This window comes from Budorcas taxicolor, chromosome 13 (assembly GCF_023091745.1).
Source record: "Budorcas taxicolor isolate Tak-1 chromosome 13, Takin1.1, whole genome shotgun sequence".
NCBI lineage: Eukaryota > Metazoa > Chordata > Mammalia > Artiodactyla > Bovidae > Budorcas > Budorcas taxicolor.
This window is the reverse complement of record NC_068922.1, coordinates 40,446,516-40,590,694: the sequence shown is the minus strand read 5'-3', so window position 1 is coordinate 40,590,694 and position 144,179 is coordinate 40,446,516. Positions and strand designations below refer to the sequence as shown.

The following is a 144,179-nucleotide window of genomic DNA, read 5'->3' as shown; positions in this document are numbered from 1 at the left end:
ATCGGCGGCGAGCTCGGCAGGTGCCGTTCGTCGATGGGGCACCTACGTTCGCGGACCACTGGTTTACTCGACTGTAATTTTCCCTCCATCCTTCTCCCTCCAAGGACGTGCCCCAGTCTGCATTACATTTGTGCATAAACAGCAAAGCCGTCCTGCGGTCCAGGCGCGCGCTGGCCACGGGGAGGGCTCCGCGACGGGCCTCAGGGAGTGGGGTCCACCACCCCGAGCCGACCCCTCGCACGTGTCGGTCCCTGTAAGGGCGGGCGAATGGTGGCTCCAAGTGTTTCAGGGAATAAAAGAGCGATGCTGAAAGGGAATTCCGATTTGGATGGAGGGCTGGAGGGCTGGAGGGCTGGAGGGCTGGAGGGCTGGAGGGCTGGAGGGCTGGAGGGCTGGGCTTGGAGTGGGGGGCGGGGGGAGGGCAGTGTCCTACGAAGGAGAGACTCTCACCTGTCGCTCACCACCGAGTCAGGGGCTGCAGCCACTACCGCTGGTCCTCGATCCCAATCCGGTGTAGGTGCGGCGGGCCGCTCCGGGGGGTGCACGGTGGGCGTGAGCCCTCCGAGCCGCTGGCCGCTCCGGGGAACGCAAGGTGGGCGATGCAGCCTCGCTGTCCGGCCACCAGAGGGAGACTGCACGCCGACGCCGGACGCTGGGGTCCAAGCGAAGGAGGCAGGGCAGCGCCCCCCCACACCGGTTCAGAGCCGCCCCCCGGCGCTGAGGCCCCGGTGGGAGCTCCGGATTCGCCGAGGGTAGGAAGGATGCCGGCCCGTGGGTGCCTCCTGAGAAGCTGGGTGCGCGGGGCAGCGGGCTGAGGGCTGGACGGGTTCAATGCGGCCACGTCCGCCCGCCGAGCCCAGGGACCGCAGCTGCAGCGCGTTTGGTTGATTGTCCCGGGAATACCCGTCGTGAAACTGCCTCCCGTCCAAGGAGCGCGAGTCTCCCACACGTGCGTAGGCCTTTACTTTCTGAAACCCCCCGCCTTTCACACCCGCGGCGAGGGGTGGGGGTGGCAAGTAGGGGAGGCGGCAGTGCCCAGGGTGTCCGCGGGGTGGCGCAATTGGATAAGAAAAGGCCGGCGGCGGGCGCCTTCCAGACTGTCAGAGCAGTGGAGCTTGGACACCCGCGCGGACAGGAGCTGGGTGGGTGAGGCGTCCTTTACGCTAGGGTTGGGGCGTGCGGGTGGGTGTGTCCACTTATTTGGGAGAAGGCAGGAAAGATTGCTCAGGCTTAATTCCAGAAACTTTAAAACTTTCTGCCCTTGATTCCAGTGAAGTTAAACTCTCTGCCCTTGAACTCGGCGCCTGGAGCTGTGATAGAAGAGTCTAAAGGTATATCCACCCAGCCCAGGCACTTTTTCCCTCCTCCGGGCTGCTGACGCCATCCCGGTGTCACCGCCACCCCACAATCAGGACGCAGAACATTTCCATCACCCCCGAAGTGTTCCCTCCTGCGGGGATGTTTCTGAAAGACTTAGGTGAGAGAAAGCACCACCCCTTCCTTTGCTGCTGTTTCACCTTGTAGGGTGAATGGTGGGAAACCCGGTTCTCTGACCTCAGCCCCATACCAGGAGGTGGTGGCAACCACCGTTTACTGAGTATCCACTGCTGCCTACTTCATCGCATACATCTTATGCTGTTCTTCCTACATCATCTTATCTGATTATCACCCCTAACCTGTGCTCTTGCAGATGAGGAAACTAGGTCTCCATGAAGTACCTACCCCTAGGAACCAGGCAGTGTCCTGGCAAAGAAGTGGTCCAGAGGGTGGAAGGAGGTGTAGCAGGTGCTTTGTGCTACTTCAGGAGAGGAGGGGCGGGGTGGGGGTGCCCGGAGGCTCCCTCCTGTTCTGCAGAAAATGGCTGGGTGGCAAGCTCCTCCACAAGGCAGAGTTTGGGGTTTCCAGCCCGCAGCCAGCCCTCAGGTCCCAGCCCCTTGACTCCCTCAGAGAAGCCAGCACTGCAGCTCCCTCCCTGGGGCCATCCTGGGCCAGCAAGTGTGCCCCAAGAACTGAGGGAGAACAGGCTGGGGGTCCTCTGAGTCTGTTCTCAGCTCCAGGCCTGTGGCCTGCTATCTCCCCAGTTCTGGTGACACAGCTCCCCTCTGCACACTGCGCACCCCCAGACTGATGAAGGGTACAAACGGCAATTGATTTTCAATTGCTGAAGGATCTTCTCTTTGGGTTTCCCTGATAGCTCAGTTGGTAAAGAATCCACCTGCAATGCAGAAGACCCTGGTTTGATTCCTGGGTCAGGAAAATCCCCTGGAGAAGGGATAGGCTACCCAGTCCAGTATTCTTGGGCTTCCCTTGTGGCTCAGCTGGTAAAGAATCCACCTGCAATGTGGGAGACCTGGGTCCCATGCCTGGGTTGGGAAGATCCACTGGAGAAGGGAACAGCTACCCACTCCAGTATTCTAGCCTGGAAAATTTCATGGACTGTATAGTCCATGGGGTTGCAAAGAGTCAGGCAGGACTGAGCAACTTTCACTTTCATATTTGTATCTTTAAATGATTATCCATCTTTTACCTGATGTGTGGGAAACAGAAAATAAGTTATGTTCTGTGGTTCTGGTGCTGGTCTTAACCTGAGAAATTTACAAGAAGTATTAAAGGCATTTTACTTAAGTGTTTGCTTCCAGACCTCTCCATGTTTCTTTAGCTCTGCAAGCTGCAACATAAAGGAATGGCCTTGGCATATACCATAAAAAGTTGGGAGGATGGGGGTAGATATACAAGGCAAAGCCCAAGGAATCCGATTTTTGTTTCAGACACCAGATAGTCCAGCTGTGAAAGCACCTTTCAGAAATGGCTGGCCCTTCTCCAGCAGTCATATAGCCAGCTCCTTCCAACCTGAAATGCTGCAGTTGAAGGTCCCGCTCTGGTGGGTCTGGATGGAGGGAGTGGCCCAGGGACTGCTGCAGGTGCCAGCACCGCAGGTCACATGGGTGAGGCGTCTAGGTCATGTGGCAGGAAGAGCAGGAGGACGCTAGAGCCCAGGATGCCAGCCAGGCCTGGGGTCACCAGCTCCCCTCGGTGGTGGTCTACACAAGAAATCAGCCCCCTTCCATCTCTCCCACCACTACCTGATGGTCCTCCCAGGACCCTCTCCCTTATTAACTATTTGCACATGAATCTTTGTCTCAGGGTCTAATTTAGGGGACCCCACACTGTGCTACCCTGGTGGCTCAGAGGGTAAAGCATCTGCCTGCAATTCGGGAGACCTGGGTTCGATCCCTGGAAATGGAAACCCACTCTGGTACTCTTGCCTGGAAAATCCCATGAATGGAGAAGCCTGGTAGGCTATAGTCCATGGGGTCACAAAGAGTCAGACAGGACTGAGTGACTTCACTTTCACTTTCACACTGCACTACACTTACTTGAGCTCTCAGGGTACCTTCGTTCTGGAACAGGCATTGGCCTCTCGGGACTACCCTTGACCTCTGACTCACCCCAGTGGACTCTTCCTTGGGGTGACCACTGCTTGTGCATCTTTCCATCCTAACTAGACATTAGGATGCCACCTCTAGAGTTTGGGATGGCAAGAAAACCGTGAGCCAGGCAACTGTGTAACGAGGGACCTAGAGACTAGATACCAGCTGCCCAGTCACTCTGGCTCATCAAGGCCAAGCCCAGGGCAGCTGAGGAGAATGACAGCGCTTGTCCCCCTCAGGACCTATCTTCAAGACCAGTGACTCCGTCTCACCCATCAGAAAGCCTGACTCCCAGCGTCTCTGAGCTCAGGCCACATTTCTGCCCCCACCCCACCCCCCCGAGACGGGTCAGGGAGGTGCCCTGTGGTGTGCAGGGTACCCACTGGGCAGGTTCTGGGGCTAAAACACCCGAGAGGCAGTTGGCTTCCAGCCTTCATGGTGACTCTTGATCCAGGAGCGCAGGACACCGGATGGCCACGTGTGGCAGAAGCCGCTAAGACTCCCAAGACGGCTGTGCAGATGGACCAAATAGCGTCCCCAGATTCACACGTTGTCGTGGTCCCAACCCCCAGGCCTCAGGGCATGACTGTTTAGAGACTGGGTCTTAAAGAGATCGTTTTAAACATGAGATTGTTAGGGTGGGCGCTCGTTCAATATGACTGCTGTCCTTATAGGAAGAGGAAGCCAGGACGCAGACACGTGCAGGGGGACAACCACGAGAAGGACGCGAGAGGGCGGCAGCAGACACAGAGGCCTCGGAAGAAACCAGTGCTGCGGACCCCTTGATCTCAGAGCTGTAGCCTCCAGAGCTGAGAAGACAAGCTTCTGTTGTTCAACACACACGTCTGTGGGACGTTTTCACGGGGGCCCGAGTGGCTGATCACAGAGTCTCAGCCTTGTCATCTTTCACTTTGAACTTCACTCTGCCTTCGTTAGACATTTTTATCCTGACTCCCACCTGGTCCTGTCTTCTAGGCTAAAATAGCCACTTCTGGAGGTTCTAATCTGATGGATTAGAACTGTCCAGCTCTTTTTTCCCACACATGGAAGACAGTGGGTCTCTCTAGGTCTCTGGAGGGCCCCAGGGGTGGTGTCTCCTGAGGCCGTTCAGTGCCTGGCAGCCACATTGCCCAGCATCCACCTGATTCCTGTGTATCCCACAGACCCAATTTCTGTCCCCAACTTCGCGGGCATCACAGAGCCTCAGGGTGCACATGGGAAGGTTGCCCCCACCAGAGAGCTTCCGTGGCAGCGTTAATTAGATGGAAGAACGGGGCTGGGAGTGGATCCCAGAGCCCAAAGTGCTCTCTGTACAAAGTGCTCATGTTTTGGGGACGGATGTAGGAGGGCGTTGACTCCTGCACAGGGATGGGCTCAGACCCTGAGGGAACCCCCACTCCTGACTCCCTCCTCCCCAGAGCCGAACTTGGAGGATTTGACAAGCTCCCTGTGTCCGCTTGGTCCCCTGGAGGCAGGTTTCTGTTGAGTTGCATTTGTCCTTATCCTGGGGCGTGGATGAGAGTTCTGCAGACTTTGAGAAAACCAATCCCCTGAGACTTTGGAGAAATGCAGCTTCTGACTTGGCAGGTGGGCAGGCTCCAGGGGGAGGGAGACTGGAGCTGCTGCTGTAGGAAGTCCTGGGTGGGAGGCCTGGATGACAAGCCCAAGTGTGTCACCAGGTGAAAAGTGAAAAAGTCACTCAGTCATGTCCGACTCTTTGTGACCCCATGGACTATACAGTCCATAGAATTCTCCAGGCCAGAATACTGGAGTGGGTAGCCTTTCCCTTTTCCAGGGATCTTTCCAACCCAGGGATCAAACCCAGGTCTCCTGCATTGCAGGTGGATTCTTTAACAGCTGAGCTATCAGGAAAGCCCAAAGCCCCTATCAATTATCCATTATCCATTTATTATCCATTATCCAATTATTCCGTTATCAACATGATGGCCACTGGATGGGGGGGGCCACCCCAAATACGAGGGCAGGAAATCTTAAAATAGTCTTTGAATCATTTGAGAGAAGAATAAAAAGTAATCCATATATGTAAAAGTTAATCCAAAGTTTCTGTGGACTGAGTGGAAGAAATCTTAGCCTCATTTTGTAGAAATTCCCTCCCTGGAATTTCCAGATGAGAAGCCGAGGCCCAAGGAGGGAAGCAGTCTGCCCCATTGCGCAGCCCGGGGGCAGTGCCCACACGCTTCCCACCTCGATCCACACGGCCCACGGGGGGCTCCCCATCTTTCAAACCAGGACTGTGTGACTGTGACGCATACACAGACTGAGGAGCCTGGACCCAAAAGCAGGAGATGGCTGTGTCTGTGTGCAACTTCGGACAGGCTGGTTACTCTCTCGGGCCTGTTTCCCCCCTGATTACGGCTGACCTGCCCTTCTGAATCCAAAGGGCATCACAAGGAGGCTGTAAGGGTCACACATCATTTGAAAACGGTGGAGCTGGACACCCAGTGGGAGCCATCGCATACAGCTCTTCATGCAAAGGACTTCAGCGAGGTGCAGGAGGGGAGGGTCAAACAAACACAGGAGGACCCAGGAGTTTGGAGAGAAGAGGACAAAATGGATGGACAGGCCTGGGCTGGGCTTCAGATAAGCAGTGAACAGGGAAGATTCAGACTCTGTCTGGGCGGCTATGTGGGCAGTGAGGGCAGTGCCCCCCGTCTGGCTCTCCAGTGTGGTTGTCACCAGCCCCATGTTGGCTGTCAAGCCCTGGGAGTGAAGCTAGTGAGTCTGCGGAACTGAGTTTTCCATTTTATTTAATTTTTACCAATTTAAGTTTAATCACATGTGGCCAGAGACTCCGTACAGGACCAGGAAGATCTGAACCACACTGATCTTATGTTAGGAGGGAGCCGTACAGAGAAAAAATATTTACCCCTTGATAAAATACTAATTAACACCTCTGCTCTCCTGAAACCTTCCGCTTGCTCTGAAATGAATGGCCATGGCAGTAAGGGATGCGGAAGGGGTGAGGAAGGGGTGGGCATGGAGTGGGAGTGAGGATGTGTGTTTATCCTTTCATACACTTTCTGCCTTCAGTCACAAATGCTACAGGCTAGGTAAAATTCCATTAAAGAAAATAGAGGTTTTTAATATATATATACTAGGACAGTCTTGGTTGATTCCTAACTACATATTGGCTGGGGTGGGCTGGGCTGGGGTGAGGCCGGGTGAGACAGGATGGGGCACTCAGAATCCCCCATTCTTGCTTGGCTGGAGGGTGGGCTGGAGCCCCCACCAACAGGTTCCTGACCTTGTGTGGACCAAAGGCCCTTTGAACAGGCTTCAGAATCCTGTAGAACCTTTCTCAGAAGAATGAATTATATTGTAAAGGAAATTAGATTGGAATACAGTTCTACGTCTCAGGGATGAGGAACTGCAAACAAAGAGCTCCTTAATTTAAGCCCTTTTCTTAGCCGCCCCTTCTCTCCTACCAGCTGTCCTCTTCATCACCTCAGGAGGAATTTGGACGAGACTAGTCAGGATTTGCCTTCTTCCCTGGAAGGTGCCTCTGGTGACAGTGAGGGACAGCCCTGTCCCTGGCAGGATGGACGTGTGGGAGGGTGAGGGGTTCAGGGATGGGCTACAGACAGGGCTTCCTTGTCAGCCCCTCCCAACTCCAGGTTACTCCCTCTGGGGACATGATGTCGTGTGCTGAAATGAGGTATGAGATCAGCCACAGGAGGGAATAACAAGGCAAACTGAAAGAGCACTCTTGATGCAAACATCCTTGCAAAGTTTACCACCCTGACCCCACGCAATTAGATAAAGCAATTATGAACACTGTTGTCAAGTGCCCCCAGCCTGGCCAGGAGAAGTGAAAGCTCTAATGGAGACTTGGGCAGTCGGGGTGGGGGCTCAAACCAAGTTGGAAGCTCTGTTAATTAATCCAGTGAGGAAATGGGATAAACAATCATCTTGCAACAGTAACCTAAAGCGAGGAAAGCAGAGGGTGCAAGTACACAAGGCAACACTTTCTCCTCTGGATCGTTACTCCTAATGACTGAGTTGGAGGAAGAGCATGACAGAGTTCAGCCGTGCAACTGAGAAGTGGGAGGCGGCAGTGCTAATGGTGCTTTTGTGATGATCCCAGAATAATAAACCAGAGAAGGCAATGGCACCCCACTCCAGTACTCTGGCCTGGAAAATCCCTTGGACGGAGGAGCCTGGTGGGCTACAGTTCATGGGGTCACTAAGAGTCGGACACGAGTGAGCAACTTCACTTTCACTTTTCACTTTCATGCATTGGAGAAGGAAATGGCAACCCACCCCAGTGTTCTTGCCTGGAGAATCCCAGGGACGGGGGAGCCTGGTGGGCTGCCGTCTATGGGGTCGCACAGAGTCGGACACGACTGAAGCGACTTAGGAGCAGCAGCAGCAGCAACAGAATAATAAACAGGGAACGTGACATCCAACAGGAATTTTTCCATTCTTTGGGTTTTTTTTTTTTTCTTTTTGTTCCCCCAGCATTTATACTATGCACATTGATGCCACAGTATAACCTTCATGGATTCTGATAAAGCTGGTCTTAAAAGCAAATTTATTTCTTTAAACATTCTAACGCCATATCAATTTCAAAGGTTCTTCAGATTTTACAAGGCATGAAAGTTATTCAAATAGAATTTACATGAATACTTTAATGTCTGTTTAGCAATGGTGGTGATGAAGCTGTTCACGGTTGTGTCAGGTGCTAAAAATCTACTTTTACATTAAATATCCACGTTGTAGAGCATTCTGCTGAAATTTTGATAAAGCCTGATCCTAAAAGCTATGATGGGTCACTTATGCTTAGTAAAACAACATATGCCATGCCATTTGTACACAATTCAATTTTTTTTTTTAAGCTTCACAGTATGTACCCTTTCTAAGGAAACAGTTTTGATGTGGAACCAAAATCAGAGAGGGTCAAACATGGCAGGTTTGAGGAGTAGGACCAGGATATTTCAGCTTTTCTTTGCTCTCATCCCACCTTCAGCCAGGGTGGTGGTGATCCCGGACAGGAGCTAAAGCCCCAAAGGCCCTCCACAGTCTGTGGCTGCTGCTGAAATAAAATGAGAAAGTGCTGTGAAACCCACACAGCAGTGTGGGAATTGAAGGTGTTCGTTTAATGTCACTCTTACACAGATCTTTAGCCACTGTCGTGACAATGAATCCAGGATTTTTGCGGGTGACTCGGACTTCTTCCTGCATTGGTTTTGTCACCTAACGAGTATCTGTGAAAGCTCTGGTTTACCATGAACCTGAGGGAGAGACTGTGGCCAGCTCTCCTGCAGGAATCGCTAGGGGTGAAAAGTGCAATCTTACAAAAGTCTCTGGACCAGCTTTGTAAAAAACAAAATAGATTCATGGAAGCAACCTCAATGTCCCTGGACAGATAAATGAATAGAGAAGAGGCGGTACATGTATACAATGGAATATTACCCAACCATTAAAAGGAACAAAATTGAGTCATCTGTAGAGATATGGATGGACCTAGAGTCTGTCATACAGAATGCAGTGAGTCAGAAAGAGAAAAACAGATATCATATATTAATACATATATGTGCCATCTATTCATAGAAAAGTGGCACAGACGAGCCTGTTTACAGGGTAGGAACAGGGATGCAGAGGTAGAGAAAGGACTGTGGACATGGAGGGGAAGGAGAGGGTGGGACAAACTGAGGGAGTAGCATTGACATACAGAGCAGGCGATGGCGACCCCACTCCAGCATTCTCGCCTGGAGAATCCCACTGACGCAGGAGCCTGGTGGGCTGCAGTCCATGGGGTCGCGAAGAGTCGGACACGACTGAGCAACTTCACTTTCCCTTTTCACTTTCATGCATTGGAGAAGGCAATGGCAACCCACTCCAGTGTTCTTGCCTGGAGAATCCCAGGGACGGGGGAGCCTGGTTGCTGTCTATGGGGTCGCACAGAGTCGGACACGACTGAAGCGACTTAGCAGCAGCAGCATTGACATAAATACACTACCATGCATAAAGGAGATAGCTCATGGGACGCTGCCGTGTGGCACAGGGAGCTCAGCTCAGTGCTCTGTGATGACCTAAGAGGGGTGAGATGGGGGGATGGTGGGAGGGATGCTCGAGAGCGAGGGGATATATGTATACTGACAGCTGATTCACGGAGTTATACAGCAGAAACTAACACAGCACTGTAAAGCAACTCTACTCCAATAAGTAAAACGCACACATTTGCCTGTGTCCCTCAAGGTCAGTACCCCAGTGGGTGTTCAAGCTGGTAACCAGGTTGGATGAGCCTTTGCTCATCTTGTTTTCCGGAATGAAGACAGCTTTAATGGAAGAAAACACCACTGGGTTCCCCACAGCACTTTCCAAAGTCGCGATTTGGGATATTCTATGACAAGACATCTGTCAAATACAAAGTTCTTTTCCACACTGCTGTGATGTACTTGACAATATGCTAGTCTGTGATACGTCCACCAATCAAACAGTGACACATTTTGTCAACAGGAAATGCCTTACTTTGAGGGAGAGTTTGGGAGCATTTCCATTTCCACCCAACCCAGATTCCTCCGAAGCGAACCTATCCCATCATCACAGAGTGATCAGCACCACCACGAGATGAACATCAGAACCAGACATCCAGCTACAGACTTTGCTTGGATTTCGCCACTTTTCCCACTAACATCCTTTTTCTGCCCCAGACCTACTCCAGGATCCCACTTTCCATGTAGGTGCAAGGTCTCCAATCTGAGCAGCTGCTCAGCCTTTGTCTTTCACGACTTTGAGATTTTAATTAAGAGTTCTGGCCAGGGACTTCCCTGGTGGTCCAGGTTAAGAACCTGCTTTGTTATGCAGGGGCTGTGGGTTTGACCCCTTTGTGTTGGTGTTACTCAGTCGGGTCATTCTTTGCCCCGTGGACTGTAGCCTGTCAGGCTCCTCCGGCCATGAGATTTCCCAGGCAAGAATACTGGAGTGGGTTGCCATTTCCTTCTCCAGAGGACCTTCCCAACCCAGGTATCAAATCCGGGTCTCCTGCATTGCAGACAGATTATTTACCATCTGAGCCACTGGGGAAGCCTCAGGGAACTAAGATCCCACATGTCACAGAGCAACTGAGCCTTCATGCCACAGCTAGAGAATTTAATTAAAAAAAAGAGAGTACTTATCATTTGCCTATGAGTGTCTTCCGGTTTGGGTTTATCTGATGCCTTCTCCTGAGACTGAAATTGTGCCCTTCGGGAAGCACATGGCAGAAGCGGAGCTGGGTTTCCTTTGATTCAGCATGTCAGGTCAGGGGGACAAGGAGTCGGGGTGTCTCATCACTAATGATGACCATCTGGGTGAAGTGGGGTCCTCCTGGTGTCTCCATGGCCAGGTTACCACCTTTCCATTTGTAATGAACAAGCATCTTATTGGGAGGTGGGTATGTAAACATTGCAGTTATCCTCCTCAAGCTTTTGCCAGCAGATTTTGTCATCCAGTGAAGGATCTTGCCTATGAAGATTTTTACTGCGATGCTGGCCTAGTGGTGATTTCGTATTTCTCTCATTCACCCTGGACACTTTTGCATGGATATGCAGATATCTCAGAACAGAGTTCATGCACTTGGAGACCGAGTTCGGGGTGATCTCCAAAAGTACCTCCAGGATCAGCTCTGGGAATCCCTTCCCCCTCCTCACCTGTGATCTCTCACGGTGGCAGTTTGGTCTTGATAAACCTAACGTTAAAGGCTACACCAAAGATGAAAGTCTATGAGAGTGACATGATGGCGGTGAGAGGGGCTGGAAGGAAGTGGAAAGCTGGGTGCTGGGTCACCCCCAGAATGCTCTTCCCTCCTCCAGCTTTTAAACGTTTTGGGGACACGTATGAGACGAGATAAATGAGATAAATGTAAAATATGCTGTTTGTATCTTCATTTGTGGGTATTTATCTTTGTGTTTATTGACTGGAAATTTATTTCAAAGCATATAGCAGCTGGTCCTCAAAACAACTAAGAACGTGCCAAAGGTGGCCGCAGACTTCCGCTCTGCCCAGCTCCAGGATGGCTCCTGATACTCACGCTCAAGGAGAAGACCTTAGTCTCTGGTTTCCCGGGAGAAATGTGGCCAAGGGGTGAGGGTCATTTCTTGGGACACAGGGGATAAGTAAGCTTCCACCTGGAAATAACAAAACTTTATAAGAAAGAATCCAAGTTACTCAAAACCCACAGGGAGAGTAAGGGTGGTTTTGATCTTCATGAGCTGATATTTGGAAAAGAAGCAGATTGAGAAAAGATTCACAACATGATCTGCCCAAGTCAGCTGAAATCCAAAGTCCTGATTTTGAAGCATCCTGTTGTTTCAGAGGGATCCTCACCTTGGCAAGGTGAGTTCTGGACATTGAAGAAGAGAAGTGATATGGGTGCTGATTTAAGCTTCTACATTGTGCAGGAGTCTGTGTCTTTTACTGTGTTTGTGAAGAAGGGTGGTGAGGTCACAAGTCAATTTTAGATGACAACAGTTCATCATTCTTTGAAAAAAAATAATAATTGTACTGCACATTTGTTAAGTATTTCCTATGTTCAGACCCAGGTCTCCCATATTGCAGGCAGATGCTTTAACCTCTGAGCCACCAGGGAAGCCCTCCAAGTGGTTAATAGGTATTAATTCATTTACTCCTCACTACATCCCTATGTGGGCTTCCCAGGTGGTGCTAGTGGTAAAGAACCCACCTGCTAACGCAGAAGACATAAGAGATGCAGGTTCAATCCCTGGGTCAGAAAGACCCCTGGGAGGAGGGCACGGCAACCCACTCCAGTATTCTTGCCTAGAGAATCCCATGGACATAGGAGCCTGGCAGGCTACAGGCCATAGGGTCTCAAAGAGTCGGACACGACTGAAGCAACGTAGCATACACACACACACATCCCTGTGTGGTTGGTACCACTTAGTACACCCACTTTACAGATGGGAAAACCGTATCGTGGGAATGTTTAAACTACTCACCCGAAATTGCATAGTAAAGGGCAGGTGTCAGTTTCAAACCTAAGAGCTGGTATCTTAGTCTTCCTGCTCTACTGGCCACAAAAGAAGTGGCTCATCAGGTCGTATCAAATAAAAGGCAAATATTATCTTTTACAATGTGAAGTATCAGAGAGGGATGCTCAGAAAAACCACCACCAGCACCGACTATCAATCAAAAGTCCAACCTAAGTTATTACAACTGCATCGCATAAGCATCACGCATGCCTCTTGGTGGGCTTCGCTGGTGGCTCAGATGGTAAAGAATCTGCCTGCCACAGGGGAGACCTGGGTTGAATCCCTGGGTCAGGAAGATCCCTCCTGGAGAAGGACATGGCAACCCACTCCAGTATTCTTACCTGAAGAATTCCACGGACAGAGGAGACTGGTCATGCGGTCACAAAGAGTCGGACACGACTGAGCACTTTCACTTTTCACGCCCCTTGGTGGACGGCTCCTCTGGGCCACACTGAAGGCACGAAGCAAACGTACATTTCATACCTTCGTGCCGGCTCACCTGAAACACAACTCCAGTCCCCTCCCCCCCACCCCCGAAAACCCCGCCACCTTCCATGGAGGAGGGTGCGTGGGGACTAGAAAGGATCCATTTGTCATCAGCAGCTCAGTGTCCTGATTGGCTCCAGACAAAACCAATCTAACCGAACACAAGGGCCATTCTAATGAAAGCAAACCTCAAAGCAGGCAAAAGTTCTTTTTTTTTTTTAATTTAAATTTTATTTTTTTACTTTACAATACTGTATTGGTTTTGCCATACATTAACATGAATCCACCACAGGTGTACATGAGTTCCCAACCCTGAACCCCTCTCCCACCACCCTCCCCATATCATCTCTCTGGGTCATCCCAGTGCACCAGCCCCAAGCACCCTGTATCCTGTATCGAATCTAGACTAGCGATTCATTTCTTACATGATAGTATACATGTTTCAGTGCCATTCTCCCAAATCATCCCACCCTCTCCTTCTCCCACAGAGTCCAAAAGTCTGTTCTTTACATCTGTGTCTCTTTTGCTGTCTCGCATACAGGGTTATCATTACCATCTTTCTAAATTCCATATATATGTGTTAGTATACTGTATTGGTGTTTTTCTTTCTGGCTTACTTCACTGTGTATAATCGGCTCCAGTTCCAATGAGGTGGATGAAACTGGAGCTGATTATACAAAAGTTCTTTTAATGCAATTATTCTGGAGGATAGTTGTGGATAAGGGTGGGTTAAAGTGATGCTACCAGAAGTAACATGCATTCTTTACATGAGTCTGGAGTCTCTGGGAGGAATTTAATCAGCCCTGGTTGTGGCTAAGTGGGGTTTCCTGCAGGTGAATTCTGGATAGCAGCTGCAGCATTGCTGTCAGGGAGTCAGAACGGGAGGGCCCGTGTCCAAGGCAGGCTCCCAGCCCCAGGACCACCACCTGAGGGGCCCTCACCCTCTGGATGAGGAAAGCCCAGGCAGGGAAAACCCCACAAACCCCTGCTGAAGAAGGAACCACTGGAGTTTGCAAGGCATTGAAGTCCAGGACTCAGTGTCCTAGAGGACGAAGCAGGAGGGGAATGACAAAGGAGAGGCAGATAGAGGAGGAAAGCAGGTGGGGGGAGAGGCTGCCTGCCACCTCATTCACAGGGCCCAACAAACATCAACTAGATTTCCACTCGTCCTCTAAAATGTTTTATTTTCCCCAGAGTAGCAGCTCTGAGTGTCAGGAGGAAAGCAGTATCATTGAAATAATTCATATCATGGACAGAACACCCACCACTGAGAGGACTCCAGTTCTCTCAAGACCCTGCCCTGGGCTGGCACTCCAGCCCCTGAGTTCCTACCTCTCTTCACAGGCTTCTTTCCACCTTATCAGCCCAGATTTCACTCTATGTGGACTATAAAAAACAAACAGGGACTTCCCTGGTGGTCCAGTGGCTAAGACTCCATGCTCTGAATGCAAGGGACCTAGGTTCAATCCCTGGTAAGGGAACTAAATCCCACATACCACAACTAAGACTTGGCATAGCCAAATAAACAAATGTTTTAAAACAAATGAATGCAAAGGAACAAAACAAACCAAGCCAAACAGAAACAAATGTGTAGGTACAGAGTATAGAGCAGTGGCTCCCAGGGTTGGGGGGGGGGGGGTTGGGTAGATGTGGAGGAGGGTGGAATGAATAAAGGGGCCAATTGCATGGTGATGGACAGAAACTAAAATTTTGATGGAGAGTACCTTAGAATGTATTGTTGTTGCTGTTTAGTCACTAAGTCATGTTGGACTCTTTTGTGACCCCATGGACTGTAGCCCACCAGGCTCCTCTGTCAATGGGATTTCCCAGGCAAGAATACTGGAGTGGGTTGCCATTCCCTTCTCCAGGGGATCTTCCTGACCCAGGGATTGAAACCGCATCTATAGAAGCACAAATATAATGCTATACCTGTAAAACATATAAGCCAGGGTTTCCTCAACAATAAAAAAGACACATTGTAAGTGTATGACTTGATGAATTTCTATGAGGTGAACACATCAATGAAACCAGTATCCAATCAACAAAGGGAACATTTCCAGCATCCCTGCAAGCTCCCTGGGCCCTCTCAGTCACTACCCACCCAAGGGTGCCCACTATCTTGTCCTCTAACAGCAAAGATTAGTCTTGCCCAGTTTTGTACTTTATATAAATAGAATTCTATGGTATGTATTTTCCTGTGTCTGGCTTCTTCCACTAAAGATTATAACTGTGGGGGATTCCCTGATGGTTCAGTGGTTAGGACTCCATGCTTTCACTGTGGGGGGCACAGGTTTGATTTAAAAAAAAAAAATTGTAATTGTGAACTTCATCTGCATAGTTACACATGGTTGTGGTCCATCAGTTCCACTCAGCTCCAGACATTCACCCAGCAGATGATACTACCACCTCCCTTCTAAATGCAACACCTGTGTAAGGCTGCTCTCAGCAGCAGTGCTGGTAAGGACAATCTCAGTGCTCACCAGCAGGACCCTGGACAGCTCCTTAAAATGGACTATTACATGGCTTTAAAAAAATAAGAATGAAGAGGCTCCCTGTGAATTAACATGGAAAATCTGTAGGACACACAATGAAGTGTAAAAATGCAAGTTGAAGGACACCACAGAAGGAAGATATAATATTTGGTTGAATTTATATATCAGGTCATCCCTAATGCCATAGACATGAGTTTGAGCAAACGCCAGCAGATGGTGGGGGACAGGGAAGCCTGGCATGCTGCAGTCCATGGGGTCACAAAGAGTTGGGCACCACTGAGAGACTGAGCAACAAATATATCAGGTCCACACAAGACACAGATAACCGTCCTGGACAGTGGGGAGGAAAATGTGGGGACTGGGAAAGGGGAGATGAGTGGAGAATGTTCACTAAATATTCCTTTTGGTAAATGACCCCCGTTGATTTATGAGGGGCAATGTTTATGAGCTAGGTGATATTTTCTGTTAAGAAAATAAAGTCCCCAATTTTTCCAAAAAGATTACATTTCACACAAATAAACACTTCTGCTCCAGAAAGGAAAGAAGGAATGGAGAAAGCAAGAGAGATGGAGAAAGCAGGGCAGGGACAGTGTAGGGGCAAAGGAGTCAGAAGGAGAGACAGAGGGAGAAAGGATCAAAGGAAAAATGAAAGAGCAAGACCCAGAAATGAGTCCTTGCTCAGCCTCTGGAGCGGCCGTCCACATCCTGAGTACAGAGTGAGTTCTTGAAACAGGGACTACTTTGAAGACTGATAAAGCTACTATGAAAGCCTGTGCTTTTTTTTTTTTTTTTGCACGCTTAGTCATTCAGTCACGTCCAAGTCTTTGCAACCCTTTGGACTGTAACTCGCCAGGCTTCTGTGCCCTTGGGATTCTCCAGGCAAGAATACTGGAGTCTGTTGCCATTTTCCTCCTCTAGGGACTCTCCCAAACCCAGGGATCGAACCTGAGTCTACTGTGCCTCTTGCTTTGCTTGCAGATTCTTTACCCACTGAGCCATCGGGGAAGCCTCACTAGGAAAGCACTGGCCTCACAAACCCCTCCACTGGTAATGGCCAGGGCAAACACAGCGATGCCATTTACCAAGTGGCCAAAAAGGAAAAAGAAAAGGAATTTTCATTCATACTCCTATCCCACCGTCTGAAATTCATCCTCGCAGTCTCTGAGTGTAAGTCGTGTTGGCTCTGAGATGACGGTGCTCTCCAGTGCTGCCTGAGCCCAAAAGAGGTGCCTTGAGAGTATTTGTTGCTGCTGCTTCAGAGGCTCAGAGCAATATGGAAACATAACAACCAAGAGTAGGTTTGTCTGGGAAGGACAGAAAATTCCAAATGACCGTAGCTTATATCGGATACAGATTTCTTTTTCTCCCTCATGAAATAAATCTGGAGGCAGACAGTATATGATGGCAGGGCTGCTCTGCACAGTCGTTGGGAGCCCAGGCTCTCTGCAGTTATCTGTCCTTCTGTCCCTATAATGACCCTAGACCTCATGATCCAAGATGGCTGCTGGAAGGCCATCCATGACATCCATGTTCTAGGCCCACTGACAAAGTAAGGAACAGAGAAAGACATGCCTCTGCTCTTGAAGAGACCTCACACAACACTTTTACTTTGAACTCATTGGCCCAAACCAAGTCATATGGCCATGCCCATCTGGAAAGTTGAAAAACATCACCTTTCAGTGGATCACAAATTTGTCCTAAGTAAAACTGAACTTCTATTATAAAGGAAGAAGGAAAGAAGAGGTCAGTGGTAGGTAAACAGCAGCCATCTGCAGAAGTCAACAGATATGAAAAGTTTACAACAATTTTATCCTCAACACATATTTATTAATACTAATTAGTTATATATATATATATATTTTTTTTTTTTAAAACTCCTTATGACCACTCTGTTTGGAAAAGATGCTTATAATTGTTTTGCTCTTAAACTGAGTCTGTAGAGTTGAAGCTAGGGAATTGTCTTCATAACAGTACTGATAACAGTGAAGCTCAGTATCAGCAAAACCCTTATATCCCTCTACTGTCAAAGGCTCATGCAGGGAAATGTAGCTTTGAGATTAAGGTAATATTGCTTTGGTCATGACTATGGCTTTAGCTGGTGGCACTCGTGGTAAAGTGGCACTCTTGGTAAAGAACCCGCCTGCCAATTCAGGAGATGTAAGAGACAGAGGTTCAATCCCTGGGTTGGGAAGACCCCCTGGAGGAGGGCATGACAACCCACTGCAGTATTCTTGCCTGGAGAATCCCATGGACAGAAGAACCTGTCGGACTGCAGTCCATAGAGTTACACAGAGTCAGACAAGACTGAAGTGGCTTAGCACCCACCCACACATGACTTTAACTAGAACCCATTTTCTCCTTGTGACTCATATGGTAGTTGAACAAAAGCCTAAATCAAGAGTTTCTGATGCTTTTCTCTGGGAGGCAGCCCTTGGTTAGAGTTAGCTGTAGTTTACTTTCCAGTAGCAGTTATTTATGATTCTTCCTATTTATGTTATTCCTCTTCTAAACTCTACTATTTAAGCAAATTTACTTTCAACTCTCAACTGAGTTCACCAAAGACAAGTAATCCTTCTGCAACTGGCAGGGCTGAAGATTAAGCCACCCTGGGCAATTAAGCGTATCCCAAGGTTCAGCTGGTGTGCTGCAGTTTACATTAATGACAGGCATTTAGCAAGGTTCTGCAGCTTACACCCCTCTCTGAAGGGGGATTTGTAGCCTTCATTAGCATCCTGTACCGGCTAGGAAGCTGTGGTATATGCCGCCGCCAGGCTGTGTCACAGTATTATGAGATTAGGGCTGCAAACTTCACCCTTCTGCCACCAGTGGAACCCTCTAGTACTTGGCCTCTGAGAGCAGCTGTGCCAGTTTTTGAAGGCAAAGCCAAAGAGGGTGCCAAGAAGGAAGCGCAAACAACCAGGGTTGATTAACACGGTTATGAAATTTGAAAGTGGGTTTTGAATTGGGACCCCAAATGGGTACAAATGAACATGACTTTCAGGATGTCCAATCTGGTGTTTCTAAAAGGAGACTGCAAGTATGGTAGCAGTATCAGTTAATTCTTACTGTGTAATAAATGTTCTCAGGGAAGTCTCAGTGGCATAAATAAGCACTCATTTAGCTCACAAATCTGCATCAACCAATCTAGCCTAGGTATGGCTAGATGACTCAGCTGCCCACAGGACTCTCATTCTCCCCCCAGGGACTGGCAAGTTAGGCTAGGCAGTTCCTTCTCCTGATGATAGCGGATGCAAAAGAGCAAGAGCTCACGAGTGCTATCCATGAGTTTGCTTGTATCACGTCTCCTGACATCCCATTGGGCAAATCAAGTCATCTGCCCAGAGCCAAGATACACGGAAGTACGTCCTGCCCTGCAGAGTTACATGGTGAAGGGCACGGAAACAAAAGGGGATAAAGAAAGGAATATAATGTACCAGAGAGGACAAAGAGACTGGAAAAGACACACCTGATTAATGACAAAGAAAGGAAATGAAAATTGAAGTCCTGCATTTTTTAAAAAATTACTGATAGAAGACTGGCAGCTATATTTAGGACCTAGAAGGTCATATAATGTACAGCTGGAACTTCATTAATTTAGAGTCATCTAAACCAGTGGTTCTTAGCTTTCCTTGGGTCTGGATTCTTCTTACACATGTGTAACAACATGTAACATTTTGTAAGCCTTCTGGGGACTATCTGAAAACCATCTGTAAGCTCCTGGACATCCATAAGCCTCGGTTAAAATTGCATTTTTAACCAGATCAAACCAGTCAATCCTAAAGGAAATCAGTCCTGAATATTCATTGGAAGGACTGATGCTGAAGTTGAAACTCCAATACTTTGGCCACCTGATACAAAGAACCGACTCATTGGAAAAGACCCTGATGCTGGGAAAGATTGAAAGCAGGAGGAGAAAGGGACAACAGAGGATGAAATAGTTGGACGGCATCACCGACTCGATGGACATGAGTTTGAGTAAACCCCGGGAGTTGGTGATAGACAGGGAGGCCTGGTGTGCTGCAGTCCATGGGGTCACAAAGAGTCAGACAGGACTGAGGGACTGAACTGAACTGATTCAAAATTGTATTTTAAGTCGTTTGTTAAGGAAACTGTCTCTTGTGACAGGTTGGCAAACTGAGTTACATTATTTATGCTTCAGAGAGATCACTCAGCTGGTGTAAAATAGGTGCACTTGTTTGGATTTGCTTTAAAGCCTCCAGAGGCATTCCTTCACAGGATGTGAAATCCCACCCATTCCTGTGGGCCTCAGGGCCTCCGAGAGCTGATACTTGCCCACCTCACAGCCTCACCTTCATCTCCTGTCCTCCCTACATCCAGCCACACAACCTTCCATCCTGTCTCCTGCACCTGCCAAGTCTGAGGCCTGTGCAGTTGATGTTCCCTTTGCCTGGATCATGTGTTTCCTGCAGATCCACACTAAATGAAGCGCTCCCCTGCTTCATTTAAGATGCTGAACAGAGTCTGTCTCTAAATGCTTCATTTAAAGTGCCATCTCTCAATCACTCTTGCCTTATTTATAAGTCTAGTCATTCGTTGTTTCTCTCTCCATCTGGGGGTCAGATCTATTACCCTGTAAGTTATACATCCACAGAGAAACCAAGAGAAAACATGCCAGAATACATTCCACAACCAAATTGTAAGAGAGAGTTAATAGAACCCGTTCTTATGAAGACAGTGGAACCCTCCCTACTAGTCTTCTGGATGGTTTTCCTTTAAGAATTTCAAAGTTTAATATCAAAGAAAATAAGGACAATTCCTTAAATCAAACTATTAGCTGTAGCTGACTAGCCCTCTCAAGGATTCTACAGGGTTTTTATTGAATGATTTTTGCTGGTACCAGTGGGAATATTGTCTGAATAAAGGTTTAGGGTATCAACTTGTAACTGACAGACCAAGGGACATATTGATCCCCTTATGGGAGGGTCCCATACGGCTCCATTTCTTGTATGGTTTTCTTCTGGATTATCAATTTGAAATTTGAAGCAAATTATAAAACACCAAATAGACATGATGAGTTGGCTGTGAGGAGGTTAGAAGCTGTCCTCAGCAGTGATTTATGGGAGCTCCGGCTTCAGAGGTTAACAAAGATTTGCTTTGGGTTTATGTGCCGTTTTCCAAAGTCATTCTGAGCTGAAAGATGAATATGTAGCCCTCTTTGCTGGCGCCTTTTATAGGTCGGTGCAGCTGGGTGAAAATCAGCTACAAAGGAGATCCTGGTGTTATCATTAACGGTGACTTTGTGTAACAGATGTTGTCTACATATTACAGGAGGCTGCTTAATTTGTCTCTTGCAAACATGAAGCCTCTTAAAACTATTATGTACTAAACATTGTCGGGAAAATTCCATTCTTTTGTAACACAGTCCTCCTTCAGGAAGAGCAGCAGTTGAGAATTATAAGAATAAAAGCGAGACTCAAATGAAGGAATACTGCGCCCATTACATTTGTGTTCATCGTGATTAGGGCAGAGAGAGACCAACGGGGGAAGAAAGGCATTATAGCATTGCCAAAGGAGAATACGTGTATTAAAAACAAAAGTCTAAATGAATAGGTCCTGGGAAAATGATGACAAATTAGGGCAGAAATGGGGTTTTGCCTCCTGCCATTTGCAGGGAGGCATCGCCACTGACTTCACTAGCTAAGGACAGAGTCATGACAAATACCTAGAAATCTTGTGCACAAATGGCAGGAAAGTGACTTCACCTCACTCACCATCTGGTCAGCTGAGCCTGTTTTTCAGGCAGAAGAGTACCCTCTTGTTAGGTACATTAAGCCCCAACTCTCCACACTGCCCACCATGCATGCACGTGGACACTGTTGTGATGGTCCTGTACCAAACTTCTCCACCTTTTCTTCTCTCTACAGATATGTACAAATTCCACTTTGATTCGGGGGCTTCTCTGGGGGACGTATCATGCATATCATCAAACAAGTTGCTTTCACTCTTTTCTCAGTAAATAAAAGGAGACTTTCATGAGACCAACAAAGGAAGGTTGTAGATGGTAGACTTATATACTGACTCAACCACTTTGGGAAGAAATTTGGCAATTTTATCAAGGACCAAAAAGACTTCAGTTTATAAAGCTATTAAACCACTGTCATATACCTGAAACTAATATAATATTGTAAATCACTATACTTCAGTAAAAAACAAAAAAGCATAAAGACTTCAAACATTGTGCCTCAAAACTTAACTTCTGGGAATCTTAAGTAATTTAAAATAATACAAAGACATGTCACAAAAAATACATTTTTATCACAGCAAAAGTGGTGTTTTTATAATATTAAACTTGGAAGCAAGTCTAAATCCTTACATTGCTGCTGCTGCTGCTAAGTCGCATCAGTCGTGTCTGACTCTGTGCGACCCCAGAGACGGCAGCCCACCAGGCTCCCTTGTCCCTGGGATTCTCCAGGCAAGAACACTGGAGTGGGTTGTCATTTCCTTCTCCAATGCATGAAAGTAAAAAGTGAAAGTGACATCGCTCAATCGTGTCTGACTCTTAGCAACCCCATGGACTGCAGCCTACTAGGCTCCTTCATCCATGGGATTTTCCAGGCAAGAGTACTGGAGTGGGGTGCCATTGCCTTCTCCAAAATCCTTACATTAGGTTATATTTAATAAATTACACTAAATTACCCGACAAAATATTTTTCAGCAACACAATTATGGCCATCAAAATTAATAACATGGAAATATTTATGCTAGATATTAATTAAAAATTGACAGCCTTGTAAAATGTGAATACAAAAAAGACTCTAGGGAAATATACCATTAGGATAAACATTTTTGTAAAACCAAGAAAGATATAGAAAGGAAGCAGGGTGCAATCTTAAGAGTAATTATTTTCCTCAGTAAGCACCAGCTAGTATCTATCTTAGAAACAGTTTCCTGCATATTAAACTACTTTATTGTCATTCCTGGCAACACTTCTCCCAGTGGCCATATCATAAGTGTAAACAAAGGAATAAATGTTTGTATTAACACTAGTTTCAGCACTAAAAACAGCACATTTGTTTCTTCTCTTGACTTGGGGGGGAGCATGTAGAAGTCCCTCCATCCTATTCCCAAGGACAACATCCAAGAGTCTCAGAATAAAGGCTTTCCTGATGGTTCATCGGTAAAAAATCCGCCTGCAATGCAGCAGACACGTGTTTGATTCCTGGGTTGGGAAGATGCCCTGAAGAAGGGCATGGCAACTCACTGCAGTATTCTTGCCAGGAAGAGTCCCACGGACTGAGGAGCCTGGAGGGCTACACTTCATGGGGTTGCAAAGAGTCGGACGCCACTGAGTAACTGAGCACACGGGAGAATTCAGGCAGTACACTGTCTTTCACGGTTTCACCTAATTTACTCCTCAGCATAATGATCTCAAGGTGTGCAATTGCACTATCTACTCAATAATAAGGACCTTTCCACCTTGCAATCCCTTTCAGCATTCTAAATAGAGAGGTTGGTTGTTTGAAGAGATTAATAAGACTTCCAGAGGATTCCCCTGGCAACACAGTGGATAAGAATCTACCTATCAATGCAGGAGACACGGGTTCAATCCCTGGTCTGAGAAGATCCCACATGCCTCAGAGCCACTAAGCCCGTTAGCCATAGCTGCTGGGCCTGCACTCTAAAACCCATGCAACAAGGGAAGCCACCGCAAGGAGAGGCCCATGCACCAAAAGGGAGAGTGCAGTGGCCCCCGCTCACTGCAACTAGAAGAAGCCTGAGCATGAAGACCAGCACAGCCAAAACTAAATAAATACATAATTTAAAAGAAGGGAAAAAGGGGCCTCCAGGACTGCTCACTCTTAGAGGGTCAATACAGAAACACCTGACACCCATGGGCCCTAACCGTTATCATGGCTGCAAGGAGCGCCAGTGACAGAATATCTGTGGTCTCAGAGATGACAAGACTCCGAGTCAAACATAACCTTCCAAAATTATAAAGTAGCTTACTTCTTGTTGTTGCCACTGTCAGGTACTGTAAACAGCTTAGCTGAGAGATGTATTTGTTTTATAATAACCTCTCCCACCTCAGAAATCAGACCCTAGTTTAAAACGAACAAACAAAACCTGCATCAGCAACAGACTAAGTAGAAATTAAATACAGCCCAGAAAGTACGTGGGCAGAAGCCAGCTGGAGAATATCTCCTCCAGAAAGCACATGTCTGAAGGTCCTCTTCTATGTCCAGCACAGAGCTGGCCTCTGGCTGCTTCAAAAGCATTAGGATCACTCCCTGCCCTCAAGCACCTTAAAATCTGCTGGAGGGGTGTGATACATGAGTCACTGATGATGAAATCGTCCCTACTTGTAGGTCATGGAGAGAAATTGTTTTTTCTCCAGCCTCTGCTTCCAACCAGGCTGCATCAGATGCCCCTATTCTGGTCCTTAATGTCTTCAGTCCATCACAAAACTTCCCTAGTCCAGCCACCATGGAAAACAGTACAAAGGTTCTTCAAAAAATTAAAAATAGAACTACCATATGATCCAAAGTCTCACTCTGGGTATATATCCAAGGGAAATGATAACAGGATATAGAAAAGATATCGGCACTCCCATGTTTATTGCCACTTTATTCACAACAGCCAAGATATGGAAACGACTGAAGTGTCTGTCAACAGACGAATAAAGAAGATGAATAAAACAGATGAATAAAGAAGACGGGATACACGTATGTGTGCGTGCGTGCTAGGTCGCTTCAGTGGTGTCCGACCCTTTGTGACCCTGTAGACTGTAGCCCACAAGGTTTCCTTGTCCATGGAATTCTCCAGGCAAGAACACTGGAGTGGGTTGCCATGCCCTCCTCAAGGGGATCTTCCCAACCCAGGCACCAAGCCTGCACCTCTTATGTCTCCTGCATTGGCAGGCAGGTTCTTTACCACCAGTGCCACCTGGGAAGTTCCGATACATATGTACACAATGGAATATTATTCATTCATGAAAAAGAAGAACAGGCTGCCATTTGCAAAAACATGGATGCATGTTGAGGGCATTATGTTAAGTGAGTTAAGTCAGGCTGAGAAAGACAAATATTGTATGATCTCCCTTATATGTGGAGATCTTATAAAGATCTAAATTTTTGGAATCTAAAAAAGCCAAACTTATAGAAACAGAGTAGAATGGTGATACCAGGAACTGAAGGTGGTGTGGGGGAATTGAGAAGATGTGGTTCAAAGATACAAAGTTCCAAATATAAGAGGAATAACTTCTGGGACACAGTATTATAATTATCAGTTCAGTTCAGTTAATTTCAGTTGCTCATTCATGTCCAACTCTTTGCGACCCACGGACTGCAGCACACCAGGCCTCCCCGTCCATCACCAACTCCCAGAGTTTACTCAAACTCATGTCCATCAAGTCGGTGATGCCATCCAACCATCTCATCCTCTGTCATCCCCTTTTCCTCCTGGCTTCAGTCTTTCCTAGCATCAGGGTCCTTTCCAATGACTCAGCATTCTTCAGAGCTACTAAGAAGCTAGATCTTAAATGTTCTCTCCCCACAAAAAATGATAATTATGTAATGTGATGGAGATGTTTAGTTGAAGCTACAATGGCAATCATGTTACAATATATAAATGGATGAAATCAATGCATCCTCCACCTTAAATTTAAACAACATTCTATGTCAATTATATCTCAATTGAAAAAAAAACCTTTCCCAGTTGCTTCTATTAAACTCATACATATAATTCTATTGAAATTTCATTGTCCATGACAATTTCAGTTTTTTCATATTTGGCATTTGGTAAAATGTAAACATAATGTGCTGTATTTCTAATAAACCAAATCACGACACTTGCTGCTATGACAACAATAATGATAATACTGCAGTGAACAACCCTGTATTTCTGACTGAATTTTGGATAATTTGTCAGTAATCCTACTCTGGGTTCACATTGCCAAATCCTTTTCCAGATTATTTGTACCAGTTCACACTCCCACCAGCCATTATAAAAGCCCCAATCTTAAGTGAAACTGCTCAGTCTTCTGAGACTCTTACAATCCCATGGACTGTAGCTTATCAGGTTCTTCCATCCATGGAATTTTCCAGATAAGAGTACTGGAGTGGGTTGCCATTTCCTTCTCCAGGGGAACCTCCTGACCCAGGGATCGAACCTGGGTCTTCCACATGGCAGGCAGACGCTTTACCCTCTGAGCCACCAGGGAAGCCCCAATCTTAACACAGCCTCAATAACATCATTGATTTTCAATCTTTTATAATTCCATCAGCAAAATGGTTATCTCATAGCTGTTTTGATTGACATTTCATTACAGATGAGTCTGAATTTTCTCAAAAATTTATTTTTTACTTTTATTTTTTAATATTATCTATTCTTGTTCTTTAGCCATGGGTTTATCAAGATTCTACTGTATGAACTTTTTATAATTTAAAGTCATATTAGAAAGTCATATTTTTTCATACATTTTGCTTACTTTTAGTATTTTATCATTTCTTAAGCATAGAGATTAAAATTTATAAACTCAAAAATACTGATATTTTCCCTTGTGATTTTTCATTATGTTTAGCAAATGGTCTTTTCTTCTAGAGATCAGTTACATATTTATCGGTTTTTTTCAAATACTATTACTTAATTTTCTTAAATATTTAATTCTAAATTTATCTGAAATTTATACATAAAGTTTTGGTAGAGAAGGAGAATCTATATTTTCCTTTGCTATTTCTGAAAATAGCTTGTCAACCTTTTCAAAGCACATATTGAATTATTCTTCTTATACCTATTGATCCATGATGCTTCTCTTATCAAATGTTGTTTTCAAGTACAATTACAATCATGTAGCTAGCTGTTCTGCTACACTCATCTATTTGAATGCCTTAACCACTCTGTTTCAAATAGCATAGCTTTAACACACGCTTTTGTGGTCCACTGGAGAAGGGAATGGCAAACCATTCAGTATTCTTGCCTTGAGAACTCCATGAACAGTATGAAAAGGCAAAATGATAGGATACTGAAAGAGGAACTCCCCAGGTCAGTAGGTGCCCAATATGCTACTGGAGATCAGTGGAGAAATAACTCCAGAAAGAATGAAGGGATGGACCCAAAGCAAAAACAATACCCAGCTGTGGATGTGGCTGGTCATAGAAGCAAGGTCCAATGCTGTGAAGAGCAATATTGCATAGGAACCTGGAATGTCACGTCCATGAATCAAGGCAAATTGGAAGTGGTCAAACAAGAGATGGCAAGAGTGAACGTCAACATTCTAGGAATCAGTGAACTAAAATCGACTGGAATGGGTGAATTTAACTCAGATGACCGTTGTATCTACTACTGTGGGCAGGAATCCCTCAGAAGAAATGGAGTAGCCATCATCGTCAACAAAAGAGTCTGAAATGCAGTACTTGGATGCAATCTCAAAAACGACAGAATGATCTCTGTTCGTCTCCAAGGCAAACCATTCAATATCACAGTAATCCAAGTCTATGCCCCAACCAGTAATGCTGAAGAAGCTGAAGTTGAACGGTTCTATGAAGACCTACAAGACCTTTTAGAACTAACACCCAAAAAAGATGTCCTTTTCATTAGAGGGGACTGGAATGCAAAAGTAGGAAGTCAAGAAACACCTGGAGTAACAGGCAAATTTGGCCTTGGAATGCGGAATGAAGCAGGGCAAAGACTAATAGCGTTTTGCCAAGAAAATGCACTGGTCATAGCAAACACCCTCTTCCAACATCACAAGAGAAGACTCTACACATGGACATCATCAGATAGTCAACACCAAAATCAGATTGATTATATTCTTTGCAGCCAAAGATGGAGAAGCTCTATACAGCCAACAAAAGCAAGACCAGGAGCTGACTGTGGCTCAGATCATGAACTCCTTATTACCAAATTCAGACTTAAATTGAAGAAAGTGGGGAAAACCACTAGACCATTTGGGTGTGACCTAAATCAAATCCCTTATGATTATACAGTGGAAGTGAGAAATAGATTCAAGGGCCTAGATCTGATAGAGTGCCTCATGAACTATGGAATGAGGTTCGTGACATTGTACAGGAAACAGGGATCAAGACCATCCCCATGGAAAAGAAATGCAAAAAAGCAAAATGGCTGTCTGGGGAGGCCTTACAAAGAGCTGTGAAAAGAAGAGAAGCGAAAAGCAAAGGAGAAAAGGAAAGATATAAGCATCTGAATGCAGAGTTCCAAAGAATAGCAAGAAGAGGTAAGAAAGCCTTCTTCAGCAATCAATGCAAAGAAATAGAGGAAAACAACAGAATGGGAAAGACTAGAGATCTCTTCAAGAAAATTAGAGATCCCAAGGGAACATTTCATGCAAAGATGGGCTCAATAAAGGACAGAAATGGTATGGACCTAACAGAAGCAGAAGATATTAAGAAGAGGTGGCAAGAATGCACAGAAGAACTGTACAAAAAAGATCTTCACGACCCAGATAATCACGATGGTGTGATCACTAATCTAGAGCCAGACATCTGGGAATGTGAAGTCAAGTGGGCCTTAGAAAGCATCACTATGAACAAAGGTAGTGGAGGTGATGGAATTCCAGTTGAGCTATTTCAAATCCTAAAAGATGATGCTGTGAAAATACTGCACTCAATATGCTAGCAAATTTGGAAAACTCAGCAGTGGCCACAGGACTGGAAAAGGTCAGTTTTCATTCCAATCCCAAAGAAAGGCAATGCCAAAGAAAGCTCAAATGACCACACAATTGCATGCATCTCACATGCTAGTAAAGTAATGCTCAAAATTCTCCAAGCCAGGCTTCAGCAATACGTCAACCGTGAACTTCCTGATGTTCAAGCTGGTTTTAGAAAAGGCACAGGAACCAGAGATCAAATTGCCAACATCTGCTGGGTCATCGAAAAAGCAAAGGGGTTCCAGAAAAACATCTATTTCTGCTTTATTGACTATGCCAAAGCCTTTGACTGTGTGGATCACAAGAAACTGTGGAAAATTCTCAAAGAGATGGGAATACCAGACCACCTGACCTGCCTCTTGAGAAATCTGTATGCAGGTCAGGAAGTAACAGTTAGAACTGGACATGGAACAACAGACTGGTTCCCAATAGGAAAAGGAGTACATCAAGGCTGTATATTGTCACCCTGCTTATTTAACTTCTATGCAGAGTACATCTTGAGAAACGTTGGACTGGAAGAAACACAAGCTGGAATCAAGATTGCCGGGAGAAATATCAATAACCTCAGATATGCAGATGACGCCACCCTTATGGCAGAAAGTGAAGAGGAACTCAAAAGCCTCTTGATGAAAGTGAAAGAGGAGAGTGAAAAAGTTGGCTTAAAGCTCAACATTCAGAAAACGAAGATCATGGCATCTGGTCCCATCACTTCATGGGAAGTAGATGGGGAAACAATGGAAACAGTGTCAGACTTTTTTTTTTTGGGGGGGCTCCAAAATCACTGCAGATGGTGACTGTAGCCATGAAATTAAAAGATGCTTACTCCTTGGAAGAAAAGTTATGACCAACCTAGATAGCATATTCAAAAGCAGAGACATTACTTTGCCGACTAAGGTCCGTCTAGTCAAGGCTATGGTTTTTCCCGTGGTCATGTATGGATGTGAGAGTTGGACTGTGAAGAAGGCAGAGCGCCGAAGAATTGATGCTTTTGAACTGTGGTGTTGGAGAAGACTCTTGAGAGTCCCTTGGACTGCAAGGAGAGCCAACCAGTCCATTCTGAAGGAGATCAGCCCTGGGATTTCTTTGGAAGGAATGATGCTAAAGCTGAAACTCCAGTACTTTGGCCACCTCATGCGAAGAGTTGACTCATTAGAAACGACTCTGATGCTGGGAGGGATTGGGGGCAGGAGGAGAAGGGGACGACCCAGGATGAGATGGCTGGATGGCATCACGGACTCGATGGACATGAGTCTGAGTGAACTCTGGGAGTTGGTAATGGACAGGGAGGCCTGGCGTGCTGCGATTCATGGAGTCACAAAGAATCGGACATGACTGAGCGAGTGAACTGAACTGAACTGAACTGAACACAAGCTTTTATATGGGATTGCCAATCACTGGCTTGACAATATCTGCCTTTTTATCTGTTTCAGATAAACTTTAGCGTTACTTCCTCAAGATCCTGAAAAACAGACCTTAAATCGCCTTAAATAAATGATCTAATTTGAGAAGAATTATGTTTCATTACTCATAGCCACTCACCATCTTTCTCAGAAACAGTGTCTTCATTTATTTGAAGCTTTTCTTATATTTCCTTTTCATTACTGAGATTTCTTGTTAAGATTAGAGATTTATTTTTTAAATTAAGTATATTAATCCCATTATCTGCAATATTTTCAAATTAGATGTTATGTAAATAGGCTTGAAGCTTTAAAGGGTAAAATGATTTTCCTGGTTGGCTTGCATGTATGTGGTTCCATATTAATTTTAATAATGTAAACCTCTCATCATCTCTTTTGGATTCTATCTATACAGGCAAAATATAGTCAAGAAGCAAATTGAAAACCAAAAGAAAATTTGCATGGATACTTCAGATAAAAGGGAAAGAAAGGAGAGTGCAGCTATTTCAACTGGATCCTTGGTACAGGTCTTGACTTAACTTTCCATACATAGACAAAGCTTATTCAAACATACACTACCGGAATTCCCCTGGGGTTCAGTGGTTAGGACTCCAGGCTTTCGTTGCCATGGCCTGCATTCAATCCCTGTTCAGGAAACTAAGATCCTGCAAGGCAAGCCGTGTGGCAAAAAATAGAGAAAAAGATAGACTATTTAACTTTGCAGTGATTTTTCTAGCTTAATATTCATGCGTCTGTGTAGAATGTTATTTAACACAAAGTTAAATGTTCCAAGTGCTTGTTGAACATAACTTTTCTTCTGATGGCTTTAGGTTCCTGAAAATAATTCCTATACCACAAAGTTTCAAAAAACATTTGGGTTTTGCCTTATTTGAGCTGACTGAGACAAGTCTGAGTTAATTGGACTCTCTAATATTAAAGCCGCTGAAGAACACATTTCCTCCAAAATGCAGGGGTCCATGAGGAAATATAACACTGTATTATATGCTTGCCATTACTACTCTGTATTCATAGTCCCCCCAAATAACTTTGCTTCAGGGAAGCAAATGCCCCCAGGGAAGCCCCTCAAACATTTTTTAACTCGAGATAATATAATAATGTTTTTTTATATATATCAGAAAACTTCCATTCTTCACATAGAAGAAACTGCTTTCCAAATGCAGGACACTTTCCATTTTGCTAAAGATGATGGCACATAAGAGAGAGTGTTTTATAGATAACACTGGTTTTTCATTCCACATGTTCATAAGTTTGTGTAACTTAATATACATGGAGTTTAACTGCTGCAGGACCATGCTCCCACATGTCTCTTAATCTGCACTTGAATTTTCTACCTAGAGTTGCAGCAGTTGCAACTCTTTCTTCAGTACTTGATCATGGGGAGTGAGACTTTTGAGGTTTTTTAACAGTTTGCTTAAGTTTCCACTTCAGACACACCTCGAAAGTCATCTGTATCAACTCTCCCCACTTCCCTGTGATGTTTTCTGAAGGACATTCACAAGTCTCAACCACATCTCTGCTCCAGAGATGGCTGAACATCAAGGTCATTGACCTAAACTCAGGAGATTTGGATGCTGCCCCATAGAGGTGAGTCCAATGATGGTATTTTTTTTATCCAGAAGGCTAAGCAATTCTCTCAAAGAATTTTAAAGAGTCCAAGACACAAAGGTCTTCTTGTGAAGGCAGCTCTCAACCACATTGAAATTCCAAGTCATCTTTCTATTTGGCCATACCGCTAATACCGTTTTGAGTATCTATGACTAGTTCTTTGAATTTCCCCTTGATGAGGGTCTATTAGTTCATTTTCTTCTGAACCATCACCTTAGAGTCTACAGCAACCACCCCCTCTAGAAAAATTTCTTCCCAATAAATAGTAGTGTTTGGTAGATGGCCAGGGCAAGTTCCATGCATGAAGCAGGGCTCCCAAAGCCGGTGCTCTGGGACAACCCAAAGGGATAGGGTGGGGAGGGAAGTGAGACGGGGGTTCATGGTCCGGGGGCACACATGTATACCTGTGGCCAATTCATGTTGATGTATGGCAAAAACCATCACAATATTATAAAGTAATTATCCTCCAATTAAAATAATTTTTTAAAAGTACACATAATAGACAAGGGTATAGAGTATGCATGCTATCTTAAGGCCAGGAAACAGTTCTCTAATAATAGCATCTTCCTGATAGGATAATAGCCTGGCTTAAATGAATCGATTCATATAGCAATACTAACCACAGGGTCTGATATGTCTTGAAGAATATTAATAGGTTTTTGTTTTATTCTACATAAATGTTTTTGAAGCAGCTGGGAATATTAAATAGTCAAAAGTCATTTCCTCAAATGACCTTATAACTACAAGTCTATCTATATACAATTCCAGAATGAAAACATCTTTTGAGATCTCTTTCTCACCCAATGTCATCATCATCAAAACCATCAACAAGACTCACAGACATCTGTGGTATGTTTCCTATGTGTCAGACCCTATGGTTAGTATTTATATAGATTAATTCATTTAAGCCACACTATTATCCTTTCAGGAAGATGCTATTATTTCCATTTTGCAGACGGGAGAAAGGTTGAGCTCTTGGCTGCACTTCTGGCAGGTAGGAAGCTGGAGGTGGGACATAAGTCCAGGCAGGTGAATACCTGAGTCCTCAGTCTTCATCACACATATACTGGCCAGCTTTCTGTCCTTGAGGTTCAGCCAGCAGCCAAACTTTGAATCTCCCTTTCCTCTGCCCCTCCTCTTCAATTACTCAAGTCCAATGCAGTCTAACCTGGCTCTCAAATCTCCATCCTCCCCTTGCTGGACTCACCCTAGCTTTCAACAAATCTCTTGCATGGCTGCTATTGCCTCCTGCCTCAGTGTCCCCTGACTTGAGTTAATCCTCTGCATGGGCACAAAGCAAGGATGCAGTCAGCCCAGGTTCCACTTAACAAAGGCAGAGATGTGACATGTTACTCCCCGCTGACGACAGAATCAGGTTTCAGACCCTGAGGATGCCCTTCGGAGCTGTGTGTTCAGGTTCCAACCCGCCTTTCCTGTTGGATTTTCCACCACTTCTCCTGCCAGCCTCAGGTCTAGTGACCCGAAATTACCAATAATCACCCAGACGGGCCAGGGACTTCCCTGACTCCGTGCTTTTGCTTAAATCCGTCCCTCTGTTTGGAATGTCCTTTTCCTCTCTCCTACCTCTAATCCTCAGTTTCTGCTAATCAAAGCCTATACCTTCCTCAAGGCCCTGCTCAGGTGCAGAGCCAGCCTTGACTCCTTGAGTTGGGAGGATTTGCTCTCACAGAACTGTTTACATAGGCGCCCCCCACCATTCTTTTACTCACAGTTCAGAAATGTAAAATACTTTGAAAGCCCCAAACTTCTTTTGATAACTTCCATGCAGACTTTTTTTGGTGGCCTCACCTAATCTGAGCTGACATGAGACTGTCATTTATAGTCAGTGAGAAATGTTACCTTTCTCTTTAGAAATGTTGGCTTCACTTTAGAAATAGAAACTGGGCTGATTACCACGTGCTGCCCCAGATTCTGCTGGGAGTGGTATATAACACATGGTCTATGCACCATGCTTCCCTGTGTTCTGAACTCCATAGCACCTCTGGCCTCAGTGATTTCAGATGATGGATTGCAGACCTGTACTTAGTGCTTGCCACAGCATTTGGGATTAACAGTAGTTGTTACCACTCATCCTGCCAGCCACCTGCAGTTCCTCTTAACAGAACCAGGGACATGTGTGGCTGACGTCACCACATCCCTCATGTCCCCAGAGAGGGGCATCAGGAATGAGTCCCTGAACCTCCTGATGCAGCAACCCCCCCACCTTTTCTTCCCTTCTGGTTTCACACTGCTGAGTTCCCACACCTGTCTAGGACCAGCTTCTTCAATCTGCATCTTTATCCCACTCCTTCTTTAGACTTGATGGCTTAAATTACCCCCTATTATTCCCTACGTTACCTATCGAGTCTTTTCATTCCATCTCTAAGAAAATTCATGTCTGCCCACCTTCTTTCTAAAAACCTTCTTATCCACACTCATATAAATAAGTTAATAGGAGCTCTCCTTTATAGCAATAAACCAACCAATAAATGCAGAAGGAATACATTTTTTTAGGAAAAAAAATCACATTTTATGACCATCATACTAATAACTGATTCAGGCAAAAGTCATCAATGAGGGGCTTCTCCGGTAGTCCAGTGGCCAAGAATCCCCCTGTCAATGCTGGGGACATGGATTCCATCCTTGGTCCACCATGTTTCCACATGGTGAGGGGCAGCTACTGAGCCCATGCCCTAGAGCCTGTGCTCACAACAGGAGAACAGCAACGAGCAGCCCACATGCGGCAACAAAGATTAACCCCCGCTCGCTGCAACTAGAGAAAGCACCGGCGCAGCAAGGAAGACCCAGCACAGCCAAAAATAAATAAATAAATAAATCTTTAAAATATCATCAGTTCTGTTCAGTCACTCAGTCATGTCTAACTCTTTGCGACCCCATGAACTGCAGCACACCAGGCCTCCCCGTCCATCACCAACTCCCGGAGTTTACCCAAACTCATGTCCATTGAGTCGGTGATGCCATCTAACCATCTCATCCTTTCTCATCCCCTTCTCCTCCTGCCTTCAATCTTTCCCAGCCTCAGGGTCTTTAAAATGAGTCAGCTCTTCACATCAAGTGGCCAAAATATTGGAGTTTCAGCTTCAACATCAATCCTTCCAGTGAACATCCAGGACTGATTTCCTTTAGGATGGATAGCTTGGATCTCCTTGCATTCCAAGGGACTCTCAAGAGTCTTCTCCAACACCACAGTTCAAAAGCATCAATTCTTTGGCGCTCTGCCTTCTTTATAGTCCAACTCTCACATCCATACATGACTACTGGAAAAACCATGGCCTTGACTAGACGGACCTTAGTCGGCAAAGTAATGTCTCTGCTATGCTATCTAGGTGGGTCATAACTTTCCTTCCAAGGAGTGTCTTTTAATTTCATGGCTGCAGTCACCATCTGCAGTGATTTGGGGGCTCAAAAAACTAAAGTCAGCCACCGTTTCCACTGTTTCCCCATCTATTTGCCATGAAGTGCTGGGACCGGATGCCATGATCTTCGTTTTCTGAATGTTGAGCTTTAAGCCAACTTTTTCATTCTCCTGTTTCACTATCATCAAGAGGCTCTTTAGTTCTTCTTCACTTTCTGCCATAAAGATGGTGTCATCTGCATATCTGAAGTTATTGATATTTCTCCCAGCAATCTTGATTCCAGCTTATGCTTCCTCCAACCCAGTGTTTCTCATGATGTATTCTGAATATAAGTTAAATAAGCAGGGTGACAATATACAGCCTTGATGTACTCCTTTTCCTATTGGGAACCAGTCTGTTGTTCCATGTCCAGTTCTTAACTGTTGCTTCCTGACCTGCATACAGATTTCTCAAGAGGCAGGTCAGGTGGTCTGGTATTCCCATCTCTTTGAGAATTTTCCACAGTTTCTTGTGATCCACACAGTCAAAGGCTTTGGCATAGTCAATAAAGCAGAAATAGATGTTTTTCTGGAACTCTCTTGCTTTTTCGATGACCCAGCAGATGTTGGCAATTTGATCTCTGGTTCCTGTGCCTTTTCTAAAACCAGCTTGAACATCAGGAAGTTCACGGTTCACATATGCTGAAGCCTGGCTTGAAGATATAAGCATCTGAATGCAGAGTTCCAGAGAATAGCAAGAAGAGGTAAGAAAGCCTTCTTCAGCAATCAATGCAAAGAAATAGAGGAAAACAACAGAATGGGAAAGACTAGAGATCTCTTCAAGAAAATTAGAGATCCCAAGGGAACATTTCATGCAAAGATGGGCTTGATAAAGGACAGAAATGGTATGGACCTAACAGAAGCAGAAGATATTAAGAAGAGGTGGCAAGAATACACAGAAGAACTGTACAAAAAAGATCTTCATGATCCAGATAATCATGATGGTATGATCACTAATCTAGAGCCAGACATCCTGGAATGTTAAGTCAAGTAGGCCTTAGAAAGCATCACTATGAACAAAGGTAGTGGAGGTGATGGAATTCCAGTTGAGCTATTTCAAATCCTAAAAGATGATGCTGTGAAAGTACTGCACTCAATATGCTAGCAAATTTGGAAAACTCAGCAGTGGCCACAGGACTGGATAAGGTCAGTTTTCATTCCAATCCCAAAGAAAGGCAATGCCAAAGAAAGCTCAAACGACTGCACAATTGCACTCATCTCAAATGCTAGTAAAGTAATGCTCAAAACTCCAAGCCAGGCTTCAGCAATATGTGAACCGTGAACTTCCTGATGTTCAAGCTGGTTTTAGAAAAGGCACAGGAACCAGAGATCAAATTGCCAACATCTGCTGGATCATGGAAAAAGCAAGGGGGTTCTAGAAAAACATCTATTTCTGCTTTATTGACTATGCCAAAGCCTTTGACTGTGTGGATCACAAGAAACTGTGGAAAATTCTCAAAGAGATAGGAATACCAGACCACCTGACCTGCCTCTTGAGAAATCTGTATGCAGGTCAGGAAGCAACAGTTAGAACTGGACATGGAACAACAGACTGGTTCCCAATAGGAAAAGGAGTACATCAAGGCTGTATATTGTCACCCTGCTTATTTAACTTCTATGCAGAGTACATCTTGAGAAACGTTGGACTGGAAGAAACACAAGCTGGAATCAAGATTGCCGGGAGAAATATCAATAACCTCAGATATGCAGATGACACCACCCTTATGGCAGAAAGTGAAGAGGAACTAAAAACCCTCTTGATGAAAGTGAAAGAAGAAAGTGAAAAAGTTGGCTTAAAGCTCAACATTCAGAAAACGAAGATCATGGCATCTGGTCCCATCACTTCATGGGAAGTAGATGGGGAAACAATGGAAACAGTGTCAGACTTTTTTTGGGGGGGCTCCAAAATCACTGCAGATGGTGACTGTAGCCATGAAATTAAAAGATGCTTGCTCCTTGGAAGAAAAGTTATTACCAACCTAGATAGTATATTCAAAAGCAGAGACTTTACTTTGCCAACAGAGGTCCGTCTAGTCAAGGCTATGGTTTTCCCTGTGGTCATGTATGGATGTGAGAGTTGGACTGTGAAGAAGGCAGAGCGCCGAAGAATTGATGCTTTTGAACTGTGGTGTTGGAGAAGACTCTTGAGAGTCCCTTGGACTGCAAGGAGAGCCAACCAGTCCATTCTGAAGGAGATCAGCCCTGGGATTTCTTTGGAAGGAATGATGCTAAAGCTGAAACTCCAGTACTTTGGCCACCTCATGCGAAGAGTTGATTCATTAGAAACGACTCTGATGCTGGGAGGGATTGGGGGCAGGAGGAGAAGGGGACGACCCAGGATGAGATGGCTGGATGGCATCACTGACTCGATGGACATGAGTCTGAGTGAACTCTGGGAGTTGGTGATGGACAGGGAGGCCTGGTGTGCTGCGATTCATGGAGTCGCAAAGAATCGGACACGACTGAGCGACTGAACTAAACTGAACTTACTAGCGTGTGAGATGAGTGCAATTGTGTGGTACTTTGAGCATTCTTTGGCATTGTCTTTCTTTGGGATTGGAATGAAAACTGACCTTTTCCAGTCCTGTGGCCACTGCTGAGTTTTCCAAATTTGCTAGCATATTGAGTGCAGTACTTTCACAGCATCATCTTTTAGGATTTGAAATAGCTCAACTGGAATTCCATCATCTCCACTAGCTTTGTCCGTAGTGATGCTTTCTAAGGCCCACTTGACTTCACATTCCAGGATATCTGGCTCTAGGTGAGTGATCACATCACCGTGATTATCTGGGTTGTGAAGATCTTTTTTTGCATAATTCTTCTGTGTATTCTTGCCACTGCTTCTTAATATCCCCTGCTTCTGTTAGGTCCATATCATTTCTGTCCTTTATTGAGCCCATCTCAGTGAATGCTAAACACTAATGGTAGGTGATTGTCTAATGAGGAGTAGGATATTTACATAGTCTCAAAGTATCTTTTCATAAATTTACTCATTTTAAAGGGAAAATAGCTACTTCACAGTGGAGAAACATGGCAGACCCCGCATTATCAAGTGATCAAAGATTCTGTCCCTAATAATGGAATAAGACGTCATGTGCCTCCTTATAGGATGTCGTGAGAAAGACACATCGCTTCCGGGGCCATTCTAAAAAATTTAGAAAGCTTAATCAAGTCTTGAGGAAGCATAATCAAATCCACACTGAATGACATTCTATACAATAACCAGTCTGTACTCTTCAGAAAGTGTTAATGTCATGCAAGATAAGGAAAGGCTTAAGAACTGTTTCATTTCAAGGAAACCAAAAAGACATGACAACTCAATGAAATACACAATCCCAGCTTGGATCCAAATGAAAAAATAACTACAACAGGACTTCTTAGATACAGTTACTGAAATTTGAATATGGAATGTATGAAATTATTATTCTGGCCACTATTTAATGGAAAGTAAGGTCCTTATTCATAAGAAGTCTACATTGAAATGTCATCTACTCCCACTGCTTCCTCCTAAGCAGATAATCCAGCCCTGGCTCTCTCCCAAATTTCAGAACCACGTTATCAATGGACTATGAGCTTCTCATGGATGTTCCAGACTTTACCAAATTGAATTTCTCTCTCTCTTCAAACCTTCTTCTGCAGCCCATGTCTCAGTCACTAACATTCCTAAGCACTTCATCTCACTTGGAATGGCAAGGTGGCTGTAACTTTTCTTTCCCTTCCTCTATTGGGTCCCTCATTCTTTTCTCCTATGGCCACTTACGGTAGCTAGGCTTGGCCACCTAGACATCTGATGGAGCAGCTGGTTGTGGCCCAGATCCCTTAGCATGAGAGTCAAAGCCCTTCCTAGTTCAGGTCAGCCTCTCTTCCAGCTTCACTTGCTCCCACCTCTATAGCCCTCCTTCTCCAGCTACACTCTGCCTCTCACTGGAACCAGGCACATCACATCATCTCGTTCCTTCACCCCTCTTCTCATCCTGTTTTTTCTTCTGTTCCCTAATCTTCTACCTGAGGATCCTACTCACCTGCCAAGGAGAGGCCAGTTTCAATACCAGCTCCATTACAAAGCCTACCTCTATCCCTCTATCCCTCCCAGTTTGGTTGAACCAAGTGCTCTGAGCTCCCACAGCACTTGATTAGATGCTTGTTTTAGTGCCATCTGCAAACTAAAGTGTTGCTGATTGGTGGTATACATATCTGTCCATCCACATTCTAAACTCCCAGGAGAAGGCTACGTGTAAGTCACTTTTGGTTTCCAGTAACTCCCAAGCACACGGTAGGCTTCCCACAAGTGTTGGCATGGACTCTCACGCCTGTTTGCAGCAATGATGGTAGCTGCCCTGAGAACATTTCTAACAAACGTCCATGGATCTTACTTTGAAGCGCCTTTGTTGGGAGCCTGTTAGTCAATTAATTACAGCTCCTCAGTCCTTTCTCTGCTGCTCATTTTGGCTCCAGGCATAATCCTTGGCTTCCACTCTAGCTCCTACCCCTGCCCTGAATATCAGTCAGGCTGATGGCCCACATGTCCTGATGTCCCATCTCCCTCTTTCCTGCCCTCTTCTCTGGAACCTGAGCTTCAGGAAGAGGTGGGGTTATAATTTGACTGGGAGGATACATAGAAGTAACCATGCAATTCTCTTCAGAGACTTTCACTGTGTTCTTTTGTCCCCATAACCCAGTCCCTGCCAGGTGAGCTGTGTTCTGCTTTGGGTCACTCTGGGAACAGACATTGACTTTAAGCTCCCAGGAAGACCTCATGTAGCATCTGGTAGAAACCCTTCAACATGCAGATAAGAAAATTGAAACTCAGAGAGAGAAACAGACTCGGCTAAGGTCATCTAGGCAGTTGGCAGCAGTCTTTTGAGGGCATAGCTTTCCCCAATTTGCACCTGGGAAGAGGTTTACCTACCATTACTCGTGATTATGAAACAGTCTTCCCATAAACGGCCATTTCACAGCACTGGCTCATCTTATTTAATACCAGGCAGTCATGTTCCAGTGTTTGATTGCTGAATATATTATATTTCTCTCTGTTTGCTAAGTAGGTTTTCATGTATTGTAAATAACGTGGATGGACAAAGTCTCACGGATGGGAACTGACTAAATATTCGTCCTTATTTTGCCAGATAATTGTAAAATAATAACCACCTGGGAAAAAAAAATCAGATATAGTTTTCTATGTCATATTGTCTTCAATAACACTGGATTTGATTAACATGGGGAAAAAACCCAAAGCTGAAATGAGAAAAATAAAGAGGGTTATTTACATCCTGCTTTGTTTGTGTGTCCTCAAAGAAGCTTTAATGCAGCACAATTTCAATGATTGTCAGAAAATTGGTAGTTCTCAGCAGCACCTAAGATTCTCCATTGACCTGATTGTTCCTAGGATTCATTATAAAAGAAAGATAAGGATAATTTTCCTGGAATTGTTGTCAAGCGTCTGATTGTATAAGCAACTACAATTTTCAGGTCTTTTGAGCCTAAAAGTACAACAAACAGAAGGCAGTGATTAAGAAGAAATCCACAAAACCGTGTTATATTCAGACTGCCTTGTGTATGTCTGTATTTGTCTTTAGAATTCAAAGAAGGCAGAAACTATTTATTTTCAGTTTCACTGATATTTAATACTACCTTTCCTGTAGCTTATGTAAATGTTTTTTGTACTTGGCATGTACTAATTGCTTTTATGAAAATCTTCTAAACAATGCCTAAGCCATTTCCAAACTAAAATGTCTTCACCAGCACTTGAGTACATTCATTACAAATGGGAGTTTAATGATGCCCAGTTACCCAACGGTTGGTGTGATGACTTGTCTTCCTCACTCTCCAGTAAGTGCCATTAAGTATCAATATTAACAAACATTTTGGTTTGGGTTCCTCCAGAAAGCGAAGTCCTGAGCTGAGGATTTTAGTGCAAGTGGTTTATTGGGAGGCGACCCCCGGAAGCACCTCTGGAAGTGGGAAAGTGATAGAGAAAAGAAGTAAAAAGAGGGTGTACTACTGAGTAGGTCACCACTACGGGCCTCTGGGTTCAGTGCCACTGGGGACATCTGGAATGCAATGTGGAATGTGCCTCACCCTTGTTCCCCTTGGAGATTTTCATACTAACCACCCCTATCTGGGTAGCTTGAGGGCAGCTGGGGTGGGGAGGCATTAACTAACTTTGCAGTATTTTTGTCCTGTGCTAAGTCGATTCAGTCATGTTTGACTCTTTGTGACCACATATTCTGTAGCCCTGCAGGTTCCTCTGTCCATGGGATTCTCCAAGCAATACTGGAGAATACTGGAGTGGGTTGCCATGCCCTCCTCCAGGGGATCTTCCTGACCCAGGGATGGAATCTGCATCTCTTATGTCTCCAGGATTGGCAAGCAGGTTCTTTACCACTAGCACCATCTGGGAAGCCCCATTTATTTTGTCCTGAGGACAAATAAATCCTTCAGCAAAGAAGTCAAGATGCTGGTGTTTGGAAGCCACAGTGTCAACAAACACAGGGATGGTACAAGTGCAAAGGACATCTGGGCAGGACACCCACAGCTGAGCTGTGATAGTTTATGCCTATTAAAAAAAGCAATGGATGTGTATTGAATAGGTAATACACACATGGTTAAACCTTTTTTTTTTTAAACTTAACCTTTTTCTTGAAGTATAGCTGATTTATAATACTGGGTTAGTTTCAGGTGTATGGCATAGTGATTTGCCTTTTGTTTTGTTTTGGAGGTTATATTCCATCATAGGTTATTACAAGATATTGGGTATAATTCCCTGTGCTATACAGTAAATCTTTATTGTTTATCTACCCTATGCCTGTTTTTCATCATCACTGCATCACCTACCAGACAGTGTGCCATGTGGTAGGTGCTCAATGTGAAAGAAAGGAAGGATGGAAGGAAGGAAGGAAAAAGAGGGAGGGAGGGAGAAATAAATTGCCCTCCTAAATGCATATCCGATCTAAGTGTCACAATGAAACTGAATAATTGATGGATAGGCTGGAGAATCCCATGGATAGAGGAGCCTGGTGGGCTACAGTTCATGGGGTCACAAACAGGATGCGACTGAATGACTAACACTTTTTTTTTTCCCTCAACTGGAATGCTCATGGATGAGGCCACATCCTTCTCAGGGTATCACATTGGAGGCAAACAGTGTCGATCTGTCCCTTATTGGTGGACAGATGGCCAAGGCACTACCTGATTTCTCCGTTTTCCTTCACTGAAATAAACTTGGGTTTGTTTTTCACCTTCTAAGTGATAAGCAATCTGTGAGGTGATACATTAAGATCCTACAAACATACTACTCCTCATCAAAATTTCCCCTAGAGTTGGTACCCTTTGGTGATTCTTGTCTGACCCTATGTTTACTGTAACAGTTGAAAAACAATGAGGCTGGCAGTGGTGAGTGGCAACCGAAGAGAAGCTCCTGGAAGAGTCAGGCAGAGTCTCAGTAACAGGACTTCTAGGAGTCAGGGGCTTCTGTTTCTGTACATCCATCCATTCAGAGTCATAGAGGACCAAGGGCTGTGGCACAAAACCATGCTACTTCCCTGGAGCACAGGGCACTGGAGAAAGCTGCCACAGCTCAGTCACAGTCTGAGAGCTGCACATGCCCATCAGCCACTTCCCCTGGGCTGGGTCTCAGGAGGAAGACAGAGGCCAAGCTATGGCAAGCATCCCCTACTCTGCTTCAGGACATTGAACTGGAACACAGTTGACCTTGTCCAAACATAAGTAAAGGATACACAAATCCATGTGGAGCTTATGCAGAAATACCAGGAAGAGAGGGAAAGAAAACTGCTTCTAAATGACCCAGAGGAAGATTCTTTCTCTGGGAATGACATAATTCAGTATACAGGGGAAAAAAAGGCTTTTAGTAATATTTTGTTACTGTGCAAGAATATATTACCCGTAGAGATGGTAGCAGAAATGTGTAAGGAAATAATAGGCTGAAATTAAAAGGCAACAGAAAGAGATGAAAAGACAGTGAAATAAAGTTTTAATAATGGCTGTCACTTATGGAGTATTTATGGAGTACACATTATCTGACTACTCCTAAAAAATAATCTCTACTCTAAAAGACAGAGAGTTTTATAAGTGAAGTAACTTGCTCAAGATCAAGCAGCTGTAAATATCAGAGTAGTGATCTGAACCCAGGTTTGTCTGTCTGACTCTAATGCCATGATATACAGGCTAACCAAAGGATAACTGCAAATAAATTATTAGAATTAATATATTCAGCAAATTTGTTGGATTTCTATATAGCTGTATTTCCATAATGATCACTAGAAAATAAAAAATTTTGAATACTCCTTAAATAATACATTAAAAAATAATTTTCCTAGAATAAACCTAACAAAATACGTGCAAAAATCTTTACAAAATAAACTACCAAACATTGAGAAACCTAAACAAATGGAGAGATGTACTATATTTATAAATGGAAAACTTATCATAAATAAGTCAAGCTTTCTCTCCATTTAGTAGGCTGTCTTTTCTTTTTATGATATCCTTTGCTATGCAAAAGTATTTTATTCTGATGTAGTTCCACTTGTTTATTTTTTATTTTGTTGCATTTGCTTTTGGAACTAGGCCTAAAATAGTATCACCAAGACCAATGTCAAGGAGTTTACTGCCTTTGTGTTTTCTTCTTGAGGTCTTTTATATTTTAGATTATTTATTTTAAATTTACCAGTTGTAACAGAGTTCTCCAGAGGAAGAGAACCACTGGGATATATAGAGAGAGGATACATATATATATATATATATATATATATATATGGGGAGAGAGAGAGAGAGAGAGAGAGAGAGAGAGAGAGAGAGAGAGAGAGAGAGAAGTTTATTTAAGGAATTGTCTCACAAGATTGTGGGGTTAGGGAAGAGCTGATGTTGCAGCCCTGAGCCGGAGTGCAGTCTGGAGGCAATATTTTTCTTCTGAGGACTTCAGTCTTTTCTCCTAAGGCTTTCAATTGACTGAAAGAGGCTCACCCACATTAAAAAGAGTAAAATGCTTAATAAAAGTCTACTGATTTAAATGCTAATCATATCTATTAAATAAAAAAATACCCTCTCCACAGGTATTTGACTGGAGTTTGACCAAATGATTGGGCACAATGGATTCGCCAAGTTGACACATGAAATTGACCATCACACCAGTGGAGTTTTAGAATTTTAGAATAAAAGAGAATAGAATTAGTATGGATTCTATATACTAGAAACATACAAACATCGTGGTACTCCTAATTCCAGCCTCTCCAAGTGCTTTACTATGTCATGCAATCGCAAACTGAAATCTGATTCACTGATCAAGAGAAATCTGTGATTATTTACTAATATAGCAGTCCTTGAACAAGGCTTCATGATTTATTAAGAACTCATAAAAGGCAATAGAAACATTCTAATGGTGAGTGAGATAATATTAAATATTGCCATAGTATCTTATGGATTTAGGCATAAACTAGAACATCAAATAGTAATACTTGAAGATTATTATACTGTATTAAAGTTTAACATTTTAGACACCTTTTCTTGGAAGGTATTTCTGATTACACCTTTACAGCATTATTTCATTACCACATTAGTAGTATGCCTATTTTCATAGGGAACAAGACATAGTTATCCTTCAATAATTGATGTGTAGTTATGCTGAATGTAATTTTCAGGGAAGATTATAATGGTTACGTTGGTCATGTTATAGTGTAACTGCTGTAAGGATTGTATTGTACTTGCTCAAATTTTTCTGAGTTCAGAGCTTAGTGATTTAATTCCATTTGACTAAAGTAACAAATCTAATCCATGTTAATGTTGACAGCACAATCTCTTTGTATTTTACTACCAAGTTTCTGGTTTACAGGGAGCAAACATCACTCTTTTGAATGGAAGATTTTTGTTCCATTTTAAGGAAAAATATACTCAACATTTTCCATGAAAACTCGACCAAGGACCCTTCCTATTTTTATTTTTTGAGATTTCTATACTAACACTTTCTATATTTGTTAAATATGCCTAGTAAAAAATCCCTCACCTCGATGAACTTGATCTAACTGTGAAATTCCTGTTGATCTCTCATAAATCTCCAGAATTCCCACAAGCAGAAATGTGGAATTTAAAGGATTTATGCAGTGAAAGCCACTTGAGTAATACCTCAAAAAAAGTAAACTATTTGTACATACAATAAAAACCTAAGTTGGAAGCATGGATCAAAGGATTAAAGAAGATACAATAGTATAAAAACAAAAGGAGAAGATACAAACTCTAAAAACAACTACAAATGGAATTCATGACAAGCTTTCACAGAAGGCAAAAATTAATTACATAGCATAGCATTAAATAGTGGGGGAAAAAGAGTAATATTTGGTTTTTCAGTTTTCCCAACCAATCATGTGGGCCTTGAAAATTAGTATTGGACATAAAGCCCAATTTACCTCAGAACTAAATGTTCACACATACATAACTAATCAAAATCAAAGAACCACTGAAATAAAATGGCCATTTATATTATCAACAGAAGCAAGAGTATCTAAGAAATAATCCACGATGTCAGTTGTGTATTGTTGAAAGTGCTTACCAAGAAAGCAGAAAATCTAAAAAGCAAGTCGTCAAGGGCAGTAACGGCTGTCTAAAGAGACAGAATGAAATTACTGACAATGATGAAGTGATTTCAGGAGGAAATGAGAAAATCACATATCAACAAATAGAATTTTTACAAAAGAAAATAGTTTATCCAAGCTTTGATACTCATCATACTAGAAATAAATGCATTGCTGACATCTGATTCATAGGATATTAGTAACTAAATCACCAAGTAATGGAAAAACTCAGGGCTGAGGCATTATCATCAGAGGAGTATAAGGTCATGTACATCAGTGTGGCTGAGGAAGTCATTTATTAATAAAGTCTGTTTCAACATGAATATCTGGGCCATCAAGGAACCTGAGGTTAGATGTGATGAACACCCGCAACATGATTATCTGGAGTTCCAGACACACATTTTTAGCTTTCTAAAGGTGTTTGGCTTGTTGACTATCTCCAGCTATCAGTAACTACAGAAAACACCTGAGTATGAACTAGAATTTTGTAGGGGTGAACTCTTGAATACACAAAGGTACTCCCATCCTTCAGCACTTCCAGGAACCTAAGGATATGTAAATATAACTGTTCAAAGATTGGTGCTTACAATAACGATTGTGCCTTCTATCAGTTTTTAGGAGAAGGCAATGGCACCCCACTCCGGTACTCTTGCCTGGAGGATCCCGTGGATGGAGGAGCCTGGTAGGCTTCAGTCCATGGGGTTGCTTTTAAGCCACTCCCCTCCCTCTGCTGAGGCTTAAATCACTCCAGACAGTGATTGCAGCCATGAAATTAAAAGATGCTTGATCCTTGGAAGAAAAGCAATGACAAACCTAAACAGCATATTAAAAAGTAGAGACATTACTATGCTTACAAAGGTCCGTATAGTCAAAGTTACGGTTTTTTCAGTAGTCATATATAGATGTGAGAGCTGGACAATAAAAAAAGCTGAGCGCCAAAGAATCGATGACTTCGAATTGCGGTACTGGAAAAAACTCTTGAGAGTCCCTTGGACTGCAAGGAGATCCAACCAGTCCATCCTAAAGGAAATAGAGCTGAATATTCATTGGAAGGACTGATGCTGAAGCTCCAATACTTTGGCCACCTGATGAGAAGAGTTGACTCACCAGAAAAGACCCTGATGCTGGGAAAGATTGAAGGCAGGAGGAGAAGGGGATGACAGTGGATGAGATGGTTGGATGGCATCACTGACTCAAAGGACACGAGTTTGAGCAAACTCCAGGAGATAGTGAAAGATAGGGAAGCCTGGCATGCTGCAGTGTATGGGGGCACAAAGAGTAGGGAATAAACAACCACCACCTCCCTCTGTTGACACCAGAGAAAGACTTGAATCAGGCAAGGCCCTGCCCACATGTGGGAACCCTCTTCCCAGCCCCACCCCAGTCATGATAAACATGTATCTCCTTTCTTTACACTCTGGAGCCATTCTGGACCTCCTTGACTACCTGGCCTTGCTCTCCCTAGAGACCTCCTAATTAAGGACATAATTAAACTTTTCATACCCTCTTCATGTGTGTGTGCCACCAATAGTCTTAACAACTGAGACAAATTTTGAGAGAGTGTCCATTCTGTTTCTCAGAGTGGCTGTAATGGTGTTGTTCAGTTGCTGAGTCATATCCGACTCTTTGCAAACCCATGGACTACAGCATGCCAGGCTTCCCTGTCCTTCACCATCTCCTGGAGTTTGCTCAAACTCATGTCCATTGAGTTGGTGATACCATCCAACCATCTCATCTGACAGGGTGAGAAGGGGACAATAGAGGATGAAATGGTTGGTTGCAATAACACATTGCTTAGCCAGGTTTCTTTCCCCTTATACAGAAAATTCTAGGCCAACTGGTTAGTGGTCTAAAATTATAAAGTTAGTACATATTTGGTCAAGGCTGGAAACAAAACATTAGTTCAACTTATTAACAAAAGAATCATAGGTTCTACCTTTCATTTACTTATGAAGCATTCGGAACGCCTGTATTAACTTTGTAGACACAATCAATGGCATCAAACTGGGCTCTTGGTTCTACTCAACTTCTCTGGAGCTCATGAGAGTCTGTTTTACCAGACCTGTAAAGAAGTGACTTTACACTCCCCTCCTCCATTCAGCCTTGGAAATCATGCTACAATATTCTTTCCTTTAATAAAACAGCTTCTCCATGCTTAAAAGATTTTTTAAAATCATTAGTGGCAATGCATGCATGAATGCTAAGTCACTTCAGTCATGTCTGACTCTTTTCAACCCTATGGACGAGAGCCCGCCAGGCTCCTCTGTCCATGGGATTCTCCTGGCAAAAATACTGAAGTGGGTTGTTGTGCCCTTCTCCAGGAGATCTTCTGACCCAGGGATCAAATCTGAATCCCCTAAGTCTCCTGCATTGACAGGGAAGTTTTTTTTACCACTAGCGCCACCTGGGAAGCACCATTAATGGCAATAAATACAATTACATATTTTATAATCTATGCATAGGAAATGAGTGAAAAACGAGAAGCCACAAAAGAAAATACTGACACAGTTGGCTGTATACAAATTTAAAGTCCATTTAGCAAAAGACACTAAAATCAAAATTAAAAGACAAAACAAACTGGGGGAAATACCTGCAATATACGCAATATACACACAAGACAAAGAGTTAATGCCTTTACCATATAAAGAACTCTTACAAATCAAAACAAAAAAGATGAACACTATAGTAAAAAAAAAACCTGTTGTTGTTTAGTTGCTTAGTCGTGACCGACTCTTTGTGACCCTGGCTCCCCATCCATGGGATTTCCCAGGCAAGAATACTGGAGTGGATTGCCATTTCCTTCTCCGGGATGAAAAAAAGATATGAACAGGCAACTGATTATTACATATAAGAAATGATAACCAACCCCATTAATAAGCAAAGACATGCAAACTGAAATAATACTCTGTTTGCCCTAGTATAGGAACGGTCTGAGACAGATGAAAAAGAATGATGAAGCTCAATACTGGGAACAGTGACCCTTATGTACTGCTGGGGAGAGCGCCAATGGTGCTGTTTCTAAAGGGTGGTGTGTATCAACATATAAATGTTATTTGGTCCACCTCTAAGGATATACCCTAAGTCAGTCATCATCCAGGAGCACTGATGTGTACATAGAAGGATATTCAAGGGAGTGCTGTTCACAATATCTGAAAACTGGGGCAATGTGAGCATCGGTCACTGAGGCTCTGGAGTAGCAAACCATGCTGTAATTATAGACTGGCATTCCATGCAGCCTACAACATGAAAAATGCCATACACACAGGGGTGAATAAAGAAGACTGTAGTCGGTATCTATTACCCCATGTATGTTTGCTTTTCTTTTAAATGCATAACATAATCTAGAAGACTACACACAACATTTTAAAATGGCTGACTCTGGGGGTCATGTCCCGGAAAGGACAAGAGATGGAGTGACTGAGGCCCTGGGATCATTTTCACACAGGGGCCTTCCTGGAAGACTGAAGTTTGAAAAGCGAAATGGAGTGATGAAGGCTGCAGATAAAAATCAGTTGCTTCACCTCCAGCCCTGGAAGACTGCTGCTCCAAGTCTTGAGCCATTAGGGCAGAGGAAGGTGCCACCCAGCAACAGCGGCCCAGCAAACAAAGAACCAGGAGCATGGGAAGGGTGGGCGGCTGAGTCAGGAGGCTTAGCTGCATTTTCACTGACCACCACCCAGCTAGTTATTCCTGGCTATGCTGCCCTCAAGAAAAGGGAGATGAATGGGTCTGTTGTAGCTCTGGGGGGTATGGGGCTGCAAAGTGCTAAGGAGCTGGGGGTGCTGCAAAGTGCTAAGGAGTGCCGTGAACTGCCTGAGGCTGGCTTAATCAGTGGGCTCTGATCTCGGCAGAGGGGGTGGTGAGGAAGACTACCTACTTTATCAGGGAAGGGGGAAATGATGTTGAGAAAAGGGCAATGGCTTGCTTCTGGGGACATGTTGGGGCAGAGTCCCTTCGGAGGCTCGCTCTGTGAGCTGCCGACTGGAAGAAATGAGACAGGCTTTGGCAAGCAGGAAACAGCACAGTTTAGTGGAGGCAACCGAGTACCACTCACTGAAGGGGCAGTGAATGTCATTATCTGCCAGCCTGGCTGCACCATTCTGGAACCTGGTGCTCAGCCATGGGCATGGAGCCATGTGGAAGGCCCCTACAGTCTGTGAGTGACCTTGCTCGTCCAGTGTCAAAGCAGAGGGGCATGTTTGCAAAGCTATAGAAAGACCACTCAATGGCAGTTATAGAACAAGAGCCATTGAGGAAAGCCCTTCCCCTCTCATTCCTCTCTTCAATACACATGGGGTCCCAGGAGTGAGGACGAACTTAGCCCCAAGACCCAGGAGGTATATGGAGCATGGCTTTGAGTGGCTGGTGCTCTATCCTTTGCTTCTATACCCCCAACAACAGAGATAAAATCTACCTAAAGCTAAATATGGACTTGGAGAGAGAGTACTTCAGAAACAAAATACCTGATGAAATACAGCTCTTGTCAAGAAACCAAAGAAGTCTTGCTTTGAACGTAGGCAGGGGAGAAGCTGGGGCCCTCACATCTTGATGCAAGTGCTGTAGTTCAAACTCAGGCCAGAAAGACGGAGTGAGACAAAAACAGAGACTGGAGTTCAAAGACAGAAATAGTTCTACCCTCTTTGCAATGTTTTACTCTTGAATACTTTTAATATTGAAACAGATTTTCTATAAACTAGAAAGTAATTATGGAACCAAAGACATATCTTAACCACATTAATGAATTTAAAAACTGAGAATTATCAATAAAACAGAAGTGAGAGCTCAGAAATTTTAGATATACACATATGTGGTGAATTAATTTTCAACAAAAACAGAAAGGCCATTCAACAGATGGTCTTCAAATAACTGAATATCCACTTGTGAAAGAAAGGAACAGAGAAAGGAGGGAGGGAGGGAGGAAGGAGAGAGAGGGGAAGAAAGGGGAAGGAAGAAGGAAATAAATAATTAGATCCATACTTCCTCATATTCTCACAAAAGTATCATACATAGACCTAAAAGTAAAATCTAAATCTTTATAAGGCCACAGCTGATCTTTTTTTGGTTAATGGAAATATTCAATATTTTTATTGTAGTGGTGATTACGTGACTACGTGCTGCTGCTGCTAAGTCACTTCAGTCGTGTCTGACTCTGTGCGATCCCATAGATAGCAGCCCACTAGGCTCCCCCGTCCCTGGGATTCTCTAGGCAAGAACACTGGAGTGGGTTGCCATTTCCTTCTCCAATGCATGAAAGTATAAAGTGAAAGTAAATTTGCTCAGTCGTGTCTGACTCTTAGCCACCCCATGGACTACAGCCTTACCAGGCTCCTCCACCCATGGGATTTTCCAGGCAAGAGTACTGGAGTGGGGTGACATTGCCTGCTCCAACGTGACTACATGACTACATGCATTTGTCAAACCTCACAGAATTGAACACTAAAAAGGGTGAATTTTAAGGTATCTTAATTATGCCTTAATTAAAAATTTTTTATAATTATGACTGCTAAGAGAGGATCAATTTACGTAAAATCTATCAACTCTGCCACTAACTATCAAAAGTGACTTGCACAAAGCCCTAAATTTTCTGGGCTCAACTCTTCAGGAAATATACTGAAGTCAGCTTAAGTGGTTCCTGAAACATATAAATATGTTTACGAACATATCTGGGGTTGATTAAAGAAAAAAAAATAACTGTATATAAACTATACAAAATTCAGAAACATCATTATTTCAAAATGATTTTTCTCAGCCCTTGAAAACAACATTTAAAAGATTTGCTTTATTTTTCAATATTTGGGAACATGATTGTTTCTTTAAAATAAAACAGTAAGTAGTAAAACAACCAACCAAGGTCTTTCTTTCCTTTTCATTAACGATACAGCTTTTAGTACAAAGGCAATACAAAATAGCTATATTGCACATAAGCTTTGTATTTTCAGCAAGCTTGCTACACACAGCAGTTTACAATGGAGTTTAGCAGTTTAGCAATGGAGATCACCTTTAAGACATCCTGAGCTTATCTCTTCCATGCACATGCTGCTGCTGCTGCTAAGTCACTTCAGTCGTGTTCCCCTCTGTGCGACCCCATAGATAGCAGCCCACCAGGCTCCCCTGTCCCTGGGATTCTCCAGGCAAGAACACTGGAGTGGGTTGCCATTTCCTTCTCCAATGCATGAAAGTGAAAAGTGAAAGTGAAATTGCTCAGTCATGTCCGACTCTTCCCCACTCCATGGACTGCAGCCCACCAGGCTCCTCCATCCATGGGATGTTCCAGGCAAGAATACTGGAGTGGGGTGCCATTGACCTCCTGCAAAAGGGGAAAGTCACTTCGTAAGAGCTTGTGCACAGTGCACTTTCTGTCCTCTGCTTCACAGGCAACATGAGCAATGTCACCACAGCCCAGCACTGCTGGGTTCCATGCCTAACCCTTAGCAGCAAAGCTGGAATGGGGTTTAGGGCACTGAACATCAGCATCCTCTGTGCCATCACCATTAAAGGTGTGTAAATGGATTGAAACTCTAGTTAGACAAAACTTTGGAAGAGAAGTGGACTTCTCCCCTTTTAAAGGACACAGTGTCTGAGAAACAAAGAATCTCCCCATTGGAAGTTACATAGCACCCCTTCTCATCCAAGATAGTTTATCTTTTATCATCAGCACCTGAAGAGTTGTCATTTAACTTCCGCTTTTACCTACTCACCTGGGAGAACAGAAAAAATTTAGTGGCATCCCCAAATCAATTCACAAGTAGGAATGGATTTTAAAATTAGTAAACTGCCACCTATATGCCCAAAATTATTCTGTTGAATAATTTTCCCAAATTTTTCTTATGTTGAATAAGATCTGCATACACACATAAAATTTCCACCAATAGATCTTAAAATTTTTAAAATTGAAGTATAGTTGATTAGCAATATCATATTAACCAAATAGATCTTTTGATGCTACTGATAACAAATCCAATCTCCCTTTTATAACTCTCTAAGTATTTTAAGACAGCTTTAATTTTATATTAAGCTTTTTTAATGTAAGCCGGTAATTTTCAGAACAAAGTGCTCAGCATATTTCACCTCTAAAAGTAAAGAGCTTACAAGTCATCATTCTCTTCTTTATAACAAGCAAAATCTGAACAAACTGAAATATCAGTGGCGTTTCTTAGACCCATTAGAGAACTGAGGATGCAAGGCTATCTGCTACCTTGAAATCTGGCAAGATGAGAGAGCCCTGGGAGTCACAGCTGAGATCTGTCTAACTGGACTAGAAGTGCAAGAGCCATAAGCTGGTAGGGGCATACAAATGGCAAATGTGATGAATCGCTGGAGGCTGAGGGTAGAATAACATACGAGTAAGAATCTCGTTGGGTGCTCAGCCTTAGATGGGTCCACACTTCTGTGGGTTTTACCTCCAAGAACCCCAGGTTCTGATGATAAAAAGCCAAGAAAGATCCCCCAGGCTGATAGGGGGAGGGGAAAAGCAGCCATTGTGAAATGCACCAAGAGTGTTGCCCTACAAATGCCCATTCTCCAAGGGCAAGACCTTAACTGGAGACCTCTGACCTGGGGGAAGGGCCCTTCTCCAGTCCCAGCCCTCTCTAGCTTTTTTGCCTCTCTACAGGCAGGGGAGAACTAAAACACACTTGTGAAAGTCACATCCAGGGACACAGCCCCACTGAAAGACTGAGATTTAATCATAAGATTATAGAACACTCCCCACCGCCATGACTGACCACCACATCATAACTATTATGGTATAATAACAGTGGGATTGCAGTTGAAAGAGCTTTGAGACACAGGCTCTATTTAAGAAAGTCCTTAATAAGGCCCTAAAACAACATGAGGGACAAAAAGTAAGGACACTGGAGAAATATGTCCTACAACTGCAGAAAACATTAAACACAGCACAACTCCTAACCAGATTATCATTAAAATAGAAATAGTAAAAAAAAAAAAAAAGGCCAGGGTAGCAACACTTGTATCACACAAAACAAACTAAGAAGAAGATATAACAATTGTAAATATATATGCACCCAACATAGGAGCACATAAACACATAAAGCAAATATTAACAGATATAAAGGGAAAAATTGACAGTAGCAGAATATTAGTATAGGACTTTAACACTTCATTTACATCAATGGACAGATCATTCAAATGGAAATCAATAAGGAAATACTAGCCTTAATGACATATTAGACTGTATGGTCTTAGAAGATATATATAGAAAATTCCATCTAAATGCAGCAGAATACAAATTGTTTTCAAGTGTACATGGAACATTCTCTAGGATAGATCACATGTTCGACCACAACACTATGAGACAAGAAATCAGGTACAAGAAAAAAATGTAAAAAACACAAATATGTGGAGGTTAAACAATAGGCTACTAAACAACCAATGTATCACTGAATAAATCAAAGAGGAACTTTTTAAAAATCTGAAATAAATGAAAACACAATGATCCCAAAATCTATGGTACACACCAAAAGAAGTTCTAAGAGATTAACTTTTAGTGACACAAGTCTACTTCAGGAAATAAGAAAAATCTCAAACAAACAATCTAACTGTACACCTAAAGAAACTAGAAAAACAACCAACAAAACCCAGAGTTAACAGGAGGAAAGAACTCATGAAAATTAAAGCAGAAAAAAAATGAAGCAGAGACTAAAAAATAATAGAAAAGATCAGCAAAATTAAGCTGGGTCTTTGAAAAGATAAAACAAACTTGATAAATCTTTAGCCAGATATATCAAGAAGAAAAAAGAGAGGGCTCAAATCAATAAGCTGAGAAATGAAAAAGAAGTTACAACTGACAGCACATAAATACAACAAATCATCAGATATTGCTAAAGGACAGGCACATGCCAACAGAATGGACAACCTAAAAGAAGTGGACAAATTCCTACAAATGTACAATTCTCCAGGACTGAACCAGGAAGAAGTAGAAAGTAAGCACCTATCCTTCTCACACTAATCCCAAAAATTTCAGGGGAAAGAATGCTTCTTAACTAACCCCATGAGACCAGCGTCACCTTGACACCAAAACCAGACAAAGATACTGCACACATAAAAAAACGACAGGCCAATATCACTGATACGTACAAGTGCAAAAATCCTCAACAAAATGTTAACAAACTGAATCCAACAATACATTAAAAAGATTATGAACACAAAGATCAATGGAACAAAATTAGTTCAGTTCATTCGCTCAGTTGTGTCCGACTCTGAGACCCCGTGGACTGCAGCACGCCAGGCCTCCCTGTCCATCACCAACTGCTGGAGTTTACCCAAACTCATGTCCATCGAGTCGGTGATGCCATCCCACCATCTCATCCTCAGTCGTCCCATTCTCCTCCCGCCTTCAATCCTTCCCAGCTTCAGGGCCTTTTCAGATGAGTCAGTTCTTTGCATCAGGTGGCCAAAGCATTGGAGTTTCAGCTTCAGTATCAGTTTTTCCAATGAATATTCAGGACTGATCTCCTTCAGAATGGACTGGTTGGATCTCCTTGCAGTCCAAGGGACTCTCAAGAGTCTTCTCCAACACCACAGTTCAAAAGCATCAATTCTTTGGCGCTCAGCTTTCTTTATAGTCCAACTCTCACATCCATACATGACTCCTGGAAAAACCGTAGCTTGACTAGATGGACCTTTGTTGGCAAAGTAATGTCTCTGCTCTTTAATATGCTGTCTAGGTTGTTCATAACTTTTCTTCCAAGGAACAAGTGTCTTTTAATTTCATGATTGCAGTCATCATTTACAATGATTCTGAAGCCCCCCAAAATAAAGTCTCTCACTGTTTCCCCATCTATTTGCCATGAAGTGATGCGACCAGAATAGAGAACCCATACATAAACCCACACACTTATGTTCAATTCCTCTATAACAGAGGAGACAAGAATATATAATGGAGAAAAGATAGTTTCTTCAAAAAGTGGTGCTTGGCAAACTGATTAGCTACATGTAAAAGAATGAAATTAGAACACTTCTGCACACCACACACAAAAATAAACCCAAAATGGATTGAAGACCTATACATAAGACCAGATACTATACAACTTCTAGAGGAAAATATAGGCAGAACACTCTTTGATATAAAGAGTAGCAATATCTTTGTGAAACCATCTGTTAAAGTAATGGAATAAAAACAAAAATAAACAAATGGGACCTAATTAAAAGGTTTTGCACACAAAATAAAAAGGGAACATACAGAATGGGAGAAAACACTTGCAAATGATGTAACTGACAAAGGGTTAATCTCCAAAATATACCAACAGCTCATATAGCTCAAAATCAAAAAAACAAAAATCCCAATCAAAAATGAGTAGACGACCTAAATCTTTTTCCAGGTAAGACATACAGATAGTCAAAAGGCACATGGAAACATGCTCAACATCAGTAATTATTCACACAGTTGTGTCCGACTCTTGCAACCCCATGGACTGTATAGTCCATGGAATCTCCAGGCCAGAATACTGGAGTGGGTAGCTGTTCCCTTCTTCAGGGGATCTTTCCAAACCAGGGATGGAACCCAGGTCTCCTGCATTGCAGGCAGATTCTTTACCAGCTGAGTCACCAGAGAAGGCCAAGAATACAGGAGTGGTTAACCTATCCCTTCTCCAGCAGAGCTTCCCAACCTAGGAATTGAACTGAGGTTTCCTGCATTGCAGGTGGATTCTTTACCAACTGAGCTACCACGGAAGCCCCAACTATTAATATTGGAGAAATGCAAATCAAAACTACAATGAGGTATCACCTCACACCAGTCAGAATGGACATTACCAGAATCTCTACAAAATAATAAACCATTGGAGAGGGTGTGGAGAGAAAGGAACCTTCCTACACTGTTGGGGGGAATGTAAATTGGTACAGCTACTATGGGGAACAGTATGGACATTCCTTAAAAAACTAAAAATAGAGCTACCATATGATCCTACAATCCCACTCCAAGGCATATATCCAGAAAAACCAGATTTTGAAAAGGTATGTGAACCCATGTTCACTGCAGCACTATATACAACAGCCAAGACCCGAAGGCAACTTAAATGTCCATCGACAGATGAATGGATAAAGATCTGGTATATTTATACCATGGAACATTATTCATCCATAAAAAAGAATGAAATAATGCTATTGTAGCAACATGGATGGACCTAGAGGGTATCATGCTAACTGAAGTAAGCCAGAGAACAAGAAATACCACATTATATCATCTATATGCAGAATCTTTAAAAAAAAAAAAAAGACACAAATGAATTTATATACAGAACAGACACAGACACACAGACCTAGAAAACAAACTTGTTACCAAAGGGGAAAGGTGGGGAGGGATAAATTAGGAGTTTGGGATTAACATGTATACATCACTATACGTTACTATACATAACACAGATAACCCTATAGCACAGGAAACTATATAAATATTTTATAATAGCCTATAAGGGAAAAGAACCTGAAAAAACGTATCTATGTATGTATAACCGAATTACTTTAACTTCTGAAACATAACATTGTTAATGAAAAATACTTCAATAAAAAAAATTTAAGCACTTCCTTTATGCCTTAAGAGTCATGCTTTCTCTAAAGAGGGGATAATGTTATTCAACATTTTGGCTATAGAATGTCATGGGACAAGAGAAGAACCGAAGGAGATATGTCAGGAGATGGTGAGAATACTCAGCCCTTACGGGCATAAATATCTCCACAAGCCCATATCCGTTATTATACTAATGTTACTTCTCTTCTATCTCCTTTGACATACTGTGGGTTGCCAACCTCTGCAATACTACATGTTATTTTAGGAAATATGTCTTTCTGTTGTTCTCAGAAAGAAAGCAGTGAGTAAGAGTAAAATAAAGGAAGCAAGAAATAAAGCAAATATTCTAGGGAACAGCTATAATCAGTGATTTCATCTACTATTTAAACCTATTTAAGCTAACCTTCACATTTTTTACAGCTGGGAAAACTAAGTTCAGAAAGTTTTAGTAAAATTTGCCATCAAATTTTACAGTTCAATAGAGTAGGAATCAACTGAAGTCTAATTCTAAAGCATGATTGCTTTTTACTATGCCATATTCCTCTCACAGAAAACTAACAAGAATGAAAATATGAATAAATCAGAGCCCTAAGCTAAAATTTCTAGCTTGAATATTTATTTAAGAGTGGTTATTTCTGAATGTTATTTCAAAGGACTTTCCCTTTATATATGTCTTGGTTAATTTTCTTTCCTTCTTTTGGCTTTTTAAATGAGCAATAGTAACTTAGTAAATAGAAGACTATTAAGGAAATACTAAGTTATGTATGTAAAACTGAACTAGACTGCTTAAAAAACACACTTTTAAATAATCATCCAGTGTTGGTGACAGACAAAAGGGTAAAAGGTTACATCGCACATGGCTGACATGTAAACTGATACAGGTTTTTGGGAGGGTAATTTGGCAACTTCTTCCAAAATGTATAATAAACTTATCCTTCCATCCAATTTTACATCTAGAAATCCATTCTGAGGAATTATTTGTATCAGTACACACAGATCTGCATGCACTCACTGCAGCACTGTTTGTAACAGTAAGAAACAAGTGAAAAGGGAAAGGTAGGGACAGAGAGAAGAGGAACTGAAGAAAGGACACTCATTAACATGAGACCCATGAAATAAAATACAGTAAAACTATCACGAACTATTAATAACTAGAAAGAGAACATCTACATGCACTGCCATTAAAGCACATATTTGTACTGACAAGGAACATACGTAAAAGTACTGATTTGTAAGCTGATATAAAATACAGTTAAGTGAAGAAATCAGAATATATATGTAGTGATGCCATTAAAGTGTGAATGCATAAGTTATAGATGCATAAAGAAATAGAACTGCAGAATATATGTGTATTCATACACACCTAGAAAAACATACCCAGAAAACCCTCCATAGTGATTACTTCCAGAGATAGCTGTGGGACTGCATATTTGGAAAAATGACTTTCACTTTCACCTTGGCTGAGGTTGACCACCATTTTCTGTAAAAGTACCAGCAAGTAAATATTTTAGACTCATGGGCCATATGGTCTCTGTTACAACTACTGTACTCAACTCTGCCACTGATAAAGGTATGCTGCTCTGTTCAATAAAATTTTATTTATGAACACTGAAATTTAAACTTTATATAATTTTAATGTTGAGTTTCAAGACAGCTTTTTCACTCTCCTCTTTCATCCTCATCAAGAAGCTCTTTAGTTCCGCTTCACTTTCCACAATTACAATCATATCATCTGCATATCTGAGGTTGTCGATATTTCTCCCAGCAATCTTGACTCCAGCTTGTGTTCCATCCACCCCAGCATTTCACATGATCTTCTCTACATATATTAATAATATTAAATAAGCAGAATAACAATAGATAGCCTTGTTATACTCCTTTCCCAATTTGGAACCAGTCCATTGTTCCACATCTAGTTCTGACTGTTGCTTCTTGACCTGCATACAGGTTTCTCAGGAGACAGATAAGGTGGTCTGGTATTCCCATCTCTTTTAAGAATTTTCCACAGTTTGTTGTGATCCACACAGTCAAAGGCTTCAGCATAGTCAATGAAGCAGAAGTTTCTCTGTAACTCCCTCACTTTCTCTATGATCCAAAGAATGCTGGCAATTTGGTTTCTGGTTCCTCTGCCTCTTCAAAACCCAGCTTGTGTATCTGGAAGTTCTCAGTTCATGTACTACTGAAGCCAAGCTTGAAGGATTTTGAGCATAACCTTGCTAGCATGTGAAATGAGCACAAGTATACGGTAGTTTGAACATTCTTTGGCATTCCCCTCTTTGGATACGGGAATGAAAACTGACTTTTTCCAGTCCTGTGACCACTGCTGAGCTTTTCAAATTTGCTGACATACTGAGTGCAGCACTTTAATAGCATCATCATTTAGGATTTTGAATAGTTCAGCTAGAATTCTGTCACCTCCACTAGATTTGTTCATACTAGAGGGTAATATGCTAAGTGAAATAAGTTAGAAAAAGACAAGTACTGTGTGAGCATTTACATTTATTTATTTACATGTGGAATCTAAAAAAAAAGAATCAACACAACAAAATATATAAACAGAGAACAAACATGTTTTCCAGAGTTAAGGGGAGTAATGGCAGGAAAAGAAATAGGTGAGGGAGATTAAGAGGTATAAACTTCCAATGGCAAAATAAGTGAGTCATGAATATGAAATGTACAATGTGGAGAATACAGTCAATAACTACGTAATGTCTTTGTGCATATTAAATAATATATCAAAGTTAGACTTATTAATCAGAGAAGGCAATGGCAACCCACTCCAGTACTCTTGCCTGAACATCCCATGGACGGAGGAGCCTGGTGGGCTGCAGTCCATGGGGTGGCTAAGAGTTGGACATGACTGAGCGACTTCACTTTCACTTTTCACTCTCATGCATTGGAGAAGGAAATGGCAACCCACTCTAGTGTTCTTGCCTGGAGAATCCCAGGGACGGGGGAGCCTGGTGGGCTGCCATCTATGGGGTCTCAGAGAGTCAGACACGACGACTGAAGTGACTTGGCGGCAGCACCAGACTTATTAATCAGCTTGAAATGTATAAAAGTATGAAATCACTATGTCATGTAACAGGAACTAACATAGTGAGGTAGGTAAATTATACTTCAAAAACAAACTCAGGAAAAGAGATTGGATTTGTGCTTTAGCCTGGTGGCTCAGAGGTTAAAGCATCCACCTGCAATGTGGGAGACCTGGGTTTGATCCCTGGGTTGGGAAGATTCCCTGGAGAAGGAAATGGCAACCCACTCCAGTATTCTTGCCTGGAGAATCCCATGGAGGGAGGAGCCTGGTAGGCTACAGTCCACAGGATAGAAAAGAGCTGGACATGACTGAGCTACTTCACTTTCTTGTATACCTTAAACTTATACAGTGCTGTATGCCAATTATATCTCAATACAACTGGAAGAAAAAAAGTATTTTTTTCACTTGAATCACTGTCAATGTTGATCACATTTTAAACTCCCTTCCACTGTAACAATCAAATGAGACAAGCACCTAGAGTTCACGCATGTATAAAGCACATTAGTAAAAGATGATTGTTAGTGGGTTATAGGATTTTAGCCTTATCTCCACCTTACAAGGCTTTCCTGTTAGCTCAGTTGGTAAAGAATCCACCAGCACCAAGTAGGATATGTTCTAAAAAGTTCATTAGTAAGTCAATTGTTTAGAACCTGGAATGTATACATGTATGTATACACATATATGTATACATAAGCATATGTTCATACATACATAAAACTTAAAATGATAAAGTAATACACACATATATACATATAATTTAAAAGTGCTCAGGACTGGAAAAGATCAGTTTTCATTCCAATCCCAAAGAAAGGCAATGCCAAAGAATGCTCAAACTACCACACAATTGCATTTATCTCACACGCTAGTAAAGTAACGCTCAAAATTCTCCAAGCCAGGCTTCAGCAATACAAGAATCATGAATTTCCAGATGTTCAAGCTGATTTAGAAAAGGCAGAGGAACCAGAGATCAAATTGCCAACATCTGCTGGATCATTGAAAAAGCAAGAGAGTTCCAGAAAAACATCTATTTCTGCTTTCTTGACTATGCCAAAGCCTTTGACTGTGTGGATCACAAGAAACTGTGGAAAATTCTCAAAGAGATGGGAATACCAGACCACCTGACCTGCCTCTTGAGAAATCTGTATGCAGGTCAGGAAGTAACAGTTAGAACTGGACATGGAACAACAGACTGGTTCCCGATAGGAAAAGGAGTACGTCAAGGCTGTATATTGTTACCCTGCTTATTTAACTTATATGCAGAGTACATCATGAGAAATGCCGAGCTGGATGAAGCAGAAGCTGGAATCAAGACTGCCAGGAGAATTATCAATAATCTCAGATATACAGATGATACCACCCTTATGGCAGAAAGTAAAGAACTAAAGAGCCTCTTGATGAAAGTGAAAGAAGAAAGTGAAAAAGTTGGCTTAAAGCTCAACATTCAGAAAACGAAGATCATGGCATCTGTCCCATCACTTCATGGCAAATAGATGGGGAAACAGTGGAAACAGTGGCTGACTTTATTTTGGGGGGCTCCAAAATCACTGCAGATGGTGACTGCAGCCATGAAATTAAAAGACGCTTACCCCTTGGAAGGAAAGTTATGACCAACCTAGATAGCATATTAAAAAGAAGAGACATTACTTTGCCAACAAAGGTCCATCTAATCAAAGCTATGGTTTTTCCAGTAGTCATACATGAATGTGAGCTGGACTATAAAGAAAGCTGAGCGCCGAAGAACTGATGCTTTTGAACTGTTGTGTTGGAGAAGACTGTTGAGAGTCCCTTGGACTGCAAGGAGATCCAACCAGTCCATCCTAAAGGAAATCAGTCCTGAGTGTTCATTGGAAGGACTGATGTTGAAGCTGAAACCTCAATACTTTTGGCCACCTGATGCAAAAAGCTGACTCATTTGAAAAGACCTTGATGCTGGGAAAGATTGAAGGCAGGAGGAGAAGGGGACGACAGAGGACGAGATGGTTGGATGGCATCACTGACTCAATGGACATGAGTTTGAGTAAACTCCGGGAACTGGTGTTGAACAGGGAGGCCTGGCATGCTGCAGTTCATGGGGTCACAAATAGTCAGACACGACTGAGTGACAGAACTGAACTGAACCATTTCAAGATCAGGATAAGGATGACAAAAGAAGTTTCCCCTTTCTGGTACCAGACAGGTTCCCTTTCCAATTTCCAGTTAAAGCACTCAGGGCACTTTTGATAATCACTTGATAAACAGTAATCACTTGATAAATTCTTGGGTAATAACTGTGTATGTTCATTACAGATGTTTTTGTTCTGGGGAATTTTTTTGTGAAGAGGAGAGACATGGTATGATAATATGATTAATATAATACCTTCTTATATTTAAAGAGCTTTATGGGAGGGAACCAAACTTACAATTTGGCATCGAAGTATTGAACTGGACTGATACCTGCAAGTTAGAGGGTCATAGCCTCAGTATAAGAACTTTGTAATAGGGAAAGCATAACAATGCTGTGGTTTTTACGAAACCTTCTTTGAAAGGTGTGGAGTTTATTCCTTGACCATCAGAAGGTTACACATCTGGACCAGGCTGCTTACTTTGCACCCACACCTTGGAGTTACCTTAGTTGAGCTGGTGTTGAGGTCTCAAATTGTTGACTAATAGCCACTATAACAAGCTAACTTTAGGAAATAACTCCATCTGCTAGAGAACTATTAATAATTTTATATTCAGTGTTTCCTATGTGAAGCCCCCATGAGGAATTTTTTTCAGAGCACAGTATTAGGAAGTCCTTCTTTTCCTGAGGAATCAGAGGAGGGGGGTTGCTCCACCACCACCCCCCCGCAAAAAAAAGTTTAATTGGCTTTTCAGCTGACCACTAGGAAGCTTACAACCAAGACTGAGGCTCAACTATAGGAACTCAGTAGGTTTTATGGCCCATAGAGTTGATGCTTCTGTCAGCCACATCTTAGCTTCTTACTTTCATGAGTATTTATCTATATTCATTTATTGCCTATGTACTTAAATGCAAGTACATATGGAATACTAAATAGGTAAAAGAGTCTCCATTTCTCCTTTTGAAACAGGTATAGAACAGATACTCTGATTTGATCATTTAAGATCCATGACCAAATCATCTCTTTATGCCACATAAATTTTTTTTTTCAAGAGCTGAGCACTTAAACAACGCTTATACCTACTAAACCTGGGTTTTATGTGAAAATGATTTCAGAGGGCACTGGAAACCCCAGGTTTCTTTTCGATCCTCTGGTGTCTTTAGAAAGCAATTCCTAAAGCACCATTTCCATCACCCTTTTAATCTCTGCAAATTGTTCATAAGAGCTGCATCAGGCAGACTGTCATCAATTATGTTCATAGTGACAGCTCAATCATATATGCACTACCACAGATTATTCTCGGAGAAGGCAATGGCACCCCACTCCAGTACTCTTGCCTGGAAAATCCCATGGATGGAGGAGCCTGGAAGGCTGCAGTCCATGGGGTCGCTGAGGGTCAGACACGACTGAGCGACTTCACTTTCACTTTTCACTTTCATGCACTGGAGAAGGGAATGGCAACCCACTTCAGTGTTCTTGCCTGGAGAATCCCAGGGACGGTGGAGCCTGGTGGGCTGCCGTCTATGGGGTCGCACAGAGTCAGACGTGACTGGAGCGACTTAGCAGCAGCAGCACAGATTATTCTAAAGAAACAGTGCATTTAAGAGAATTAACTCCAGAAGAAATCTTCATACATATCGGACTATTTACAGAAAACTAAAACTTCATATGTGAAATAGTTCTCTTTCAGATCTTTGAGAGTATTTTATATGTTTATAATGGTAAGTACATAAAACAATTACCATGTTTTCCATCATCTAACTCCTAGAATGACTTATGCACTACATTCAAGCATAAACTACCCTTCACAGATCAACATTTATTTATCCCATTAAAAAGTGAGCTTTAAACAATTAAAAATTCTATTTTAAATTTCTTTTACTTTGTAATTAAAAACAATCTTTTACTCACTAAAATTTGCCATTTTCCTATAGTTAAGATAGTTTTGTTAGCTTTTTAAACTACTTTGCATGTACACATACGCTTTTTATTTTGGAAGAGATGATTTACTCCAAATTTTACTTATTTCTCATGTGGGAGAATTATTTATTTTTAAAGACTTGTTGTATACCAGTGTTGCTTTCATTCAAGCTGTACTGATTTTCTCAAGTAATTCTTATGTGGCGTTTTTGGCCAAATTCCAATAGCTCGTCTCCTGATACTTGTTTCCAGTATTACCTCTGTAATTCCCTACACAGTTACAAGATCAAATTTAGGACTTAATTTTCAAATACTTAATAAACACTAGTTTAACTGAAGAGTCACCTCATTGTTAGTTTACTTTACAAACTGGGTATTTTGAGTCAATATTTAGTAATTATCAAGTTCATCTGACAGGTTTGTTATAATTTAAGACTCATTTTACTAGATTAAAAAAATTTTTTTTAAAGAAAACCTTACAAGGCAACTTTTATCAATTAGTTCTCTTCATGCTTCTTAGTGTCTATATGAAGCACATTAATAAAAAGTATTTCATATCAAGCTTCATAAATAATTGAACCAGAAACTGAATTGCTTAAAATGTACCAAAAACTAATTTTGATTTATGACATGAACACCAGCCTATTGCATCAAGCACAATTCTCAACCTAGAATGCAGAGACCTCCACAACATTTGTAGTACACAGAACAAACACAACAAAATTGGGCAACATTTTCTAATTATATTATTGTCATAGTTTTTTTTTCTTTTAAAATATACATCTTGTTGTTCAGTTGCTCAGTCCTGTCCAACTCTTTACAACCCCATGGACTGCAGAATGCCAGGCTTCCCTGTCCTTCACTATCTACCAGAGTTTGCTCAAATTCAATTCATGTCCAAAAAATATACATAGTAAAACTTTGTTAATAAATGCAACAAATAGTTTATCAAAATACCCCAAACTGAAGTTTCTTTTTCAAGTAAGTGACAATAACAAATTATCTTAGTACCTGACTCAGGTGGAAAGACAGATATGTTCCTTGATAACCACAAATTAATTTGTAAACATAAGAAGATACATCTTTAATGGGACTTGTAGGACAGAAAGAGACTTTACAGTAAATTCAATGAACCTCTTAGATTTAGAAAAATTAAGTGCACATGAGAATAAAAGTTATAAAATTGTATTTTTTAAAAAGTTGTATGTAATCACTTAGGTTATGTGTAGAGATATAGTGCAAACTTAGACTAGCTCCTCACATAAAATAATAAATAAAAATATAATTTTGCTTAAAATTCAAAGAATTCTTTCTTCCTATAAAAGAACAATTCAATTACATTCTAAGACATGTAAAAATGTCAGATAATGTTCAATAGAAATGCTATTTTAAAGTTTAAACATTCTGTGTAAGCAAAATATACAAGTAAACTTGTTGCTGCAATAAAGAATATAATTCCATATTGCCTGCCCTTGTTTCCCATATCATGTATTTAATATTTACACTAAAAATAATTTTTAAAACACAGAAAAATTTAAATTTCTAGCCAAAGCTTGTAATCCTAGGGTAGGAGAGTTGTGCCCTAGTGGTCAATTTTCATATTTTTGAAAACTGACCAATATTTTTACACCTCTGATGTAGCATAACCTTATTCTCTACCTAGACTGTAAAAGTGAATATTACAATTTGACACTAAAAGGGAAGACTTCGTTTTTGTTTTTTAGGAATCATTTAATTGATCTCATTAGGATTCCAACAACAATCACATCTTTAACACCTACTACGCTTTCTCACATTGTACTAATAACCACTTTAATTTAAAATATATTCATTGATCAGAAAAATATTTTCAATCTAAAAATCTGATGATCAGGAAACACTGACTCAAAATTTTTTTAATAGAGGAGTTAAACTGCAAGAAATTTGCATTTGTGAAGAAATTATGGAAGAATGAGGTGGGGGGGAGGTGATTCAAGTTCTCTAACTTCTTTTTGTCCTCCCTGGGCCTTAGCTGCATTTCAGGGCATCAGAGGGAGCAGAATTGAGGGTTAAGATGAGGAACCCTGGTGGGGAAGCACGAGGATTGAGGGTGGGGTAGAAACAACAGAGTCATTCTATTAATAACAAAGGGTAAAATTAACACAAGAGATTCATAATAATTGAAATGAACATTTAAAACAAAGAGTTTTTTAGGAGGAATAAAAAGAAATCAAATTTCAGAAATTGGTGAAATTCATAAACATTTACAATTTTTTAAAACTTTGTGTTTTATATCTATAGCAATTTTTTTCCTCTTTATAATCTCAATTTTGCTACAAAATATTAGTATCCTGACATATTCTTACTAGCATCCTGATATATTTTTTGTTCCTTCCCTACTGCAAAGGAGATATTTTAAAGGCACTTCCAAAGAGTAAGAATTTTATTAACAACTATTTTAAATTAATCACAAATGTGGCAAGTGTCTCATTTCTAAAAGGCATGGATCTTGAATATTAAGCAGAAAGTTGTATTTTCAAACATTATTTTCCTTTATAAGTAAATTCAGGACACACTAGATATCTACTTGCTACCTTAGAAAAACAACATTGCCCTTTAAGTAACTGACTGGTTTTGCAAGGTCTCTCAGGCCTTTTTCTCTGACCTTCTCTTTGACAACAGCAAATCCCCTATTGGCGTAAGGCTCCTACCTCAGGACTGTTTTCCTAAATAACTGTGGCCCTAAAGTTAATACATGAGAAATTTTCAACGAATACCACATTTTTGTCAGAAAGCCAAGAGATTCTATTGAATCTTTTTGTTTAGGTAATTTTTCTATGTCTGCCACAGTCCAATTATTAAGTTTTCAGTGATGTGGTATACAAACGTACAAAAACCTAAGCTGTGAAAAAACCAAGGTTTCAAACCACATGCCACCTCCGGTGTGTAAAATGGCAGCATGTTTCAAGATGTATAGACTCACCCAGAAGAATCAGGTAGCCGTGCCTCTGAGGGGGAAAGAGGAAGGCGGAGGATGGGGAGGCAGGGCCATCTCTTTTCACCGTGTTCTCTTCAGTAGTATTTGTTGTTGTTGTTGTTGTTTGCTGAATGCCAGCATTGTTTTTAAGAAAAGAAAAAAACCACCAGGAAAACATTTCTCAGTAATGTATTTCCTGTGAAATCCAGTTTGGTCAACAGTATTTAACAATCTACTGAGTATTAATTTCCATACATAATTTAGGCAGACAATAATATGATGAAATGAATTTGATAAAAACCTTTAATGGAGTATCAATTGGATTAGTCTAATTTGCATCTGTATATACACATCCTCCAGAATACATGTTTTCAGAATCATCTGCACACATCCAGTGTTTTCAGCATGAAGATAGGCAATTTCTGGAACAAGACCCAAACAATTGAGAGGAAGAACTGTTGAAGATTGTGGATATTTTTCATAACTGTTTACCTCTAGTAAAGGAGTACTAATTAGGGTATCAAGTTTCCAAGCAGTCAGAAAGTGACAGTCTGCAGAAAGCCTCCAGACAGATAAGGTGCTTTCTTTATTCAAAGGTGTGAGCTTTCCAGATGTCATAGAACTTGTAGCAGGACCCACTACAGTTGAAAAACAAAATAAGCAACAACTTGTAGTTCAACCACTCAAGCGAACTGCTATCCTAGAGTTTATAAAAATATTACATGAGATGAAATGCATAGCCTGAAAACAGAACAAATAATAACTGTCTGGAAAAAACTAATGATAAGTACTTTCGCAGCTTGGATAACTAATCAATACAAAGACTATGATAATAGGTTTCATTTTTGAAACATGTTTGAACTTTAAAAGTAAAACATAATGGTTCACAAATGACTTTTTCTGTCCATGGATGTTAAAACAACTATTTTTACTTACCCTGTTATCTTTGAGGAAAGTTTGAAATGAAAGACTGTCTACTATTTTTTATTTAAGTGGATCAAGTAAACAATACATTTTGAATTAAACCAAAACTTAAAAACCAAAGTGCAGTTTTCAAGATTCTAGCAACTACTTAAATACATACATAAATGCTTCTCTGTAATTCATTAATTTAAAAAATTAAGTAAGTAATTCAACTGCAGGTAAGGATGAAGACGTAGTCCAAATGTTTCAAGCTCAGGAAAGACCTATAAAAGTGGCATGGTGTTAAAATTGTAGCAATACTAATATTGCTAAGTAAATAACTGACATCTGCAAATAATCACGGTACCTTGTCTTTTGTTCTTTCAATATTTTAAAATACTAATACTCTACACACTTGCCTGGTTGACACTTTCTTCCCATAGGTAAATACGGGTCCCTTCTCCCCCATCCCCTCACCCCTAGATTCTTTGCAAAACTCACTGAAATGAACAAAACAATGATTAAAACAATAAAAGCAAAACCATGGAAAACATTCCAATCAAAGTACTGAAACCAAACAAGAAAAGGAATAGGTAACTGTTCTTACCTTCAAGATGTGTACTATTAGATTTTATGTTCTAATAGGTTAAATTGGAATTGTTTTCTTACATCCTGTTCTTCTTCTGTTTTAAACAATAAAATCTTGCTTAAGAAAGCACTCTCCCTGTTTTTCTTTCTCCTGCCCCAGTCTCCAGGAAACCTTTAAAAACTGCATCTTCTTTTTCCTGGCTGTTTTAAGTGAAGGACTTTTCAAATTTTAGTCAATATGCTTCACAGACTTCTTTTGTCATATTCTTTGTCATGTTCAGCATTCATAGGAAAGTTCACAATGTCTAAGTTCTTCTATGCTATGCAGGTAAATTTACAAATCAAAGGATGACAGGTTTTTTTTTAATCATTTATCTACAGTTGAGTATCTTTCAAGCGAAAGTACCATTTTCACCTGATTTCTGTATCCATTTCACATTTTTAAGCAGATTATATTTTTTGAACAATAAAAAGGCCCATTTCGAATAGCTAGAAATTTTGGACTTAAGAGGCTGTTTTTTGTTTTTTGATTAGTGGTAGGCCAGTAAACCCCAAGTTGGATATTTTCACGCGGGGGAGGGGGCCGTGGGGGGGGGGGGAACGAAAGGGAAAGAAACCTGTACGGAACTTTACAGGTGCGAGCTGAACAGGAAACAGAACACATAAAAACCTAACCTCTTTCCCTTATCTAACCTCTATCCCCACAGAGCAAAAACAGAATACTTACAAATTAGCATCCGTGTATTTGTGTCTCTGTGTGTTTTCTCTTCTTTGGATTTGGATACTTTGAGCTAATTTGAAAGTGCCCGGTTGGTTGCCCACAAAATGATGCTTGAGACTCTAAAGACGCATAAATTAGAAACCCTACAAAGGGAGAGGACGGTCATTGTACCTCATCTCTTTATGCGCTCTTACGATGGGACCCAAGAGCTTTTTTTTTTTTTTTTTAACACTTTAGACGATGGAGCAAGTGAGAGGCTGATAGCTAGAGAGGACTAGGCGAAACCGCCATCCACTCTCAGCTTAGTACCATTCTGTCCACCTCCCCCCCATCTCCAGATACACTGGACTTTGCTACTAAATCACTTTAGGAAACTGGGGTCTGATGGGCAGACGCGCGGAGCCCTTCACATCCAGCCTCGACGCCAGCCTCAAGAGTTTGTTTCTGATGTTCCAGGGCTAGGGTAACAGGAAGTCTGGATGGAAGCAGGAAGGATGGAGAAAGCGAAGGGGGTGATCCTTTCAAGAAACATCCAACTGCCCCCTTTACTTTTTTTGCCTCCTCTATGGGGAGTAGGGGTGGGGTGGGGGTGTTGGCGAGAGAAAAAAGATGTCAAGGACCATTGTTTGCTCGTTTGGGATGTTGCTCCGCCCCCCGAGTCTGTCGTAAACCCGGCGCCGGACTAAAATAAACCCCAGATCCCGCAGCTCGGGGGGCTCGCCGCGCCGCCGACTCCTGGTCACAGGCGCAGCCGCCGCGGCCGAGGTGGCGGCGACCCGCGCGCGCCCCGGGCCCCCCTACCTGGCCGCCCGCCGAGCCATGTCGTTGAGCCCCAAGCACACGACGCCCTTCTCCGTGTCCGACATCCTGAGCCCCATCGAGGAGACCTACAAGAAGTTCGGCGGCGCCATGGACGGCACGCCGCCCGGCCTGGGGGCACCCCTGGGGGCCGCCTACCGCGCGCCGCCGCCCGGGTCCTCCTCGCAGGCGGTGGCCGCGGCGGGCATGCAGCCCCCGCACGCCATGGCGGGCCACAACGCGGCGGCGGCGGCAGCGGCGGCGGCGGCAGCGGCGGCGGCCGCCACCTACCACATGCCGCCCGGCGTCTCGCAGTTCCCGCACGGCGCCGTGGGCGGCTATTGCAACGGCGGCCTGGGCAACGTGGGCGAGCTGCCCGCCTACACAGACGGCGTGCGGGGCGGCGCGGCCGCCGCGGCCACCGGCTGGTACGGCGCCAACCCGGACCCGCGCTACTCGTCAAGTGAGCGGGGCGAGGAGCGCGGGACTGAGGGCCGAGGACGGCGCGGGCGTTCCCCGCCGCAGCCCGGGGCGCGGGGAGCGCTTGGGAATCCGGCTTGGGGTGCGCGGGGCGCCCTGGGGCCCTGAGACACTGAGCGCGCGGGGAGTCCTGGGACCCTGGGACCCCGGGACCCCAAGCGCGCGGGGCGTCCTGGGACCCTGACACACTGAGCGCGCGGGGCGTCCTGGGACCCGGACACACGGAGTGCGCGGGGCTTCCTGGGACCCTGGGACCCTGAGCGCGCGGGGCGTTCTGGGACCCAACTGGCCCTGCCGGCGTCGCGGCCGCCGCCGTGTGAAGAGAGCTGGGCGGCGGTTGCTGACCGGTCTTCCCCTTGGGCCCCTCCCCAGTCTCCAGGTTCATGGGGCCGTCGGCGGGCGTGAACGTGGCCGCCATGGGGTCGCTGACGGGCATAGCGGACACGGCCAAGTCGCTGGCACCTCTGCACGCTGCGGCGGCGCCTCGGAGGAAGCGCCGCGTGCTGTTCTCGCAGGCGCAGGTGTACGAGCTGGAGCGGCGCTTCAAGCAGCAGAAGTACCTGTCGGCGCCCGAGCGCGAGCACCTGGCCAGCATGATCCACCTGACGCCCACGCAGGTGAAGATCTGGTTCCAGAACCACCGCTACAAGATGAAGCGCCAGGCCAAGGACAAGGCGGCGCAGCAGCTGCAGCAGGAGGCTGGCCTGGGCCCGCCGCCGCCGCCGTCGCCGCGCCGCGTGGCCGTGCCGGTGCTGGTCAAGGACGGCAAGCCCTGCCAAAACGGCGCGGCCACGCCGACGCCCCAGGCAGGCCCGCAGCCGCCCGCGCCGACGCCGGAGCTGGAGGAGCTGTCGCCCAGCCCGCCCGCGCTGCACGGGGCGGGCGCAGGCCTGGCGGGGCTGGACGCGGCGGCGGCGGGGGACTACGGCGGCGGCGCGCTGGGCGGCAACCTGCTCTACGGCCGGACGTGGTGACGGCGCGGCTGGCCGGGGGTCCCGGCGCGGCTGGCCGGGGGTCCCGCCGCCGCCCGAGGGTCTGCTCGCGCTGACGGCCGGGCCGCGGCTCGCGAGAGAACGGAGGGATCGCGGAGAGGGGCGGGCGCCGGGCCTCCGCTGCGGGTGGGAACGCGACAAGCCCCAGGATCGAATCCTGAGATCGCGCCGGCCGGGAGGCTTTGAGGTGATTTCCTCCTTCCGGAGGTTCCTAAATTGTGTAAAAAGCCGGCCGAGTCCACATCCACCACCACGTTCCTAACCAAAGCTCTCAGAGTTTCAAACGTTGGAGACTTAGGTGGTGCTTGTAGCTCTAAAAGTCAACCCAGCTTTAACAAGGTTTTCTTCTTGAAGTGGAACTTACCTTGGGAGATTAATTTTCGAACCCCCCCTCACCGCTCCCCCTGCCCCCGCTTAAGTGCAATTTCATTAATGTTTGATGGAAAGTAAATTGAATTGTAGCTCAAGGTGGATCATGCACATAGCAACATTACTGCAGAGGAGTTATTGCCATTTAGAGAAATGGAATAAACGTAATCAAAATATTGCTTATACGAATTGATATAGCTTTTTAAACAATGCTGTTTTTTAAATGTTTTGATCATGATTTGGCAATGAGTGTTTGTATATTAGTCTAAAAGAGGCTTTTCCTCCTAAGATGCAGCTCATCAAAAGAAAAGATTGTAAGCTACTTTTTATATGGAAACTGGTCTCACAAAATCAACGGACAAAATAAATTATACCCTATTCTACAGACATGTTATTTACTCTTTCTAAGGTATTTGATTATCTGAATTAAAGTACCTTGATAAAACACTAGAACAAGCAAGCAAAATTGCTAAGACAGACATCAATTAATCTCAAAGCATGTCAAGAAGGAAGAAAATAAGGTGACTAATTGAATGGTAATCAGTGTGTAAAGAATCAGTAAAATATTTATTATTTTCTCATATTTAGAAGTTAATAGGGGTTACACACCGATTTTGTTGGTGTTTTCTTGTACAAATAATGTATTTAACTTTAATATGCTGATTTATATTTCCTATGTTTCAAAAGGATATTTAAATATAACTTAAAAGAATCTTTTAATTCCTTTTTTTGGTAAATGTCAAATGATCTTTTCTTTTTCACTATGTTGTATAGGCTTTTTTTTTTTTTTTTACACTAGTTGGCATGATGTGACAACACAGCTCAGTTTATTCATGATTTAAAGAACTGGTAGTAGATTTAAAATGCTAAAAGAAAGCTGGAGAAAGTGAGTTCATAAAATGAAGAAAAATTAAAGACATAACATGGATAATGCATGTTTTACAAATGACCAAAACATTTCCCAGAGACCCTAAACCTCTTCTACATTTGAAATTTTAGAATTATAGTTTGCAGTGAAACATTTTATTTCATTTCATTGCTTGGGAATTTTTGTGAACTGTGCAAAGTGTTTTTAAAAGTTGCACTTTATTTTCTACAGTAAACAGTAATAATAAAAACTCCAGTTCCTTTCACAAAGAGGAAAAAAACACTAAAGCAAGTGAATCGATCTTTATCAATGCTGTGAATACATTTTTGTAAAATGACAACTGATTTTTAACACATTTTAAATTTGAGCAGAAAAAATATGAAAATGATGCAGTACACTTTCAGAAAATTCTCCCAGTTTGAGTTTTTGCATACTAATAAAATTGATTTTCAAAATGCTAGCCAGGCTAGCATAACTATTACTGATGTGCCAGATTTTAAAATGCTTCTTTATATTGATTCCTTCAACTTCTGAAATTCTACTTCTAGAAAACATGTTATAAAAGTTCACATGGTTTGTATTTTTTTTTTTTTTACAGCCCAATACTTAACAAAAACAGTAGCTTATGGAGTAAGGGTTCTGAGTAACATATTTAAATAAATCTTCATGCACAGTTTTTCCCTTGATAATTTTTGGAACAAAAAAATCCCTTAGACTAAGTAAACTATCAATCAAAAGGACCATTAAAAAGAAACAGCCTTCTTTATACAATATTTTCTGAAAGTGTATTTGGTACATGCATATCTTTTTCCTTTCAGTGTTCCTTTAAATAGTAAGGGACTCAAGCCAGAGGTAATTGCCACAGAGAGCTTAACATTCTGCACCCAGAAATGTACTGAGTTTATGTGTGCACATCCAGACATTAAGATAAGGTTTGCTTTTGAAACATTAAAATAGAAAATGTTTATACTGTAGAATTCCACATTCTGATTAATGTGAAACAAAAGCTTTTTTTTCTTCTTTTGCAATTAGTGCTTTGCAGATCTTTTATAAAAACACAAACGGCCAGACTAGGTGAAACTCATTAACTGAAGAGGAGGATAAGTGTCTTCACAACCAAGAGGGAGGTTGGCGCAGGGTCTAAGTGGGAACAAAGCCCCTCCAAAGTTTAGCAGAGGCCACAGCAAAACTCGGTTTTAGAAATGCTAACTGCGGATGTCACAGTTTCCTAAAGGTTTTTGGGGTTTTACAACACTCTAACCTATTTTTTCCCAGTTGAGGCACAGAAATCAAAATCCAGAATCCAAGTTGCAGAGAGGAACGGTGGAGATTGCAGGTACTTTTCTGAAATCTGTTTTGGGATGTAAATTGAAGTTGTGTGTGTGTGTTTGTGTGTGTGTGTGTGTATGCACGCCCAATGTTGAAAGATACAGGAAGGGTGTTTTGTACACGGAAGAGGGGGTGTAACCCAGTTGTCTTCTGTTTTAGGCTTTGCTTAGAACTAAAACCTAACAGTCAGAACAAGTAAGTCAATCAGACTTGTATCAACACAGATGTGTCCAAACTCCATTCTACTATTGACTGTTTACTTTCAATTTAAAGCAAATCAGAGACAGAATCCTGTTCATTAAATGCAAGCACCTTCCAAAGACTTGCTTTGTTAGCTGTATTTCGTAATGATGACTTTTAGAAAGACTTTAAAGTTTGTGAACCATAATCACATAAAGACCCATGACTGGATTTTTAAATATGAATTTGTGCATAAGATAATGCACAGTGTAGTGGTGATAAAAGTTTCAGATGTAGTTGAGAATATGAATGATACTGCCCAACTATTTAACATTAACATTAATATGTGAATAAAACTCCGTATGTTAATTACTCAAGTCCAGTTTTTAAAAATACTGCTACTTGCCATGCTCAAATCCAATGAAACAGGGCACTAGGATACATTTTATTAAAAATGAATTAAATAAGTAGACTTTTGCTGCTAGTGAAAATTGGTGAGCATCTGGAGAAGATTCAAAGAAGGCCTGAAGTCAGGAGTCGCTCTCTGCAGTAAGTATTGAGATCACTTTGTGATTTTAGGATCACTTTTATGTCATTATTTTTTGAGCACGGAGGTTTGGAAGCTTCTGAGAGAGGTGTTTTGGTTTCCTTTGTTTTTGCTTTAGAACGTTGGAATGAAATGCCTTTTATTTCAGTTTCTAAATTTCCATGTAACCTCTTTCAGTAGTTGCTTAGGTGATTTCTAATAAAAGTTTAATCGCAAATGTTGCCGAAGTTTAAGTTGTAGAAACTGTTTTGCGGTAGTAAATGGTTCCATTCCCATCTTACACTAATTAAACCCTGTTACCTCTGGCCCTCGTGCCATATATGCGGTATCAGATAACTAGCAATGCAGATATTCATCTCACCCAGAGTGGAGAAGAAATCCGCCGAGAATGGGCCGCTTGCTAGTTGATTAGTTTTGGCGCTCGCGGGCCGAAGGCTAGCGGGTCTGCTCCAGGCAGCCGCGGGGCTGGACGAGCCGGATGCAGGCCACGCCCGGGACCGCGCCGCCTGCTAACCCGGCTTCCAGGTTACGTTGGAGAACGACTACATTCTGATTTCCAAGCCAAGCGAAATTAACTTACCCTCAGGCTTAGAACTGAAAAAAACAGCAGCCTCGGAGAAGACCCTTTCCGCTGCCTCCTTCCAGGGCCGATGATCGCATCCGTGCGGGGAGCCGAGACGACGCTGGCGGGCGGCGAAGCTGCGGTGCGGGGCCCAGGGAACCCAGGTGATGATGCCGCCGACGCGCGCCCCCCTGAGCCGCCCGCCCAGCTGTGGCTCGGGGTCAGCCTGCAGGTCACCTCCCCACCTGCTTCCCCGACGCCGCGCGGCCGGACAGCGTTCCGGGATGGACGGATGGCCGTGTGCTGCCCTCGACCTTACCGTGAAGACAGACGCTCACCACCGGCTCTCAGCGCCGCGATAAAGTCGGGCTGTTCCCAGGTTCTTAAATGCTTAAAAACCTTCAACATGAGACCTTGAAAAACTTGGCCCTACTCAAGCATAGTAAGGTGGAGTAAACTACACAAAATCGACCCGTTAGCTTTATTTACTCCTGAGTGTGGAGGGGGCTAGTTATAGCTTTAAACGCGCCATTGAAAGTTCTAAAAAGCCTTTGTTGAAATAACGGGGACTTTTTCTGGAAGATTCAAACGTGGGGACAGGTTGGAAAGAGATATCAGAGTAAGGAGAGAGAAGGAAGCGAGGGCTCACCACCTGCTGGAGGAAAGCTAGGGGCTTAATTTTCCCATCAGGCTTTGGCTTAGATGTCCTCAAAACGCTTAAAAACATTTTCAAACTTAAATGTGTTTTGATCAGTTACATGCAATGGTGCAAAAAAACAGGTAAAAAACAATTACTTTAGATACGCTCATGAAAACTTAAACTAGTAAAGATCTGAGAAATCTAGGTCCTTTAAAAGCGTGGCTATAGGGTACTTATGAAGCTGTATACCCTAAGACATGTACATGGGCTCCTTTGGAATATGCAATACTTGATTCAGGTGTTACACATTGTTAATACTCAGAAGATAAACAGCATTATTCCTTCACTGTATTGTGATGGTAATATATAATGGTTAATTCCCAGCAGAGACTCTCTATCTCAACAGTAAAGAACCCTGCTGTATTCACCCATCAGCAGCAATGAACTCAATAGCTTCAAAATACCTTCCTATCCAAGGTTAAGGTGGGATTTTTCCTGAGTAGATTTAAGATTAACAAGTTGCCTTTGTTGAATATTAAAGCAAAAATGTCAAAAGTCAGAAAGACAGAATCCTTATTTTACAATCTCAGGCTAGAATGGAAAAGTGGACAAGTCTTCATACATGTCTAAATTTGTTGTGGAAAATGAAAAACATATATGAAAGTGCTGTGTGTGACCTACAAGCATACTTTTAAGGAATTAGTGTAGTTTGTAGCAAGGGAAAAAATGAGTACAAATTGGAATCTATTGTGAAATAATGCAAAAATATACCAAGGAGCATAGGCAATTTAGCTAGGAATTAAACTTTTCAGGTTTTTGTTTTTAAATCCTGTATTTACTCATTTCTGGCTGTGCTGGATCTTCATTGCTGCGCTCTGGGTTTCTCCAGTTGTGATATGCGGGTTTTCCTTGTTGTTGAGCACAGGCTCTAGGGCAAGTGGCCTTCAGTAGTTGCAGTGCTGGGGCGTAGTTGCCCCGTGGCATGTGCAATCTTCTCGGACTGGGAATTGCATTGGCTGGCAGATTCTTAATCACTAGACCATTAAGGAAGTCCAGAACTTTTCAAGTTTTCTTCTTGCTGTTCTTCCATTGTGTGTTTTTTTTTTTCCCTACTAAAGTATAACTGACCTATAACACTGCGTTAGTTCCAGGGGCATAGACTGATTCCAGATTTCTATACATTACAAAATGATCACCACAATAAATCGTTACCCTCTGTCACCATACAAAAATAATATTATAATCTCCATGCTGTAAATTTCATCCTATGACTCATTTATTTTGTAACCAGAAGTTTATTTATACCACAATCTTCCTTACCTCTCTCACTCATCACCACCCCCTGAACTTTTCTCAAAGATTTTTCTCAAACTTTGAGAATTCTCAAAGATTTAAATCTAAAACTGCAGCACAAATATGCATGAAATTTGTAAAATGTAGATAATCTCACGAAGATTTTATAATTTGCCAAATTAGTAGTGGAAAGGCATACATGAATCAGATGGGTTGTCTTTCTGACCATATCCTCTTAAAATCTACTTCTTCATTGATTTTCTTTTGACATCTAATTGTAGAAAATTCTGATATATTGATTAAAAAAAAAACATACACTTGCCAAGATTTTCAAAGTTTAAATACTGTAAAAGAACAACAACAAAAGAGACCAGAGTTCTAAGTTTTGCATTGTTTTTTACTAAAGTCCAGAAATTTCCATATGACAAGTACATCAATGAAATGTTCCCAAAGAAATACTGAACAATATACACTCTAGTTAGCTGAGGATTCCAGCTCAAGAGTTCATACTTAATTCTTGTGCATTAAAAATCAGCATGGATCTTAGATGATCTAGAATACACTGTGTTTTGAAATCCACAGCTGGTTTGATTTTTAACCATAATGAAAAACCAGTATTCCTATTCCATCAAATGTGTTTTACAAGCAATAATAAATTCAGATCCACTGTATTATGCAACACACATCTTTGGAAAGCAACATAAAACAGTGAGATCGGATCAGTAGAAATATACAGTTAAAAGAAATACACAAAGTACTGTAGTTTTATTAAAAACTACTACTTGAGAAAGAAATCTTTCCACAAATAGCATAAAACTGTAGAATGATGAAAGGATCTGGGAAAGCTTTACAAAAGCCTAATTCCAACTGTATCTTCCTGAGGGTGGTGGCAAAGGGTATTTCCTTCCTTCTCTGGGATATCCCTGAAGGAAAAAAAAAAAAAGCAAAAGTTTACTTTGTGGATTAATCCTCCTGCAAAGAAATTAATCTTACTTCTCAATGGAAAAACACACCAAAAAGAAAGGGACTATTTCTTATAGGTATATCACATCGATGGTCTCCATAAACACGTGTATTTGGTTTTCAGCCTTTTCTAAAGCTGCACGCGAGTGGAAATTAGCATAAATGCTATCACTGACAAATAACCAACTCAGCCTTAACAAGCACATAAGAAATTCCTTAAAACATACACAAATGAAGGACAGTTAAGTGTCTCGTGTAAAACACTTGTCAGTCTCGCCCACCACCAGCCCCTCCCCCATCCCCATGGTATTTCAGGCCACATTGTAGGAAGGTGCCCATGTCATCCTCAGACATATTAGACTAGGAAAGCCATTTTGCTTAACCAAGGCAGGAGCTTGCTGCCTCAGCTGAAGCCTGCTGCTGCTAAGTTGCTTCAGTCGTGTCCGACTCTGTGCGACCCCGTGGACTGCAGCCTACCAGGCTCCTCCGTCCATGGGATTTTCCAGGCAAGAGTACTGGAGTGGGTTGCCATTGCCTTCTCCTAATGAACTATTAATTTTAGGCATTTTTGTTTGTTTAGCTATAAATAATAGTAGACCACATTAGGTTATTACATAATCAATTACAGGGAACTTTCATAACACTTCCTAGTATGCTTCCAAACACCATTTCAGTACAACCTAAAGATAAATGTGATGTGTCTGCCATCACAACTCCTCATTTCTAGGGAGGACTCTGAAATGGACCCCTTTCCCCATACTGAAGCTCAGAGCACTTTACTAGTTCTCCACTAAAAATATACTGAAAGTATAATTTTACTGGTTTTAACAGTGAACTTCTACAATTTAATAGTGCTTCAAAATTCTAATTGAAAAAGAAATCTCTGCAGAAAAAAGGCTGAACAAGACATGTATTTCCAAAAGGTCCTAAACGATTTAGATCTCCTGAGTGAATAACAATTATACCTCCTGGAACAGCAGAAAGCTCCTCTAAAGGGAGGGTCTCCTTTAAAGGAGGCAAGAGAGCCACTGAACTGGGGTCAGAAGTTAACAGGCACCCCCAGCTCTGCTGCTGAATAACTGGAGATCTGAGGTTTCAATTCCTGACTTGGAAAATGAGGGGACTGGACTCAAATTTCTCCAGAGCAACTTCTAGTTGCAGGTACACCTTCCTTTCAATAATATTCACTGTTTCGGTTGCCTGGTGTCACCTTGACTCTAGCAGCGTAAAGTCTCGACCTAAAGAACCTGCTGATATATAGCATCTGTAGAGATTCTGGGCAGACAGTATGTATGTAAAGTAATATTATACGTCTAAAGAACTGTTACAAAATTCTCTCAAAGGACAACTAAGATGGTTATTTTCTTGTAAAGTGAACTGAGACTTTCAAGAGTACACCAAAAAAAGCGTGAAGAAAAGATTTTTCTTAGCTGGCAGGAGATTCTTCTCAGTTGTCAGGACAAAGGGACACATGGCAAGAACTTAAATTAGAAAATTAATATTTGAAGCACTGCAAAAGGCTGAGGTAACACAAGGTAAGCAATTTAATAACCACTTCATATCACTGCAGGTGCCAACTCCATGAATACTACACACTCTGAATCACTGCATTCAGACCCTGCTTTCTGGCAAGCACTGAATTAAAGAGCATGTAAGTACTAGCCAGGGTGTCAAATGGCTGAGGGACAGACTGAGGCAAACAGACCTCAGGCTTACATGTTGCTACAACTGCATGTTATAAAGAGAAGGAAATAAAGCTTCCTCTTACTCAATCTGTCTAGGAATTACTGTACTCATTCAATGTATAGCTGGTTTAAATTTAGTTAAAAAAAAAAAAAGTGGGAAATTAGAAGAGATTTCATCCCATGAAGACACAACAGATAAATCAAGACAGAAAACTCCTAAGGGGAATAAAGGTAACAGCTGAAAAGGTGAGAGATTACTTTCAGCTTCTATAAAATTACCATTCCTTTTGAGAGATCTAGTTTCTAATAAAACAAAAAGCAACATCATAAAGAGAAACAGTATGTTTTGGTGCTGGACCATATTTGTGCTAAATATTGGACTGCTGTGATTAAAGGGGCTTTTGGTCTGAAAATTCTTCAGCATCTTCAAAGTACAACCTATTTAGTGAGGCAGATACTCATCCCATAAACATTTTTAATGAAAGATCCAAGGGCAACTGAGCTACTCTTAACAGTACTGACACAGAGATATTTTAAAACAACCAACCAACCATTGAGTCCCAAGAGGTACGGTTAGGACAAAGTGAGCAGTAAGCTTTCCACCCCAAAGCCCACACCACATTCATCACCTGTCTCCCTCCACGATCGTCACGTCTGGGTGGATACCCGCCCGGCCCAGCTAGCATCTGGTACTGGTTTGGCTGGAAGGCTGCATTTTGGGTTTGGAGCATCCGGTTCCATGGTAGCAGAGGTTCGGCCCCAACACCTCTGTGGAAAAGCATCACATTTATGTTAAAGGTCAAAATCTCACAGGTATCATTTCCAAATTTGGGACAATCCAATGTGCCTGGATTTGTCATATGGGATATATAGGATCAGAGTGGCCTTTAGGTCCTTCACAGCAAGTGTAGTGTAACATATTTCATGAAATATCAGCATTTGTTTAAAAGTCAGTTGAATCAGAAAGATATGACTTAAAAAAAAAAAAAACTGTTCATCTTCAATTGTAAAGTTTCCTTTTTAGTCACTCAAGTTTTGGACCCAACATCACCAAGTTGGCTACATTTTAAGATGCTATCCAAAGAGTAAACATGCATGAGACAAGAGAATGAAGCTTTATTTTTAAAAATGTCCAGGCTCGTTCTTCGAGTCTATTCTTTCTAGTTAATTGCACGCTGCAAATGAATTCTTACTGCTGAGTATTTTGAATCTAGGGTAGGGGACTTGGCTGTTTTTTCCCATCCATTATTCTGCTCAATATGTCAGAAGGTCTGATCGGGAGGAAACCTTTTCAAGTTCTATTGATGTGGCTTTCAATTGACCATGGTGACCTAGCAACATGAGCACTAATTGGCATGGACTGACTGGCATTTGGTGTACAGTTTACATGGGAACACAGATTCAAAAGCTATTATAACCCAGTTTGCTGGCCCGGATTACTGGTCAAAAGAAATGTTTTAATTGTTTTCAAGTGCCTATTTTAACTCTGCAGATACAAAACAACAGGTATGAAGTATTAAATCATAACAACATAAAGCTGTCACATAAACAGTGTAGCAAAGATTTACCCTCTAAAGGCAATCACCCTGTATGACACAGCTTTCTTGAGGTATTTTCCTCAACTTCCATTTTATTCAACAGTCATTACCAAGAATAAACAGTAGCAAAATTCCCCAGAGTATTTCAGCAGTAGAAGCTTTGGGGGCTGTTACAGACATTGGGAGAAATTATAAGAAAACCTGAAATTTGCTCACACTGAGTAGCTGGTATTAGCTATGACCACATCAGCATATGAATCTCACTGCCTAGGTCTTAGCGGGGAAAGCCCAAAGCTGGGCTCACTGGGTAATGCATTCTTCTCACAGCTATTCAAGCCTGAATCCATCCTCTCCACCCCCACTCTTCTTCCTTCACTTGGAGCTTGCCCTTTAAAAAAAAACAAAACCAGCAAAGAAAACTATTTTTGTGTGATGTCTCCAAGAACTGCTCTCTAAAGAATTCTAGAAAGGCCAGTGCTATTCTTCACAGTGGTGGGACCAGAACTCTAATAATATAATCTGCTGTGAGTCGAAATAAACTGAAAGATCTATACCTCAGAAAGAATATGCATATATTTGGGGCTTTTAATTACTTTTGAATTCATTAATATAAATATATTTCAGCGAGAATGGCTCAACTGTGAAGCAGGAACAGCTCTGTTTGCAGAGAAGACACAGTCTCTTCCAGTTTCTGCAGGACTGAGCAGTGAAGCTTCGTGCTGTGACCAAGGAGGCTCGTGAAAATTGGGCCATTAATGCAAAACCTGCTTGTTTCACACACAGCTCATGTTTTCTCTACAGTTTTACAACAGTGAAACTCAGTCAACTGAGTTTCAGGAAAATCAGCTGGCATGGCTAAAATCCATTATAAATGCACTTCTACATTATTTTATGACCTAAAGACAGGAACAAGGCCACAATGCAGAAGCACAAAGTTCTCCTTTTGGTTTAAAATGATTACCTGAAATGGTTTTTGACAAAAATATAAAAATAATAATTTAATCAAATAGTTACAAATATTATTAATTAAATGGAAAGAGTCATGTAAGCGGGACATGTATGAACTACCCTGTTCTGCTTGGTAGTGGCAGAAAGGCCTTTATTATACATAAGTTAATCATATTTCTATACTAATTATATCAGTTTGCAAACACTTTTACAAACTGAAATCTGCCCTGGAAAATACATTCTAAATGTGAGACGGAAGTGCTGAGGCTGACACACATTTTTTTAAATGAGTAGCTATTGATTGAGGCAACTTATTTGAGGCATTCCACACCGTGGATGGCAACAATATTCTTAAGTTTCTGAATTACTGTTTTGGAAAGTAGCTGGCAGTATGACATAATTATATACTACTCATTGGGATATTTTAAATTTATAAATACACACACACACACACATATGTATATGACAAATCAGCTTTTAAAAATCTACAACTGAGCTTAGTGCCCATTAAGTTAAAAAACTAAATGGCCACTTTGGATAAGATATGGCCAGAAAAGAGACTCCCCCACTGTTAAGGACACAGACAATAGGGCAGCACCCAGAGGAGGAGGAGGCATGAGCTGGACCTCGATCACCATCATGATGACGGCTATCATGAGGACACCATCAGGTTGTCCTTTTGGGGGGAGGCAAAGGTGGGAGTGGGGTGCTTCTGTTGTAATTTAAGTGAAATGAATATATGAATTATAAATACTATCTCAAAGTAGGAATTAATTCAAGGAACAGGGTAGTTTATGTTAAAAATAAAAAAGTACACTTAAAAAATTTTCTTCTCTATTAGGGTTCTCAACCAAATACTTAACAGTGCAGTGGAAAAGTACTGAACTAATGATCAGTGAAATCTGGTTCTAGTAAGAATTCTACTTGCCAGTTGTGACATCTCAGCAAAGTCAAAGTGAGTTTGTATGTTCTCCTCTATGTCACGTAAGGTCAGCAAGGTTAGACTGACACAGGCTACAGAAATGAGGGATGTATCTGCTGAAAGGCTGGCTAATGGAGACGTTTAGGAGGCTAAATTCAAACTCTGTTTTCTTTAAGAATAAACAGTGTGTTTCTTAAATGACCACACTCTAAGACATAAGAAAGAATTCTATTAAGCGCACATGTAACTTCTGCCTTATGGCACGGTTTTAGTTTCTGACTGAAAGTACACCAAAACTCCTACAGAACACATCTCAAATCTGTTGGGTTCACAGAGTCAATCAAGAAGATACCAACTTGACTAGGGCACAGATCATAGATCAAAGAAAACCCCATGGATGTCAGGACATAAGTGACGATCTTAGGGGGCTTAATGTGGAGAGGGAAGGAAAGCTGTAGGACTGAAGAAAGGGTGCCTCAGAAGGGGAAGGACTTCTCTGAAGTCCCTGTGGCTTCACGGGACAGGATGCTCACAGCCAGTTTTCCAATGAGTTTTGCTTGGGTGAAAAGTTTCTTGGTAAAGAACGGTATGGAAGAGAGACCTCAGATAAGCTACTGAACTGTGGGCCTCAGTTTCCTCATCTGTAAAAGTAATAACATCTACTTCAAAGGGGCGACAGGAGGAATAAATGAATTCATGTTTCTAAAAGCATGTTATTAGCACAGTGCTGGCACTTTGGTGATTATTAATATCGGTGAGTATTTAATAACACGGGAAAAAGCAAGCAACAAAGTGGGGAAACCAAATCTTAAACAGCAAATGTGACAAACGTTCTGCAGAAGAAGGTTATCTAAGGAAAGATCAGTGTGAATGTGATAATATGTATTTAGAAAAATTCACCCCTCACTCATTTAGTGTGGTGATGGTACCACTCTGAGGATGCTGAAGTGGCACATATCATGTGCCCTGAGCACTCACACTGAAAGCAGAACGTAAACACAGGCAAGAGCAGCTGTTCCAAATTAGAATGCAGCTTGCACTAAGTTGCTGATACTATTAATAAACAATTGAATAACATAATTTCTTTTATCTTCTTGAAGAAAATAATGAAATGAGGTTTTGGAGTCTCTAAAAAAAGAACTTTTTTAAAGGGGGTAGAGGTTATAACCCTGTTCAAATAACACTTCATTCATTTCAGATGTGAACAGATCAGACTGCTAAAACGGCAGAGGAGAGGCAAACAAAACAGATCATGACTGGGAAGGCAAAGAAGGAAGCCGTGCTAGGAGGAGGCTTAAACTCGTCTCAGCATTTACTGATGCGGGCAAGACCAGCATGAGACGACAGACTTTAAAGCTGCCCTTAAAAATTATTCTTCAGATGTTAATATAATTATTCATAACATGCCTGGCTGCCTTGTCGTGCAGAGACCACCTGACTTAGGCGAGCACAACTTATCAATGAAAGAACACATGTCAAACATCCCTTGTTATTAAACCATGTCACATTCTTCCTCGTCGGTGGTACTTATTAGACTGCAGATCCCATAATCCTCTTCTGAGTCCCTTCTGCGTTTAATTCAGTTCAGTCTTAAGTAGTTGAAGAAACTGTTTTCAGTGGCAACTAATAACTACTGACCTACAGTGACACTGCACTACAATAAGCTTGTCAACCCTGAAAAAGTTGTACCAAAGAAGCTGATTAGGACTTCAAGAGGTCTGCAGCAAGAATCAATGGTTGGTCTGTACTGACACTGTGTTGCCGGCAAAGAAATGATAAAAGTGGAACCCCATTAGTTATGCCTCATTAAGCTGCACAACTCTTCTAAAAAGAAATTTGTTTAGCCTGACCAAAACCTAATACAATTTTAAGCTCTCTGTGTTGCATTTTTCAGGGCACCTCAAAAGCATCAATAAAGTAAAGGCTATGAACCAAGAAAAGCAGGAAACTATATAAATATGAATCTTTTACTTCAGTGTGTTAACCATGTATTTTCCTAAAGAACAGGCTCAACAGAAATTCTTTAGAGGGGAGAAAGTACAGTTCATACTACAGAGAAAGCCCAAACCTCAAATACTGGTGTGAAAAATTACTGAAAACTCATGTCTGCTTTAGTATTACCTGTCAAATCTTTGCTGCTGAAAAAGGGGAGGGGGACCTCGCCAGGAGTCCTGGGGCCTCACATCTGGAAGATAAACAGGAAAGGATTAAACAGCAGATTTTTTTTTTTGGAAAAGTAATTATTATTCAGCTACCCACATATATTATAATTAACAATTCTTGGGAAAAACTGAGACCGAATATGATAACTAGCATAAATACATACCATGGAAAAGTGAAAAGATATGAAATCAACAAGCTCAAAATTATTTCTCCTTTGATAAGAAAACATAGCTTTTAGTTTTAGAAGGCTTTCTCATTAAACTCACACGTTTCTCTCTCCCTTGCTGTGTGTGCACGTGTATGCAAAGACATATGTATGCATTTTACACTCATATTTTAAGTGCTGTGCAAAACGATGGTATTTTGGCTTTATCCATAAACAAAAACTGAACAAACAGTAACTTTAATAGAAAGTCTAAAATCTGACCCTTAAACATGTCAACCAGAAAGCACCCTGACTTTCTGAGCTGTGCTGACAGGACTCAGACAGCACAGTCTCTCCAAAACAGGCCAGAGGATGTGCTCACAAGGGATCGCCTACTTCCCTGCTGTTTTCTGACAGTCAAACCTCTTCCCCTAACATGAAGCGAAGCCGGGAACACTGAATGAATGACAAGGAACAGGTAAGTGGCTGCCACCCTCTGTGTAAATGGGGTGCAGGGCACCCCCAGCGAGACCCACAGTTGGTATCAACTATCCACTGCTCTGGCCCCAAGTCTCGGCCACCTCGGCCACCTTCTGGCAGGGTCTGAGTGTGACCAGCTGTTCCAGGAGTTGTCTAATGAGGTCTCCGTGTGAGGACAGTAAGGCCTCCAGACTCCCAAGGCCCAAGGACAACAAGGCTTACCATAATGTATTCAAGCTCACATTTTAATAGAAACACAAACTAGAAACATGCTTTTCAAAATTACTTTCTTAAAGGAAAGAAGAAAGGAAAGCTTATCTCTGGTTAGCAACCAAAAAGATGCAATCTGGGTTTACTTGAGGAGAAAAAGAAAGAGAAGTAGAACGGTGCCTTAAAACCTGCCAAGGAGAATCAGGAACAAGTAAAGACACCTGGCCGCTCACAAGGGTTCCAGCAGGAAGCACCTGGCTGTTTCCGCTTTGGAAGCAACATGGCCAAGGTGCTGGCCCAAAAAAAGCCTCCGAGGTGGACAAACCAGCCTAGGGGAGCCGCCCAGTCCTGCGCCAACGGCGCATGCGTGCGTGAGCCTCCACCTCCATCACTCCCAAGCAGCTTGCCATTCCAAACTGAAAGAGGGATGCATTTCCAGTCAATGTGAATCATGCCTCCCTGTCATCTCTTTAAAACCAAACTGTTGTTTAGTTGCTCAGTTGTGTCCGACTCTTTGTGACCCTATGGACTGTAGCCCACCAGCTCCTCTGTCCATGGGATTCTCCAGGTAAGAACACTGGAATGGGTTGCCATTTCCTTCTCCAGGGGATCTTCCCAACCAAGGGATTGAACCTGCATCTCCTGCACTGGCACTTACCACTGAGCCACCCGGGAAGCCCTAAAAACCAAATTAGTAGCAGTCAAACCAGGAACAATGCTGATGATGTTTCTCTGTGGTCATTAGATATATTCAGACCTGAATGGAAACTCAGGAAGTTCATCACCACACAATTCACAGGAAGCAGGGCCAGGAACCCTAGTTCGGCCCGGAGTGATGTCCGAATCACTATGCACCATCAGGAAATCTAAATCAGAGGAGGTAAAACCAGAACTTCTTATAAGACAGCAATCATTTCATCTGTGTGGTTTATTCCTATAGAGAAATCTAAAATACACATACCCCAAAACACTATGATTTTCAATGAATTACGAAAAAGGAATCTACCAACAGTAAAAACAACACTTGGGCCACTTTTTCTGATCATTACTTTGTTAAACTTGTAGTCCATAACTATTCAGATATTGTACCAAACTTAAGTTTGTGAAAACTGGTAAAATGTTCCCAGAAGCATTATAGTTTAGCGTCTTATTTAAACAAAGTTAGCTAATATAAGAAACATCACCATGGAACAGCTAAGCCCATGGGCCACAACTATAAGCCTGTGCTTGAGAGCCTGGGAACCGCAACTACTGAAGCTCACCTGCACTCTGCAACAAGCGAAGCCACCGCAGGGAGAAGCCCACGCAGCAAGGAAGAATCAGTACAGCCAAAAAATGAATTAATAATTTAAAAAAAGATCAAAAGAAATACAGTAAATTTCATTCGGATCCCTAACTCTGTACTTCACACGTTCCAAAATCACTGTGGTCAGCCCAGAAACAGGCCTCCTTTTTAACACTTAATTCTGCGATTCGGGTTGCATGGTGTCTCTTTATACACAGTGTCATCGCAGAGTATGCACTCTCCACGGGACTGCCCCCTAATACAAGGAGAACTGAATGAAGATAATAAAAAAAATACACTCACATTAAGAAAAGCCTTCAGAAATGTTTACCCTAAGGTTTTATGAAAAATAAAGGTAGGAAAAAAAGCAGGTGTATCTCCTCCCAGGAACAACTGTAAGTAGAGGGAAAGTCCTCAACATCCTAGATTATTCACTACATCCGAATATGCCACATCGTTAGATTAAGCACATCAATATTTCTAAGAAGAACCAGAATGTAAAGTTCACAGCGCACAAATGTTTTCTTTGGAGAGGCAGACCAGGAAAGAGGCCGGAGTTCCTACCCCACCAACTCTGGTATGCCAGGTGCTTTCCTCTCTGTTTCTCGTTCACTATTTCTTACCACCAAGACAATCTTCTTTCCAAACTCAGCACATGCAAAAACTATCATTTTTTGTTAAAAACCTAAGCAAATTTTATAAGACTTTTAAAAATTCCATCACACGACTATTAAAATACCTCTTGCTCTCCATCAAAGAAGAAAACTAAAGAGGATTGACAAACTTCAAGGCTACCTTTAAACAAATCTCTTCATGTGGCTCTGAACAATATATATGGCCCTTAAGTGTTCATAAAGCAGAAATACTTCCTGGCTGAGAAGTAATGAAGTAGAATGTAAAACAAACTTATTATCATTCGTTTGTATGGCTCTGACAGAAGATCCATTAGAGGGGGGGAAAAAAAATTCTGAGATACTGAATTGCACTTCAGAAAGGTAGAAGCACAAGAGAGAAAAAAAATGAGAGATAATCTTTCCCCGTGATCTTTAAAAACACATCCGTTTTCTAGCGATCTACAGCCACAGAAACCAAGGCTCTACCAACAGCTCCTCAAGTGACAATTTACCTAATCACCGTGGCAATCACATAAAAGATCCCATGTTTACTGATTGCCACTAATCAAAAATCACTTTTCAAATGCAGGTAACTGACAAGTTTACATGAAATGAAGAGAAGTGACATGCCACGTTCTCCAGGCTGCAGAAGCGAATGCTTTATTCATGCCGAGTACTCAAGGCTGCACTTGACTCCAACAGTCCCCGGACAATCACCCATCAGCCAAAAACTGACACATCAAAGACAAATCAAAGACCAACAGTGAGACGCCTGCAGCAGACACTTGACAGAAACTGGCTCTGTGACCAGTGGCTCTCCTTGATGAAACTCAGCACCACATGAAGAAACAGCTATGATACTACAAATATTTTAAAAGACTGACTAACCAGTTTAGATTTCAATTTTACTACAACTATTTCTAACCAAAACTTAAAGTTCAAAATTCTATAGAGAGGAACGCTATATAGAGGATCATTTATCACTTAATACTTTCATAGCACGCACCATGTGCCAGGTACTGGTTCAAGTACTTAATAACTTAAACTCATCTGCCATGGAATTTTGTGAGATGGGTGCTCTCTGTACCATTTCAGAAATGAAACAGCGCTGAGTCCTGATCAAAGCCTGCCTGAGGTCACAGGCTGCCGAGGGGTGGAGGGGAAGCCAGGACCACGCCCACCGCACCACGCCACGCCACGGTCCATGTGCACTTGCGCTGTTGGCTGAGGTGAGTCTCATGTTATTTTATGTCAGAAGCACCAGGAGAGCTGCCTCCTCAACCCGAGACTCAGAAGCTCAGGATCTCCAGGAGGCAAGACTGAGGATCTCCATACTACTTTCAGTATTTTCGAAGTTTAGAATACACACATCTAATTAACATAAGGAGAGGAAACAAGCACACTTCACACATGCACTCTGGGAGTGAGGGTCTTGACAACACAGACTCATGGGGAGAAAATAAGAAAAGATCTTATCACTGCTCTTCTTAAAAGGGTATCGCCACCCTAAAGCACTTGGTATTCAAAAAAGATATGAAAATGTAAAGGATCAGATACAAATCAGACAGGAAATATAGAGAGAGATACTGATGGACGGATGGATGGATGGACAGACAGACTGGTTGGCATACATGCAGGGATTAGGCCTGTCTGCATAAATAGAAATTGAGAGGTCACAAGAGGCCATGAGATAAATATGCCAAAAAATCTTAATGACAGTAAACTTAAAAAAAAAAAACAGAAAGAAGAAAAGCCAAATCTTATGTTGAGCTATGTGTGAAGAGTACTGGTGAAACTTCACAGGACATGGGATTTCCTTTCCTGACAGCTATAGCATTTGTCTGTGCTTATTGTACAAGTGTGACCACAGATGAGTGCACACTTTCGCCTCTCTCCTTAACCAGAACCACCACCAAGCCTTTCCACAACCGAGTTGTACTTCTAGAAATGAGATGTAACTGTGCACTTTTCTCCTTTGAGAAGCTTTAAAAAGCTCTTGCAAAAAAAGAGACTCACACAAACCACTGAATTCTTGGAAGGATTAAGACATGACAACAATCTCACAGTAACCCTTACTAGAGAAATAAAAATGTAGGGAACACTTTTTAACTTGTTTTATGAGCCCAGAATGTGTGAAGCTGTAAACTCATCTCTCAAATCATAGACATGAATCAATATCCCACAAAATGCTAACACACACACACACACACACACACACACACACACACACACACACGGATAATTCAACATTAGGCTCATTCCAGTAATGCCAGGTTAGTGTAACAGTCAAAAATCAGTCTGTGTCATTCACCATGTCACAGAAGGAGAAAAAATATAAAACAAAGAAACAAACATTACCACCTCAAGAAATGGAGGAAAAGCAGTTGATAAAATCCAATACCCACTAGAAACAAGGAATAGAAGGAAACTCCTCCAACCTAACAAAGGTTATCTATACATTAAAATTTTTTAATTCTTAAAATATAAATTAAAAATTTACCTAAAAATTAAATTATAGCCAATATCATATTTAATGGTGAAATATTATAAGTCTTCCCCTGAAGACTGGGAATGAAACAAGGATGCCCAGCATCACCACTTATGTTGAATCACACTAGAGGTCCTGGGTAGTGCAATAAAGTAAAAAAGACCAAAGGCATTAAGATCAGAAAATGAATACATAAAACTGTCACTACTCACAGATGACATGAATGAAAAGGGCAAAATCCAAAAGAACAGACAGACAAGACTTCAGAGTAAATGAATTTTAGTGACACTGTCAGTCAATATTCAAAAATCAACTCTTTATATATATACAAGCAAGCAACAGGAAAATGATGTTTACAAGTCACCAGGCAGGGAGGGCCACCTGTTTCTTGCTCAAAGTGAATCCCTACTCTACAAAGCCTATTTCCTATTTTTAATTTTTATTTTAAAAATTTTATTTATCTTATTTTGGCTGCACCAGGTCTTAGCTGCAGCATGTGGGATCTTCCATCTTCGTTGGGGTATGTGGGATGTTTAGTTGCAACATGTGAGATCTAGTTCCCTGACCAGGAATCGAACTAGGCCCACTTATATAGATTCTCATTTGGGTCTCTGATGCCCTGATTAGAACTACTGACCTGGGTAATACTTCCCAAGTGTGTTGCATATCACAGGTGATATAAAAGATGGTTTATTAGAGGTCCATGAAAAAGCTTGTTATTGTCGTGGCTGTATTCACTTTGATGTATATTTGAAAAAAGGACATCAAACCCGGAATGCACTGATTGATGATGGAAGGAAGCTGCTTAACATGGACCCTGTGCTTTCTTTCACCTGTGCTACTCAAACTTGTTTTCTCAAACCTCAGAAACTCTACTCGACACAGTAACCTGCGAAATTCCCCACAACCGTAGTCTTGAGAATGACTGACTAAACCAAGACACAGACATAGATGGATTACACCTGGGTCTAGTATTTGCATCTTATTTTGTTCTCCTCTTGGGAAGCCGTGGTAACAGCAGATAGAAGTAAATGGCCAAGAGCCACAGAAGAAAGGCAATGACGAGGAGCGTGGGAGTGAAGAGGAGGCTTTAACTATCCGCCAGAGGTGTCCTCACCCACTGGTGAGCTCTTGGGGCACAGACAGCTCTGTCAAACCGATTAGATGCTTCAGTTCTATGGGGTACATCCTGATACATACACACACATATAAATGGAAATGCTAAGAAACACTATTTGCTCAATTTTGGGGGAAAAGTAGCTAAAGAAACTACCGTACCAAGCAGCTCTCCACAGCCTATTAAACTCCATGCCCTCTGTGCTTCCTTCACTGAACAGCTCAAGTTCACAGACTTTACGATGGAGGCAACAACGCTCCATTCACTATCATCAAGACACACAGAGAAACACAGACAGACAGACAGAACACAGTGAAAACAGAACCCTGAGAACCGGAGACTGTCAGAACTCCTTTCTTACAGGGCTTCAGGTTAAAAATGCTTTTGTAAGTAAATTAGCATGAAATACTACTAAATACAGGGCATAAATATTTCCCAACAATCATCACTTTAATCTGGTTCTTTGACAGGTGTAACTTTGATTTTAAAAGAGTTCTAAGGGGTCTCTGCAATAGAGTAACCCCTCCTGCTTCTTCTAAATTTAGTGTTTCTTTGAAACATTCAGAAGAAAACTTAAAATGATATGACACTCGGACTTAACAAACGTCAGCATCTTGCCACACTGTCTCTTCCCCTGCCACCCGGGGGCTGACTGGTTGGGAAGCAATCAGACAACCAGGAATGGAGATGCAAAGGCTTCATGCAGAAAAGAGGCTTTGAGAACTTGGTACATGCCCTGTATTTTCTAGAAAATGAGCACAGCCATGGAGCGCAAACGTAACATTAAATCGGGATATGAATTAAAATGAATGCAATTACACTGTTAGGTCCACCCTTTTAGCAATGTGGATCAGAAACCACCCTTCGTAGCAGTACTTAAGCTAGGAGATAGAACCCATTTTTGAAAACGTACTTGACATGAGCTTTGGAATCTGGGCTTGTCCTCGCAGAAGTGGCCGGTACATGTTCCCCTGGAAAGTTGGGGGCGGTGGTGCAGCATTGCTGTAGACGCCAGTTCCGGAGGAGCCTCTCGGCATAACATGGCTGTGAAAGGACCCCCACAGCCAAAACACAAGTTAGACACAGACATACCCATCACTATTATAATAAACAAATGCCAGCAGTCATTTCGTCACTACTAGATCTGACCAAGACAATGAGAAGTTGAAAGATTTATGATGAACGAAGTTCAAAACATTACGTGATAATGGAGACAACAAATGTTCATTTGTTACACCAAAGCCTCCTGATAATCATGTAAATATTTACTACTTTATGCAAAAAAATCATTTCAGTCTATTTCTCTTTTTCTGCATTATACTTAGTTTTGCCCTTGAAGACCTATGCTTGTTGCTATCACTATACAGTTGACCCTTGAACAACACAGGTCCACTTACACGTGGAGTGTTTTCAACAGTAAATACCGGAGTCCTGCACGATCCACAGCTGCAGATTTTCAGTGGGTGAGTGTCCCTAATCCCACAGGTGTTCAGGGTTCACCTGTATATACTACTGCTCTATATTTTACTATTTTCAGTTTATTGCATCAAACATTTCTCTATACCTTTCACAGTCTTCCTAAGTGCAATGTGTATTAAGTATTACAGAATACTTACATGTTAGTGTCTCATACATTACTAAACCTGTCCACTCATTTAGTACTCGTTAGTACTAGTTGTATAGCCAGCAATGCCTAGAGACATGGGCGTATAACTAGGCTCCTCTAAAATATTTTCTCAGGATAAATTCTAAGAAGTAGGAATCTGGATCAAAAGTTCAGAGGATCCTAAGAACTTAACACTCTACTTAGAGATACTTCTTCATTGCTTTCCAAAGTGGCTGAAATAATGCAAAAAAGAAATCTAGAGAGTATTTTAGACTTGAATTTTTTTAACTATTAAATGAAGACTTTCAAGCAACCTGCTGAATACCTCACATTTACACATCAGTTTAGAAACTATCCCAAGCAGCTAATCCCCACAACTTCACGAGGCTGATGTGATTACAACCTCCATTTCACACACAGGAAACGGAGGCAGAGAGAGGTTCTATAACTTTAATAAGAATATCCAGTGGTAGACAAAGTGTCTGATCCAGACACTCAGGACTCAAAGCCCATGATGCCACTGTCCCTTACTAGTCACTGCATAAAGTACATGCTACTGATGGTAACCTACTGCCTAAAGCCCACTTTGAATCTTAAAGCTTTCCTATGAATTGGAAATATCTATTTATGAGTTACCAACATCAATTCACAGATGATAACTCATTAATACATGCCCTAGCACTTTGCTCTTTTTATCTCAGCTTTATGTGTTTCTGCTTCAAAGCTCCCTCTTTTACAGCCAAGAAAAAAGAAAATTTGAAGCTAATGAAAGCAAACAATAAAAAACAGAAATTCACAGCAGAAGAGATACAAAAGGCCAGCAGACACTTTGAGAGGCTTGACCTCACTAACATGGCAGGAGATACACTCAGGCATCATGGAGGTCTCAACACATGGGCACGAGCCCAGGAGCTGGCAGCTCCTCACAGAGGGACTGTAACACCCAGAGGTTAACTCAGTCACAACTCTCTTGAGGGTAAAGAGCATGTTTCATGCTTTTGAAATAATGGTCAGAGACAGCAAAATCTCTTGAGAGAAAATAATGGAATTCTCAGGCAACACAAAGCAATAGATAAACCAAAGGCACAGAATTGAATTTAAAAAATGAAGAAAAGTAGAAAAGCATCAAAGTCATTAAAATAGCTGCAGAACAGTTGTATTTAATGATCTCGAATATCTGTGGAATAAGTGCTGACAATGTTCCATGGAAGATTCTGAACAATCAAAATACATAGACAGAAAAACCTACCACTCACCCCAAAGCCCTAAAGGCTGCGGGATCCAGGTGGACAGGCCGCCGGTCCCGGTTAAAGCCGAGCTGGGGCTTCCACTGCCGTCCGTTGCTGGATTTCTCCCAGTCGCTAGGTTTCAGGACTGGTGCAGGTTTTCTAACCATTTGAAAATACAATATTTAGTTACAGGGATGGATTTCACTTACACAAAATAAACTTGAAGAGTTTATATTTTCTAACTTGTACAGTTGTTACCTTGCTCCCGGAAGCATGACAGCTTTAAAAATGTAATCTTCAGCAAACTGTGGGTCTTTAAAATTGATACTAGAAGAGAACAAGAAACAATTTAATGATTTCACTAGATTAGCCTGCTTCACTACTACCATGTAAATTCAGGTACTTTTTTTTTTGACATTTTAGTCAACATTTTACTGATGTCCTTTCCTTCTACATTTCCAAGAAAAAGCCAGACTTCTGTAGCTTTACTAATGTCGCTTTTTCTAGAAATAAAAGGATGTTGCTTAAATATGACAGTTTTAAACTTTTGGACATTATTCTGCCCATCTAGACCTGTAGAATTCATAACTAACATTCCCAAAATCACAACTTTAAGGAGGTGACGTATGTGTAATTATGGCTGATTTGCATTTTTCTACAGCAGACACCAGCACAAGATTGTAGAGCAATTTTCCTCCAATTAAAGAATACATTTTTTAAAAAGATAGGAAAAAATCACAACTTTTAATATATATGAAATAAAGTATTCAGGTTATAGAAGAGTTTAATATCAAAGTATAATTTACATGATTAAAAAGTTCTGATTTCTATACAAAGTAATCTACTTAGACAGTATAAGAAGCTGACAATGTATAATTTCTAAGTAACATCAAGTGATTTTATCTTCTCACATTGCAAATGAAATGTTAATGGCCTAAAAACTACACAATCTGCCACAGACGACAATAAGGAAGAGTAGCACATATCAGCAAGTTATCACATGTAACAAGTTCATATTTCCCTTGTTTGTGATCCCAAAACCAGCAGCATTTTCATCTCATCTGCTCTGTTCTTATGTATTTGGAAAGCAGGTGTTATCCATCCACCACATGAGCACTGTTCACCACACCAGCTGAAAGAGCCCAACCTGGCATTGCATTTGGAGCAGTAAAAGCTGCCCATCCATCACTCCCAACAAAGTGGATTCCATACACTGTACAGGTTCAATGAAGTAAGATGTACACTGAGCCTGACTCCCTGTGGAAAGCATAGGGGACGGCATCATCCTCTTGTGGGCAAAAGCTATAGGACCACTTCATTCATTATGATCCAAAATGCTAGATTGTCTAAATAAAGATCGCCTGCACTTTCTACATTTGTAGAGACCCCCATCTTTCAATCCCTGTGAAATGGCAGATGGGTCCACAGCAAAGAGTTCTTGAGGTAAGTTCTGCAATTCTGGATACCTCTCTGTAACCTTTTGTAAATGATATTGTTTATAAACTGCACTGGAGGTATCTACTTCACAGCCCATTGCCTGGTATAATTTCAGTTGCCACTCAAACCCCTCATTCATCTTGGCCTCTGGCTTGACAGTCTTAAGGTTTTCATAGGCTTTTTCAAAGGTGAGCTGGTCAGTCTTCATCCTAAAAGCGGCTATTACAGTCACACTTCGACTGGCCCCTGCATGGCAGTGCGCCAGCACCACGTGGCCCTCGGCGCGAGCCTGGACAATGAAGGCCACACAGTGGTCCAGGTGACTGAACAGGTTGGTCTCGGGTTTGTCCAGTGCTGGCACGAAGAGACTCCGTAGACCCTCGACCCCAGCCCCCCGTTTTGAAGTTAGGCTCCTCTGAGTCCACTGTCAGCACTGCCGTGACGCCCACCTCCCTCAGGTGGTCTGGCTCCGCGACAGCCGCAGTTCCACCCAAGAACAGCCCCGGACGCACTTCCAGCATATACGTGGCAGAACGGGCCCGGCTCTGGCTGCTGATCTGGAGCTCGCAGCCATGGCTCCCCAAATTCAGATACTTGTGACCTTCGTTTTATTTTTAAGGTTTTTTTATTTTTCTTTTTTTGGCTGTTCTGCGTGGCTTGCAGATCTCCGTTCCCCAGCCAGGGACTGAACCCGAGCCATAGCAGTGAAAGCCTGGAATCCTAACTACTACACCACCAGGGAACTAGATACTGTGGCTCTTTAAACAGAATGACTACAATTCAGAAGTCTTCTCCCAAAATTATCTGAGTCAGCAGATTCTGCCAAACTGCCAAATGGCTGTACATCTTTCTCACCAAACTGCCACTAATCCCCAGGGTGGCCCTTGTGTAACTGTATGTGCGAAGTCATGCTCCACCTAATTGTAGGTGATCACAGAGAAAGAACAACAGACACAGCCCAATTCTTGAGAAACTCCAGTATGATACCAAACACTGGTATAGGAGGTTTGCAACAACAAAAGTAAAAACCGCCTTTCCTTTTGTTCGGGCCATGGCAAAGACCCTCCCTCGAACATCTTCAAGATCAGCACTTGTTGCAAGAAACAGTAGAAACATTTGCAAAATCAAAAATAATGAACAGATAATCCACAGGGGAAAAAACACAAACCCTCCCTGTTGGAAGCCCCATATCCTGCTCGACTATTGTGTTTCTGTGAGAACGTAAAGAGTCACAACTTGAAACAATGTGATGGCTGTATATTCAGACTCAGACTTTTAATAAGTTGGGCCAAACCGCCTTTTTGAGTGTGTGTGGGTGGGTGTGTAGGTGTGGGTGGGTGTGTCTGTGTGTATGTGTCTCATCCAAAGCACACAAGTCTTCCTTCTGACAAAGCAATGTCTCTTCTAGGACTCTGGATATGCACCTAGTTTACATCTAAGGATGCTCATAACATCTGGATTCATAATGCTGAAAAACTGTAAAACCTAAGTGTATGGGCGAGTAGTGGACTGGTTAAAGAAACTATGGTTCTTTCTAAAAATGGTATCCTCGGAGACTTCCCTGGAGGTCCAGTGGTTAAGAATCTGTCTGCCAATGCTGGGGACGTGGGTTCCATCCCTGGTCCAGGAAGACCCCACATGCCGGAGGCAACCAAGCCTGTGCACCACAACTGCTGAGCCCACAACGCCCTAAACCCTGTGATCTGCAGCAAGAGAAGCCACCTCAATAAGATACCTGTGCAGCGAAACCAGAGAGCAGTCACTGCTCAGTACAACTAGAGAAAGCCCACGTGAAGCAAGGAAGACCCAGCGCAGCCAAAAATAAATTTTCAATTTTTTAAAGAATAACAAATAAATAGAAATTATATCCTCAATTGGCATTTCTTAAAATGTAGTAACAAAATACTTAATGACAAGGGGGAAATACAGGCAACAGACTAGACACACGTTCACCAGAAGGTTATTTGTACACGCAACCATTTCCAACCATTTCCTTTCCTTCTCTGTGCTTTTTTATATTCTCCAAAGATCCTCTGAAGATTACAGATTACAGTTGCAATCAGTGAAAAAGGGTTTTATTGAACTGGTTGATATTTTAGATAGCTAACTTTTTTTCTCTTCAAATAATGCCACTTAAAATAATTAGGGCCCATCTGTTACAGAAAAATTTTTGTTAAGTGTATATTTTAAGTACATAAAAATGGTTTCATTTATAATAAAGATGCTATAAGCTCAAGACCAGCTGAACAGCACTTCATTGACTCAATCTGTTCCTCTTATAAACTCACTCTTCACCATGACTGTTTTTATCTCAGATGTTCTCTACTCCAGGTGGCTTAGGGCAGGGCCAGGCACAACAGGCAATGTGAAAGGTTTAAGAGGGTGAGAGACAAGGTGGTAGGTAGGTATGTGGATTTGTTGGGGCTTTCTAGACACAAAGTAAACAGGGAAAATTGGTAATAAAGCAAGGCCTGCAACTGAAGTATCTCAGAGCAGTTCTCTTAGTGTCCGCAGGCCTTTTCAGCAGTTTACCAAACAAAATTTTCAGCATGCCTACTGTATACATGGTCTCTTGGTGGGCACAGAGGCACAAACAGTGCCCAACCATGGGGCCTGCCTCCTCTTCTAATAGGGGAGACAGACTGGAAAAGTTTAACAGTTTAGTAAGGAAGAAAGTGGAAAAGGCCACAACAGGCACAAGAAAGATGCTGATCAAAGCCTGTCACTTGCCTTCCACACAGGACCTTGTGAGTGTGGGCTAAATGCATGCATATGTGTGGCAGGGGTTCTTCACGGAGGGACCAACCTGGAGAGCAAGGAGGAGGCGTCCCTGCAGAGCTGTGGGGACCCAGATACACAGCACAGCTCCACCAAACTATGGCAGGAACCAAAGGTCTCCAAGGGGGGCAGTGGTTAAGAAAGATGAGAGAAGATTCAGTGGGAAGGTAGGTGGGATTTGGGGAAAAAAAAAAATCAGCTGGGAGAGCACTACAGTAATCCAGGAGAAGAGAATACAAACAGGCTCACTGGGAAAAGCCAGATATGAGAAATAATTGGAAAGAAAGACGGTTCCAGAGCCGTGGTATCAATACATGGAGTCACGTACCATGAGAGGTTGAAGTTCCTAAGTCTGGGCAATGGGGGAACAAGAGGTGAGGGAAAGATGGAGAGATGGTCAAGGAGGTGTGCGTGGGTGCAGGACACAGCAGCCAGTGTGGGCAGAGAGCCCAGGTGACACAGAGGGTGGCACTTGCTCCTCCAGATGGGAAGAAAACTGAGAATCAAACAGAGGTGTTATATATTTACAGTTACCAAAGAGCTACTGTAAAAATAGCAGGCCTGAGCAAGCTACAATGGTAGAAGAAGAGAAGGACGAGAGAAATTCAGGGAGATGGCTTAGCTCTACTCACAGTTAAACTACTACTATGTGGGAAGATTTATGGAATCAGAATTGAAAAAAAATTCCTAGGTCACAGTTGACTGTATTCTCTAAGAGTCCTTCCATGAATTTAAGACACTTCAATAACTTCTATAATGTATTTCCTCAATAAAACAGGTAAGAACTAACGCGATGGGGACAGGAGGTGAGGGAAAGTCCACTAAAGTGGACTCAAGCAGACAGTTTCTCAAATACGGACTCCAACACCAGATGCATGCAAACAGAGAAGGGGGGAATGCCAGGAGTCAACACAGACAGGAGTAACTGGCAGGGGGGACTGGAGGTTGCATGTTCAGATTTTTTGTTTATAAAGCAAGAACAACACTGGGATACAGAAGAAGCCCTGAAACAAACATCCAAAAAGCTAAAGTAAACTGCATCAGTCTCAGCATGACCCCTCAGAGAAAAGACTGAAAATGACCTCGTAAGAAAAGAGTTACTTTTGGTCTTTCAGGCATCTCCAGGAAATCAACTCAATTTTATTATGAAGTTATATTCAACATATACCTGAATGTACAGCTGGATTTGAGATTTCTTTTATAAATTTAACAATCTTGTGAAAACAATGGATACCAAATAACACCACAGGAAATTCAGGCTCAGAAATCACCATCACCATCATAACCAGGATTTGCCAACTCTGGAACTCTTCCTTGGGCAAGTCTCTGTCCTAATTAGAAAGTTAAGTAGAACTTACTATTTCTAGGGGGCTGAGAAGTAGGACCCTTGAAAACACACTGAGAAACTAAGGAGCACAGCAAACATGTGCCAATCCGGAGAGGACTGGTGGCAGTAACCGGCCTGAAGGTCTGCTGCAACAGGGACCCAGGGGTTAAACACAGAGTCCACGCTGGCTCTGCCAGAATCAGACTGTGGCGGACACAGGAACCTAGCTTATGATTCTGAATCCCACCTTTAACAAAAGAGCCAAAAGACAAAGAGCCAGAACAGATTATACACCAAGATAAACAAAAACTGTGGGTAAAGATAAAGGGTAAAGCAACTATATGCCAGTACAAATTAAGTTAAAAAATGATCCACCGGAAATTTAAGAATGGGGGTGGTGAGAGATGAAGGCAATTAATCTAGCAAGATTTTTCAAATTCACAAAGGATTTCTGTAAGTGAAAGCCTTCCTGGAATGGCAGCGGCTATCTAAATCCATTAAAGATGGGAAAATAAACATGCTTATACTTCACAATGAGAAATCTAAGTAAAATCCAAAATAGTCCCCAAGAGTGAGAGAAATAATAACGTGGGAAATAGTATTCAGGAACAGCTTTTTACAAAATCCTTGAGTTACTTGAACATTTGCCCTATTCTCATCTAAAGAGGGAGGGAAACAACAACATAAACCTTGCCGCCAAGATTAGGGATTCATACAGTAGTTACACAGATGCAGAGTAAGTTTGCTGATTTTTATTCTAAAGAGCCATATTATGTTTTACATACTTGGCAGAAAATGCTGTCACCATTGAGAAAATGAAGTATGAGTTTTCCACGTAGCAGAAATTAGCCCTTTAAAAGTTTATAATTGTTGATTTAAAAAAATATTCCACAAATTCATTCTATCTCATCTTAACCAAAATAAAGTATATTAAGAGCTCTGTTTTTTAACTCTACAGGGCCACAAATATAAATACAATTTATATTATGTTACAATACCCTGAAGCCATGTGGGCCTCCAGGGTGCAGAGGTCTGTTTGAACCTACACAGCACACAACTCCTGGAAACTCCTACTTTCTACCTCCCACCTCTCTAATCCAGGAAGAATTAGAGGTTGTTAGGGGAAACCAGAAAGCAGAGAAGTAAGCTTGTTAAGTCAGTAACCTTAACAATATACATAATTTAAAGTCAAGAGGCTCTACTGGGAGGTCTGCAACACAGGGACTCTCCAAATATCAAAGACTTGCTGGAATAATAGTTACCATTTCCCTGTGAATCACAGGTCTATTCTTAAACTTATTTGCAAGTTCAGAGCTGTACTCTGGGCAAATGTCAGGAATTTGGGGAAACTTACCTGATTACAGAGTTGTGTGTCAGATCCTTTAACACTGGAATAGGAGAACATACTACTCTAAAAAGAAACAAAAGAATAAGTTGTAACCTTTGGGAAAAGTGGAAACAAAGTGTTGCTATGTTTCTTGGGCTTTGAGAGAGAGAAATCACTAAACCAATAAAAAACAATATAATCATAGGTAACTTTTAAAAAGGGCCCTGTTTGTAATTTCACTAATAGAAAACAATTATGAACAAGGGGCTTATATCAGAATTTGTAAAGAATTCTGGTATAAGAATTCTTTATATTCTATAAACCAAAAGGGGGGCAGTGGGGGAACAGATAACTGGATAGAAAAATAGAACAGGTATTTCATAAATAAGGAACACCAAACAGTTGAGAGACAGGTACACAACAAGGTACATGACATCCTGACACTTTAATAAGATTATGAAAGTAATTTTGACCTTGTGGATTGCCTCAAGAGCTGGGCTCTGACCCCAAGTCCAAGGGTTTTATGTTGTTTTGTTTTCTCACTACTTTCTTATTATTTCTAGAAAATGAAACATTCAGGAAACAAAGTAGAAATGCTAACTAAACATCCTCCCACCCGCTCAATTATATACAATGATGCTTACTGATCTGGAAGAACCGCTTCCTCATCCAAAGAAAACTTCCCTTGGATCCCATGACATAGCTCAGGTGGTACATCCACTGACTGTGGGGGCAAAAAAAACAACCCAGTCCTGATGATACAGGTGAAAGAATGGAAAGCAGGAACTCAAACATGTTTGTTCACCAGTGGTCACAGGACTACCATTCTTAACACCCCAAAGGTAGAAACCAGGCAAGTTCCCATCAAGAGATGAGTGGACTAATGAAATGCAGTGTATACACAAATGAAGTATTATTCAGCCATTAAAAAAAAAAAGAAACACTGACATAAGATGGCTAAACCTTGAAAATTCTGCTAAATGAAGTGAGCCAGACATGGGAGGACAAATACTGTATGATGTGACCTAGGGGAGGTGTCAAAATTAGGCGACTCCATAAAATCAGCAAGTAGCAGAGAGGTTCTGAGAGGCTGGGGGCAGGGAAGGATGTAGAGGAGTGTTTAATGCTGTCTGGCGGGTACAGCGTTTCTGATCAAGAAGATGCACAACTTTGTAAATGATCTTAATGCCACAAAATTACACACTTAAAAATGCTCCGAATGGTAAATTAGGTTTATATTTGGCCAACACTGTAAAAATGCATTCCTGATTAAATAATCAAATGAATACACTGTCAAGAAACACATCATGATGGAAAAGAAACCATACCTCTGTGGAACCTGTCTTGTACAGCTCTAAAATGAAGTCGTGCAGTGGGTGATGTTTCCCAACAAATAAGACGTCACCTCCAAGACTGTTTCTTCTGGCTGGGGGGAACGCGGGACAAGATCAAACTTATATCCACAAGAGCAATTTTTATTATGAGACCAAAATTAGGAGATGCATCTAAATTTTTAAAGCTTTATTATAGGGACTTCCCTGGTGGACCAGTGGTTAAGAATCCAACTGCCAGTGCAGGGTGCGGGTTCGATCCCTGGTCGGGGAAATAAGCCTGAGCACCACAACTAGAGGGCCCAAGCGCTACAGCAAAAGATCCTGCCTAATGCAACCAAGACCCTATGCAGCCAAATAAATAAATGAATGCTTTTTAAAAAACTTAATTATAGAGTTTGAGAGAAAATAACAAGAAGAGGCCTAAATTTAGGTGATGTGCCTCTGCAGAAGAAAAAACACTTTGACAATAAATAAGGTTTCAAAAATCAATGACTATCAAAAAAAAATTTTAATCTCAAAAAAACTTTAAAAATCAATCACTATTGGGAAAAAAAAGTCACTAAAAGATACCTGCACATAGAATTGCAAGATTTTATTTATGTAGAACTCAATTTCTTATAAGACATAAATATTCCCCAAGGAAATACAAATTGTATAATCTGAGAACAAAAATTATCCTAAGGATGGCTGATAAAATAATTCATATTGGTTTATTACACTGGTATTAAATTTTCCAGTTGAACCCAACCTTGCAATTTCGTAATATTTTAACTATCAGTATAATGACAAAAATCCCACTTGTTGCGAAAAATAACATTTCAAGTTAACAATCTGAGAGTAAATGCCTGCAACTCATCTTAACCTTCAAGCAAAATTATTATAATCTGGGAGGTGGGGGAAGATGAAGGGAAGAAAGGAGATGGAGGAAATCAAACACTTATAACTTAAAAACTTTCAATTTAATTTACTATTTAATTACTACTCAAGGTACAGGTAGTATTAATTTTAAGAAACTAATTTTTGTTACAAAGAAGTAAAATCAATGATTTATGCCTCCTTTATGAAAAAGTTGACAAATGAAAAAAAAAAGGTCTAATTTATAAGCAAACATGAAGCCTGTGTCACACAGACTGTGCCGCCCGGTGGGCACGGTCTTACTCTCTTCAGGGGTGAGGTCCGGGTACACCTCTTCCAGGGCAGCACGCAATCTCCGCTCGTCCACAAACGGCAACAGAGCCACACCTGGGGACACAAAAGCACACCAACCGCCCCAAGTATTAGAGTCACCTCAATGTCAACTGGTCCAAATGGACATTTCTAGTAGAATATTCCCACAAACATAAAAACATCTTAGAATTGAACTATTTCGTCAAAATTCAAATGTAGAAGAAAAAAACCTCCAATTTTCCATTGTTAAAATGGCTCATATGGAAAACCATCTTTGATCTTAACTCTGTGATAATAAAAATTTTACGTTAAAAGAGTACTTAAGATAGCAGCTTGTTCTCATCTTCCTTATAATTATAAGATGGCCTTGGGCAAGTTAGTCAATTCCCCAAAGGGCTTGGGCTTATCCTTTCATCATTCTAGAACCTTGGATTCTTTTATAAAACAAGATCATTCAACAAAAGTATATAGAAGTTCTATCACATTTTAAAACCTAATAATTAACTTACACAAAAATTTTAGAGATTTGTTTGCTTTAATAACTTGGGGATGGTAGAAGAGATGTTAATTTTCAGGCTAAAAATTGTCCTCTGGAGTGTGATAGAATTAAGGTCATTGTTTTAGCTAGACCATGTGCATCATCTTCAAAGAAGCACACCAGTAAATGCAGGATCCATTACTAGAAAAACATATGAAGCTTTTGAAGCATAGTAAGTTATGCTGTCTATAGTATAAATAGTATCTTTGACAAATAAAAAACTTAAATAGCAAAGAGAAATGCACAGTTTTGAAACTACTGCCATTCAAAACTGCTGCATTTATGATTATTCCCTTTAAAATGATTAGAAGTGGAAAGTTTCCAAAGTTGTCATTAATGATGTAGCTGCCATATTTTCAAAGTTAAGAAATGTGTTCAATTGTACCACCTACTAAGGAGAATACATATATATTTTTTTAAGTTAAAAAGAAACTAAGTTCTAGTGTGAATTTCATAGGGTCAAAAAGCTGATAAACACTTAGATGGAAAAAAACTTCCGAGAGTTGTTTGAGTTTAGGTAGTCACACACATAAGTTACCATGAAAAGCTAAAACACTACCTAGCTTTCATTTTCTACCTACTAGATTCAGGATCTAAACAAATTATGAGAGATTTTCCTACGATATCAACTCCAGAAGCAAATAGTAAGCAATTTGCAGTGCTAATGACAGCAATATGGTTAATAAGTAACAAACAAGACCTACTGGCCAGTGGAAGAAAGAATACTTTGCACCCAGGTATGAAGATGGTGGTGCTCGAGAATGAAATGATAGTAAAAACGACAGCAGTGGTGACTTTTTCCTGAGCACTTATATCCAATGGCTCATTTAATCGTCTCAACAGCCCAGAAGCAGTCCAAATGGCGGTAGTATTTAGGTAAAAACAGTGGTCACACTTTCCAGGTTCTGATCTTACTTCTGACACTGTGTGACTCTGATCAAATAACTTATATTCTGTTCATATAAAAAACACATTTGAAATACCTGTTATATTATTACATATAGTATTTGTATGGTCAACAAATGTTGGAAATATACCCAGATAAGTTTTATCCTCTATCATTTTAGATGTACTCAATTTAGGCAAGAACTTAACTAAGTATTATCGTTACTTTCCATAAGTTTTAAACACATGTATGGAGGAAAAAACTATACCTCCTAACAGTAGTAAGTTTTACCTCAAGAAAGGTATATTCTTGGTACAGAGTCTACTAAGTGAAAATATTTATATAAGATAAAAAAATATTAAAGGTCTGAGTTAAACCCATGCTGGGACTGCCCAGGTGGTGCAGTGGTAAAGAATCTGCCTGCTGATGCAGAAATGGGTTCGATCCCTGGGTTGGGAAGATCTCCTGGAGAAGGAAGGCAACCCACTCCAGCGTTCTTGCCAGCAGAATCCCATGGATAGAGGAGCCTGGCGGGCTACAGTCCAGTGGGGGGTCCCAAAGAGTCGGACACGACTAAGCATGCACGCATGCAAACCCACCCTAAAATTCATCTGGAATCTCAAGGGACTCAAAACAATCTTGACAAAGAAAAATAAGTTAGAGGACTCCAATCTCCTGATTTCAAAACTTACTGCAAAGGTACAGTAATTAAAACAGTATACGGTACTGGCATCAGACAGACAATCACCAATGGAACAGACAGCCCAGGAATAACTCCTCCACAAGACCACTGAGTGGGGAAAAAGCAGTCTTGTCAGCAACCAGCACTGGGAAAACGGATATCCACACACAGAAGAAAGAAGCTGGACTCTTATGTTACACCATATACAAAAATAAACTCAAAATGGCTCAAATGTCCTAAATGTAAAGAGCCAGAACTATCAAGCTTTTAGAAGAAAACATACAGAGGAAGCTTCAATGACACAGGGCCAGGCAGTGATTTCTTAAGACACCAAAAGTAAAGGCAGGAACAACAGAACACTCCAACTAAAACTGGACGTCACCAAAATTAAGAATGTCTGTGCATCAGAGGACACTATCAACAGAAGGAAAAAGAAAACACACAGAATGGGAGAAAATATATGCAAATCATGTATTTGATAAAAGATTAGAGTCTGGAACATACAAAAGACATCTACCATACAGTACCAAAAACCCAAGTCAAAAATGGGCCAAGGACTTGAACAGACAATTTTCCAAAAAAGATACAGGAATAACTAATAAGCAAATGAAAACAATGATCAATATCACTAATCACTAGGAAAATGAAAATAAAAACCACAATGAGACACTGTTTCACACCCATCCAGATGGCTACTATCAAAGGAAACAGAAAGCTACTATCAGTAAGGATGTGGAGAAGCTGTAACTGATGCACACTGCCTGACCTTTCCTCTGGCTAATTTATACTATAGTAATAGCAGGTTGTCTGCATGTTTATGTATTTACTTACTCGTTTAACACACACTCACATAAATACACTTATATTTTTATTTACGATTTCCTATTCTCCTATGTCTCCTCTCCCTGTTACTCCTCCACAAAGCATCTTCAAAAGCAACCTAAATCCCAATCCATGTGTGTAACACAATATGCCCACACAGCACTGCACCTGCATAGCCCCAAGCAGTGGGCTGCACTTCCCAGTACCATTCTGTTCAAGTTAAGAAATTCCAGTTACTGCGCAAGTCAACTCTAAAATCTCATAAAATAATTATTTCAATTGGTAAATTATTACTTATTCCCCTTTGTTCCACAATTCTGAGTTATTTTACTGATCTTCTGCACCACAGAGAATAATCAAGGGAAAAGGTTTGAAAAATGGTAGTACTAAACACATTTATCATTCCAGAAAAATAATGGTGGAAGAAGAAGTTAAAATGACTTGTTGAAAGGGACTTTGATGGGAAACAACAGCTGGCTTAGTGTGTTTGAGACTTTCTTGTGTTCTACTGTTATTACACATTTTTTGAATACTAAATTATCACCTTAAATTTAATACTAATTTTTACTGCCCTTATTTCTACAAAGTCTGTGAACAGAAGGAATGAGAAAATAATATACAGACAAATAAACTTTAAGTGATGATCAATGTTAAACATTTAAACTAAATGTTTAATATATTTTTCAAAAGAGTGTAAGTAAATCTCTACATGGATACTCTTGAGTGTTTCTATTAATACATCACCAAGCAACTTCATAAGGCATCAATGACTAACAAGAGCCAAGTCCCAGGCTCCATTAATTAATTCAAAGAAGATAAAAGATAAAATAATTAATTTGTCTCAACCTGATTTACTGTTTATCATAATGTGACTATTAAAATTACATTAATCATGGCTAATCCCAGTTTGGATGGCAAAATATAGAAAATTCTTTCATCCCGTAAGTCATTCAGTTCAGTTCAGTCACTCAGTCATGTCCGACTCTTTATGACCCCATGGACTGTAGCACACCTGGCTTCCCGGTTCATCACCAACTCCCAAGCTTGCTCAAACTCATGTCCATTGAGTTTGTGATGCCATTCCACCATCTCATCCTTTGTCGTCCCCTTCTCCTCCCACTTTCAATCTTTCCCAGCATCAGGGTCTTTTCAAATGAGTCAGTTCTTCCTATCAGGTGGCCTTCAGCATCAGTCCTTCCAATGAATATTCAGGACTGATTTCCTTTAGGATTGACTGATTTGATCTTCATGCAGTCCAAGGGATTCTCAAGAGTATTTTCCAACACCACAGTTCAAAAGCATCAATCCTTCAGTGCTCAGCTTCCTTTATGGTCCAACTCTCACATCCATTCGTGACTAGTGGAAAAACCACAGCTTTGACTTTTGTTGGCAAAAACCTTTGTTGGCAAAGTAATGTCTCTGCTTTTTAATATGCTGTCTAGGTTTGTCATAGCTTTTCTTCCAAGGAGCAATTGTCTTTTAATTTCATGTAGTCACCATCTACAGTGATGGTTATAGCCCAGCACTGGAGCACAAGAAAATAAAGTCTCTCACTGTTTCCACTGTTTCCCCATCTATCTGCCATGAAGTGATGCGGCCAGATGCCATGATCTTCGTTTTCTGAATGTTGAGCTTTAAGCCAACTTTCTCACTCTCCTCTTTCACTTTCATCAAGAGGCTCTTTAGTTCCTCTTCAGTTTCTGCCATAAGGGTGGTGTCATCTGCGTATCTGAGGTTATTGATATTTCTCCCAGCAATCTTGATTCCAGCTTGTGCTTCATCCAGCCCAGGATTTTGCATGATGTACTCTGCATGTAAGTTTAATAAGCAAGGTGACAATATAAAGACTTGATGTACTCCTTTCTCAGTTTTGAACTAACTGTTGTTCCATCTGGCTGTAACTGTCACTTCCTGACCTGCATACAGATTTCTTAAGGGGCAGGTAAGGTGGTCTGGTACTCCCATCTCTTGAAAAATTTTCCACAGTTTGTTGCGATCCACACAGTCAAAGGCTTTTGGCATAGTCAATGAAGAAGCAGCAGATGTTTTTCTGGAATAAGTCATGTTAGTATACAGTTTTATCAGAAAGAGAAAATTATCTTAACAAAAAGGAATACTGTCTAAATTTTACCTTGCCATGCATACTTCTTCCCATTCAAATCAATAGCAAAATCTTCAGGGTAGAAGTCAATTATACTAGAATCCTATAGCAGGGAGACAAATACAGATTCAAAAAGTGAAGTCACACATTTCTGTTATGAAAAATTTGATATAAAACTTTTGATCATGCTATCATGCCTGATAAGAAAACAAGCTTTCCTTTTAAAATAGTATTCTTTAAACAGCAGGTCCAGGGGGAAAAAATCAACAATTTTAAAAGATAAAAATAAAAGATATTAACACAGAAGAATTTTAGAGTGGATGTCTGTGGATCCAGTGTAGAATGAAGAATTTATAGAGAACCCTGTTTCCCAGCTGTGCCTCACTCCTCCTCACACACAAGATTAGCTAGGAGGGGATTCCAGGTGTGCCAGTCTTAGGTCTGGCAGCCACTACAAAGGCCGGAACAAACAAAAATAATGGCTTACAGGTAGGCGGGGAACAGAATAACTGTTTTAAGAATGTCTTCAAAATACAAATGCATTTTATTTACTAAGTAGGGTACTGACAGCCAAGAAAAGCAGAAAAAAATAATAATGTAGTGAAAAATGTACAGAAGAACTCAAATACTTGCACTGTTTCTGTACTTCACTCTTTTAACTATGAAATGCAACTGTGACTCATGTTAGTAAAGTGTATGACAAAAACCCAGTTACACACTTAAAACACCAAGACTCATGGCAAATATATCTCAGAATATATCGGATACATCATTTTGAATTTAACATTAATACAGTAACATGTTGATAATATAGAATAATTTAAATTTGGCTAATCTGTGAACAACTCCAAACATTTACTCTCTCAAGCCAGACAGCAAAGTTTCTGTATCATAAGAAAAAAAAAACCATCACTAACACGAATCAAGAACAATTCTTAAGTTTACTATTTAGATATTAAGAAGTTTACTTATTTAGCAGGTTGAAGAAATAGAATGCACTTGTTATTTTGCAAAATAATAAACGTGTCTAAGACTTGCGGGGGGCGGTGGTAGGGAGAGACTCACTGGATCACTCATGAGCTTCCGCCATGATGGAGGTAGAAAGTTACCACTCGCAGCTGGAAAAACCCCCATAAGTTGTTCCAGTGGTTTAAACTATTAAAAACAAAACAAACAAAAAACTTTAACATATGACACACAATTTTGATCTAAGCCAAAATTCTACAAATTTTATGGCTCTAAATGGCTCAGCTTACCGGTTTGGTACCCTTCTCAAAATCAGAAGGCATGTCTGCAATCCCTTCGAAGTCTGAAGCGAATGGTGCATAATGGAATGGGTAATACCACTTCCAGGACGCACAGCCCTGGAATCATTCAAAACAGCAAAGCCACAAATCTATGTTAATGATATACACAGAAAACCAAAAAATATTAGGCTATTAATCTATAATATTCTATTTACAAAACATATGATTTCTAGTAGATAGTCCACGTATTAATTTTTCCATGAGTTCTAAAAGTTATTTTGATTCAATTTGAACCTTTCACTTCATATCAATGACCCCTTTATTTTAAAAAATACTGCAAAACATCTTTAAAATCAGTAGTTAATATCAAATTTTATATTCACAAACACAATTTGGTGAAATTTTTGTCCTTCAAATGTGTTTGGTGGTATTTCTTTACAACTCTAGAGCTTCTGGTTAAAATGAAGAACAAAAGTGTAGCTGACACTGAGCCTACAGATGGAGAAGAGACATCACCATGATTGACAACAAAACCAGCAAAAGCTTCATTTGAGAATTCCCTAGATTTTCAGTGAGAACTTTCTTTTTCTTGTAAAAATATTCAATGATATGTATTTTGACTCTGTGCCTGGTGAATTAATCTTTGTAGGAGTAAAACACTATATTAAAATATTCTATAGTTGATACTTAACACATTACTTTCTACTAATTACAGATCACAACAAACTGAACTTGCTTCATTCTACAAACACAAAACCAGATACTAACTATGAGTTACAACCCCCATGTCTACCTAACTTCTCACCAATCTGACATCCCAATTACCAAAGGCTTTAAGTCAGACTTCAAGTAACATCATTACTTTACATGGAGGAAATGGTATCATTCAAATTCCTTTCCAATTCTTACTAGTATTTTCCAGGCTTTCTCTTTTGTTCTGTAATTTAGTGACCATCTAATAGTTGCTCGGTTATTTTTTTTTCTTCCAATTCATTTAGTGACTACCTATTAGCTATTCAGTTGTTTTTTTATTCCAATTAAAAAAAAACACTAAACTGTAGTCATTTGCAAGACAAAGCATACTCAACAACACTCCTTTATGCTGAAATTCTTTAACAAGAAAAATTAGTTCTGAATACACATTAATGAGCTTTGGAAACAAATACTAGGCTCAATAACACACATTATTACAAAAATTATCTTTCTAAAATGATCAGCTAGAAATTTAGAGGAAAATATCCTTTGTACCTGGTAATAATATCGTAGAACCCAGCAGAGTCCTTCAACATAAGACTGAACAACTTTACGTCGGAATTTTTCATCTGCTGCATCAACATCAAATTTGTTCTTGTAGTATCGCTGTTTCCAACCAGCTTCCCATAACCTACAAACCAGGCAAGATCAGTTTATCCTGATTCAATATGGTAACTGTACACCTATTTATCACCCCGATCAACTTATATCTAATGTCCAGGTGAAATGTAAATGAGTTCAACAGTAACGCTAGCAAACACAGTTCATTTAACTATTTTCTAAAAACTCCACTTTCACAGGATTTATTACCAACTTAAAGAAGTTAAACATCAAAAATTCAAAACACTGATTCCAGTAAGATCATTCTAAAACTACATTTTAAAAAAGGATCATCACTTATGCTAAAGTAGATATGTAACAGGGTTTCCTGGGTAGCTCAACTGGTAAAGAATCCGTCTGCAATGCAGGAGACCCTGGTTTGATTCCTGGATCAGGAAGTTCCCCTGGAGAAGAGATAGGCTACCCACTCCAGCGTTCCTGCCCGGAGAATCCCCGTGGACAGAGGAGCTGGTGGGCTACAGTCCATGGGGTCACAAAGAATCGGGCATGACTGAGTGACTAAGCGCAGACACATAACACTTGTTTGCCTGAATTTTTATATTGTTTTACATGCTTTTGGACCGTGGAATAATTCTAAAACTACATTTTAAGATTCAAATACTGAATATATTTTTATATAGTTCAAGTTCCTCAGTTTATTAGGATATATTTAAACTGCATAAATAAAGTCAATTAAACTACTTTGAAAAAAAAGATTTGCTATGGGTAATTCTTTTAAAGGTAAAACACAATTTATAAAATAATAATCTAGAAACCAGGCAGAAACTTGGTATAGCTAATCTATACTCTTTATGCTTGGGCATCTTAAAGCTAAGAGTTAAAGGGAAGGACATGCATGCACATGTACATATGTATATATGCATGTTCTGGTAAAACACAGAAGCAGGCCAATCAATTCACTAAGTTATCATTAATTACTAAACATACAATGAGAAGAACCACAAAGTACTGACTTCTCATTCTGAGAGATTAAAACATTTTCTTGAAAGAACACAAAGAAGCCAAAATAATTTTTCTTTTCATCAGGACAGATCTCAAGATGCTTCTACAGTAAGGCCACTTTCTACCATGTGCCAGACCTTACAAATTAACTGCAGTCATGTTTCAGAATACAGGTAAGCCCTTTCCAAAGTTCACTTTACACTACTTGGCTTGTGCAAAAGACCTCCATCAATGCCTGTTTTCCCTAAGTGAAAGAAGTGCAGAGACGATTTCGTTTTTTTTTAAAAAGGCAGAAAGTAGGAATCTCATTTAGCCCGTTTGTTTTCAGGGTGCACCCTGGGAGTGGGAGCAGCCCTGCCAGCTCCTTCCTCAGGAGCCACACTCAGCATCTGAGCATCAGTCGTCAGAGCTGTGAGCTGTGTCTGTGAGCAGCTGGGCCGGATCTCCATTTATTTTGTGCAGCAAAATGCGACCTGGGGTAACTGGTTCTTCACTATATGCCATTCTAGCTATGAAAGGTTTCATAGCTACACAAAGGATTCACAGAACATCAATCTGGAGAAATATCTCTATTCATGATGTAGATTATCACTATCATACAAAAGACAGTAAGAAAATAAATGCTAAGAATCCCAAGCATTTCTTGATAGAAGCATTTCCATCATGATTATTCCCAGCACCAAAATTAAACAATAAAATACTAAATAAATCAAGTTTACTATTAAGCTAGCATTAATTAGTTTACTATTAAGCTAGCCAGATCATGACGACTTCATAGTAAGACAAAAAACACTCAAAGAGGAAAATCCATTGTTACAGAAGCAGAGGACAAAAACTCAGGTAAGGTAAAAGTACGATGACACATCATCACAGACTGCAGTATCCGACATCAAAGGTTGTTTGGAAAATGCAGAACCACATATGACATTTGTGAGGTTTCTAATCATAAACACAAACACACCATCCATAATCTATATAAGAAGCATGAGCTTCTTTTGTGCATGCTTTTGGACCATTATTGTTCACTTAACTTTGGACTATATTATTTTGCTAAATTATTAATGAGTTACATTTATTGAGACTGTTGGCCTTTTGCACTTGGGAGTCTAGGATTCAAGCTTAGATTTAATTATAAAAGAGGTTATTTAATCTCTGATCTGGACAAATGAAAGAATCAAAGTTTCCCATCATAAATATTAAGTATACAGTTAAAGGGAAACTCCTCTGTCATGAAATAGAACTGTACATATACAAATCTGTGGTTTTTAAAAATATACCTATTTCTTAACCAAATGATTTCTGCATATTTCATCCTGAGGAAGAAACTTTTCAACTGAGAAGATTAAAGCAAACTATATCAAGTATCCAAGTGTTACTGAACTTTCTGGGTTAAGCAGCCTGAAAATTTAATCCCCACAGAGTAACATTCAGAACACATAGTCAGAGCTAAGCACCTCATGCCTAGCCTATCTAGCGCCTGGTCTCAGAGGAAAAGTGGCTTGGAGGATGAGAACCTGCACGCATACTAATCTAGATACTTAGGTTTAACAGCTATAGCTTACATATCTCACTGGAATTTACTGACTATCCTAACCCTCCACATTAATTACTGGTGGATAAAAAGATCACAGGCAAGCAACTGAAGGCACTGCTTCTTTGAGCTAAATAGCATTAATTAGACCACCTCTATTTCAGCAATTTGCTAACAAAGTGCTACCCAAAAATAGCCTCACCTGACGTTATCCTCTGGCTCAGGTTCACTGTCACTGTCCTCCACTTTTCGTTTAATTCCTCCTCTCGGAGATGGGGAGCCGTCAGAAGTGAAACTCGTATTAGGAGAGACTGAAGGACTCTGCAGACAATTATGACATTACAGAGGAAGGATTTGATTATTCATTTCACAAAAGAAGCTACATCCCACTGCTTCTACCAGCATGCTTCATGGTAATACCTTATTTAAAGCTGTTATTTTTTAAACCTGTTAAATAGATATGGTGAATATATTTAGAAAGCATAAAGACTGATTCTGGCCTATTGTACTTCTCCCCAAAAAGAGTAATATGGTACGAAGCTTCCTATGCTTAAATGAATTTGAACGTTCTTAGGACAAAAACTGCTTCAAAAGAAAAATTGAATTTTATAGATTTTTAAAATTATTACTTAAATATTTCTTTTCTTTGGTAATTCCCTGATCTTACAAATTCACAGTCACTTTCTTCTAATCAAACGGCAAAACTGTAAAGGGGTGAAAAGATAAATATATAAATTAACAACATATAAAATAGCCAAGCAGGTGAAAATGAATTTAAATGTTATGTGTTCAACCTAGCATAGTATAACCACTCTGGAAAGCAACAGTTTAGTAATAAGACTCAGCCAGGTAACTATTAAATTATTAAATATTTTATATACACTGCTTTAAAATTCAATGTACAAATAAAAATCTACTGGTCATCTCAGAAGAATATACATTAGTATTTCAAAGACTTGGATACCAGTTTAAATTCAGTGTTCTCTTCTCTACGTACCTAACTCAATGAGGATAGGCATACCCTACAATACTTTAATATTTAACTAAAAATTAAAATCTTCTGCAACTTTAGTTTCAAGTGAACAAAAACATATGCAGCAGAAAAGGTTTTCACAGTAAAGGTTTTGTTAGTGAAAATCTATTAGATATTTTGAGTAAATTGAACTTTTTAAATTGAGAAGTTCAGGAGGCTATTTTGATGAAACTGTAAAATCTGAGCATAAAGGCAGTTCAAACCATAGGCTAAGAAAGTCTGTTACAACAAAGCAAAATTACATTTCACATGGAGTTTGTTTTAAAATGTAGAATATAATAACCCTTTGTTTTAAAATGTAGAATATCAACTTTACTCATGATACTGTATGGCCAGGTGTCACAGGTGACAGAGTTTAGACCTAACGCCTCCCTGATGTTAAGAAACAGCACTCCATCATCAACACGGTGCTGCCAGTCACGTTCAGGTCCACTCTGTGGGGACCGTAGCCATTGTGCTCTTCAATGACAAACATCAGTTTCTTCTGTCCTACTCAAGAGTCTCACTGCAATTCCTTCCACTGACCCTCCGCAGCTCACTGTTAATGGTGCAAGTAATAAGACAAGAAAACAAAGAGCAAAAAGAACAGATACATGTATATGTATGAACAGCTGAATTTAACTAGAAACCAACACACTGTTAACCAACTATACTCCAATATAAAATAAAAATAATACTAAAAAATAAATAAATAAAAATAAAAAAAACAAACCCACAACAGTAAGGCAAGCTTCTTTTCTCGGAAGATGAAAAACCTTGTTTCTTCAATTTCAAATCTAAGGTCCTAAAACTTCTCATTGTGAATTAATAGGGATATAAATTCAGTCTCTTGACATGGCAAAATTTCCACATGTAGGATTGCCCTACAATAAAGAACTTGAACATCAACAGGATAACTAATAGGAATAATAAAACTTAAATATCCAAAGTTACACAATTTCCTTGAATTCATCATAGTAACAAGTTACGTATCTTTTTTCCCTGCACAGAGTTCTCTTTCTCTCAGGCCTGCTAGACTGAAATAAGCAATAGCTTCAATCATCTGCTGTCTGTCTGTGTTAGCTCATGGTCTATTCCCTCATCCCTGCTTGCTGTCTTGCCATGTGCCCTGGGCTCTTGAGTCTTTTGTCAATACAACAGAAAGCTAATGGGCAGAGTACAGCCTTGCCAGCTGAGATGATCTGCTCCGGCAGTCTGGATTACAAAGTTCAAACATGGAGGGGTATCACAAGGCAAATCGATTTAGTTCCTGAGTTTACAAACAGGGACCAACTAGAATTTCGGTAGTGAGAGCTACCTTAAAATAGATACTTGGATCTATTCCATGACTGAATCAGAGATCGAGAGTTTAGGCAGTAATGAGCACCTGTACTTAACAGACTGAGGAATACCATTCTATAAAATGCCCTGGAAGAAAGGGGAAATTAGGTAGCAAAACCCTCCCTCCTCTCTTGCCCCAGCTATGAGACATGTGGATGTTCCGTCATGCTTCCACCACCATCACCATCATGCCTTGGGGAGGAGCTGGAAACACTGAGGCCCATGTTCATTACAGAAACACTGCAGCCACTAAGCCATCTTATTTACATGCATTTTTGTTCCTTTCACACCATTTAGGTATTTTCATATTTCATATTCACATTTAGATCATTTCATATTGATAAAGGCAGATTTAACAGAAATAAAAATATCCCAAGGCAAAAGACATTGAGAAAAGCTGTAAAACAAAAAACACCTCCAGGCTACATGATCAAATTCACACACAACTACAAGGGGCACCTGGTAAGCCACCACCCTTTCACGCTACATGAAAAGTGAGTCCCTTACCAAATTATTCTGCATCCTCATTTCATAAGCTGCTTGTCTTGGATTACTGGCCACTTGAGATCCTGGTGAGCTTCTTGAACCAAGCGCATGAGGGGTTAATATTCCACCAGGAGAGAAAGATGGTTGATCTCTCTAAAATAAATGAAGACAAACGAATGTAGAAATTAAAATCAAACCACAACACAACTGCATGACAGGGTAAAAAAGAGGGCAATGGAAAGAGACCCCACTATAAGCATGTAAAAGATGAAATGTTCTGTTAACATTCAGGGTTGTTTACACTTTGATATGATGGTAACTCACCCTGTAAACAGTCTGATAGCAACTCTGCTCTAAAAGTTCATATAATTCATTGTTCTGGTACATACATGTGACGTTTGAGAATAGCCATCGTCACATTCAGTTCCACTCTATGGAACTATTCAAGTCTCAGGCTGTTCTACTACATTTATTTACAATTTCTCTACACGTTCAAGACATAATTCTAGTCAAATAAAAATAACAAATAACATTAACATTTTACCTTAATGGTTAAAAAAAAAAGTCAAGAGTTTGATTTGTACTTAGGAAATACAGCTTTTATTCACTCTTCATCTTGCTAGAATTTAACTCTTTATTGCCAATCAGAGCTATGACAACAGCTATAACAGATGACAGCTATGACTGACAGATGTTTTAAAAACAAATACTGACTGAAAGAAAATAATCATACAGAGTATGGACTATTATGGATAGAATAAATAAGCTGCAAGGATATACTGTACACCACAGGGAACACAGCCAACATTTTATAATAACTGTAAATAGATTATAACCTTTAAAAACTGTGAATCATTATGCTGTACACCTGAAACTTACATAATATTGTATATCAACTATGAATGAGTGAGTGAGTCACCTAGTCGTGTCCAACTCTTTGTGACCCCATGGACTATACAGTCAATGGAATTCTCCAGGCCAGAAAATTGGAGTGGGTAAGCCTTTCCCTTCTTCAGTTATCAACTATACCTCAATTTAAAAAACTAAGAAAATAGAAAGCAGTAACCAAACAGGCTTCTCCCCAGATCTAAGTTGTTTGGAACTAATTCAGCAATAAATTACTCTTCTCCTTTCTAGGTTCCTGAAATTGATCAAACCCAATAAAATCTGAAAATTAAAGGCAGTCCCTCAACTCCATTGAGTTTAGAATCTAGGAAGGATGACAAGAATCACAAGAGGTAAAGGAAAGGCCTGCTCAACCCAGGCACCAGCCAGGCAGCAAGGGAAGCCATGGAGAAGGTGAAGTGTGCACAGATGGGAGGAGGAACCTTTGGACGAGCCAACAGGGGCCAGGCTTGGGGCAGGGGCAGCCTGGCTTGTTTAGAGGATGTTGAGAAGACAGGAAGGGAGGAGCTGGCAGCAGGAACTCGACCAGACACCAGTGCACTCTGCAAGCCAGACTGAGAATGGACTCTGAGGGGGACTAAAGAGTCACTGCTGATTTCTGAGCAGAGAAACAACAAAACTGCAGGTAGCTATCCTATTCTGTGGGCTTCCCAGATGGCACAGCGGTAAAGAATCCACTCGCCAAGCAAGAGATGTGAGTTCGATCCCTGGGTCAAGAAGATCCCCTGGAGAAAGGAATGGCGACCCACTCCAGCACTCTTGCCTGGAAAATCCCATGGAAAGAGGAGCCTGGTGGTTACAATCCACAGAGCTGCAAAAAAATCGGATGCAACTGAGCATGCATGCATCCTATTCCAGGAAGATTAACCTGATGAAGTTAAAAGACAGAGCACAGTGACTTCAAGGGGTACCAAAGGTTGACTGCTTTTATTAAAAACACAATAATAATAACTGATTATTGTAAAAAACTCAAATAACTAAGTACCACCTGCCCCTCCTGCCCATCAAGTATTCCCTTCAGACTCGAGACAGTGCTTAGATAGGACTCCTTTAAAATCAATACCAGGCAGGAAGGCAGTTGGGTGGGTACCATGTCTCTAACGAGATCCTACTGGGTAAAAAATAAAAAGCTACTGTAATGAACACCTTCCTCCCAAATTGTAAACTTATAGCACTGCCAGTCTTATGAGTTAGAACTCACCTTCATTCTCTTTCTTTTTTCTTTCTGTCGTCTTCTAAAACTGTCCTAAAAGTATAAAATCCACATATTCTGTCAAATAATTACACAAAAATGTAAGAGTTAAACATTACCAGGAATGATTCGAGAGACAATTTAAGTTTTAAAGGAAGACCCCAGAAACCTAGGTACATAATGAAACTAGGCAATAGACTGCATGTTCAAAGTGCTGCTTATCAGAACTACACATGGCTAGAGGGCATTCTAAAATGGGTTTATATACAATTTAAATGGTTCCTCTTAATTTTTTTTCAGATAGTTTTTAATATCATTTCAGGGAAGAATGTAAGAGTCATGACAAAGACCCTTGGTTTTACCCTGGAGTGAATAGGCTGGCAGTATAAAGAAGATACACATAAGTAAGAAAACAATTCTTTAAGTTGTAGCTGAATATAGTTCATAATCAAGATGAAAATTTTAAAAATTCAACAGGACAATTTAATAATGAGCCTCTATTACCTAAGAAGGGCTGGACAGTCCCTACCCTATCACATGTGTGGCATGTGATAAAGAGAAGAGTGGGGCTCCAGGCAAACACTACCACTCAGATGCTCCCCCCAATGACCACCACCAAATAGACCCAATGAGAGAAGGAAGAAAAGACAAATGTCTGCACTGCTTATTCTGGCTCAGTTTAACTCACAGGAAAGGGTCCAATCTGCCTTGATTCTTCCCTCATTTTTGAAATCTTGCCATGGTTTCAACTAGACAGGATTTAGAGCTGACCTTGCTTCCCACTAACCGAGTCATTCAAAGGCGTCCTTCCCCAGAAAGCATCCCTCCCATGCCCATGCCTGAGTGCCCAGGCATTGAAACCGCAGCAAAGGTGCCCACAGCAGGTATTATAATGACCATCACCCTCCTCTTGGCACTTCCACCCTCCAAGGCAGTACTGCCACCCCAAGAGAACACTTAACAAGATGGGAGGTTAGCACTTTCTGCCAGGAGGGGCTGAATGCCAGATACATGCTGACTGACCACTTAAAACCTCCTAAGATCCGAACACCACCAATTTCCCTAACCACGCTCTGCTTGCAGAGTTAACGAGCCGTCTCTTATCTGACTCCTCCTTCTGAAACCACGCTCTTCACCTCGCTGCCAGGACACCACACTCACCTGTTCTTTCACTCCTACTGCTGCCTTCACTCAGCCCTCCTTCCACCCTCTGAAAGCTGCTGCTCCCCTGGGCCCAAGACCTGGACCTCCCCACTTCTCTGCTCTCATAGCAATAATCACCTAGTCTCATGAGTCTCCAACCAGAGCCTCTCCCAACTCAACACCCCCACCTATGTGTCTCAACCTTGACATGTCCAAAACAGAATCGCCACCCCCATCTCTGCATCTCCCAGTCTTCTCTTCACAGCTACTCAGACCAGACCATTTTTCGGTTGTTCAGAAAAAAGTGCCTTGGAGTCATGCTTGATACCTTTCTTTCTCTCACACCTAGGATTTAATCCCTTAGCTGATCCCACTGGTTCTAGCTTCAAAGCCTATCCCAAATCCAACCATCTATTACCACCTTCACTGCCACCATGCTGGCTCCCGTAGCATACTGCAGAGGAGCCTCTTAATTGGGCTTGATGCTTCTGTCTCTGCCTCCACACAGCAGCTCGAGCTAATGTTTCCTAGTTCGTGTCAGACTTTGTCACTTCTATACTTCAGTGATGCAGACTGAGAGCTGAAGTCCTGCTCATGATCGAGAGGGTTCTACCACATCCACCACCTTTCTGACCTCTTTTATTCCCTTCCCTTTGCATCCTCTGCTCCCACACAGGCTCCTCGCTGTTTTCAACATCCCATAAGTGCTCCAGACCAGAGCCTTTTGGTGGGTGATTCCCTGTGTCTGCAGTGCTCTTCCTGAAAATATCTGCATGGTCCACTCCCTGACATCAGCAAGGCCTTCTCCAGCCACCTTTCCTTGGGCTGCGACCTCCTTAGACACTTCGTCCCCTGCTTTAACTTCCTTCACGGCACGAGTCACTCTCTCACACCCTGCATACTACACTTCAGCTTTGTCTTAATTATCCATCTCCCCCAGAAGAATGTCAGTTCCACGAGCTCAGAAGTTCCATCTATTTTTTATTTTGTTTTTTTGTTGTATCACTAACCCTCAGAATACAAATATTATCTGGCACGTTGTAAACAGGAAATGTGTGCTGAATAAATGAACATTTGCAAGATACAAGGCAAAAATCAAAACTAATAAAAAAGACATTTCTGACCTAACTGTTCAATTTTAATAACAAATATCGATAGACTCCCATTCTACTATTTTGCTCTTTTTAAGGGAGGCAGCTACATAAGCAGATCAAGTCTACCTGGACAGGACCTTACTGATATTTCATCTTTTTCTGTGTTATGAATTCCTTTGGAAATCTGTCAAAAGCCATGGACACACGTTCCTGGAAAATATATACACCCAGATACTTTTATGTTGAATTTCTGAGGGTTCATAAATTTGTCCAATACAATGCCTAACCATACCAAAAAACATAACAAGTCACGGACACCAACAAAGACTCAGAGCTGTCAAACGCCCTCTCTGCCAGGCCAGCTGGAAACTATATGACTTACTGAAGTCTGAAGCACTTTGGTTTCTATCAAATCCTACACATCCCAGTCTAATGCCAAATACCATCAATATTTAACACTGCAGAGTCTGCTAAAGTCACAGGAAAAGACCTTTCTAACATGCGATTTTATACAGTAACACACAATGTGTGTCGTTTATTTCTTCCGCATGAACGGCAGCAGTGCAAGCGGAGCCGCCGTGACGGTTAAGACTCGTTACAAGTGGCTGTTCTGGTGGGTGTGTCATACCTCACAGTGAGTGAGTTCTGCTCTCTGAATTTTACATGTGAAGATTACCAAGTACCAAAGGCTTTGAAAAAATGCCTACAGTCCACCCACTGTTATACAAAATGGTACCCATGCTTCTAAAGAAGAGGCCATTAGCTACAGTAACACAAAGTTGAGGAAAACACAAAATCTTGTCAGATACAATAACATGTCTTAATCTTTAAGGAGATCAGGAAGTTATGAATCGATATTATGTTGCAATCTGCTCATAAAGATCTGTAGCACTAAGAAGCTGAAGGGTCTCCTCCGCTTCCTTTCTGCTCCTCTCACCCACTGGTGGCCTCCCTCCAGCCCACTCTGCCTCCAGGCTGCGGCCCCTCCCTCTAGCCTGAGGACCAGGGGCCCATCCATCCCACTCTGACAACCTCAGGCAGCACCAACAGCTTCGCCTCTCTCCAGGGGCTTCCTCCCCCAGCCTTACCTTCTCCTGAAACCTTCACACTCCCACAGACCCCTGATGGAGGCACTTTCCCACTTTATAAGCTCCCAGGGATGTCAAGTTTCTGCTCAAGACAGGAACGATCTCCCATCTGCTCATGGTTCTCAAATCTCCTTCTGAAGGACTTCTGACCTGAGCTCCACATGGATCCATCTGACTGGTTTCACAGACTTCTCCTCTCAGGTGTCCTGTGACCCCTCAATCGCAGCACCTCCAAAACGAAACGCATTTCGACCTTATCTCCACCCCCAGGGGGCTCACTACCTGGGTGAATGGCTCCAGCAAACTCACCACTGCCCATGCTAAGACTCACCCTATCACACGTTACTAATTCCAAAATGCTCTGCGACTTTATTTCCTTCTTTCACGCCCACATTTCTTACACCAGCTGCAACCCTCTTCCTCAGCCAATGCAGTCAATCCATCCCAGATCCCCTATATTCTGCCACCAGAGTACAGAGTTGCAAAGTCCAGAGCATACACAGTGCCTATAAAACACGGCAGCCAGCAGTTCAATTCCAGCATTCTTCTAGCTTTGGAACCCTCATTTCACGGCCCATTGATTAGGCAGGTATTTGGATTTATATCTTACTTGAGATTAAAAAGAGAGAAGGTACAAAGCAACTCACACAGGGTGCAATACATAATTCCACACAGCAAGCATCACAGCCTTTATAAAATTGTCAGAGCACTGACCACTCGTGATCACACTGGTATTTGATACACTACATTGATTCAACAGCGCACTCAGAGAGGTTAAGAGGACAATCACAGGATCATCACAGCCTATGAGAGACAGGAGCAATTGAGCTACTGCAAGAGAAACACTTTACCTCATCATCCTTTCTTTTTTTAAAAATGCTATCCTCAACTTCACCAACTGCTAACATGATCATCTGTACTCTCTGCAGATTGACATAACCACTTTCTGTAAGGTAACCCTGTAAGTGATAAAATACATGTAAAATGACCTTCTTACAAAAGCAAACACTTCTGTTTTGAAATTATTCAAGAGTGAACTTACCCCGGTTTTGTGTACCACATTTTTGTATATGTTAACCAAGCGGTCAATGGCACCTTCCCTGCCATCAGGAAACAAACATCAAGCATTAGGACCAGACTGCATGGAGAGGCCAGAGGGCTAAACAGGAGCTTGAAGACACAAGCTCACACGCACACACCTAATCTCTAAGGATGGCAGGTGAGGAAGGAAGTCGTTTCCCACAAAGAAGCACATGAAGACCCAGTCGTCGATGCTCCTCTCGACGTCAAACGTGAACGGCAGGCTGGCCATGGTGAGCTCTCTTTCCAAATACTGCAACCAAAAAGGAATGCTGTTATTAAAGCCATCAAATAGCAGTTGGCTTACTATTAGCGCACCGATGCCAACGGTCACTGCCACATACCTCACGGAGAATGCTGAGACGAAGGAAGATAAACTCTCCTTCTGCACAAGGAAGGCTGTCTGCCAGTTCATCGTGCTGTAAGAAAGGGGGTGAAGACTCAACATATCTACTGTGAATCTTGGAACTTTCTTCATTCAAACAAATAGCACAGCTTTTTCTAAAGGAAGACCCATTTTAACATTACAAGTATTAAATAAGAGCAGAATTTACCAAACCATTTTAAAAATTAAAATTACCCACAATCTCAATCACACCTAGACCAGGGGCTGAGTGTTCAGATGCACAGTCATGTCTGAGTCTTTTGTGACCCCATGGGGCTTACTAGCTCCTTTGTCCATGGGATTTCCCAGGCAAGAACACTGAAGTGGATTGCCATTTCCTCCTCTAGGTGACCCTCCCGACCCAGGGATTGAACCCATGTCTCCTGCGGGTCTACACTGGCAGGCAGATTCTTTACCATTGAGACACTGACTGAGCACACACTCGTTTTTAACAGAGGGCGAGACGCTAAATATTTTAGCCTGTGGAGGGAGACATGTATGGTTTCTGTTGCATATTCTTTCATGGTTTGTTTTATTTTTACAACCCTTTAAAAACAAAAGACCCTCTTAACTCATAGGTCGGACCTGGAGAGGTGTAGTGTGCCAAACCCTGACCTACACCCAACCAACATTAACATTTTAATGTACATGCCTCACCCTTCTCTGTGATTATGTATACTTTTTACCAGTTTTCACTCAACACGTCTTTTAAAGAGGTACCATCTTCTTAAAACAGACATCCTTTAAAATGGATATAAATGGTTTAAATGGATATAACCAAGGGAACTCATAACAGGGAGAAACTAGGAGTTACTCAAAGGTATCAAGAAGTTTAATGTACTTGATTTACAGTTCCTTTTAAGAAGAATAACCGAACAAATCACATACAACGGGCATTATTACCTATGAGACCTCAGCCTCGTGTAAATGTAAGCTGTGCTAGGAAAGCAGGGAGGAGAAAGAATCTGACTGCATGCAAGGTTGTGAATGTGTGTTTATGGAGTTTGGAAAGATACATCTCTATGAGGGGTAACAGAGCAAGTAGATAAAAAAAATCAAACCAACCAGTCTTCTTTTTATCTATTTTTAAAATGAGGCATTTATATACTTAATGCCATTGAACTGCACATTTAAACATGGCTAAAAACTGGTAGTTTGTTATGTATGTTTGATCACAAAAATAAAACTGAAAAATATTAAATGAGGCTACTACCATCCTGAAATTCTTACCTTTCCCTTCTTTTCTCTTGGCAAACCTTCACAGTCCTTGACATCATGTCCAAATTGATTACAAAGACCACAGGGTTTGGGTTTGTTTGGTTTGAATTCTTCTCTGATAATGGTAAAGTTGGGCTCATGTGTAGCAAGGCCAAGCATAATGAGATCAGCTATCAATCAACAACAACAAAATACCAAACAGTGAGCATTTCCAGAAGACCCTTACTGTAACCAAAGGCAAGATATCATAACACAAGACAGCAAGGCAAAGAAAAGCCCAAAGGATCACACAGAGAGCAAAGCTGAAAAGCCTAAAACTTCCTAGTGGCCAAGAACACGACCTCCAGAAACATGGGCCTAGAGTGTAACTACCACTCAGAAGTCAACACCTGGAAACTTTCCATTTTAAAGATATACGACCATATTAAAAAGTTGAAAAAAAAATAAAAATAAAAAATCAAGATAGGTGAATATTAACCACAGATTAAATAACTCCATACTAGTTCTCTCTCAAACATAAAATAAGCATGGCATTTTAGAATTTCCAGGCAGCCATGAATAATTCATGGACACACCAATCCATGGACTCGCTACTGTTTAACCCAAGAGATTCGGATCCCGGAGAAGAAACTTACCATCTGCTCCACATAAGCAGTGATGAGTGTTTGGGTCATGGTTAGGCTGGGCTAGAGAAAAGGGAAATATATATTTATGTAAACAGATTTCATACTACAGGAATATCACATTTTACCAAACATTTTCTACACAATGGCTTGTCTTTTTTTTTTAATAGAACATATAATCAATATTTATATATGAATTTTACCTCTTTGTCTTCTAATATAATCCATGATTTTATGTTCCCCTTCACCAGGAGCACTAGCATCAGATAAAATAACCTGTAAAAAACAGTTTAAACATTTTTAGTTCATTCCCAGTTTTCAAGCTCAAAAATCAACAGAACTGAACATTTTAAATAAACTGGGATAATTCTATTAAAATAGTGTTACTAATTGGAAATTTTTCTTAATAAGGTGTGTGTTAGACATCAAAATTATTTCACTAGTTAACTGACTACTTGAAACAGAAAAAATGAAATTTTGGGGTCAAACTTAGCCATTAGAAAAACAGATCAGTTCACAAGTTTCTACTCTTCACTGCTACTCAAGTATACAGCACTGAGCCACACAAGCCCTGAGAGTAACTGGTAAGAGATACCCATTAAATACAGAGTACCACATCTAATTAACAGGGAAACAGGCTTATGAACCCAAGGTTATATAAACATTTTGCTTAAATTTTACTTAAATACTCAGGAGCACACAGCCATTCTTTAAAGGCAGGCCCATGACTTTTATCCTGCTGTATTTTGATTTCTAACAACAGAAATTACTTTCATATATATGTATTTTAAATCATGAGTCCCATCTTATGGCTTCACAGCAACGGTAAGAGGACAAAATTGGCACTGAGAGAAAATTCGGCTGCCGGTCACTGGACCATGCAAGGCACCCCATCTCTAATAACCCTAGAAGCTTCTCTTTCCTCTAACAGTCAACCAGCATTTCATGGGGGGAGAAAAAGACAAATAATGTCAGTCCTATCAAAGGACATGACTTTGACATGACTCAAATTGTCTCCCTCATCTTTTTGAAGTACCAAAATGTGAAACTTACCGTCAAATTTTTCCACCCAGGGTCATTATTTAAACGATCAGCTATGTAATAGCGAAGGCATTTAGCAAGATTGTCCATGAACTCAGTTCCCTAAAATGATAGAAAAAAATAAATTAACCTATCATTTAAGAGTTAGCAATAGCTAGCAAAGTATGAGACTACTTACTGGTGTAATACAGTTGCTGTCAAATCTTTCTTTTATTTCTTCTGGAGGAAGATAGCCACCTAGAGAAGAAGGGGCAATGCTTTGTTCTCCCCATAAACAGTGAGGTAAGTTACTCAATATTAGACCAGAACAACAAAAACAGAAAGTTGAAATATAAAGAAAGAGAAGTGTTGTCACCTGAGGAACAATGTTCCCCCTTTTCGAAGAAAATAAGATTCCTCCCCTCGAATTACATGAAGCTGCTTTAACATGACTGTCAAACAACACATGGTACACAGAATATACTCTATTGTTATGTAAAAACAATGATATTCTTCCTAATGACCTAGCACGCACACATGCGTACGCGCGCGCGCACACACACACACACACACACGCACAGGGTAGAGGCTCTAATCCCAGTAACAGTTCTTAAGATGAAGGGGCCCAAGAAAAAACTAAAAAGCCAAGTTTATCACAGCTTTATATCACTAGAGCGATTTAGAAATTCTATTTTTTCCTCTGTATCACTGAAAAGCCTTTTCTTAAACTTCTTCTAACATCTTCAAGAAAAAAAGACATCTTTAGAAGCAAAGACAACCTGTTATAAATACAAACAGTAATCAGAATATTAATTACAAGCTGTTAAAATATGTATGTACTTGCACACTTGCAGCAAATTAAAAAACATTAAATGCACTGTAACTACAAGCCTCAGACAACTACACTACGCCTCTTTTTCCACCTGCCAGACACAACATCCTGAACCAATAATGGTGGCTCTCCTAGTCTATCACTTTGCCTCAGGTAACACAACAGAGAATGAGACACCCTGCAGGCACTGAGCTTCACCTCACCTCACCCACAGGGGTCTTCGGAGAAGCAGTCCCAGGGGATTAGCACCCTGGTCTCCCTCCTCTCTGAGTCGCAGCCAACTCCTGCCTCTGGACCCATCAGGCCTTAGACGGACTGCAAAGATGACCCCATTCGACCCCACAATGGGGTCCTTCTTGAACTGAGGGAGCTCTGGGCACAGTGAGTGTGCACGATCCCAGGACAGCCTAGAAACATGGTGCCATCATCCCAGGCCTCTGCATACAGATTTGAGTGCTACGGAGAAGCAGCAAGCAAGCCACCAAGACTGATGGGAGGAAAATGCTTACAGTACTGCAGCTTCCTAACAGCCCCCACAGCAAAAGGCAATAAGAAGCACTTGATGTATTTCTAGTTTATAGACAGATGAAACTGAAGCGAAGGGCTGCACTCGCCCTGACAGAAGCTGACAATTTGCTCTCCCTACATAATTCCTTCCTTTTGTCCACAAGTTTCCCTGGTGGCTCAGCTGGTAAAGAATCTGCCTGCAATGTGGGAGACCTGGGTTCAATCCCTGGGTTGGGAAGATCCCCTGGAGAAGGGAAAGGCTACTCTCTCCAGTATTCTGGCCTGGAGAATTCCAGGGACTGTATAGTCCCATGGGTTCGCAAGAGCTGGACACAACTGAGAGACTTTCACTTCCCTTTTACTACACAGAAACGAACAAGCTTATTAAAGGAATAAACGATTCTATTAACTACTTTTCCTCAACAGTAAACATAGACTTCTCCGGGATATCCTGGGATCCTAATTAAATTAAAACCCTACCTACTTGTAAGGAGAAGGCACCAGCCCTGCCCCCTCCACACAGTTTGTGTAACACATCTAAGCCCAAGGTGCATGCTCTTTACCTTTTGCCAGTATCTCTTCCCTGACTCGCTGCTTCTCTATCGCTGCTTCCATGCCTTCTTTGGATGCTCGGAACCTCCTTGAACGCTGCTGGTTCATTTTAGCGCGCGGTGCCTGAAAATGGGTATTTCATATTCACATACTATTTCAAACATTTACAACTATATTTGTACATTATTTTGAACCAGCTACTCTTACAAAAATAGCACACTCAAATGGAAAAGCTAAGTAATACGTCCAAACAATCCTTTCACCACATACAGTAGAACCTGAGGGCTTAAATTTGGACCAAAACCCTTAAACGCAGTGCAGTCAGGTGAACAAGCGACGTGTCAATAAAAGACAAACCCCCTATGAGGCCACAGCACTGAAGGCCGCACAGCTCAAGGGCGGGCCCAGGACAGTTCCACTGGGCTGCAATACTTTCAGGCACCCCAGATGGAAAGCTCGCTTTACTCAGAGACTCAGCACAGAGAGGGAGTAGTTGCCACAGAGCCAGGATCAGGAATACCTTCTCTGAGCCCACAACTAAAAGGAAGAAAGGGCTCCAAATGGGATTCACAAGACCATAATTATCACCCTGTCTCTATAATAAAGCACAGCGGGTAGAAAGAGAACACTTTATCTTATATCACTCTAACCAAATGTAACTTCAATAGCACTGAACTGGGTTTGGAAGGGACTCTCAAGCCTCCTGTCTGCATAAGCTATTTCATATTCTAAGCTATTTAAACAGTCCCCTTTCCTGTAAAATGAGACCACCTAATCTAACTCTTTCAAGCACTACAATCTACATTTATTATTTTTAACAACAAAAAAAAGGGGTACAGACAAGAATGGGTACATATCTATAAACATTCAAATGTGCACATAACTTATCCTTGACCCAGCAGAAAAACACAATGGAGTACAGTGAAAGGGCTTCTGCAAGAAACTTAGCTAACGTGAGCTGTAATCTGCTCTAAGAAAGACATACTCCTGCTCCCTTTACTTTTTTTTACTATACTTTACTTGTAGCTTAAGTTTTCAGGCAGCTAAGATTCTTTCCTTGAGTAAATAGAAAAGTTAATCTTCTCAGACCCAAAGCTTTCTGGATTTTCAAAATTATTTCATTCAATACTCTTTAACTTCTCAAAAATAAATAAATAAATGGGACAAAGGCACACTCCTCTCTATTGCCTCACTGCCATGTAGCACTGCCCACTCCATGCCCCAATGCCCTGCATGAGCTGCTGATGCTCGGGAAGGCCCTGGGTAGCTCACCTTACCCGTCTACCCCTGCCTCTGCCCCTGCAGTGGTGAGCCCTTTAAAGCCAGGGCAGCCACCAACACCCCCAGGACCTCACCGGCTCTGGCACAAAACAGGCACACTCACAAAACACAGCTGAATGAGAGGCTGAAAGATGAGGCTTTCTTTCTCAAACTCATTATCGTCAATCATTCTTCACTTAGCTTACTTTCATTCTAGACATTGGGAACACAGCAAAAACAAACACAGGGGAACTGATTTTAACTGATTGAGCACTTACCACTCCATCTATTGCCATGTAGAGAAGCCGTCTTGGTCTGACAATACTGAAGAGTCTGTCAATGTACTCAAAGATCGCAACCATCATTTCATCCTCGTTTTTTGGTGCTGGTCTACAATGACAAGCAAATAGTGTAATATCATATAGCACTCCTCTGTGACTTGTGCTATCAGCGACAAAAATGGGTTACGTACTTGTCTTCAGGATGCGTACAGGGGTGGATGATTCCATTCATATCCAAATACAGATTATCAAACTCCACATCATTGGGGTTAGGCTTACTGGCATCGACAGGAATCTTTACACCATTGCATTCTTTTGGCTATGAGGAAGTGATAATTAATAGTAGTTTGGTTTGACTGTTCAAGTCTGAAATTGACATATCCTAGGCTCAGTATGAACCTGTGCTTCATTTCTGAATTGGAAATAAAATACTTTTAGTCATCTTTAAGTTACAAGATAGGCTATTTTTACTCCTTAAAGCTTCCAGCACGACAAGTTACTCTTGACTATGTGGGGGATAGTGACCAAATTCCCAAGTCATTCAGCTGTGTAAGAGAGAGACCAGGGAGCCTTCCCAGAATTCTCTTCCTTACCGCCCATTTCAACTTAACCTGAAAGATGCCTCTCCATGCCACATGTTCTCACTCCTGCTACCAGCATCAGGCATCACTTCTCACCCAAAAGACTGGCCTTTGGATGGACTGCCCCACTTCCGGGCTCTCTTTTCTCCAGCCCACCCTCTATGCTCTCAGTTTTCTTTAAGTACAAACGAGGCTGTCTTCTCTTGCCTGCGTCTTCCAGTGCCACCACAGCACGTGCAGATCCACAAGCCTGGCTCTTACCAGCCCTCGGCCCTGCCTCAACGCTGCTCAGGCCACCCCACCTCCCCTGCTCCCAGAAGATGCCCTTCCATCTCTCAACACCTCTGTTCTCCTTCTCCCTCCTGACCAAACTCCTTCCTGACATCTTATTCATTTTCCAAAGTCTAGACTCAGACCGAATGCCACCGTGTTATCACAGCTGAACACATCCCCCCAACAAATTAACTGTTCCTCTTCCATGTCCTCACAATTTTTCTTATTCTGTGTTTTTCTACTTGGTTTGTCATTCTAACCCCCAATTACACTGCAAGTTCTTCAAAAGGTAAGGACTGTGCTATACTCACTCCTGGAGACTCTCAACTGTATTTTTATGGTAAAGCATTATCTTTCTTTCTGCCAGAGCTTTAGCAAATGATAAGAGCTAGGCTTTTATTCTTAATAATAGTAAAGGCACTTTAAAAATAATACATGCAAAGTATCATTTAAAAAAAAAACTGTGAACTTAAAAACCCATCATATACATGCTACCTCATGGATGAACCTCAAAAACACTCTGCTAAATAAAAGCCAGCCACAAAAGACCACAAAAGATCCTATTTACAAGATTCAGAACAGACAAATCTTTAGAAAGAAACAGGTTAGCTTCAATCTGCAGTGGGGGCGGACAGGAGGAGAGGAGATAGGAAGTGACTGAAAATAGTTACAACATTTCTTTTGGAAATGAGGAAACTGTTCTAAAATTAGGTAATGGCGCTGGTTGTACCACTGCAGTCATACTAAAACGCACTGAACCGTATCATTTTAACGGGTGAATTATATGATACATATCTCAATAAAGCTATTTTTAAAAGATATAAAGACAAAAAGTCAATGAGAAAAAAAAAAAAACAGGGCCCACAGAAAGGATTGATGAAACTGTGGCACAACCATACGGTGGAATGTCTGACAAAAGTACATTCCAAATGTACAAAAGTAACAATCAGTACAAATGTTACAAAAGTAACATCCAGCTAGATGGTCACCAGTATCTTAAGCCAAAAAAGCGAAGTAAAGAAAAACACATACTGTACACCACTTACAGAAAATTATAAACGAAACAGTGCTAGGCATTGTTCAGGGATGAACAGAAACTACAGAGAAGAGCAGATGAAGGACGAACACCAATCTCAGGACAGCGGTGATCCTCAAGAGAGGAAAGGAATGAGATTGGGCTTCAATTTGCATTTCTAATCGGGAGAAGTGGGTGTCAAAGAAAGAGGCTATCAGAGTTCTGTGCAGACACCCTGTGAATCAGGAAAGAGGGGCTTGATCAGAAGCAGTGAACCAGAAGGAAAGCGAGTCAATTTTAGAGGTATATCAGGGAAGATCGTTTGATGACTCCCAAACAAAAACAAGCTCTATAAAGGCAGGAGGCTGTGCCGCTCCACTTGCTCTACACTCAAGGTCCACACCTCCCTACCTCCTGAACCAAGCAAACACCACACTCAGGAGAATCCAGACCCACTTTCTTTATGATTCCCAAGAAGTCAGACAGTTAAGTATTTTTGACTTGTTGACCTATGACCTCAGTTGCAACGACTCATTTCTACCTTTATAAAATTAAAGCACCCCTAAACAATATGGATATGAATGAGTATAGGTATATTCCAATAAAGGTTTATTTATAAAAACAGTAGACTGCTGGCTTGCTATATTGCAGTTTTTCAACAAATGCTGAGGGTAGCTGATGAGTTTCCACTTCCCCTGCCTAGAAAGCAGAGCCTAGGGAAGAAGGTGTAGGCAGGTCCTGATTTTGAGAAAAGAGCGCCAGGCATTCCCAACAAGAAAGACACACATTTTCCTCTTGGGAGTCCTAAGGATATCTTCAACACGTTAATTACATAAACCTAGAGTTTCTTTCTTCAGGAGAAGATTCTCAACAAAGGAACTCACTCTTCAAGAGCCTGGTCATTAAATACAATGTGAGTGTATCTGCTGCTGGATTCGAGAGATTCTTAATCAAAGAGTAGCTACAAGGAGAGCTACTCTGAACACGAAAACCAATTCATCTCAAATAGCTTTTCATTATCTTTGGGGGTTTCCAGTAATAAACTGAGTACACATCGCAGCCTTCCCTTTCCATCCCCGGGCCACGTAAAAGACTAAAAACATCCCACCACCACTACAGAGCTGTGCTGGAAAACCAAGAGAAGAACCGTCGGTGACTGGTAAATCACAGGGGATGCCCGAAATGTGGAAAACTGACCAGAGGGCATGCCTCAAATATGCAGATGTGGGAGAATCTGAGGGCACCGGGCCCACAAGGGGCCTCACGTAAGAGCCTCTGGAGGATCCAGAAGCAGCAGCAGCAGGAACAGTCCAGCTGGTCAAACCTAGCACTCTCCCCTCCGCTCACCGTCTCAGGCCCCATGAGGACCAGGCACCTTGAGACCGTTATTCCCAAAAGACAAGGGTGCTTGCGGAGGAAGGGCAGTCAGCACCCTGGCTGATGGAAGGCTGGCTGTCAGGCCAGTCCTACCCCGCAGGAAGCCCACTTCTCCATGGCCCATGGCACGAGGAGAGGAAGAGCTATCTGCAGACCAGACAAGGAGCTAAGAGATCAGCCTGTTTCTGCACAGGATGATAAAGAAGGTATGTGAAAAAGTAAAGATGGTCCACACACAAATAGTGACTGTATAAAAATACACTCCACAGGTTTTCATGCAAAACCCCTAACATAAACTCCACACCAACCTGCTATTCTAGTCAACGATATACAACTTTCTGGCACTTCACATGTAAGGTAGAAACCCCAACTATCAGTAATATTTAAGTAAATGCATTTTTTGTGTAACCCTGCACATATTTCACAGCAGCAGAAAGAACCCCCCTGCAACCCAGGAGACGGAGGTTTGATCCCTGGGTCGGGAAGATGCCCTGGAGGAGGGCATGGCAACCCACCTCAGTTTATGGTCTGGAGAATCTCATGTACCAAGGAGACTGGTGGGCTACAGTCCAAAGCATCACGAACAGTTGGACACGACTGGGCAACTAAGCGTGCAACACACGCGGACACAGAAAAATCGGACTCATGCCTGAGGTTCTGCTGCAATAAGAGCTCCCTCCATTTAATGAAACTGAAGTGAAATCAAAGTGGCTCAGTCGTGTCTGACTCTTTGCAACCCCATGGACTACACAGTCCATGGAATTCTCCAGGACAGAAAACTGGAGTGAGTAGCTGTTTCCTTCTCCAGGAGATATTCCCAAACCAGGGATAGAACCCAGGTCTCCCACATGGCAGAAGATTCTTTACCAGCTGAGCCACAAGAGAAGCCCAAGAATACTGAAGTGGGTAGCCTATCCCTTCTCCAGGGGATCGTCCCAACCCAGGGGTCCAACCCAGGTCTCCTGCATTACAGGCAGATTCTTTACCAGCTGAGCCCCAGGGGAAGTCCAAGAATACTGGAGTGGGTAGCCTATACCATCTCCAGCAGATCTTCCCAAAACAGGAATCGAACTGGGGTCTCCCGCATTGCAGGTGGATTCTTGACAGATAACATATTGTAGAACTTGGTTTTAGATTTCCGTTAAAGCAGCTCAGAACTTCAGAAAGACAAAACACAGCTGATATTTTGGGGACAAAGGGTCACAAGGCTACTGAAAATTTTAAATTACAGTATTCTGGTTAAAAATTCAGGCCATAAATTTTGAGGTAGTTGCCAAATAGAATGAACGGATGGAGCCAAAGCAAAAACAATACCCAGCTGTGGATGTGACTGGTGATAGAAGCAAGGTCTGATGCTGTAAAGAGCAATATTGCATAGGAACCTGGAATGTCACGTCCATGAATCAAGGCAAATTGGAAGTGGTCAAACAAGAGATGGCAAGAGTGAACGTCAACATTCTAGGAATCAGTGAACTAAAATCGACTGGAATGGGTGAATTTAACTCAGATGACCATTATATCTACTACTGTGGGCAGGAATCCCTCAGAAGAAATGGAGTAGCCATCATGGTCAACAAAAGAGTCTGAAATGCAGTACTCGGATGCAATCTCAAAAACGACAGAATGATCTCTGTTCGTCTCCAAGGCAAACCATTCAATATCACAGTAATCCAAGTCTATACCCCAACCAGTAACGCTGAAAAAGCTGAAGTTGAACGGTTCTATGAAGACCTACAAGACCTTTAAGAACTAACACCCAAAAAAGATGTCCTTTTCATTAGAGGGGACTGGAATGCAAAAGTAGGAAGTCAAGAAACACCTGGAGTAACAGGCAAATTTGGCCTTGGAATGCGGAATGAAGCAGGGCAAAGACAATAGAGTTTTGCCAAGAAAATGCACCGGTCATAGCAAACACGCTCTTCCAACATCACAAGAGAAGACTCTACACATGGACATCATCAGATGGTCAACACTGAAATCAGACTGATTATATTCTTTGCAGCCAAAGATGGAGAAGCTCTATACAGCCAACAAAAGCAAGACCAGGAGCTGACTGTGGCTCAGATCATGAACTCCTTATTGCCAAATTCAGACTTAAATTGAAGAAAGTAGGGAAAACCACTAGACCATTCAGGTATGACCTAAATCAAATCCCTTATGATTATACAGTGGAAGTGAGAAATAGATTTAAGGGACTAGATCTGATAGAGTGCCTGATGAACTATGGACGGAGGTTTGTGACACTGTATAGGAGACAGGGATGAAGACCATCCCCATGCAAAAGAAATGCAAAAAAGCAAAATGGCTGTCTGGGGAGGCCTTACAAAGAGCTGTGAAAAGAAGAGAAGTGAAAAGCAAAGGAAAAAAGCAAAAATACAAGCATTTGAATGCAGCGTTCCAAAGAATAGCAAGAAGAGATAAGAAAGCCTTCTTCAGCAATCAATGCAAAGAAATAGAGGAAAACAACACATTGGGAAAGACTAGAGATCTCTTCAAGAAAATTAGAGATCCCAAGGGAACATTTCATGCAAAGATGGGCTTGATATAGGACAGAAATGGTATGGACCTAACAGAAGCAGAAGATATTAAGAAGAGGTGGCAAGAATACACAGAAGAACTGTACAAAAAAGATCTTCAAGACCAAGATAATCACGATGCTGTGATCACTCACCTAGAGCAGGACATCTTGGAATGTGAAGTCAAGTGGGCCTTAGAAAGCATCACTATGAACAAAGCTAGTGGAGGTGATGAATTCCAGTTGAGCTGTTTCAAATCCTGAAAGATGATGCTGTCAAAGTGCTGCACTCAATATGCCAGCAAATCTGGAAAACTCAGCAGTGGCCACAGGACTGGAAAAGGTCAGTTTTCATTCCAATCCCAAAGAAAGGCAATGCCAAAGAATGCTCAAACTACCGCACAATTGCACTCATCTCACATGCTAGTAAAGTAATGCTCAAAATTCTCCAAGCCAGGCTTCAGCAATACATGAACCGCGAACTTCCAAACGTTCAAGCTGATTTAGAAAAGGCAGAGGAACCAGAGATCAAATTGCCAACATCCACTGGATCATTGAAAAAGCTAGAGAGTTACAGAAAAACATCTATTTCTGCTTTATTGACTACCAAAGACTTTGTGTGGATCACAATAAACTGTGAAAAATTCTCAAAGAGATGGGAATATCAGACCACCTGATCTGCCTCTTGAGAAACCTATATGCAGGTCAGGAAGCAACAGTTAAGAACTGGACATGGAACAACAGACTGGTTCCAAATAGGAAAAGGAGTACATCAAGGCTGTATATTGTCACCCTGCTTATTTAACTTATATGCAGAGTACATCATGAGAAACGCTGGACTGGAAGAAGCACAAGCTGGAATCAAGATTGCCGGGAGAAATATCAATAACCTCAGATATGCAGATGACACCACCCTTATGGCAGAAAGTGAAGAGGAACTCAAAAGCCTCTTGATGAAAGTGAAAGAGGAGAGTGAAAAAGTTGGCTTAAAGCTCAACATTCAGAAAACTAAGATCATGGCATCTGGTCCCATCACTTCATGGCAAATAAATGGGAAACAGTGGAAACAGTGTCAGACTTTATTTTTTTGGACTCCAAAATCACTGCAGATGGTGACTGCAGCCATGAAATTCAAAGACGCTTACTCCTTGGAAGAAAAGTTATGACCAACCTAGACAGCATATGCAAAAGCAGAGACATTACTTTGCCAACAAAGGTCCGTCTAGTCAAGGCTATGGTTTTTCCCGTGGTCATGTATGGATGTGAGAGTTGGACTGTGAAGAAAGCTGAGTGCCGAAGAATTGATGCTTTTGAACTGTGGTGTTGGAGAAGACTCTTGAGAGTCCCTTGGACTGCAAGGAGATCCAACCAGTCCATTCTGAAGGAGATCAGCCCTGGGATTTCTTTGGAAGGAATGATGCTAAAGCTGAAACTCCAGTACTTTAGCCACCTTATGTGAAGAGTTGACTCACTGGAAAAGACTCTGATGCTGGGAGGGATTGGGGGCAGGAGGAGAAGGGGACGACAGAGGATGAGATGGCTGGATGGCATCACTGATTCGATGGACGTGGGTTTGGGTGAACTCCGGGAGTTGGTGATGGACAGGGAGGCCTGGCGTGCTGCAATTCATGGGGTCGCAAAGAGTCGGACACGACTTAGCTACTAAACTGAACTGAACTGAGTATTTTTTCACGTTGCATGTCAGCTCCATTTTTATAAGGTGTCAGTCAACAAGGACTACTAATTACCACGAACGTTTACAGAATACTTAAAATGGGACAGGCATTGTTCTCAGGGCTTTTACTCATGGATTATTTTCCTCTCTCCTCACAACAACCCTGTGAGGTACAGAGCATCTCACTTACTAATGAGAACACAAATGCTCAGAGGGGTTAAGTGGCTTTCCAATGCCATACTTCTGTCAAGTTCAGAGACCAGGATTGAACTCAGTCATGTGAATTCATATGTCAGCCTGATTAATTCCAATTTCACTAGATTCATCATGAACTTAATGAACACCTGTAACGTGCGTCAAGGAACAGACCAGAACTATAGGGGACACATAGTATGCTGATGTGTAAACCTGATCTTCACTTGCCCAGAGAGCATACCGGTGAGTTGGGCTGCCAGCATGATGGCATGAGGACTTCTGCTCACCTGCTCTCCAGATGAACTAGTGAGAATCTTTTGAAAGAGACAGAAGCATTTAAATTTAAAGCCTTTGGAAACAGTCTGGAGGCAAAGAGAACCTAGTCAAGAAAACCTTTGAAAATTCAGAACTCACTTCATTTGTGACAGAACGTGGAGAAATTCACACCCAAGGGCATTCTCAAGAACTCTGTAAGTTGTGGCGAAAAGGAACCGAGAAAAGAATCAGAGACCTAATGAAGATACAGCGTAGACCACAGACAGGCTAGTCTGTGGGAGAGAAGTAGGGTTTAAGAAAGCTGGGAGGAGCCGCACTCCAGCTGGGGTTAGAACAGATACCAGACATTAATCTCAGAGGCTAAGCCTTGCAGGTGTCACTGCATTCGTCTATAACACTTCTGTGGAACACTCAACAGACTATATACATTCTCGACTGCATGTGCAACATTCTCTGGGATAGACCAATCGCTGGGCCATGAAACAAGCCTCAATGAATTTACAAGCAAGAAAGTAATACAAAGCATGTTTTTCAACCACAACAAAATAAATAAAAAAGAAAAGTTGGCAAATTTGTAAACATGGGAAATTTAACAACACACTCACGAATAATCAATGAAGAAGAAATCAGAAGGGAACTCAGAAAGTGATTTAAGATGAATGAAAAACAAGATACGACATGAAAACTAATATTGTAAAGCCCAAAAGCAGTGTTCAGAGGAAAACTTATAGCTGTAAATGTCTGTATTAAGAAAGCTCTCAAGTCAATTACCTAACCTTCCAACTTGACACTGGAAGAGCAAAATAAAGCAAGCAGAAGGAAGAAAATATATATGAGAGAAAGTGACACAGAATGAAAAGGACAATTTTATTTAAAAAATCTATGAAACTAGACTTCCCTGGTGGCACAGTGGATAACCCACCTGCCAATGCAGGGGACCTTCGAGCCCTTATCCCGGAAGATCCCACGTGCCACAGAGCAACTAAGCCTGTGCGCCACAACTACTGAGCCTCTGCTCTAGAACCTGTGAGCTGCAAGTCTGAGCCCTTGTGCTGCAACTACTGAAGCCCATGTGCCAAAAGCCCAAGCTCTGCAACAGCAGAAGCCACTACAACGAGAAGCCCACACACCACAGCTCGACAAAGCCCTCACGCAGCGTTAAGACCCAGTGCAGCCACAAGCAAACAAATAATCTATGACATCAAAAGTCAGTTGTTTTACAAGATCAACGAAATTGACAAGTCTGACCAAGAAAGAAAAAAGCAAGGTGGGAAACCTAGATTTCACTGCAGGCAAAGAGCACAATTCTATACGACGCAATGCTAAGAACCAGACACAAAAATATCTCCACTTTTACTTGGATATATAAACTACCAAAATTAACTTATTAATCAGTGCAAGGCACTATTTGAAGCTGTTAACTTGGATTTACTGACTCAATCCACACAACCACCTTGTGTGGTGTACATACAACTGGTCGTCTTTATTCACGAATTCCAAATTTGCGAACTCATCTGCTCACTAAAATTTTGTTATACCCCAAATTAATATTATTGCAATCTCGAGGTCATTCACAAACACAAGCAGAATGGAAAAATTTGAGTCCACCGACACACACACTCCCAACTGATGTTAAACAAGGCAGCACTCTGCCCTATGTCAGCTCTCATATAAAAATGACCAGAGCATAGACTGTAGGAATGAAGTTGTGAAATACAAGAAACTCCAGTTTGCTTATAAATATGGCATCTAAAGGTTTCCAAAATCCTGAAAAAAAAAAAAGAAATTGATACATGCTGAACAAGGATGAATCCTAAAAACATTATGTGAAATGAAAAAGTGAAATACACCAGACACAAAATAACAAATATATGATTCCACTTACATTAGTTCTTAGAATAGGCAAATTCACAAGACAGAAAGTAGGTGGCAGGGGAGGCAGAGAACTGTTATTTAGGTGAGTACAGAGTTTCCATCTGGAATGATGAAAAATTTCTAGATATGAATAGCAATAATTTGGCAAATTAACTCCCATGTATATAAAAAAATAGTACACCATGACCAGGTGGGGTTTATTTACCTGAAATACCAGACTCATGTTAACATTTAAAAATCAGTGCGATTCACCATTAAAAAAAAAAAAAAAAAACTAAAAAAGAGAAAGCACAGCATGAAGTATAATTTTATAACAGTATAGTTTTAAAAACTCTAAGAAAACGTAAGAAAAATCTCAGTGATCTTGACTTTGACAAAGATTTCTTAAACATAACACAAAAAGCAGTAACACAGAGAAAAAAGAAATCAGGCTTTATTAAAACTAAAAACTTTTGCTCTTCTTTGCATGAAAAAGGAAATCACAGATTAAAAGAAAACGTTTACCAAAAAATTCAATATGTAAAAAAAGTCTCTAATTCAGTAAGACAATCCATCCAACTTAATAATGGGCAAAAGGGACTTCGCTGGTAGGACTCTCTGCTTTCACTGCTGTGTGTCTGGGTTCAATACCTGGTTGGGGAACTAAGATTCCTCAAATCTCATAAAAGGAAAAAAAAAAAAGTCCTTGCTCTTAAAAACGGGGGAGGAGGGGAGATGTGAACATATACCCAACTCAAGAAGATTCATGGAAGGCAAATAAGCACCTAAAGAGATGCTCAGCATCATCTGTCATCAGGGAAATGCAAATTGAATTCTCACTGCAATAACACTGCACTAGAATGGCTAGAACCAGAAGACTAACCACACTCAGTGCTGACAAGGAAGTGCAGACCTCTCATACACTGCTGTTGCCAATAAAACAGTACAGCCTCTTTAGAAAACAGTCTGGCTAGTTTTTTCTTTTTAAATAATCAAACACCAACATACAATGCAACCACTTCTCTAAAGAAATGAAAGCATGTCCACACAAAGATCTGTATACCAGTGTTCACAGTTTTTCTTAATAGCCACAAACTGGAAATAATCCAAATGTTCACCAATTGGGTGAATGAAAACCAATCCGATGAACAAAAATCAAAATGTAATATATGCACAACATAGAATACAATTCCAAAATAAGAAACTATTGATACAAGTAGCAACATGGAAGACTTTCAAAATAATTACTCTGAATGAAAGTAACCAAGTTAACTGAGTCAGGTTTTTAAAAAAAAGTACCGATTGTATAATTCCATTTATATAAAATTTTAGAAAATGAAAACATCAATAGAAATAAATCAGTGGTTGCCCAAAGATGGACAGGAGGAAGGAGCTGGGGGAACAAAAAGGAGCAGAAGGAATGTCTCAGAGGTGATGTTCATTACCTTGATTGTGGTGATGAGTCCATGGATAGACACATGTCAAAATGTATTAAATTGTACACTTTAAAAAAGTGCAGTTTGTTCTAGGTCAATTATACCTCGGGGGAGGAGAGAGAAAAGAAAAATAACTCAACTAGGAGGACCAGAATTCAGAGTTCAGAGGACGAAGTGAAAGGAAAACGGGAAAAAAATATAAAAGCATTCCCCATAACTACAGAACACAAGCCTCCAGACTCACAGTCAGCCAAGCACTGATGAAAAGGAATTAAAATTTAAAAAAAAAAAAATCTGTAACTAAGTACACAGTCACACAAGCTTGTATTATCAAGGATAAAGCTCTTTTCAAAATTCAGAAAGAAAAACAGATCAACTACAAAAGAGTGAAAGCAAAAGAACATAGAAATTAAGAGCATGGGCTTCCTGGTTTTGACACAGGCTCTGACATGCATTAACCACATGACCATGAGTACATTACGTAAGCCCCCTGTGCTTCAGTTTTCTCATCTGTAATAAGAAGCAAGGGGAGGAGGAGAAGAAATAGTTACATGGTTGTTATGGGGATTTAATAAATTCATCTGTGAAATGCCTGCTGCTGCTAAGTCGCGTCGGTTGTGTCTGACTCTGTGCAACCCCATAGACGGCAGCCCAACCGGCTCCTCTGTCCCTGGGATTCTCCAGGCAAGAATACTGGAGTGGGTTGCCATTTCCTTCTCCAGTGCATGAAAGTGAAAAGTAAAAGTGAAGTCACTCAGTCATGTCCGACTCTTAGCGACCCATGGACTGTAGCCTACCAGGCTCCTCCATCCATGGGATTCTCCCGGCAAGAGTACTGGAGTGGGTTGCCATTGCCTTCTCAGGTGAAATGCCTAGTACCTACTAAATACTGCATTTAAGTGTTAGCCAAATAAAAAAACTGCATTAACATTCAACTTTTCATCAACAATTTTGGATGACAAAAATCAAAAGAACAATGCTTTCCAAGTTCTGAGGGAAAGCAATTTTCAAACTCAACCTCTGCCTAGCTAATGATTACTCATGATTACGAGGGAAGAATGGACTTAGAAAACTCACATACTACAACAGCACTTCTTAAGAACTCAAGTAAGAACAAAAACCAAGAAAGATGATTAAAAACAGTACCTCCAACTGCAGAAATTTTAAATAATATCAAGAAGCAGCTTTCCAGCAAGGCTACATAACCAGGTGCCACAGCAGCAGAAATACAGACTTCAAGCAGTCTCCGATTAGAAAGAGGACTTGATAGAATATCTGATATAAGAACTGGATGGGGAACCATGTACAGTGGAAAACAGACAACAGACAAAAAGACAAAAGTAGCAGAAAAGAAACAGAATCCTAGTACACAACCTAGATCTACACAGTGACAATACTCACCAATACTACTTGATTTTTCAGCTTTTAAAACAAACTTGTATAGCCAAAGCCCTGACAATTTAATCCTGGATGCCAACAAGGAAAAGAACACAGCAGACAAGCTTGGCATGAGGAGTAAGGACAGCAGGGGTAGAAAAGTTAATACCTAACCTCAGCATGTGAAGGGTCAAGCGGTACTCTGTATAGGAGACGAAAAAGGAAACAAAAACAAAATTACTTAACGCTATAGTTTATCAGTAGAAGAATAAAAGCACTGATTAGGGGGTGGCGTGGGGGGCGGGGGCCTGTACAAGTGACCACTCGTAACACAGCTACAACTCAACAGATACATCCAAAAGTAATACATCAAACATAACCATGACACTCAGAGATAGAACCAAAAATAAGTTTAAAGCAGTTATCCCTTCAGAGCAGAAAGGAGGTAAGATATAAAGTTAATAAAAGTTTTAAACGCAAAGGACATGAGCATTGTTTCCACAGTTTCTCTTTGAGAAAAACACAGGCGGTACTGGAAATTTCATCAGAACCATCAGTTTCGGTTTCTCCTCGGACAGGAACTAAGCAAGGTCAAGATCTCACACTGAATGAAGCCTGGAGACCCATCTACCTGTCCAAAACAAACAAAAACTAAACAAACAACTTTTCCCCCTTCCCCCACAAAAACCCTCACTAGCCTAAGCAGAAAGTTCCCAGTGTCGACTGGGCACTTCGTTCTAAAGCAGGACATCGTGTGTCCCTGAACCTCCCCGATCTGGAAACTGAAAGCACGGGTACCAAATCGAAACCGGACGGAGAAACCTGGAAACGACCAATACGAAACGCCATGAAACCAAGAGCAAAGAGGCGTAGCACCGATCGAGCGCGCCCAGGAACCCTGAAAATGTCAAAGGCGGGCTTGGCCCAGCAGTCAGGCAACGAGGGAGGGGCCCTTCGCGAACTTGAGTGCTGTCCGAGATCTTCCCGAGGCACTGCTCTCCCCTCGCGACCCCTGACACGACAGCGATAGACTGCCTCTCCCCGAGCCGAAAGCCTCTCAGGCCGGCCGACCCGGGAGGAGACAAAGCCGTGGGCGGGGTCTGCCGCCCAGGAACCCGCGGGCAGCGCAGGGGCGGCCCTCGCACCGCCCGAGCCGCTCCCGGGCCGGGAGTGCGAGCGCCCGCGCCCCCGGCGGGCGTCGGCCCGCGGCGACCGGGGAGGCAGCGGGCGCGGGCCCCGCGGGCCCCCGGAGGACCGCGGCCTGCACGCGCGCCGGGGCAGAGGGGTGCTCTAGGCGTCGGCGTGGCGGCCGCCTGGCGCCCCCTCACCTTCTCTTCCACGCAGTTGACAATGATGGACGGGTACTTGCGGCTGAGCCAGCGGAAGAAAGCCGGGACTCCCATGGCGGCGGCGCAGCTGCGGGCGGCGGCCCGGCCAGCGAACGCGCGGTAACCAGAGAGACGAGCCGCGGCAGGCACCGGCTCTTCCGCCCACGTGCGCCCGGCGACCGGAACTTAGGTCACGGCGCCGCCGCCGAGGAGACAAGGAAGGAGGTGCCGGCTCGGTGGGCCGGGGCCGGAAAGGGGCGTGGCTAGTGAGCGGGTGGCCCGGAGCAGTGGCCCGCGTGGCTCGTAGTCCTCGGCCGCACGGGACTCGGAGCTTCCCCAGCAACCGGCGACCCTCGGGCGGGAGCCCTGCGTTCCAGGCTGCTCCAGGGGAACCTTGGCGGACTGGTTTCCTCCTTCTCACCCACCTCGATTCATGTATAATCTAATCATCCACACGCACTCGTTACTTCTGCTTCCTGCTTTCTCCCGATTTTATGCCACAGTATGAATCTGGGTT

At 41.7% G+C, this 144,179-nt stretch overlaps 2 protein-coding genes across 3 annotated transcripts; one reads left to right on the top strand and one right to left on the bottom strand.

The window, feature by feature from the left end:
- The first annotated feature begins 69,603 nt into the window (after window positions 1-69,603).
- Window positions 69,604-71,048, top strand: NKX2-4 (NK2 homeobox 4). Its single transcript, XM_052651274.1, has 2 exons — window positions 69,604-70,057; window positions 70,447-71,048. Exons 1-2 carry the CDS (start codon window positions 69,616-69,618, stop codon window positions 71,046-71,048), a joined length of 1,044 nt encoding a protein of 347 aa, XP_052507234.1. The 5' UTR covers window positions 69,604-69,615.
- A 6,182-nt stretch (window positions 71,049-77,230) lies between these two features.
- Window positions 77,231-143,782, bottom strand: XRN2 (5'-3' exoribonuclease 2). Of its 2 annotated transcripts, XM_052650527.1 has the most exons (30): window positions 143,663-143,782; window positions 129,952-130,079; window positions 129,758-129,869; window positions 128,231-128,342; window positions 126,528-126,586; window positions 126,362-126,451; window positions 125,512-125,584; window positions 125,321-125,371; window positions 124,698-124,855; window positions 123,427-123,501; window positions 123,202-123,335; window positions 123,045-123,102; window positions 122,854-122,961; window positions 118,687-118,731; window positions 116,601-116,732; window positions 113,943-114,061; window positions 111,142-111,277; window positions 109,903-110,010; window positions 109,712-109,801; window positions 108,677-108,749; window positions 103,609-103,692; window positions 102,445-102,542; window positions 101,761-101,840; window positions 101,144-101,200; window positions 94,506-94,574; window positions 94,275-94,406; window positions 92,326-92,456; window positions 85,032-85,095; window positions 80,132-80,270; window positions 77,231-77,777 (listed from the first exon to the last, which is right to left on the bottom strand). In XM_052650527.1, the coding sequence occupies exons 1-30, from the start codon at window positions 143,735-143,737 to the stop codon at window positions 77,712-77,714; spliced, it is 2,856 nt and encodes a 951-aa protein (XP_052506487.1). In that variant the 5' UTR covers window positions 143,738-143,782; the 3' UTR covers window positions 77,231-77,711. The 2 variants fall into 2 exon arrangements, with proteins under 2 accessions (XP_052506487.1, XP_052506488.1); XM_052650528.1 differs by lacking the exons at window positions 126,528-126,586; window positions 129,758-129,869; window positions 129,952-130,079; window positions 143,663-143,782 and having other exon boundaries at window positions 128,231-128,319.
- Window positions 143,783-144,179: the final 397 nt, after the last annotated feature.

Bases quoted from the DNA above. Each gene is read 5' to 3' on its own strand.
- NKX2-4 (XM_052651274.1), top strand. From the start codon at position 69,616: ATGTCGTTGAGCCCCAAGCACACGACGCCCTTCTCCGTGTCCGACATC. The intron at 70,058-70,446 runs GTGAGCGGGGCG...GCCCCTCCCCAG, and splicing joins GGACCCGCGCTACTCGTCAA to TCTCCAGGTTCATGGGGCCG.
- XRN2 (XM_052650527.1), bottom strand. From the start codon at position 143,737: ATGGGAGTCCCGGCTTTCTTCCGCTGGCTCAGCCGCAAGTACCCGTCC. The intron at 129,870-129,951 runs GTACGTAACCCA...TTGTCATTGTAG, and splicing joins TGTACGCATCCTGAAGACAA to ACCAGCACCAAAAAACGAGG. The intron at 126,587-128,230 runs GTAAAGAGCATG...CTTCTTCTCTAG, and splicing joins GGAAGAGATACTGGCAAAAG to GTGGCTATCTTCCTCCAGAA.